This window comes from Erpetoichthys calabaricus, chromosome 10 (genome assembly GCF_900747795.2).
Source record: "Erpetoichthys calabaricus chromosome 10, fErpCal1.3, whole genome shotgun sequence".
Taxonomy (NCBI): Eukaryota; Metazoa; Chordata; class Cladistia; order Polypteriformes; family Polypteridae; genus Erpetoichthys; species Erpetoichthys calabaricus.
Window position 1 is genome coordinate 167,726,746 of NC_041403.2, and position 102,099 is coordinate 167,828,844.

The 102,099-nt window shown below is 40.9% G+C and overlaps 2 protein-coding genes across 5 annotated transcripts; both read right to left on the reverse strand.

Annotated features, from left to right (window-relative positions):
- Positions 1 to 486: 486 nt before the first annotated feature.
- gpr88 (G protein-coupled receptor 88) lies at positions 487 to 2,471 on the reverse strand. Its single transcript, XM_028810651.2, has one exon. The coding sequence runs from the start codon at positions 2,026 to 2,028 to the stop codon at positions 1,036 to 1,038; it is 993 nt and encodes a 330-aa protein (XP_028666484.1). The 5' UTR covers positions 2,029 to 2,471; the 3' UTR covers positions 487 to 1,035.
- Positions 2,472 to 14,455: 11,984 nt separating this feature from the next.
- cdc14ab (cell division cycle 14Ab) lies at positions 14,456 to 97,491 on the reverse strand. Of its 4 annotated transcripts, XM_051933041.1 has the most exons (17): positions 97,079 to 97,490; positions 96,662 to 96,752; positions 90,737 to 90,812; positions 84,001 to 84,045; positions 76,856 to 76,948; positions 67,061 to 67,140; positions 49,280 to 49,346; positions 41,004 to 41,066; positions 38,932 to 39,019; positions 34,000 to 34,230; positions 29,816 to 29,954; positions 25,240 to 25,399; positions 21,533 to 21,633; positions 20,764 to 20,811; positions 20,063 to 20,191; positions 18,660 to 18,960; positions 14,456 to 17,152 (listed from the first exon to the last, which is right to left on the reverse strand). In XM_051933041.1, the coding sequence occupies exons 1-17, from the start codon at positions 97,173 to 97,175 to the stop codon at positions 17,123 to 17,125; spliced, it is 1,839 nt and encodes a 612-aa protein (XP_051789001.1). In that variant the 5' UTR covers positions 97,176 to 97,490; the 3' UTR covers positions 14,456 to 17,122. The 4 variants fall into 4 exon arrangements, with proteins under 4 accessions (XP_051789001.1, XP_051789003.1, XP_051789002.1 ...); XM_051933043.1 differs by lacking the exon at positions 18,660 to 18,960 and having other exon boundaries at positions 97,079 to 97,491; XM_051933042.1 differs by lacking the exon at positions 84,001 to 84,045 and having other exon boundaries at positions 97,079 to 97,489.
- Between the last annotated feature and the right edge of the window lie 4,608 nt (positions 97,492 to 102,099).

Consider the following 102,099-nt stretch of genomic DNA (forward strand, 5'->3'; position numbering starts at 1 on the left):
GTCGAGTTGCGTTTATTAGATTAGCGGGCAGCACGCTGCTGACAGTCTGTTTGTTTTGTCATCTCCTGGGCTCAGTGAAGGGCGTGGTCCAGCGCCTAGCCAATCAGAACCATGAGGGCACTTTTTATTAGCTTTCATGGTTCCGATTGGCTAAGCAGTGGACCACGCCCTTCACTGAACTCGAGGCCTGAAATCCTCATAGTAAAAAGTTCCCGCGTGATTCTTATTGGATCATCCACGGACCACGCCCTTGTCAGAGGTGGCGGGTTAGGGCGTGGTCCGGTGATGAGCCAATAAGAATCACGCGAGCGCTTTTTACTAGTGGGCTTTCACGGGTGTGGCGAGGCGTTAGCCTTTGGGTGCTGATGCTGCGTCCCTGACGCTAAATTCTGACTCCTCGTGCGCCACCCCCGCCCTTAACGAGCAGCCCCCCCAATAAAAAAAAGAAACATTGTATGGTATAGAGTTACAGAAATGTAAATGATCGATTCTTCCTTTTTGCGTTGGCACTGAACTAAGATAAGAACACAAATGTTGAATGCGCGCATTACTGTCTCTGGCTCAGAATAAAAAACAATCAAACGCCTGTTGCTATGCGAAGAAGGAGAAAACCCAAAGTGTAATTCGACAGGACTTTCCTCGTCTGTCCTTATGGCTGCAGAGGCCTCTGTTGCCAGGGGAGATTGCGGAAAGCAGCGGCTTTTATTACCGGAGTGGCGCACAGTGCGCTATAAACGGAGCGTCCCTCGCGTCGCCAGGTGCGCTAAAGGACATTTTTTGTATTCCTTCGCCTCTAAAAGTCAGTAAAACAACATTCGCGTCGTTTTGCTGTCTTAACAGTCCTTTAAATATCCACTCAAAATCCAAGACGACTTGAAGATAAAATGACTGCTTGTACCGTTTGGGACCCTCTTTGATTTGCGGCTCCAGTCGCACCGAACCCAAGCTGCCCGTGATTCTGCTCATCATCATCATCATCATCATAACCTTCTTCATCTTGTACGCCCTGTCCAGGTGTTCAGGGCTCTGAGCGGCTCAGGTGGTCGCGCTGCCGTGCCGGGACACCGCCTGCACCACGACCACCGGCGGCTCCACGCTGACCACGGCGGACGAGCCCCTCACGGTGCTTTTTAGCGCCTTGCGGAACTCCTCGTTCTTCCACGTGTAGAGGAGAGGGTTCAAGACGAAGAGGGTGGAGAAGACGAGCCAAGTGACGGTGTGGGCAGCTGGGGGCATCGTCCGGAAAAGCCCCAGGAGGCACACCCAGAAGAAGGGCCCGGTGGTCAGCAGGAAGACCCCGCACACGGCCAGCATGGAGAAGCCCAGGCGCTTGTCTTTGCGGTGGAAGCCGTACGGCAGGTTGTTGACGATCTGGAAATTCAAAACGCTGACCCTCTTGACGCTGCTCTTCACTTTGCGGAAGATTCGGAAGTAGCAGTAGAGGACGATGGTGGTCTGCACCAGGATGGTGGTGCTCAGGACCCCCGCGCCGTAAGAGCTCGCTCTGGACGAGTAGGGCCCCCGCAGCGGGAGGCAGCCCACCGGGGTAACCTGTCGCACGGCCAGCCAGGGCAGGAGGAACAGGAGGGGCAGCAACCAGGCGACGGAGATCATCCCCCCGGTATTCCGCCGCTGGTACACCGACAGGTAGGTGGCGGGCACTTTGGTGATGAGCACGTAGCGGTTGAGGGCGATGAGGGAGTGCGACAGGAGGGACACCACGATGCCAGTGAAGAGCAGCGCTTCCTTGAACGTGTGGTGCCCAGTGGCCATGGGTACGATTCGGCTCACCAGCACCACCTCGTGGGGCATCCAGAAAGCGCACACCAACAGGTCGGCCACGCAGCCGTTGACGATGAAGGCGTTGCTCGAGGTGCGCAGTTTCTTGAAGGAGAGCGCCAGGTAGATGACCAGCAGGTTGACCGGCGTGCCCAGCGCACACATGAGCGAGTAGAGCACGGCCAGGTAGATCCTGGCACCCGTCCCGTCCTCACACCACACGAGCCGCTCCTCCGAAGCATTCCTCATCTCGAGTCACCGTCCATGAGTCGGTCCTCCACCGGCCGATGCTGTGCTTGCGACCCGCTGCGGACTGCTAGGCTGACGGCGGCGGCGGCTTATTCGGCTTTAGCCCAAAGCGCTCGGAGCTCATGAATAATTCAGACAAGGAGGCTCTGCTTGGCATTGCAGGGCATGGCGTTGGTCCGCGCGTGGCAACAAAAAAAAAACCGCAGACGAAAGGCGCCATATGGGACTTCCCGCCCGCCAATAACGCGCCCTTCTTCTCGCGCCAAAGCGCTCGCCGCTCACTGCATTTGTGTCACTCGGTGCTGCGACAACAAGACGAGGAATCTTCAGCGATGGAGGACACGCCGTCTGTGCCTTCATCAGATCGCAGCCTTGTCTGCTCGTCGGTGCCGTTTACATAACAGCTGTGGGCAGACAAATGGCAGCGCCGTGCGTTAAAGGCTGCGCGCAGCGGAAAGAAGTCGGCTGGCCGTCCCGGACAAAAAAAAGAAGCAGGTGACCGAAAACTCATCCGATCGCTATCTATTGTCACAGGGGACCCCGCATCCCGGCCGGGAAGCAACGAACGGACTTATTCCTGTATGTAAAATAGTGTTGGGGGGGTTTGGGTGCGTTTCATGTTCGTGTGTGGCGATCGGTGCGCGTGCACAGGCGCAGGTCACGCGCGAAGAGCTAACGGGGTGAAGTTGGGATGGGGGCTCTTGCAAAGTGAAAAGATGTCTTCAAAAAGCACATTTCCTCGAAGCCAAACACCGAAATGCTCATTGCTCTTCAGACCCCTTCATTCAGTATATCGTAGAAGCCCCTTTGGCAGCAATAGCAGCTCTGCCTTCTTTCCGGAGTCTCAACAAGCTTTGCACACCTGGATTTGGGCAGTTTGTCCCATTCCGATTCTCTCAGGTGCTGTTAGATTGGATTAGAAGCGTCTGAACTGTCATCTTCAGGTCTCTCCACACACCTGCTAATGGACTCAAGTCTGGGCTCTGCCAGGGCCACTCCAGGACTTGTCCCCAAGCCACTGAAAGGTGAACTGTTGTCCTGTGGTCGGAGGTGGTGTCGCTCCTGAGGTCTTCTTCGAGGACGTCTCTATATTTAGCCGCATTCATCCGACCCTCTGTTCTGACCATCTCCCTGCACCCCCCACAGCATGATGTGGCCCCCACCATTGAGATGGTATTAGACAGGTGGTGGTCTTCAGTGCTTGGCGTTCCACCCAAAGACTCCAATGTGTGTCTCACCAGATCAGAGAATCTTCTCCCTCAGCTCTCAGAGTCCTTGAAAGGCTCTTCAGTCAAGAGGGTCTTTGGTGTAGACCCCCTACCATGAACGCCTGACTGACGGTGCGCCCCCACAGGTCCTCCTCCCACTGTAGCTCAGTCAGAATCACCAGTGGCTGCCCGGCCTCCTCCCTGACCAGAGTCCTTCTTGCCCGGTTAGTCAGTTTGGCCGGCCAGCCAACTCTAAGAAGAGTCCTGATGGTTCCAAACTTCCTCCGTTTCACAACCCTTGAGAGCTTTAAACGTTTTTATCCCTTCACCCTGATCAGTGCCTCCCCCTAATTTGATCACCGCGGTCCACAGGGAGGGGAGTCCCTCAGACTACAGGACCTTCGACACGCGGGGACACGTGTGCCTTTCTAAGTGACGTCCAAGCAGTTCAACTGACCAGAGGTGGACGCCCCTCAAGTTCTAGAAACATCTCAAGGAGAATTGAAGCAAACGGGAGGCACCTGAGCACAATGTGGAGGGCCACAGCAAAGGGTCTGCATACCTCGAGGAAGGAGAGAGTTCAGCCTTTGCTTGTTAATAAATTTGAAAACCTTTCTGAAGATGTCACTTTGTCATTATGGGTCACTGAGTGCAGGTGGATGGGCAAATATGTCAAATGTGTCCATTTAAAATGGACTCCAAAAAAGTGCAGGGCTCTGAAGATTTTCTAAATCCACCGTCATTCGTTTATTTCGATGACATTCTTAGAGGGGCTAACATGAGAATAGGGCCGCAGCCGTACAGGGAGTCCAGCCACTCCAATCCAGTAATTCTGATTGGGATCACGGGAATCACTGGACCCCCGGGTAGGAGTCAGTCCATGGCCGCTAATAGCGGTGGTCCTCCTCCTCCTCATCCTCCTAGTAGCACCGAAGCCCCCACTTTCAAGAGTTCACAGAAGGTTCTCTAGGTGGTTGTGTTTGGAGGAGGACTTCACATTTTCAAACCTGCTTCAGGGTCACATTGGGCTGAAGCCTCTCATGACGGCACAGAGCCTAAGGCAGGACACGGTCCTCTAAACCAGGGGGTTCTTAACCCTTGGGGGCATGGGAACCAAAAGCTGGGGGTATGGGACTCGATCTCTGGGTACTGCTATTTATTTTATTTAATGTATTAATTTATACTGGGCTGGTACGTGAATGGAACGCGATAGAATCTTCAAGAACATTCGACATTTCCTGTAAATAGTTATTTAATTTTACACATGTGCATTTACTACAGTTTAAAATTTAATACTTTTAATTTTAATATTTAAATTTAATAAATGTTTATTTACTGAACAAGCGTGTATTTACTTGTTTATTGGCAATGTACGTATCTCGAAGACTCTAGAAGCGCGTTTTGCATTGCATATAAAGTTGGGAACTCCGCTCCGCCATTCATTCTGGAAACTAATATAAGGAGTGGTGAGGAGTGTGTCGACAGTCAAGTCAAGTACCAGTACCAGTACCAGTATGCTGCAGCTGGAGTATGTGGATTTCCCCTTGGGGATTAATAAAGTATCCATCTGTCTAAAGGGGGGATGGCGCCATATTGGACAATCCATTGGGGGTCTGGCGTCATCAAAAGGTTAAGAACCAGGACCCCCTCATACAAACACAGCCACTGGGGGGACAACGTGGACTCGCCTGTGAACCTGAGCAGCAGCTCCATCAGGACGCAGAACTGCGCCATTTTCTCAGCAGAGATAACAATCTTAATACATAATTTTCCAGCCTCCTCACTCACTCACTCACTCACACTCCCATCGCCGAATGCGTAGTCACCTTCTGCGCAGCTGCCTGAAAAACCTTACAAGACTGACATCCAACCCCAACATCGCGGCAGGCGGCGGATTTACGGCCGCGTAAATTCAAAGAGAAAGGCGACTTCGATTAAAGCTCGAGGCCTGAAAGGCGATTTCGACTGCAGCTCGAGGCCTAATTACACATTCATTCAGTACACCTATATCAGGTTTGTGGTGCTTATACTTATTACTATTCCATATTGTACTGGAACATTCATCATTCAATATTATACTACAGGCCTGGAAAATTCATCAACTAACAGTACAAGCCTGTACAGTAATGAGTAAAGCGGACTACAATCATTACAAAACAACCTCTTCGTTACTTATCATTTGTTCTTCATACACTGCTGACACAAACTCGTGTCCGTTTCATCTTACGTTCTCGACATGGGCTCTTTGTCTAGTAAAGAAATAAAAATCACATCGAGGCTGGGGAACGCGACTAGAACCCACATGTGCCCTCAAACAAACCCTCATCTTTCTCACTGATGTGATTTTCCTTGGCACGGGCTGAAGGCTCCGTTAGTCACTTGGCGCGGACCCCGTGGTCATCCGTTTTAATCGCGTCCTCGGTGGTCTCCTTTCCTGGAGTACCTGGGCACAGACTTCCAAAGCCGCTGCCTGCTTTGAAGGTGTCTGAAAGGGAGCGTCGCCAGCTGCCATCATAAGCGTGTGGGTGGGTTAAAGTCAGAGTGCCAGTGTTGGCAAAGTTCACAGAGTGAATGACAGGGCCAAGAGCTGAACTCCGAGTCACGGCAGGGTGACGTAATGACATTGCAGTCGAAGAGAGCAACCTGCTGAACACCCACTGATATCAACAACAAATGTAAAAAGGCAGATTGTCTGGAATGGAAAGCTTTGTCCTAAAGTGAGGAGCTGCGATGAAACGGGTTTATGGAGGGGACGGTGGCACTGCATTAGACCAGGGGACGTCCAACTTGACGACTACAGTGCTGATCTCAACGCCTGAGGATGCCAACTTACACGAGTAGCAGGCTGGGGCTGTCAAGTTAGATCACAGTTTCACATTCGCCCCCCGTTTCTGAGTGTGTGGAGTACAAGTACGTGTGTGGCGAGCTCAGATGCGCTTCTCTTGAATTCCGTTATGGTCCACAAGACACAAGCCAGGAGAGTCCCTCTTGTGTTTGTGTGTTCCGTGGTCTTCGTCGCTCATCGGTCGTCACATCTTGTACACACGCGAGGTCCTCTCACCCCTTACGACTAAAGATACAATCAAACCGGTCAAAGCGAGCTGCAAACTGACTTGGCATGTCGGACTACACGACTCTCCCTCATCAGAGGGCACTGCCCCTTGTCCTGGACTTGCCCAGATTACATAAATGAATTGCTGGAACTCAATCATGAAACGTGACGGGGGTCTAAGCCACCTCTCTGTTACGATGAACCCATGCAATACCATGCATTTTATCACTACAAATGTTTGTGACGCACCATCTGTTGGAATGACAGAGACATAGCAGTCAGATGAACACACAAACACTTCTCCTTTTACTAAGCTGCATACTTAGACATGACATGAGCCGAGTTAGACGGTGGTGAAAGGTCCACTTGTTTTCTTAACCCATTCCAGCCCATAAAGTGGGTCGAGGGGAGCTGCAGCCATTCCAGTAACATCAGATCCAGACTCACCGACTCCTGGCACATTTAATGACACCAGTTAACCTCACAAGTGCTTACCCTGGAGATGCAGGAAACCCAACCTAATGTGATCACAGGGCACGTTGTTACTAACGACTCACCCAGTGTGTCGTCTTTCGGTTTTATGTTTAGATTTGCATTGAACACCAACCTCTCCGCACAAAGGCACAATATGGGCACTTGACAGTATTTACAGATGTTAACACATGACATACACATACTGGTCCTCATACTGGCCTCGCTGTCCACAAAGACGGCCGCTTCTCAACTTAAACTTGCACTCCATTCAAACCATAAAAAAATTTTTCAATCTCACATTTTCACGAAGATCAAGAGAAGAGAGTTTAGCATTTAACTTAACAGTCACCAATGCTGGCCAATTCTCACGTTACTCGTGTCTCATAATCCATAAGTCTGCTATGCAGTCGAATACTCAAAATGTGCAAAAAGTAGGATTTTTTTTCTAGTATTAATATTTAATTCTGTAAAACGTACAACACATTCCCACAGTTCTGTGCTTTTTGAAGACAGGACTTTTAACCAATGAATGAGGCAGAGAGGCGGGTCTTCACTTCGTGTGTTTGTGCGTGTGTGTTTGCACACACATGTATGTTCCGTCTTTATTCACAAAAGTGTGTTCCAGAAGTGGTTTATTTAAAACCTGTGGCAGTAAAAAGAGACGTCTGGAATGTTGTGAGCAAACAAATGGAGGACTTTGCACGTGGACGACACGACACGAGTAACGCGAGACGTTTTGTTTTTCTCCCACGTTGGCCACCCACCATGACCGCTGAATTGTAAACTCTCTTACTTCTTTTCTGACTAAACGCGAGATTAAAGACGTTTTCTTGCCCGTCCCCTTAAAGCGCCCGTGTGCCAAGTAATCTGGGTGGCGTGGTCCTTGAAGTCCCCAGGCTCCGGCCAAATTTTGTTTTGTAGGTTTCATATCCTAGAGCACCTTACACCGCACACTTACTAAATCAAGAGGACTCGAGGGCACAAGTGAGTTGCTCGTGAAGTTCGTACAACAAATGACAGCAGACGAGTGGGACTGATGGACACCAGAGAGCGTCTCGTCCACAGCCTGCATGCGGTGGGCCTTCTCCCAATCAGTGAGGCAGACCACCATACAGATGAGATGAGATGAAGCAGAAGCGATAGAAACCATTTGGGACTCGGCCCCCGCTAAGAGATCACGGAGCGCATTACAGGTGGGCTGTGCTGCGTTCGACGACAACACGTGGAATAAGTGACCAAGTCGTGTGGACGGTAGGACTTTAGGGACCTCCAAATCTCAACTTGATGTTATGTTGGCCAATCGAGGTGAACGGGATGGCCAAGTCCACTCTCATCACATTTGCTCCAGTGTTTTAAAATGAGCAAAAGGGGTCAATTTTGTGAAGTCCGTCCTGCATCATCAAGTTCTCAGTGATCCCCCAGATAGGCTCCCATACTCACTTGAGTCGCCCATTACATCAACAGTCACGTCTTCAAAATGTTTAAGTGGGTCCGCATTGAAAAGCGAGAGCAGGGACGGGGCAGCAGGACGACACGGGACTCAAACTAAGGACTCGGTAACTTGACAGAGGAAGTGAGAAACTGTGAGCTCCTCCGACGCTTCTCACGCTCACCGCCTAAGCAATCGCCGTTCTCCACATTCCGTTCTTGCCCCGTGTGCCTCGGCTTTCGGTGACTCATACGTTTGGGCCTTTAACAGAATAGTGTGGGAGGCAACAGCGAGAGACAATGCAAGGAAAAAGAAAAGAAAAGGCAATCAGGCGATCATCCTTGGCATCTCAGGCCTTTTTAAATGGCTCTTAAAACACCGACTCCTTAATGGCGCTTTACTGGGTTGTGTGGTTCCTTGGAGACCCACTGCATTCTGGGAATGGCTCTTTGCATATAGATTTGTCTTTTTTTTAGACTTGAAAATGTTCCTAATATGCGGATAAAACAAATCTTTTAACGTATAGTAAGCTACCTGGCAGGAGACAACAGACCAAGAGCACCTGAAGTTAGCCCGAGTTATGGTATGCAGAGAGTGTCCCTTTAAAAATGACAAACCCATTAGTCTTACCCGGTTAGGAATCTAAATAAATAAAAGCGCTTTCTGGAACCTCCATGTGGATTTGGGAACTAAAAACGCCTTCCCTTATGCCATCGTCCTGAAGAGGAACTCCGACACCTTCATTTAGGAGTGTAGGCCGCTTTCAATTCTCTTGACGTAGCTCGGCAGTGAAGCGGCGTCCCATCCTGCACAGGCCCACGTCACTAGACTATGTGCATTCTGGGTAATAGTGTGACTGGGACGCACCAAGGGGGGAACTCCTAACCTTCAAATGGAAGGCCAGCAGTCAGTCGGCGACCTCTGGACTGGGTTTTAAATTTAAAATGCCCATTAATAAAACCACGTAGTCCTGATTTACAATGTGCATGGTCGTCAGTAAAGACATTATATAATAGAAAGAAATGAAAGACACCATAATGGAGTAAGGGTAGGGCTGTGTCAGCATGCATCTGCAAAGGGGGGGGGAGAAAAAAAAAAAAAAAAAAAGGTTGTCACGCACGGGGGTCTGGGGACCACTGCCCTGGCTCCAATGAGGTAAGCAATACCACCCCAGGACAAGAGGGGGCACTGATGCCAACATCACCTTCTCTCTCTCCCCCTTCACAGCCAAGCACAAAGGCCCAAGAGGGACAGCTGATCCCACCCCACCAGACTCCACCATGTAAAGCTGGCATCAGATGTTATACCAACTACAACAGGGCACAGATTGGCACACAGCTCCTATTTGTCTTTGCAGTGTGTACCCCTAGAGATAGCGTGCGTTTTGCGCCGCCATCAGCTGTCTTTTGTGTGAACATTAAATACAATACCATTTATTTTTGTGTAGCCCAAAATCACACAAGAAGTACCGCAATGGGCTTTAACAGGCCCTGCCTCTTGATGGCCCCCCAGCCTCGACTCTCTAAGACGACAAGGAAAAACTCCCAAAAAACCCTTGTAGGGAAAAATGGAAGAAACCTCAGGAAAGGAAATTCAGAGAGAGACCAGCAGTGGGTGTCAAAGAGAAAGGGGGTCAATACACAGAACAGAACACAAGTAATCCTCAATACAGTATAAAAATAAAAAATTACAAGTACAGAGCAGAATTTAACAGAAGATGATATCAAATAATTATATTTGGATTTGTTTATAGAGTCCTGGAGACCTCGGCCATCAAGCTGCCTCCCCCTATTGGCTATTCCACAGCTGAAACAGCCAATCCGATGAAAGGACCCCTCTACCCAACAATCCCTGCAATCCTCCATCAGGGATAACTTTACCTTAGGCAGGCAGAACAACTTGCTTACCAGGGTGGCACTCCGACCTTTCTTTGGCTCTCCAATTTGTCTGCCTCATCACCTTTTACAAAATGTTTTTTCCACTCCAAAAAGGAAAGAAGGTTAAAGACAACTCTTCAGCTGGGTAGCCTTCATCAGGTGTGCCACATTTCCTTTATGACAGTAATTAGATAAGTAAGGCACTATGGGCTTCTGTAAAAACTAAACCTCTCCCTTTGGGACAAATAAAAGTTCCATCTACCTGAAGCTACGCCCCACATTAGGTTTGCTCTTAAAAACGTCGATTTTTAAATGAAAACAATCTTTGCCCACACCAACATTTCCTCATCATCTCTGCTCACAATACGCACGTGACGTGGCCTTCACTGGGCCTGCGCAAATCAGTGGAAGGATTACAAAGTACGGAAAGATTACGGTTTTCGCAGCGGAATGTTTGCTCAAGTTTTTTGTGTGTGTTACATCATTTAACTTGCCTTTCTTAAGTAAAATTCTAGAGAAAGCAGTCATTATGCAGTTAAATGACCACCTCAATAAACCTGCCATTCTTGATAAGTTTCAGTCAGGTTTTAGAACAAATCACAGTACAGAAACTGCACTCGTTAAAGTAGTAAATGACTTGCGGGTAAATGCAGACAGAGACCATTTATCTGTTCTTATCCTCTTAGATTTGAGTGCCGCATTTGACACCATTGATCATAATATTCTTAGAAATCACCTTAGTCAATGGGTGGACCTCTCTGGCAGGGTCTTAAATTGGTTTGAATCCTACCTGGCAGGGAGAAAATTCTTTGTTACTTGTGGAAATTATACTTCAAAGACACATGATATCCTATATATGGTGGTCCACAAGGCTCTCTCCGGGGTCTGCTGCTCTTTTAGATTTACATGCTTCCGTTAGGTCAGATTATCTCAGGGCACAACGTGAGCTACCACAGCTATGCTGATGACACACAGCTGTATTTATCAATAGCACCTGATGACCCCGATTCTCTTGATTCACTAACACAATGTCTTACTTGTATTTCTGAATGGACGAATAGTAATCTTCTCAAGCTAAATAAAGAGAAAAACTGAAATTTTAGTGATTGGCAATAACGGATACAGAAATAAACTTGATGCATTAGGATTAAAAGTCAAGCTGGAGGTAAAAAGCTTAGGGGTAAGTGTTGACTGTAATCTGAATTTTAAAATCGCATATTCATCAGACCACTAGGACAGCATTTTTTCACTTAAACACAGCAAAAGTTACACCTCTTAGCTCATTGAAAGATGCCGAGAAATTAGTTCAGGCTTTTGTTTTCAGTCGACTAGATTACTGTAACGCTCTCCTCTCAGGACCACCCAAAAAAGACACAAATCGATTGCAACAAGTGCAGAACAGAACACAGCTGCTAGAATCTTAACTAGGAAAAGAAAATCCGAGCACATCACCCCAGTGCTGATGTCACTACACTGGTTACCTGTGTCATTCAGAATTGACTTAATTTAAAATTCTGCTTATGGTTTATAAAGCCTTAAACAATCTCGCCCCATCTTATATATCAGAATGTATGACACCTTATATTCGAAATCGCAACCTCAGATCCTCAAATGAGTGTCTCCTTAGAATTCCAAGAGCAAAACCTAAAAGAAGTGGTGAGGCGGCCTTCTGCCGTTATGCACCTCAAATCTGGAATAGCCTGCCAATAGGAATTCGCCAGGCTGATACGGTGGAGCACTTTTTAAAAAAAAAACTGCTGAAAACACATTACTTGAACATGACTTTCTTATAACTTCACCTTCATTTAATCCCGATACTCTGTATATTCAGTTCATTATAATAACTATTCATGGTGGCTCTAAAATCTGTACTAACTCCTACTCTCTTCCGTTTCTTTTTCTGGTTTCTTTGTGGTGGTGGCCTGCGCCACCACCATCTACTCAAAGCACCGTGATGTTCCAACAATGATGGATTAAAAGCCAGAAGTCTGCATGACCATCATCATCAAGTCCTTCCATGAGAACCCTAAATACAAAAAAAGAGGACTATTTCATTTATGTTAGGTAGAATGCCCAGAGGGGACTGGGTGGTCTCGTGGCCTGGAACCCCTGCAGATTTTATTTTTTTCTCCAGCCTTACTCTTTTATACCTCTTCTACGCAGTGGTGTGCTGGGGAGGCAGCATAAAGATGAGGGACGCCTCACGCCTGGACAAACTGGTGAGGAAGGCAGGCTCTATTGTAGGCAGGGAGCTGGACAGCTTGACATCTGTGGCAGAGCGACGGGCGCTGAGCAGACTCCTGTCAATCATGGAGAATCCACGGCATCCACTGAACAGGATCATCTCCAGACAGAGGAGCAGCTTCAGTGACAGACTGCTATCACAATCCTGCTCCACTGACAGACTGAGGAGATCGTTCCTCCACCACACTATGCAACTCTTCAGTTCCACCCGGGGGGGTAAACGTTAACATTATACAAAGTTATTGTCTGTCTGTATACCTGCATTGTTATCACTCTTTAATATTGTTCTTTATCAGTATGCTGCTGCTGGAGTATGGGAATTTCCCCTTGGGATTAATAAAGTATCTATCTATCTATCTATCTATCTAGAATGCTACAATGACGAGGTTCTACACCCAGGTCCATTCGTTCTTGCAAACCCCACTGGTACGCACGTTCCAAGCATCTGACTGGGTGACTGGACATGTGGATTACGGGACACGAGTAACGGCCGACTTTATACTGTTGCCCACCGTTGGCTCCCATTCAATCAGAAATGACACGTCTGCTCTCCACAAAGCTATGAGATTAAAAACATTTTCTAGGCCGTCCCTACAAACCATATGGGGATAATCAACATATAAAAGATGTTTTTGGGTGGTGTGTTCTCTTAACACATTTCATCTACTTTTTATTTTCACAAAAGAGACAGCCAAACATTCACATCTTTTTGCATTAATCAAACACCAAGTTATGTAACTTTACATCTTTCCTGTAACTTCTAACAGAAATGCATGTGAGCTGAAAAAATAAAATAAATAAAAATAAACGTTGTGGCTTAGCAAACAGCAACTCTAAAACATTCCAGGGTACTTACTGGAAATGAAGTACAAGTCACTCACCCAACTACAACACACGTTTCTCTAAGGAGGAGCACCCAAGGTCCACAGTTTTTATCCGTCTTGCTGACCCTGAGTGAGAATCAGAATATCAGTCTGAATCAGAATCAGTCGAGATGGCCAGTAACTCCACACCACATCATTAATAACACTTAACTGATCAGAACGGCTCCACCCCACCCACAACTCGCTGTCCCACTCGCAAGAAGCTCCAGAAGGCAACGAGTCCAGCATCATCTCTAAACTTCTCACAAAGAGCCATCAGACATTACCATTATTATTATCATCTTTAACACGGCACTTGGTGATACGCCTCTTATAGTAATTGCTAGCAATCAAAAATTTCTTGAAAAGAATTTACCTTCATTGCTTCTGGCAGAAGGCTTCATGCAGTTCTGATTCAGCCAACACTTTATTTTAACGCACAGGAGAAGAAAAGTGAGAGTCGCTGCCAGTTTCTGTCCAGATACTCCTCTTATTCACACACACTACTACAGGCCAAGCCATCGTCCAGCGAGGATGCACTAAAATCACAGACCAAGGCATGAAAACAAATCCTGGAAGACTTTTTAGAAACTTAAACTCTTGTAGCATTCCCATCGCAGGGACTCTCGTAGTTCCTGCTAAGTTTTTTTTTGAGCTCCAGGGTATGAACTTTTCATTCCACCAGACACTATCGTGGGTGGGGCTCAGGTGATAAAATTGTTCTGATTGGTTGACAACAGGCATTGGCGCCACCTTACAAATCTGTTTGTGGTTTGGACATTGGGGAGTTACTGGTGAAAATGGTGCGTCACCACATTTCGCACTGCCTCACTCGTCAGAGCCCCTTCCCTGGTACGACTCCCCACGCACCACATCCAAGCAATGACAGAACACGTGCAGTCACGATTGCATCAAAGCAACAAGGTGATGAGACTCCCTGTGAACTCCCAAACGTACCTCACATTGCACCACATCACTCTTCTTTTGCACTCTGGGAATGCGACCCATGAAATTGGCCCAGGACCCACAATGTACAGAACTCATGGGCTCCCAACAACAAAGTGCCTGTGGTGGGGAAACCCCTTAAGTAGATGTGGCCTGCAACCTTGTGGTGTCGGTGGTGCCAAAGAGAGACGGGCATTTACGGGACATTAGGCAACGCTGTCCTGCTGCCAGTCAGTTTAAAAGGGTGGAGAGATGGGCCATCCATGGATCCCGTGGGGTGGGACTGTTTGACAAAGCAGAAAAAGCAACAATGACCACTGACTTGTTGTTCAGTTAGTTGATTTATTTATTTAAATTTTTTTTTAGAGGACAGCAAAATACTGATCCACAGTAACGCAGACACTGCAGTGAAAAACAGAAGTCATCATACAGGTAATCTTCATCATTTAAGAGGTAGAATTTCATAGAAGGACTCTTCTGTTGCAGATTCACACCGCACAACCATGACATCTGTCTGTAAAAGAACTGTACAAAAACAGCAGACCAACAGGGCAGGTCACTACAGTGATTCTGTTTCAGGAGCCTGAAGCCACAAAGGATACATTTCCACATAAACATTAAAAAAATAAAAATAAAAGAACAAAGGAAATCTTCACAGGAATCAAAGACGACAATATTATTTCATTAAATGTCAGATGATATTTGAAAGCCTTCTGGTGATCCCAGAGGCTGGAAGACGCTCACTAGTCTCAAACCAGGCCACTGGGCAGCACTTGCGGGATGCTTTAAAATCAATGCATTTCTGGAGTAAAGCTGGACGACGTCTGTCCCCAAACATCAGACGAGGTGGCATGTGGCACTGGCAGCAGCCAATTACTGAAAAGCCTGCCACCTCCAAGTGGGTGGCCCCGGTCCTGACACAAAGCTCCAGAATTTGACTTCAGTTTCTGTGGCCCTCACACCGTCTCTCCTAGACTTTTCTTTGTTCTGTACTTTATTCACTTTTCTCCACCAACCACATCGCATTTTCAAACGAATCGTGACAAGAGGTCAACTTTTGTAATACTTCATTTTTGGTTTGCACATTCCCTAAGGGGGCCCTTTTAAAATATAAAATGTGAGGGTCGAGTCTTCATTTTGACGTGCCACACTTTGTAAATGAACTTGAGGAGAACGCCTATAATCCTACACGATCTAGTCAGGTGCCATTGTTTGATTAGCTGCCATTCCAGTTTTAATAACTACACGTGTAATGAAGAAGGGTGGGAAATGGGACTTTGATTTTGCACCTTACCATGTCAGACCCACTTGTTGAATGTTTGACACTATACTGCACAGGACCACCCGTTTACAGAATACAAAGTGAACCTCCCGACACAACCTTGGGGGTATCCTTTGTATTATTTAGGGTTGTTTCCCATAAGCCCTACCAGAACTACCAATTTTACTTGAGAAGCCACACTGATTTGCTGCACGCAGGTTACAATTTATTTTCATTAGGCTCCGTAGGCCCAAGCGTTTGTTTTTTTGATGATCTATTGATCTTAATTGTCACACTCGTTTGGAATATTCTTGGTAATTAAAGCTTTGTATAATTTTCATTGCATTTTTCTTGTCCCTTTATTTTGTTCTTCTGAGTGCTTTTTCAGCATTTACTTAATCATGAAATCCCATCAGGCACACCACATTATGGGAGCTCAGGAACGGAAAGCCTCACTTTGCTCGATGCCAGAATTGTGTTGTAGGGTGAGGTTTTTCACCCGTTCTTTGGGGTTTCTCATATAACCCAAAGTGCGGTGGGACAGCTAGATCTGAAACGTCATAACACCTGCAAGGTGGACAGGAACCTTTGTGCAGCAAATGCAGAAATTAAACAAGGACCACGGCCTTCCTTTCAAGTGTCCCCCCCCTGGCTGCAGGTTTTAACTTCCACCAATTTCTAAATTACAACCCATTTATTAGCTGCGGAGGCAATTTCTGTTTTTTTGAGCTTAGATTCTTAACTCTCATGTTACGATTCAGAACCCTTAATTGCTCTCTTTAGTTTTAAACATTTTAATTGTGTGTCGGTCAATAATGACATGCAAAGGATAAAAGGAACCACCAGCTCTACAGCTAACTTGGTTCCATTTAAAATGGCGTACTGTGTATGCATCATGTGCTGCCAGTGTAAATAAAATGTTTAGAAATAAATACGAGAAACAAGGAAAGGACTGTCCACAAAAACACGAAAGGGGAAAATCCTCAGTGTGATCATCATTAGTACTTGAGTAACGACATCACGACCAAACCACATAATGAAATTCCATGTCAGGTGTGGGTAATAATTAGGAAACTGGGTAGAAAGAAAACATGCAGGCCTCCAGCACTGAAACGGAGGACCCGGTGCTAAAATTCACAGAATGCGTATCTGTTGGCCACAAGCTGCTCAAGCGAACTTATGAAATTATTATTAAAAGTCCAGAGACCTCACTGCATTGTCTTCCAGCAAGCCCGTTCCATTTGACTTCAGCCACAGATGGCTTCTCCCACCTTCCAGATCTGTGAGCCAGCAAAGGAGCACAATTGAACTGCAAAAAGTTTACCATAAAAATATTACTTTGATAGGACACATGGGATAAAAGGTACACCATTTATGTGAAAAAATAATCTCCATCAAATTCTTTCTTCTAAAAATAAAACGGAATATATATATATATATATTATATAAAAACAGGTTGTTTAAAAATTTCCCTGTGTGCTTCTGTTACACACAAAATAAAAAAAAAATAAAAACAAAAAACGCCATTGCCTTTACAGTCTTGAAAAGAAAACAAAAAATAAAATAAAAGCCATCTTAAACACTCATCCCAGAGAGTCGACTGCTGGAGAGCTTTTTATTCTCTCTGTAGCACTGACAGCATGGAGGAGGACGGGGGCGGCCGGCTGTCTCCACGCGAGCGACGGCTCGTTTGTCTCCGGCTTTCTCCATTGTGCTTCAGCTTCAACGCAGAAGTGCCGCTTTAGTACTGAACATATTCAGATTGAAGGGACTGAAAAGAGGGAAGAAGAAAGGGGAACAAAAAAAAATAAAAATGAAACACATCCGAGCACATTGTAAAAGCTAAAGTACAATGCTGGGAATAATAGAGACAGAAGTGCGGACAAGAAGTGGTTCAGTTCGTTTAAGCAGGCAGATGAGATCTGCTTTTATGACCCATAAAGAAAGGCAGACAGTGAAGTTGGAATCACATGAGCACCAGGGTGTTGAAGCAATGCCTGCTGATTGGTGGGCATGTGCAAAACAAACTGCTCAAGAGTGGACTTTTAATAACACGAGCTTCACAGGCTCGCCTGCCAGCGTTAGGGGGGCAAGGAAAACAGCAGCTGGCACGTGCCATTGACTTCAAGGCTAAAAACTCAGTCAGCCTATTATGCCTTAGAAAGAAGGTATCCCGGTGCTCAGGTGACTTGTTTTATATTATAGTGCCTGCCAAACAGCTACAGAGGACCCACCACAAACTGCTAAATTGTACAATGCTGGCAGATACCCTAAGGATGGTGCCAAGGGTTTCAAGAAAACCATCAATCACCTGCACTGCACGCATTGTCATAAGCAACTGAGGATGGACCCTCAGACAGGTCTGGGAAAACCACTGCCAACCCCCCTCATCTACACAAACCAAAAAACGGAAGCAACATCAAGAGAATATACAATATCCACTGCTGGCAATGGATTGGCACATAAGCAGAAAGACAGCAGGGGTGCCTTGTGTACAAGTGTTACGTTTGTAGTTGCCGGGTCTACTTAGCTCCGCTTCAGATTCATGTTTTGTCTTTCAGCCCACTTGCTCATCAGTAAGACTCCCCAAGTCTCACGTGAACACCACTTTCCTAGCACGCTTCTCACAGCTCTAGGGTACGGCCACACACACACACCACTGCTAGCATCCTACTAAAAGATGGCATGCACATGGAATTGCTCAGCGGGCCCTTCATTCTAATGCAGAAGGCAGTCATCGTCATTTGTGTGCATGTGTGTGGACTTGAGGTTCACTCTGGCGCGTCTGAGGAGTGTCTGTACTTCACCCGACTCCATGCACGCTTTTGCGGTTATTCATACGTACGCAAGCTCCCCAGTTTTGTGGGCGTTTGTTTGCTGGCGTGAAGCCTCACTCTCTTATCTGTTAGCATATGGATCTCTCAATTTCAGCACTTCTTCCAAGCTGTGTTGCCTAATAAAACTATTTAAACAGAAACTTTTTGGGGTAGAGATATATTCAGCTTTGGCACGTTCAGCATGCACCACTTCCTCAGTGGGATCCTGAACAGGCTGCTGTGTGCCCAAACTGTAAATGGGTCATTTGCACCTCTCTATGGAGGACACAAAACACAAAGACCAGAGCTGACTGCACGGATGCCGTACTGAATTAGAGAAAAAAGAGAAAAAATAAGCAGCAGAAAAGGTAGAGGCGAAGGAGGAGAGATGTGGTAGAAGAGGAGGAATTGGACCAGCAGTTAGAGAAGGGTTTAAAAAAAAAAAATGCAAGTACAACTTACAGGGATTGAACGGCTTAAATATCGTGCCGTGGAGGATGTGAGGCCCGCATACTGCGGCCGGTGAGAGCCGTACTCATCTGACAGTCTGCTGGGCTTAATGGCGTACCTAGGGATACCTTTGGTGGCGTTGCGGCTCTGCTGCTGGTTGTTGTTCAGCTCAGCCACCGGGGGGCTGCTGTTTAAGTAATCAGACGGGTGAGAACAAATAAAGCCCGTCCTTGTGGGAGCTGGCGAGGGCGTCTCATCGACAGTAGCACTGAGGTTTCCGAGAGAACTGGCTAACCTTGAGTTTACGGAGAAGCTGAGTTGGATACAAGACATGTGGGAGACAAACACAAAAATGGTATGAGCACAACATACAGTGATGAGTTCATGCCACCTTCTGGACAGCACAACATGGAACACAATATTCATGCACCTGCAGTAACCGTGAAGGCGAGATTCACCATACAGAGCTTCAACGACGCTTGCTCATTATATACAAAGACTAAGATGAGAAAACAGTCCTACGCCAAAAAGTTGGTGTTAACCCGAAAAGGAGCCATATTCTGCATTTTTTTTTCTTTCAATATAGAGTACCCTTCTCATTGGGGGGTTTGAAACCATCCATGCACACGATAGACTACAGCACATGCAATTAAGAAAACATTCCTTTGCATTTGCTGTGGTTAAGATATGCAGTTTGAAATGTTAAACTTTACAAGGATGTTAGGTGAATCACTCTGAAGACGAGTTCTATTAAAGAACAAACAAAACCTGAGAATCTTAATAAGTTTCCATGAAATGATACTGTGATATAAATATTATGGTATAATTGATTGATTTCTGTCCCTCGTCCCATTTATCTAGGACTTCACTGAAGTTTTAACTTTAGTTTGATGTTACAATGGGCTCACACCTGGGACTGAAGCAAATCCTTGTGGCAGGCTGTGCAGGTGTTGCTGGGACGTGCAGGACATTAAACAAAACCAACATGTACGGCCTAGTTCAAGCGTTACGCAGGATAAAAGAAGTTGAATTTCCACTAAAATGAAAATTTAAATATGAAAGCACAGCAATGTCTGTGCTTACCTGCAGTCAACTCTTGACCAGGACTTGATTCTGAGAGTGTTGCCCTAGCAGGCCCAGGCTTTTTGCACTGCGTCTTGGAAGGGCAGTGGAGGTTTTATTGCTGATCTTCTGTTATGTAATTTATCTCACTGGCCACTCGCCTGGACAAACAATCACCTTATCTTCGCTCCACAATACTGGGCAAGGTAGTATACTAAATTATTTATCTACAGGTATAAAATGTACTAAATCATTGATAAAGACCCTGACAGATAACAAATAGGGCATTTCTCAAGGCATATGGTACAAGTGTATGAAACAGAACTTTACATCCAGCCTGAGAGGCACCACACCTTTTCAAATTGGAACCCGAGGACACGGGACCCCTGCCTATCCTCTTGGCGATGGCTGAACTGGAGTTGGAGACTTTTGACGTCTTCAGTGGAGACATTGAACCCTGGGACCCAGCTGAGGTATTGATTCTGTTCAGAAAATAAGACAACAGTCTTCAGTATTACATTAGCATCCATATTTATTCTCCTACACATTACAGAACATTCCCAGACCAGACTAATTCAGTTTTGTCAATGCACTGCTATCAAGACAAAATCTGTTCTAGAATTAGAAAAGTAAAAAAAGTGTATGGGACCTGGGGGTCCATAAGAGATTACAAAGCACTAATAAAACAATTTCATGAAGTGTAGAGACAAACACCATATTAATGAGTTGCACCATAAATTGAAGTACACGAAGTGTTACAGAAAAAGATTTTACATTAACTTTATGTCAATGGACTTCAGTATTATTTCTGAGGTAGTACAAAGACGATGGAAATCAACTTATTTCTCTGAATATAAAACATATTCGCTTGAAGAAAAGGTCATTTTGGAATATTGCCCCCAGACCTCTCGGTTATCTGTTAACAGATTTAAGACTTCATCAGCATACAAATTCAGCACTAGAGATGGCAGCTCCTTTTGTCTGCCAAACATACGGTTTCCAAAAAACCTGAATAAAATAAAACTGGAAACCAAAGAAAACACCAAGTCAGTACCTGAAAGGTTGTGAAGGCGATCTTGTGTGCATTTTCATATCATCTAGCCTAAAAGATAAAATGTGGTAATTTCACAATTAACAAAAAAAATTACGGATTAAAGCATCATTTACCCTGCAGACATTCAGAGAGAGATGCAATTCCTTCACGTTACTGCAAGGACCCCTCAGTGAGACATCCGTTACTGTACTGCCATTACAGGTGCTGCTCCTCTGTGTGTCTGTCTGTACTTGGGAAGGAGCTTTGAGATGCTCATTCTACACAACTGCAGGACCACCAATAAAATAAATGGAAATTGCCAGAAGCAAGTCCGCCAGTGGAGGGCAGTATTGTGATAGGCTGTGAAATTATTCTGTTAAGGAACACTACAGTAATATTGTACCAAACTTTCTTTTGCAAGAGTATTGGGAGGTAGGCAAGAGGAATTTAATCAGTGGAGGGAGACAGAAGAAATCTGTATGGAATACAAGTCATTTTTAAATTTTATTTATTTAAACGAGAGCAGACAAAAGAGGCAGGATTGCAATTGGTTTTCTTTATAAAATTAAAAGACAGTGGCCTTTAACTTTAGAATTGTTCTAAGATTAGTTGTGTGCTTATGTACCCGGGGAAAGTTGTGCCCCATCATGTCTATCCATGTAGTCCTCCACTCAGTAATAAATGAAAATACCACGTTAAAGAAAAGTTTTGTAAAGCCAATGCAAGATTGTCAAACAGCATTTTGAAAGGTGGAAGCCTGACAGTAGTTTGCGAGCACAGTCAGCATTACCTGAGAGCTCCGGTAGTGGCCGATCTCGGCTGTCTTCTGCTTTTTAAGGCACGTAGTTTGTCTCCCTGTGTCATTAAAAATCCATCATCTGTGTAATCATTCTGCAGCAAAACAGAGAAGGCCGTTATGTCCCGAGTACTGAAAAATTATAAGAGTAGTAGGATAGTATTACAGTGCAAGGGATGAAAAGATGATCCTCATTTATGGTATTACTGCACAGTACACAGTACCAAGTTAAACATCACACACATGCACCCCCTTATACAGGGGGGCAGTAAAATAATCACATACACAGAACACTGAAATAGCAGGGATGTTCACAGAGAATCTTTAAATATAATACGCTAGCGTGGCTGTCCGGTTGTCTGCCCAGGATTTTAAATCCCCTGTATCTCACAAACCGTTTGACCTGAAATTTGGTACTCATACAATGCTATGTCTACTATCTACTCTCGGGGTGATGATTGACCTCCAAGGTTATTCCTCTTTTTTTTATTGTAGAATCAACTCTCGTCTGCGGCCAGCAGGGCCGTTCTCAGTCCCTACCACCTTCACCGTCACTTCCCCTTACCTCTTCATATCTTAAATCATTCTTGAGGCAGATTGAAGACTTAAGTGCCAGCTTAAGTGAAAAATTAAGGAAAACGTACCAAGTAATTGCAACACAGACACGGACTTAATCAGTTTTTACGCGAAAAGATGCCGACGAAAGAAGAGAAGAAGCGGGCCGCTAGGGTGGAGAAAGAAGAAGAGCTGCTCAGGAAGCAGCAAGCACATCAACCTCTGAGCAAACGAATGCTAAACGTACGTAGAGAAAGAAAGAGGATGAAAACTATAAGTGTATTCACTGCATGTTATCGTTACTGGTTTCAAAATAATAGCAGCTTTTTGAAAATGAAGTGTTTTGAATGCAGTAGACACTTAAAAAGAAATGTATAGAATTTGTCTTAGAAATAGCATGAAGAGACTAAAGTAACAGTTGGGTAAACAGATAAAATGTCCTAGGTTGCTTAAGAAGTGACTAAGTGCCATGTGTACAATAAGACTTGCCAGTTGTCACGTACGGTTTTCCATAAAAGAGTAAGAGCAGAACTTGAGAGATTTAAGGATAAGAATGTAGTAGAAATGAGACTTATTTGCGTATGTTTGTTTGGACGTGGAAGCTATTGAACCAATCAGAGTAACCACTAATTCAACACTGTTATGAAAATTCAGTTATCTTTAGGAATGGCTCTTTGTTCTGTGATCATTTGCTGACGGTGTCTGCTCAGGGCATGGAATCTGCATGTTCTCCCCACATCACAAATACATGTAGTTCATTTCATCAGCAACTCTAAATGGGTCTGGTGTGCATGTGGGTTAGACACCAGCTCTTCTCCTGACTGCACTGGATAAGTGGGTTGAAAAATGAACTGAAGGATGAAGTGGTGCAAAGAAGCCAGTAAGGAGACATGGAAACCCTCGGCCTAACACACAAGCAGAACAAGTGGTCAAGGACACTGCTTTATTTACTGTGCATCTCTCAGAATGGTTCCTACTCCACTGGGCCCCTGAGCAAGGCCCAGCCTGAAAATTACTCTAAGGGGGCCGTATAATGCCTGACCCTGCACACTAACCTCTAAAAGGTCATGCAAAAAGACCATTTCCCCTCTGGTATCAAATCAACATATACAGTAAATAGCAAACCGAGAGCCAGCAGGTGTTTACAGTGCACTGGAAAACTGAGTCACACTGCCAGCACAAAGTTTTTCTGTATTTCTCACTCGAAATCATGATTCATTTGTATATTTTCACAACACCGTACAAATTGTGCCCTATAATTAAACTAATTTTTTAAAAGCCTAGGAATCTAAAGCTCAAAAACACAAAGAAATCTTGCAATTATCTAATTAGACAACATTTGCATTCATTTATTCAGCTAGCCCAGTCGTCTAAAGTGAATTACAAATCCAAAGTGTACAGTTGCTTTCAATGTTCTGGAATGTGAGCAATGGCACAGGGTGAAGTGTTTAGACAATGGTGTAGATTAAAATGAAAATTCCTCTGAAATTATATAACAGTTCTCAGCAGTGACTGAAAACAACCTTGTGCACGGTCCATTTGCTTTTATAATAAAGCGTTAGTCTTGTGTAATTAGTCTGCACATTCCCCTCATGTCTCCTGGTGCTGACCCTCATCCAACTTGATCTGCATGTTAAGAGGAGATTTTTTTAAAGTGTCCCTGGGGGAGGTACAATGACACTTGTGTGTGTGTGTGTGTGTGTGTGTATATATTATATATACTTTCTTATATACAGTATATAAGAAAGAGTGGGATGGTGATCCATCTAAGGACAACTGTTGCCTTATGGTAGATGCTACCAAGAAAGGCTGCAACTATCAGTTACTTTAAATTACACTAAAGAACTCAGAATGCCTTGTATAAAACATAAAAGTTTTGGTAGGTTAAAGTTAACTGTTTAATGTTCCACAGCACAAAAATTGAGCAGACTGCTGCCTTGTAATTTGATGTAGTATCTTCACATGGTGAACCCAATCCTCATTACAGGCTACAGCACATTTAATTCTGTCAGCAGTGATTAAGCTATGAAAATAAACCAATATAGCAAAGACAGACTTCAATATTAATCTCTTCTCTTGTTGCTTAAATCATTTGGAGACCTCACTATTACATCTGTGCTATTACTTTACATTCTTGTATTAAACACAGTTATTACGAGGAATGGTGGAAGCAGGACCAAGACGGTGAAAATGAGATTAGGAGAATTTCAAATAAAAAAAAAGGACAAAAAGTAATGATAATGAGGAAAACAAATAAAAAGGACCCGACAGCATATTATTAGAAGAACATCAAGTTCACATGTAGGAAATTATTAATTCAAACATGATGTTTAGGCAGTTAAGGTGTTGGATAGCAGATGTTTGCAGGTAAACATTAGCTTGATGAAGTGAAGGGGCTTCCATAGATAGACTTAAAGCAAGCATTAGAGTATAGCATCTTGAAACAGTGAAGCCAATCCCAAAGAATCTTCATAGATGCCACACAATTGCTTTCTTATTTCTGCAATAAGAGTTACTACATCAGGTCAAGTCAGTGGCAGCGAATGATGCATCAGCCTTTTGCCTTCATCACAGCGCCACACTGCTCCAAACAAACTGCAGATGGTCTTGGCATAGGAATGAATTCTATTCCTGTGTATGTTTGTCACCTGACTTTGTATATTAAGATTAATCTTGCAAAAAAAGCCCATTAGTAAGAATTCAACAAAAAAAAGAATAATGCTTTATTATGTATTTTTAGTACTAGGGTGTTGTACTGTGTTAGCCATTATGGATGTAGTGAGAAGACTTGCGCTTGCAGCATCAGTATGGGGAAGAGCAATAGTCAAGTATCTACAATGAGGGAGACAGGTTTGTGGTGAGGCATTCTGTAATCCAAAAAGGCGGCACCATTCTCTCTGCAATTTTTCCAGTCATATCTTGTGCAAATTAATGTTTTTTTTTTTTTTTTTTTTTTTTTTTAAGTATGGCTTTATCCTTTATCATGCCTCCAACTAAAAGAGCACTTACATTGAAGTAATGCTTTGATACACAACCTACTCTAGGGACGATAAGCTGTCTGTAACATAATCTATAGCAATCCAAATACACCCCCAACCCAAAAAAATGTGGGCGAAAAACACACACACACACACACAGTAGCCTACCTCCTCCATGAGGTCCATATTCTGTGTCTTGTAAATGCTTCCAGTGATGGAAATGTTATCCATGCCCGAGATAATGTGGGACACCCTCTCCTCATCCAGTGGCCTCTGCTTCAATTTCGACCTGTAGACATCTCCCTGGATCCATAGACTAGACTGCTTACTGGTTTCAAATACATATAATGAAGTGAAAATAAATTAAATCATATAAAATACACATTTATAATGCAAGCTAATCAACTTTTTTTAACCCATTTGAAAGAATCTGACTTAGAAAGGACTCAGTATGAATTAAGTGCTTAATACCACCCCTATGTCTTTAGTACTAGGGTGCTGTACCGTGTTAACATCTTACCACATCCATAATGGCTAAGCAAAATGACTCCTTTTATTGGCTAACTAGAAAGATTACAATACTCAGCCTGAAGAAAGGGCCTGAGAATCATTACATTACTACATGTTGCCTTGAAAGCTCACATATTGTAATCTTTCTAGTTAGTCAATAAAAGGAGTAATTTTGCTTAACTTCTTACCACACCCCTATGTCTTGAAACATTAAACTTTACACGGCCTAGTCCAATGCAAAGGCTTATTAGCAAATCAAAACAAATTCTGCACTCAGGAAAAAAAAAAATGCACTTACATACAAAATAGCTACCTAGATAAGACGGACACTGGTTACACGTCTTCAAGTCCTAAATGAATTGATTGCATTTTAGCAGACAGCGATTCTTAAACTCTCCCCTGATCTTCAACTCCGTAGGATTGCAAGGCTATCATCAGTCAAGCACACACACATGCATGCAGTGCGGCTAAGTGGTTAAGGCTTTTGTGACTTCAAACCCTAAAGATGTGAGTTCACGTTTCGCTACTTACAATGGGTGACCCTAACCGAGTCATTTCGCCTGCATTTGCTCCATTTGGAAAAACAAAAAAGAAATGGAACCAATTGTATCTCTCAAATGTTGTGATTTGCTTTGGATAAAGGTGTCATCCAAATAATTAGCAGTAATAACGGAATCTGATTGGGGGGGCAGGAGCACACTTTATGGAAGAGTGCAGCACAAAAAGGGCACATTCAAGGCTAGTTTATTTAGAAGTCTGTGCATCACTAGCAGCTCTGTGAGGACTACTACTGGAAGAAGATGGGTCCAGTTAAACCAAACTGGTGGCTTCCTCTTGTTTACTTCAAAAGTTCTGGAACTTCCTGTTCTTTTTAGGAGGTCAGGCAGAATGAAGAGTGAAGAACAAAAAAAAAAAAAAAAACTCCACCCACCACTCATTCAGGTTTTTCTGCCAAGATACATGCCATATCTAATTGGTCTCTAGGGGGTGGTGGCATTGTTTCACTCTTTAATATGCAACATTTTCTGTGAATCTTTGTAAAGTGCTGACTATAAAAGGTTCAGAGTGAGATAAAGAGTGGCTGAAATGTGGGAGGTAGTAATAAATAAAATGAAAAGTACATCTGGGTATTAGGCTGTGACATGCAGTGATGCAGAGCACAGCACCTCTCACAGGGTCTCCCACATGGCAAAACTATCAAGTGCGAATTTCAGGCAGGGCCTTTTCTCCTACTCGACTATCTTATGAAAACACAGTAAAGCTCCTCCATAAGTACCAAAGGTTTAACCTGTTCATGGTGACCACCTCCATATTCTTGTTGTTTTATTTGATCCAGCTGCAACTTAAATACTTTTATTTATCACTAGATTAAACAACCAGATTTAAAAATAGTTAGAAAAATGTGTGCTGCAATGAAATAAATCTGGTAACGTGAACAAAAAAAACGCCTACATGAACCACAGCGTTAATCTAAAGTTGCCTGTCTAAATTAATTTGGCATATCCTACAATGAAGAATCTCTCCTCCCTGCTGAACTCATGTCAAAAGGTAATATGGAAACAAGTCATTAAACAAGTCTGGGAGGAGAAGCAGCACTGCTGTAGTCGACCGATTATCTGCTGTGCATATGCATGTGCTAAGCCTTCTTTTAAAACAACACTCAGAAGCTATAGAAAGGCCTTAAAAGATGTCAGCTTACAGGTATGTGAGCCTGCTAATACATGAATGACCTCTTAAACACATAGGGACCTCTCGGAAAGAATCTGCTCCGCCAGCTTTTCCTTTTAAAAAGTGTCTAAAACCACTTATTTTCCATATATAAGAAACAAGTAAACACATTATAAACTTTCTGTATTTATCAAACTTTATCATTTTTGTGATGCTATATATGATGTAATTTCCCTCACAACTTTTATCACACTTTTTTTCCTTCCATATCACCAACTACCTGTGCACACCTTTGTGTAAATCCACCCATTGCAGGGAAGGCTGAGAAAAGCGCTATATAAAAGTAATGAATTATTATTATTATTATTATTATCTCAGGAAATATTTGGCACAAGTTAGGAACAATCCCAGACATTGACAGTGTGAACACACACACACTATATACATAACTGTCTCTATATTTTATAAGTAATGGGAACAATTTAGTATTGCTAATCCACCAAGCCAGCATACCTTTGGAGCACCCAGGACTTCAACCTCAGTCTCCTCGTTGTGAGGAGCTACACTACCACTGTGCTATCATTTTACACCATGTATATATTGTTTGTTTGTAATACTACATTTGAAATACTTGAAACAAGCTGGGTATAAATATAAATTTATTATACATTAGCCATGACACCTGTCAATGACAGGTAATAGAATAATTTAAAAATATTTGCTCTCTCCTGCTCTACAGATACTGTACCTTCAGTTCCTTTCCTCTGTATCCACGTGTTGTGTGTGTGTGAGTGAATGTCTCTTCACTGGTGCTTCTTCTTGAGTGTGCTCCTGTAAAGCCCGTCTTTAAGACTCAAGGCTCCTTTCTTGCCACCAGTTTGGTTTTATACTTTCCACCTTTGAAGGCAACTCTTCCATCATATGCCTTTACTCTTCCTTGTGGGTCTCACACTCGCACATGCTCTCTGATTGTGTGAACAAAGCCACACTGACCAATAACACCAAAGCCACACTGACCAATCACATTGTTCTGTGGGACAGGATGGGACCGGACACACAGATCTTATTGTTTCATTATATAATGAATTTTAGGGTAAAGTCTAAATGAAGATAAACTTCATACAGATCATTAGTTGCAGCATGAAGTACATTACTCAGTATATACAACTTAAATGATTCACAGTGCCCCAGTTTATATACTGTTAACAGAAGTTATCCAACTGAAAACAGAAGTGTGAAGATGGCAACATGAAAAATCATACAGTGCTACAGAACATATCTACAACAACATGACACAGATTAGATAAATTAGAAATTTTCTTTTCAATTTTGAATATTCAGTATATGGTAGTACACCGGCAGGGTATGACAGTGGTAGTGCTGCTGTCTTGCAGTAAGGAAAACAGGGTTTGTATCCTGGGTCTTCCCTGTATGGAGTTTGCAAGTTCTCCCCATGCCTGTGAATTTCCTCCCAGTTTCCAAAGACATGTATATTAGGTGAAGTGGCTGTGCTAAACTGGCAGTGTGTGTTTGGGGTGTGGGTTTGTGTGTGTATGAGCGTGCGTGCCCCGAAATGGACTGGCACCCTGTCCAGGGTTTTGTTCCTGCCTTGCACACATTGCTAGCTGACAACCCCCCAAACCCCAACTCCCCAAACTTAAACCGGTCAGAAAATGACATGATGAATATGTGGTGGTCTTACCATACTATATAGTGGAATGACCTGCTGGTATTTAGGACTTAGGGACATGCCGTATTCTGACAGATTCAGAGAAGCAGAGGCGATCTAATCCAGGTCTTCAAAATCCTCCTAGGCACAGATAAAATGGATCCAGCAGAATTCTTTTAACTAAGTGGTGAATCATGTATTTAAGGACACCGGTGGAAATTAAGGGGAATTGCACTTAGGACTGAAGACCAGGAAGAACTTCTTTATGCGGAGTTGTGGGAATCTGGAACAAACTACCAAGTGTACTTGAAGCAGAAACCTTTTCACCCTTTAAGAAGTATCTGGATGAGATACTGGGACAGTGTTGCTATTTACTAAACAAACGAGTCTGAATGACGTAATGGTGCCCTCTTGCTTGACAAATTTATGTTCAGTTTGCAGAACATTTACACAACACTGTTAGTATGCGAAAGTTAAATCAGGAATTGAGACCAATTTTAACATAGTACACTCCTCTCAAAAGGTGCTACAGAGGCTGATCAAATTGTCTTTTGTCATAATAATGGAAATCATTTTGATCAACTGTTATGAAGTAGGGCCCACTTAGTGCATTTTCTCAGTGCCCTGTGCTGAGGCACCTACCATTTTTATTTATTTATTTTTTTTAATTACGTTCTTTTAATCTTAATAGTGTGTCCCTACAATAAATATGGCCAGCAAGCCTAATCGGTAACCAAGAATTTGGACATTTTTCCCAGGGGAATTTAATTTTTCCCTCTCTACCCATTCCAGCCTCCTAGATCAAGAACTGTTTTGACTGAAATTGCAGACCAGGAGTCAACCTTTCACAAACACATTTACATGCATATACAGATAGTTAAGTAAGAATGAACTCACTCTTCTAGGAAGTGCTGCTGAGGTCCTATAATGGACCCAGGTCGACAGATTCGAATCCAGGCGATACTCTCCGCTGCCGTGAATCTGTAGTGTTTCATTAGATAGCAGCCTATCAAAGTGCCCGTCCTCCCCAGGCCAGCTAAATAGTAATAAAGGAAACATAAAAACAAACATTTAAGTGAGCCTTACAAAAGACATCAAGAGCTACAAGGCCTGTGGAATAGAATTTTACTATGAACTTGTTCAGACAATCCTCATAAAGAATGGACTTAAAAGTTAGAGCAGTTTTTATTTTATTTTTTTTTTTGAAACACACAAGTTAAGGAATGCTGTAGAGTGACTGAACAGCCCCACCAAGTGGACAACACTGATTAATGGGGTTTAATGATGAAGGCTGGCATACTGTAATCACTTTTTAACAGAATGCTGGCTTTTTGAAGTGGCTTTGCTACTTCCATTAGTGTTGAACAATTTCTACTCTGCACCAAGGTACCCTTTAATTTAGGCATCATAAAAATTTAAACCACCCAATCAATCATTCAGATGTACCATATACATGATCACAACATATGACCCATACTGTGCTACCTTGGAGGACTATGAAATGAGTGTGAACATAAAATGTCTGCCCAGTGAGGGATCACCTGCTTATGCCAAAGCAGCTAGCAGCGGGAAAGAGCCAAAAAAAAAAAATAAATCAGTAAGTGTAGAAACTTTCCACAGAAGTTAAATTTATGAAGTCTGCATGTTATGCTCAATATATAAACTTCATGCTGGTTTGTTCAACTATTTATCTTTTTATTTAACTTCACTCCCATATTTAACCATCTCAGTGTAACTTTGCTGGCTCAACTCACTGCTTCTAGTTCACAGAGATCCACCACAAGCCGTAATTACACAGTGCTCCACGAGACCAAGCAGTACTGGCATCAACTTCAAAAGCCTTGAATGGTTAAATGCTCCGACTGTCCAAAAGGTCAGTGCAGTCCAAGGACATGTTACCTTGGGCAGACCCGAGTGATTAATGGGATTCACCAGTAGTAGATTCAGCAGCACCTGCTTTCTCAAACTTGGCTGATTAGCAAAGCAACACCCTTATCTACTGAACTCTGAAATGTATATCCTCATACAAATGCCACTGCAATGACCACACTCAGCAAATATTACTTTAACCCAAACTGTTGCTTCACATCCTCTCCTAATTTTCCTGTCTGCCTATCCTGCAGATATTGTAGATGATTTTTATAATGCTATTTTATGGCCGAGAGGCTGTAAACAAACCAGTTTCTTTCTGCATCATCACTGGGTGAGGTTACAGAAAATAGGTTAAGAAGGAGAACTGGGTACAGTGCCAGCTGGGTGAAAAGGCCAGAGTGAAAGAGGCATGATAGACCTTGGTAATGAAAACTGGCTCCTTGGAAAAGGAGTGTAACTTCTCTGGTGGAGAATACAGAAGGTGCAAAATTGACAGCAGAGTCACAGAGATGTCTTTTGGTTTGACTCCTCTATCAAGTGTTGTCTCTTCTTTCACTCTGAAACTGGCAATTGACATCAAAAAGGATGCATCTTGCCCCATTTGTTCAGGAATTTCAATGAGAATATTAAATTGCCAAGGATCACATCCATCCATCCATCCATCTTAGGAACCTTATAATGATGTTCTCTTGGTATCTCTAGATGGACCTCCAGCACACACTGGAATATTTTATAAATGAGTGTGAGGCACATAATAGGCATGTCAAAAGCTGAGGTTATGGTCCTCTCATAGAAAAGGCTTATTCTCAGCAAGTAAGGAATGAGCAGTTGCCCCAAGGGAAATGAGTGACAGGCTCTGGCCACACTAGAAAGATGTTGGGTCTTTGGGATTTTGAATGGGGTGAATTACCCAGAAGGAATTAAAAGACGTTGTTGAGGCAGGTTAGCCCTGTCAGCCCAGTTCAAAATGTTGCTATCCAATTCTTCATCAGGATAAGTGAAGGTAAAAATGAGGATGACGACAACTTGTACTCAATGGTTTAAAATTTATAAATATCAAACATGAAGTAGAAGAGAGCTAAGAATTTTTCAAATCCTGTGTGCCCCACACCGTTTATTTTATAATGTTCAGTTAACTCTACAGCTTTAATAATGTGAATCTAAAATGTATGTCAGTACCTAAAGATGAATGTTAAAAATTTCACATTAAAACAGCGTGAGATAATTTAGGAGTGTGGGTGTTAAAAGAGCAACCAAGCCGCTCCTGTCATCGTTGTACAAACGCTGGGGGACTCAGAGAAAGACCGAGATGGAGAGGGAGTGCCACACAAAGCAGAGGTATCACTTTTCTTGCGCATGTGATAAAACATAAAACAGCAAGCAAACAAAAGAAGGATTTTTTTTATGGGATCCAAAAATAAAGTAATTTTAATATAATGAGAACTATGTGATCACAAAACTGCTATTGAAGTAATCTTTAAACACATTTTACATCTTACAATGAAACGTTAGTAGATTTTTGGAGTCTGATGTTGCTTTTAAGTTACTATATTAGGGTTGGGCGGTATACTGGTATTGAAAAACCCTAACACGGCACGGTATCACCATTTCACTAATTTCAGTGTTAGAAGTAAATGGTAGTTTTCAACCACCTCACGCTCAAGTTGTTTAGTAGCGCAATAAGAACTCCAAAATGCCTGCCTTTTATATGTATTACTGTACCACCAGCTTGAATTACCAAGGGAAAGGAAGAAGGCTTTCCAGTGGAGGAAGTGTGATGCTCCAGGCAATGTTCTACTGGGAAGCCTTGCGGCCGGACATTCACATTGATGTTACTTTGACACATACCACCTACCTAAAGGTTGTTGTAGACCATGTATGGCCCTTCATGGCTATGTTATTCCCAGATAGCATAGACCTCTTTCAGCAGGATTATGTAACACAGCAAAGGTTTTTCAGAAATGGCTTGATGAACATGGTGTTGACTTGGCCTCTAAACTCCCCAAATCTCTACCCAATTAAGCAACTGTTGGATGTGCTGAAACACCAAGTCCAATCCATGGAGGCCCCACCTCAGAACTTAAAGGACTGCTTCTAATGTCTTGGTGCCTGATACCGTAGGACAGCTTCAGAGGCCTTGTGGAGTCCATGACTCGAGAGGTCAGAGCTCTTTTGGTGGCACAAGGGTGACCTACACACTATTAGGCAGGTGGTTGGAATGTTGTGGCTGATCTGTGTATGGTAGTATAAAACAGGTTTGCAAAAGATATGAATACAGTATACATTTAAAATTGAAGTGCAGTTTATTAACAAACCAAAAGAATTCCCTATATCCAATGGTGCACCCCTTATGCAGCTTTTAGGAACCACTCCTTACTGACTTGGTCACTACCCAAGACTTCCATTTTTGCTGTGAAAAAGGAGACTTCCAGTAATTACTGGGAAAAAGTCACTGCTCTTGTGCTGTCCCCAATCTACCTTTACTGACTACTTGTCATTTTAGCAAGTTAGCAAACAATAGCCATTCTTCCCTTTGGATGCAGAGTCCAACTTTTAATAATATATCACACAGCACCCCTCACACGCTCACTCCAAAGCACCTTACACATATATAGGAAAAGCAGCCTTGGACAGAAACTAGTATAAAAGCATTCAACACTAAAAGAAATAAACAATGGAAGAAAACAACAAACAGGATCAAAATGCAAAGTCATAGAAGACAACAAACAAAAAACAATGTCGATTATTGAATTACAGCACAAGGACCTGGACATATAAGATGAACCGAGACAGAAAGTAAGAATGTCAGTGTAAATTTGAACAGAGATGAAGGCTTTGGCATCCATAAAGGATAGGCTTGTTTGGGACACAACATGATTGCCAGCATCAGTGGACTAGAATGGACAGTAAAGGTACTTGTACTAATGAAGTCTGGAGCAAGGCCACTTAACGCTTTACAGGATTAACAACAGGAAGACACAGCGGGCCGACACTATTCAATATAATCTCGTAGCAGGAATGGAGCAACATAGAAAGACTTATGGATTTGTTGGATTCAATTTCTCCAAAGGAAATCATGACCTGAGGGATCTCTGACAAACTTCTACATTAACACCAAAATAAATCTGAAATAAATCTTTTAAGCAGTGATTGGTATTAGATCCCATCTCCAAAAGTTACAAAACTGCCAGATTCCGAAACTTCATTACCTTTACAGTGGACAGCCACAGCTCCATCGGTGTTTTCACAAATATGCAGAAATCTTCGCATGATGGTGTCACTGGGTGTGCTGCCATCCACAAAGAACAGGTCACAATGCTCAAAGCCTGCGTCTGTGAAGCGCTTGGCATCATAAATCTTCTTGTTCAGCCTGATGACCGTGGTGACATTATGCTTTCGAAAGTAAGGGAAGTAGGCTTCAGGGGCATGAAGGGGGTACCCTGTCAAAAGAGCAAGATCTAAATCGATCGTTCATAAGCACGTACCTTCTGAAACTGGAGCAAAGAAATCTTTTATATTCTCCTGAAATAAACAGTTGGGGAGCGGGTGACAATGACAGCAGCAAGAAACAGCCAAGACATTTTATGCTTCACTAAGTCTCAAGTCTCATTTGCTTCATAAGCTTCCAGTCCTTTATTTAAAACCACAAACACAATAAAGGACCCCAAGTCCACAAAGCAGTGGTGATGATACAACAAATACTTTCTGATCATGCAGATTTCTTCTTTGCATAATACAAATGTTTAAAAATACTTAAAATATTGATTTAAAAAATTACAGATATGAAGCAGATCCTTGAAGTTTGCTGGGTAAGTTTACTTGTTTTGCATTCCAAATGTCACCTAAAAATTCTGCAAGCAAAATGTAAAGAGATTTATGACACTAATGTGTAATGCAACATTACGAAGAGTGTCTGCTGAACTTGTAGGATTTGGGAGCAAGCGTGGACAGGGGAATATTTTATGAATCAATTCATCATAAATGAACCAACTACAGATGTGTATTCGAAGTACTGCATCAGCTGTAACCTTGTTGACATATCCAAGAATAAGAGAACTGGCTTCCATCTGATGGGACAAACAACTGGACCAGCTTCAGACAAACCACAAAGGGGTCAGAGTAATTAAAGAAGATTAAGTAATCATCCCCGCAAGACTCTTCAGGAAGCCATCTCATTCTTGGAAAATTAGCCAAACTTCAGTTTAGTATTTTTGGCCCTTTCTTGGATACAAGAACCATCTGATTACTCAACACACCCGTTTTGACATTTTCTGCCATCAAAGTCGAGCCAGTTACACCAGCTGCACTTAAAAGGAGTCAAAGACTCGGGTCTCATTCCATCTGATGACTGCTGATCAGTAAAGGCTTACATAATTTTATTAGTCTCTGCTTTCAGGTGGTGCTCCAAAACTTGTCTGGCAACTTGCCTCATGCTGCACTGCAAAACATGGGAAGGCTGAAACCAAAGCTCATTTTGAAAGATTTAAGGGCAATCACTGAGAATGCATGCCTGTGTTCTTAACCATTAGTAACCATGTACTGAGTTTTTGTAATTTCTTTAAGTGTATATAATTATGAGTTTGCTAGTTAAGAAAGTGTTAATTACTGCAAACTACATATCTGATCTTTGGCTCTGCATACACTGAAAAGGACCCCTGTGGATGCACACCGGAAACTCATGAGGATCACGAGTTAACTGAAATAAGTTAACACACATTAAGTTAGGATGCTTAGCCTCCGAGGCTTTATTCTGAAATACAGACATAGGAATAGCACTTAAGAGTGTGCTGCATGACTAATTGTGCACATGCGACCTCAGAGTTTAAGGCCTGAGGCTACAGTATAATGTACATGTTACTTAAACCCTGAAGTTACATATAAAAGGTGACTATTAACCATTACTGGAGATTAATGGATGGACTGGGATAGGTTTGTTAAGAGCAGTTCCTCCCGCAGTACAATACATGACCATGCTCTGCTGGCAAGGACCCAATATGGACACCTGCAAGTATTCATAATCCTCAGGGACAAATCTGTTGGGGTCCTTAGGTGTCACCAAAGGGTGCTGCAGAGCGAAGGACTCCCTGTTTTGGAGGGGCTTCTACTTGGCCCAGAAGTGCTTCAATCAGGCTGTGCTCCCAGGTCCAACATAAAAGGAAGCCATCCAGCCTCCTCCAGTTGAGTCAGAGTCAGAAGGCAGAGGGCGAGGGGAGGAGTAGAAGGAGCTACTGAGAACTGAAGAGTAGTGTGGACTGTGAAAAAGGTTCTTAAATAAACAATAGGTTTAGTTGCACCCAGGACTGTCTTGCTGTGGTTGTGTCTGGGTTTTGTTTGGGTTCTGTAGTACCCCCTGGTGGTCACACCATATAGCCTTCTCAGGGTATACATCGAAAACTTTGCCAACAATGGTAAGTAGATGCTAATTTGAAGAATATAGTAACTTGTAATCAATTCATAACTTACAGTAAAAGTAACCTTTAAATATTAATAAATTGGGGACAGATTAAGAGATCTGCACTATATTCCATCATTGGTTAAGCAGTGTGATAACTATTTTATACTGCAATTTCCAAGCTATCCTTTACATATTTATAAAATAGAAATATTTTACTAAAACAATTGAAGGAAGGAAGGTTATGGGACTCTCTCAGTGGTGATGCAACAAGACAGAATAGAAAGCCTTGTGGTTTAAAGATGAATGCCCTAAAACGGAGGGAAAGGAAAACCCTGCCTAAAACAACAACAGTGCAGGTGCCATCCTCATTAGTATGCCCACTTAACTGCCAGTGCTTTCACTATAGACATATGGAAACAATATTATTGTGTTCGTCAAGAGTTTTTCCAGTAGTACATACCGTACCACGGGATCACATTTTGTAAAGAGAAGCTTTCAGGTTAACTTCCATCACTAATTCACATGCAACTTTTAGGATTGATAAGATAGATACTTTCTTAATCCCAAGGGGAAATTCACAGTTAATTTAAGTTTAAAGTGCTTCCACTGTCCAAAGAGGGGAAACAAACAGATGTTGCATGTGTGATTTAGGAGTCAAAATTGGAAAAGGTTGAAAAATCATCAATGAATGATTTTTTTTCCCCCCATTAGGTCACTGTTAGAAATAAACAGGCAGCTTCTTATTTTCTGTTGCCTCCCTCAACAAACAGACTGAAATTCAGAGTGGTTACATTTTGCTTCATTTCAGATATCAAGAAACTCCTCACTATGACACTTGGGGAGAAGAAAAACAAAAGCATTCCAAATGGCTGTCTATGCAGAACATGGAGGGTACACAGCCAGTTATGGTGGTTTGTACACAGGCGAGAAAGAGACAATAAAGCAGAAAGTGCTGCAGCAGGAGAGGAGACTGGTAGCGGATTTGTGACCATCCAGGGCACTGGGTTTAATGCTGCAAGCTTCTCATCAGTAGGTATGAAGTGTTAACGTTACACAAGTGAGCTCCTTCAGCACAGGTCAGTAGGAGCAGTTAATGTTACAGTATATCATAGAAAGTCTCCAGTCCTAAGTCGTCAGGTCTATGGGGATCCCCAACTGTTTTTTATTCCATTTGGGTCCATGCCAACTTCATTAAACCATTAAAACACTCATTAGACAGGTGATTAAACCAATTAAATAATAAAAGTCACAGTTGGACCAAAGCCCAGGGGGGAAACCATCGATCTATTTTGTAGTGGCATTTGCCACCAGCAGGGGGAGCTCTAATGCTAAGAAGTGACATTGGGATTTAAGAACCAGCAGGAAAAAATTTCGGCAGACTAGATGACCACCTAACTTAAGGCTTTTAAATGGCTGATGACCTTGTGCCCCGTCAAAATACTTTACTTCTCAAACTCTGCACTGATTTGTGAGTGGCAGGAGGTTTGTTTTTTTCTTTGTGCAGCACTTCTTTTTATGTGTTATTTATTTTTATGTCCATTCCAAAACCTCAGCTACTTTTCACTTAGCAACTTGGCATACGTTTCTGCTGTCATCTTTGTCACCACAGGGCCTTTCTATTTTCCAGTATCAGCATTGTGAAAGATACCATTGGGGGGAGGGGGGTATTGGAGTAAAAAAAACTATGGAGCCCATGGAGATAGGGAGTGTAAAAAAGAAATTGCAATACAAACCACAAGGGAAATGGAAAGAGAGCCACTTAAGGAAAAAAACAACAACATAAGCATGTAAATACACTTTTTTTAAATAAGCAGTTTGTGTTCTTTCAGTTCTTCTTTATCTGGGAGAGATTGTTTTGTTTTAAATGAGTACAACTCTCCCTCCTCGCCACACATTAGTGACGGCACCTTCCCCTTCACCCCTTCAGTGAGGCAGCGTGCCCCATGTGAAGGGGAATTCATCAAGATCAGGTGCAATGGTGTATCATTGCAATAATCGGTGGATGTAAATGGACCTCTGCTGTTGTTTGTTTTCCCCCACACAGCCCATCAGAATTCAAACCAGAAGGAGGAGATGCAAGGCAGACATACAGCAACTGTCTATTCCAAGATGGCACATCCAGCAGGAGAAATGATACAACGGGAATGCACTCCTAAGTGAAGGTTAGGAGACTCTTAGAGATTCCCTTATTTTTTCTGCAAGACATCCTCTCAGGTCTAGTTTGAGAAAAGCTGCGTAGGAACACATCTGTCCCATAAATGTTTGCTATTCACATGTTTCAGATGGAGAAGATGCTAGTTAAATTTTGATAGGACAGTAGGTACCCCAACTGGCTAAATCCAAGATATAAAGCATCAGCTGGCACTTCTCGGAGATCACTATAAAAAGCCACTGTATTATCAGACTTGACAACTTCCTTGTATGACCAGAGGCCGCATGTTCAATTGCTTGCAGCACCAGACAAGCAGACAGACAGTGTAAGAGTAAAATGAGGCTGAGAAGAAGTCACTCAGTGCTGAATACCCCTACTGGGAGGCACCCTGCGTCTCATTTGATAGAAGGAAAGGCATTGTGTGCAACTTGAGAAATCAGAAACCTAATATAACACACACCTGGTAGCAAAACCTGAGAAATTTGGTTAAATTAAAACTTATTTTAATGCTAGCACAGTGGTGGTAAGCCTCAGAGTAAGAAAAAGAAAAGGCAAACACCCCTGTAAGAAAACAACATCTCAGCCATTTCTCACCATGTTCCACTTTACTTTTCGGATGAGGCCCACTAAAAGCTAAAAATTTTCCAGGAACAATCCAGTTGAAGTCACCATTTTCAACTCTCTGAGGAGACAAAAACAAAACAAAATGGAACCCATCGCAAGGATATACTGGTGGGATTTTAATATAAGAAGAACAGAGGTAGGCTTGATTTTCCAACAATGTTCAGCACAGGGCTTTCTTACACTAGGACAGGAATCAGAACTGGAGACCCATGTAATCGTTGGGAAGTGCCTGTGTGAATAGTTGTGACCGATAAATCATAGATGAGGAAATCCAACAAGGATCTGTCAAGTATCCATTCATTCACTATCTGAACGTCTTCATCCAATAAATTGCTGCATGGAACCAAAAACAACGGGGAGCACGGAGTGTAAGGCAGAATCCAATCCTAGATGGGGTGCCAAGTCATTGGAAAATCTCTCAAACAATTAAAAGTCCAATGTCCGGATAGGGTGAATGGCAGTTTTCAATACTTACCCATTATCCACCACTCAATTGAGCTGCCTCAAACCGATGTAAATGGACTTGAATCCAAGATCAAACCAGAAGTAATATCTGAGCACACTCTTCCAAGTTTAGAAGTCCTGGATACATGAGGCTCACAAGCAGGTGAGATTAAGGTGGTGAAAACTCCACCCCACCATACATGTAATCTTCCAAACCAGAGTGTAAGATCTTAAAGGCAAAGCATTTCAATTATAAATAGACTATCTAGGGCCATATGAAATGTGCTCTGCACCCCCATTCCATTTTAACCCCCTCCCCAAATACCAATTTTTAGTTAACTTATTTGAATTTTTTTAGATTTTTACACTATGTACAGTAAAAAAGGTGTGTGTAGTAAACTACAACACCATAGATAACAGTAGCACTTTGCAGTGTTTTACTGAACTACACAAGTTGCGTTACACACTTACAGTACCAGCCAAGATTTTGGCATAAACTAATTTCACAAATCAATGAATAAACGTTCTGGGCATAACTAAATATAAATACATTATACCTATAAATAAAAATGCATTTTGCAAAATAAAGCACCCGAATTCACCATTCACTAAGAAGTGCTTATATTCCAATGCCCTTGTTTCAACCGATAGCCGAGCTCACTTGGCCGATTCCCATCTCTGACACACTCCTCCATGTAGCTCACTGGGTGAGTCTCATGTCTTTAAAAAGAGCATATTTGCTGTAACTCCTCTAAAAGTCATTTCAGCAGTCCGGGAAGTAGACGTGGGTCAACTCTTTCCAATAATCACCTCGCAGTAAGGAGACCCGTCTGGGTTCACTTCCCAGGTCCTCCCTGCATGGAGTTTGCATGTTCTCCCCGTGTCTGCGTGGGTTTAAACCCCAGGGCCAAAGACATGCAGGTTAGGTGCATTGGCGATCCTAAATTGTCCCTTGTGTGTGCCCTGTGGTGGGCTGGCACCCTGCTCGGGGATTTGTTCCTGCCTTGCACCCTGTGCTGGCTGGGATTGGCTCCAGCAGACCCCCCCATGACCCTGTGTTAGGATACAGTACGTTGGACAATGACTGACTGACTGACTGACTAAGCTCCTCAGAATAAGGGAGACCCTTGTTTGAGGCGCAATTTAGATCAGCTTGAAAAAAGCCTCAATTGATAAAAGTCACTGAGATACTATGCCCTGAATTTTGCAGTTAAGATTCTGCTTTAGTTTTTTAGACATTGTTAGGATAGCTAGTTGATTTAATATCTTCCCCCATTAGACTCATGCAAGTAAACAACCTAAGTGCTTTTATGGATATACAGAATATTGTTTGCTAAAAGAACAAATATCAGAATATTATCTGAATAAGAACAGATTACTTAAGAAATTTAATATGTTCAGAAATTCAGTAACCTACTCCAAATCCTGTTTACATATGAAATGTGTTTTAGGTGTCATTACCACAATGCCCTCTGTGTTCCCCACATTGCCAAATTCATAGGGCCCCAAGTGGCACCGCCATAAGTGATAAGTTAACTGGACCTCAATTTTCAGGTGACAGATCCCACAAAGTAAACAAAGATGGCAGGTCTGCTTACCTCATAATGCTCATATTCATCTACATCAAAGGTTTCAAAATCTAAAAATCCATGCTGCTGAGCCTGGAAAACACAATCCACAATCATCATTAGCATTACTGAGGGTTTAATTTTCAGAGCAGTGCATGGAGTACAGTAGTTAGTCCTGCTACCTCACAGTCACTGGGCACAAATCTAAACCTAGCTAGTACAAGTCATGTTATCAGCGTGCAAGTGGGCATCTTCTGTTTTCACATCCATTCCAAAGATATTCAGATTAGGTGAACAGGTAGCGCTAAATTGACCCTGTATAAATGAAAGGATGTCCTAAAAAAGAACTGGCATTTTATTCAATTCTGGTAGACAATTTGTGTGTGGAGCCAAAAAGAATGCTCAATCTTCCTGCAACCCCTTGTAAGAGTGTTAATACAAGAAATAAAATAAGAGAATTCAGCCAGTAGGCTAAACAGAAATTGACTTGTTACCAGATACTTCCACAAGGATGCTCATGGAGGCATCACCAATAACATTTTATGGGGTCACTGGGCATTTCAGGTCTCGCAACATCACACACACTTACCTGGGATTGTGGTTGGCTCCTTGCAAATACCTTCAGCAATTTAAAACTATCATCATTTACAGATGTAAGCTGTGTCTATGAGGCTTAAAGCTAAAGACAGTGTCACTGCTGCATAAGCCGGGGTAGGATTTTAACCTCCAGGAAGACCTTAACATATCTTGCGAAAAGTGCCACATCACTTTGTGTATCAATCACTTCACTAGTGCGGACATTGGGAAGCGAAAATTACTTCTGTATAAAACAAAAGTACAAATCCAGATGTCTAATAAAATGATGATCACGGAGCAAAAAGGAAAAAAAAAGTGACTTGTCTATGGGTGTTTCTTGGACATCTTATAGTAAAACATTTTAGTTCTGTACCCCCAACTCAGAAGAACACATGCAAAAGGAATTTAATTATACCAAGTGTGCAGAAGTCTTAAAATTTGATTGCAAACCATCATCAAGAAATAATTGTATTTTCAACATACAACATTGTGATCTTTAACGAGAGTAGGGAGCAGGTCAAGGAGACCCTGGAGAGGTGGAGATCTGCTCTACAGAGGAGAGAAATGAAGGTCAGTAGGACCACCAAGACAGAATACATGTGTGTGAATGAGAGGGAGGTCAGAGGAATGGTGAGGATGGAGGGAGTAGAGTTGGCGAAGGTAGACGAGTTTAAATACCTGGGACCAACAGTACAGAGTAATGGGGATTGTGGAAGAGAAGTGAAAAAGAGTGCAGGGTGGAATGGGTGGAGAAGAGTGTCAGGAGTGATTTGTGACAGACGGGTATCAGCAAGAGTGAAAGGGAAGGTCTACAGGACAGTAGTGAGACCAGCTATGTCACATGGGTTGGTGACGGTGGCACTGACCAAAAAACAGGAGCCAGAGCTGGAGGTGGCAGAGTTAAAGATGTTAATGTTTGCATTGGGTGTGACGAGGATGGATAGGATTAGAAATGAGGACATTAGAGGGTTAGCTCAGGTTGGACGGCTGTGAGACAAAGTCAGAGGCGCGAGATTGCTTTGGTTTGGACAGGTGCAGAGGAGAGATGCTGGTTATATCGGGGATGAAGCAGCCAGGCAAGAGGAAAAGAGGAAGGCCTAAGAGGAGGACATGCAGGTGGTGGGTGTGACAGAGCAAGATGCACAAAGATATTTAAACACATGATCTGCTGTTGCAACCCCTGACGGGAGCAGCTGAAAGAAGATGATGAACCTATTTGTGTCTAATATTTGAGGACTGCCTTGTTCTTTTGAGATTTTGCTACAGCCATTTTTAGGTACCGTAACTTACAAGTTAAGAGTTTCCGAATGCAAAAATGCCCAAATGGATTTTAAGATTTTGTACTTTAAGTGACCTATGCTTATCATGGCAGTGTGTTTTGCTTCATAACTAAACACCAGCTGAGAATTTGAAGGGGTTTTCTCGTACACAGGCACACTCCCACAGTTCCTCTACTGCTCCAGGTTTTTGTATCATTGATAAAGCCACTAATGAGGAAGTCACGCATGCCAAAGCCATGTCACTGCTCCTAGACAGTTTTTACAGAGGTGTTGATTAGGAGAAACGTGTGGGAGAAATCTGCCATTTTTTTTTCTTTGAGCCTTTACTTTGTCATTTCTTTAGCAAAGGTTGTTCACGTCTCATCCGCCTGTAACACTTCTGTTTCATTAAAGCACGGTCTTATTTCTGTACTTTTAATCAATCTCTTATCTAGCCTGTTTTAGGTCCTGATGAGTAATGTGGCCTTTTATAGTTCTACATTTAAAGTCTAATGCAAATAATACTTCATGACTCAACACCTAAACCCATACATTTTTAGCACTTTTAGACTTTATCTTCACAGCTCTGTTCATTTCAAGTACATAGTTTTAAACTTCACCTTCTTCAACCTGGTTGCTGCCAATTGCCAACTACACAAGCATGGTGTCTCTTTTTTCAAGATATTACAACTTAGACCCACTGCTGTTTGCCATTCAGAAGAGTGGGTAAAGCTGGCAGCACTCCGAGGATTCGGATTTTGATTTCTCCAGTGTCTTCAATAACAAAAACAGCCATCCTTAGTAGGGGTAATCTAAGGGATATGCAGGGGAATAAGCCCGTGGCGTCCTGGGTAACAGACTGTCAGGTAGACAGCAGTTTGAGGCTCCAGGACTGTGACTCAGATATTGGAGGACAGCAACACTGGAGCACAACAGTCTGGTCTTCTTTTTTCTTCACTCTGAACATTTTAAAATATAAATAGAACTGCAGGTCATAACACTTGCAGACATTCTCAGCTGATGCTGCACTCGTGACATATGTTGATAAAGGGGATGAGACAGAGCATAAGAGTCAGGTGGAGAACCTGGTTTGGCTCATGTCAAGTCGCAGACAATTCTTTCTGCACCAAGGAACTGCTTACTGATGTTCACCGCAGCAAAGGGCCTCTGTGCCCGGTCATTTTACAGAGAGTGGATGTGGATGTTGTGCACTTACACAAGTAATTGGGGGTGCATATCAATAACAGGCTGGACTGGTTTAGTAACACAGATGAACTAAGTTCTTACAAGATGGTCTTCTTTTATTGTGAGTAATGACATCCTCTATATGTTCTACAAATCTGTAAAGCGAGGGAGAGTTTCTGCACAGACACTACTAGGCTAGGCTGGCAACCTCACTTCAAGAGAGGACCACCGACTCAGAATAGCTGATTAAGACAGCAGGCTGAGTTATGGGATGCATTTTGTACCTGCAGCCATTATGAACAATGCTGCACATCCTCTTTCAGACAACAGCACTGAAGACTTTCAGCCAACAAATTAAGAAGAAGTGTGTCAAGAAGTGCTAACTGGAGTTCCTTCATACTGACAGCAACACGCTCTTGTAATGCCTTTTTATAACCAAGTCAGAATTTTTCTTCTATTGTTATAATTCTTGTGTGTATTTAATACAAGTTTTCCATTTGTTACATTTCTTGAGCTTCTGTAAAAAGCTAAATACAAGTTCTATTATCTTGCTGTTGTTCTGAGATTATTTTTGCAAACACCCAAATTTCTTTCTTCAATGGAGGCTTTAATCTTTGTTAGTTGAAGCCTATTTTTATATTACACAAGTTCTAAGTAGGATATGTCAGATATGCTGACTGCAGTTACTGATCTCATTGCTGGACCATGTCCTTTGTCACTAAATTTTTAGCTGTGTAAATGTGCCAACCATCCAGCACAGTTGGCCCTTTTTGTGCCATGCTGCCTGATGGAGCCAGTGCTGTATTAACGGTTAACAGGTACAGCGAGCTGAGCTGCAGTATGAACCTCTCCCCCCAGTTTTCCATTCAGTCACGCTAAGTAAAATGAGCTTCTCTTCTGTTTGTGTGGTCCAAACCATGCATGTTTCTTATTCCACGTTGGTGCATTATAAGTGCATTGAACTTCCGGATGGGCATTCATTGATTGTCAGCTCCCTCACCCACATACAACTAAAGGCAGAATCAAACCAGCTTGATTTTCTTGAAGTGAGTCGCAGACTAGTTTTATTGAGTCACTGGGAATGTCACATTACCCGACTGTCCTTCACGAGAGCACACAGCAGACTGCCTCCAACTTAAGATTATGTAAATGGCTACAACTGAAAATTGCTGGAAAAGTCGTCTAATGTGACATGGCCTTCATCCCTTGAGACTACAATGACAGATGTCAAAATGTAAATTTTTTTAAATACAACATCACACAGTCAAAGCTCTTGTGTGTGCAAATCATTGCAACACCTGACCTATAAAAGGCATCAGGCAACAGAGAATTCCAAATGTAATAAGCTGGAAGACAAAAGTTGTTACTACTCCAAAGAGTATTAAATCATATATTATTTTTAATTATTATATATAGACAGAAACACAGGTTTGCCTCATATTACCATTTATACAAACTGCTCAAGTAGAATAGAAAAAAGCAATATCATCTTCACTGTTCCTACAAAAAAAAATGACATACTAACTCCACAATGCAAGGTAAACACAGTCTGGTATGCAAATGTCCGATTGTCTTGATGTAGAAAATGCAGCTGTATCAAGACTCAAATGATGCAAGTCAAGGATTTTCAATATATGATAGAAAAACAGTAAACTACATACAAAAAAGTGTACTAGTCAAAACACCACATAATTGGATAAAAAGAAAAAGAAAAAGGAAGGACGGACTCCTGAAAAATTGGAAGAGCAAATTTCTTAAACCGAAGAAGGGAAAATGGATGGGGCTGCAATAAGAGAGAGATAGATAGAGACTTTATTAATCCCCAAGGGGAAATTCACATTATACTACAGCAAGTCTACAGTAAACAAGGAGAGAGAAGGAGCTAACATACATCAGAATGAAATAAAAAAGGATTAGAATTCACAGTACATGTATGAGCAATAGTGCTGCACTCATGTGCATGTAGAGGAAATGAGCTCCCTTCCCAGTGGTGAATTTCAAGCAAATGCCCTTCCACGAGACAGCTCCCATTGGAGCAATTTGGAGAAAACTTGGCTACCCAAACTCACGGAGATGTGATGTAACACCAACCTCTCAGCTCATTAAACAATAAAAACAAATGTGCATAGAAAAGTTTGCATCTGCAGGTCATGCTGTAGTTGAAGTGGTACCAAACTCAATCAATCAATGCATTTCCTTTGCTTTTCAGTTCCTTAAAAATGAAAAATCTTTAATGGCTTTTTAAATCACCTTTAATTGCTCTTTTGTGTGTGTATCATGCAGCAAACCAACAGCAACCATTTCTCCCAAGACTCCAACCAGAGATGCATTGTGAAGAAAACATTGAGAGAAGGTGTGATGTCACGAATGTCAACTCTGAAAAATCCCCAAACGTGAACACAGCATAAGGGAGGTAGAAGGTGATATTAAACACTGGAAAGACAGAAAGGAGTAATATTGTACAGGGATGGTGAATGAGGAAGGCAAAGGGAGAGACCGGCTGATGGATAAATAATTTAAGACAAAGTAAAAGGAGATGTCAACAGGTTAACAGAAGAAAAGGATGAAGAGTTTGTACAAAAGAAGGAGGAAATGTCAGTGTGTATGTCTGTATGTGTGCACATGGATGTGTCATATAATACAACAAATGGAGACAATGGGGAAAGAAGTGGGCGATAATGTAGAAAATGCTAGAAGAATGGGACACCTTACAGGATGGACTGTACCAGTTGTCTCCTAATGCCAAGGTGCATCAACACTTTTTACCCGTCCATTTTGCCAGATTACTACAACAGCTGCAAGACAGCACAGAACTATTTGTGTTAGCTTACTTGCCATCTTACTGACAAGATGCTACTCAGCTAGGTTTCACACACCTATGTGATGTTCCATTGTCCTTAGGCAACCAGAGCACTGCCACGAGCTCTTTAATGAAAAGGTCACCACAAGAATCCAATAAACTTTATACCTTCGAGTTATCTGAGCCATGCTGCTCAGATTCACCATTCTGCATAAATAAGCTGATCGCTTGCTACAGGTGTATTATTCACAAGCTTATTTTAGGTTATCCGCATTATAAATGTAGCTGCTTTATTCTGGTGGCGTAGGAGTAGCTTTTCCAATCCTCAGGTACTGCTCCTTTCTGACGTGACTGCTGAAATATGCCTACTAAGGGTTTATAGATGACATTTTTCATTTCTTTCAATATAATTGGTAAGATCCTATAAGGTTCTGGGGTTTCATTAGTCTTCAACATATTGAGGGCTTGAAGCACATCAGACTCCTTATTTTAAAATCTATGAACTGAGTTTGTTTATACTTCTGCATAAGGCCTTTCACTTGTTTCTTCTTTTATAAATACTTGGATGAAATATATGTTCAGTTCATTTGCTATTTCATTTTCATATTGACATTATGGTAAAATAACTTGATATGAAGGATTAACGGGTCTTATACTAATGTAAGAGCCATTTGCTAGTTACATAAGAAACAAAATGTTTTACTAATTACTAGTGCATAATGTATGGGAGGTTCCTATAACCACCATCAGTTGAAATGAATTGGTATATTCTAACTATTTCCAGCTTATACGACTAAACATTACTCTCAGTTAGTGATCAGCCTTGCCATGTGTAAGGTGTAGAGGGCACATGGTTTTAAACCGGGCCTTGCATACCTTGTGTGCATGTTTGTGTGTGGCAAGTAACAAGTAAGACAAAGCACTTAATTGAAAGTGCTGCGCCGTACGTTTAAAAACGTACAGAAGAAGAAGTTAAGAATCTAAAGTTTAGAAAAGCTAAGTTTAGAGAAGATATATTTTCTCTTTTTTTGCCTTTTACTCTACGTGTGTAAGACCTTTTTTCTTTATTCTTGTGTTTGCTTTGAATTTTCACTAAATATTTTTAAAAAAATTTTAACCGAGAGATTTTTCGGCATGCATTTTACCCGTGCTTGAACTTGCCTTACACTCCAAAGTGAAGTTATGTTAGTAGGTCACATTGGCAAGATGAACACTTTACTGATATTGTGTTATGAAGATCCAAAGAAGTGTTTAAGGTCTTGTTACACAGCAGTAAATGAGTAACAGATGGAGTAGCAAAACTAAAGGTGTTACCTGTATATCAATAAATTGTTTTATTCTGCTTTTTAAAACGAGTGTGCTTTAGATACCTTGATATAAATCCAACGACCAGAAACCCCTGCTACAGAGAAAGGTAAACTATGAGCCTTACCAAATTAATTACTGGCACTGCCAAAGGCAAAACTGATAACTAATTGATTAACAAATTGATTCTTCTTCTCACATCGATACACAATTTCCTACATTTATTTGGTGTCCCATATCCTTCATTTTCATACATTAATTTGTCATTGCCATGTGGGAACAAAACAGAGACCCATCACTTTCCTACAAATAATTATTATGAAACGTTTTCAAAATAGATTTATATAGTTTAGTATGTGAGGCTGCCATTTGATTGCTAAATCAATGGTGAAGTTCATTAATTTTTACAAATTGTAACTAATTATATGGAGGAAATCAAGTCTTCATCACCTAGTTAACACACGGACTGCTAAATGTGAGCAAACTCAGAGCAGGTGACCTACAAGTTGGGTTGTAAACCGTCTCCAGGGCTGTAGTGCTAAATATGACCATATCTGAAGTTAAAACAGGTAAGAGGATAATGGGCATCTGAAATAATGAAAAAAAAAAAAACACCATAGAACAGAATACTTCACTTTCAATGTGATTGGTCTTATTAGCCATATTTTAGAGAACATTTATGATATTTTGAGAAAAAGTCATTTGCATATGTAGAACCACAACCATCTGAATATCTTTCAAAGAATCAGGTCCTACCATTACGAAGTTTGAACGGAAACAGAGGTTTGATTGCACCAAAACGTTCAAGATCTTGTTAGACCTAGAAGAGTTATAGCACGGCTGGCATGGACCAAGAATTTTCTACTCCACGCCCAAAGTATGAGGTAACAAGATTTTTTTTTTTAATAAAGAAAATAAATGTTTATTGTGAGTTTTGTGCAATAACAAAATGCACTAGTATATTAAAGTAACACCGTGACTTTACACGGACGCCAGGAACAAAATGTACCTATTTTCATGGTAGTCACTGTGTTAAAAGAATCATGAATGCAACCAGCAAATCAAAACACAGTACAAGAGGAATAGTGCCACCCCTTGGCTCTCAAACAGCAAGGTGACTTTTACACAAAAAAGTTGTCTCCCCACTGACTGACACTGAACAGACTGAACAGAGCTCCTACCTTTTGGATACCTTGTAAACAATCAAGAATCGTTAGGTTGTAGGTGCAATTTCCAAAAGAGGCATCCCTGAAAGGTAAAAGAAAAAAAAAATAAATATCAATACACAGACAGGCTCTCTAAAACCTAAGCTGTTGGACTGTATTATCAATAAATTAAAGTAGCACAAAGGGCTTGTTGGTCATAAAATCCAGCATCTATGAAGAAGCTTGCAAACTGCCTCTCTACATTCTTTGTTCAACATGCCGTGAAATGTGCTTTATCCCGTCATGTCATGGGGGTCAAGTCAGGAAGGAGACCCAGAAGAACGTCTTACACATGCTGCAAGGAAAGAAATCAAAAGAATCTTCATTCAAGAACTAACTTTGCTTTCAAATTCTGTCAACCGGTAAGTAGGCAGGCCTCGGAGGAGACAGACTAATAATAGGTCAGGTCTACTAATAAAGCAGATCTGATGGGGGTAAAAAATGGTTACTTCCAGCCAAGAATTAGATCCTAATCGCTAACCAATAATAGTGGGAGGGCGAGTGATTGTACAGTTAGGTACTGAAAGGGTAGGCCCTCAAAGTACCATAAGGAGATTAGTCTGCCTAGTAAGAATGCAAATGAGCCTGGATTGGGGCAGAGGTCAGGTTTCCATGGAAACATGTAAAGGCCAGTCGAGCAGAGAGACAATAGGCCAACTGTACAGCAGTCCTGGATGGGTCAGCGACTCCAAATTAAACTGCGCCAAGGAAATAATGAGCTATTTTCCTATTGGGTTATTTTTCTGGTTGGGGGGTGTACATGTGTGTCATAGAGCTGCAGTCTTACCGAGTTCTCATCAATAGGAGGTAGCTGGTGACAGTGCCAATAGACGGTAACAGGCAGTTTGTGACCAGTGAATCCACAACTGGCAGGGGGAAGGCAACTGTCCAAAATGACAAGCAAGTAACCCAAGCATCAATTCCAAGGTACACATTTAAAAATGTGCAAATAAATCAGCACCCCATTTTCAGCGGTCCAAGGAAGTGCGATCTCTTACTGGGGCTCTATGGAACAGTACTGCAGTTCGGTTGTCATAAACTGCCTTTTATATTTGTTCACATTAACACTAAAGCACTAGAGAAAGTGAAGTTTATTGGTTTCCTCTCCTAAACTCCGCAACCATATTCTTCAGGAAAGGAAATATTACCAAGTGGATGTATGGAAGGATAGATGGCATTATTCTAAATGAAAGCAAACGCGGACTCCAACTGATGCCACCAGAACTGAAAACTGGAGAATTCTCTCATCTTTGAGAAACCATGTCTGAAACTGGCAGGGGACCAAAAAAAAAGTATTTTGGTAAGTGGCCAGGCCCAGGACCCACAAAGTGGGGACAATTCTACTATACATCGGTGAAGTTAGAAGTGTGGTGGCACAGTATGCTTTGCAATAAATAAAGGTATAAGGTTAGAGAATACTGGGGGTGTATTATCCCTAAATAGACAATTAGACCAAAAAAGTGGTATACATATCAGAGTCCCTCATCTCAAGATCTAAGGAATAGTCCCAATGTGTGTAGGGAAACAGCTTAGTTGTCTCACGTGTGTGTGTGTATATAAAACACAAGAGTAATGCAGCACTGCCAGGCATTGGTTGTCCAATCCAATTTTTGTGAACGCTCCTTTGTGGTTTCTTGTTCAAACAAAGATCTCATATCCCAAGTGTCTGATGTTTGCCTGTCCGGACAATAAAATAGTGGACTCCATGACATGAAGATGTTGGTCAGACCTGCCACGATACTAATGCGATGCTATGGTGACTGACTATGGCTATATCCACACTATTAGTTATTGTTTTGTTTGAAATCACAAATTATCAGTCACCTGTTTTCACCTTTCATCCACACTACCCTGGTGTTTTTAAACCCCCCAAAAGCAACTTTTGAAAATGCTGGGCACCCATATATATTTTTCTGAAAATGCCAGCGCAGCATTCCTGGTGGATGGTTGGAAGTGTCAAGTCTCATCTTGCTCCGATTAGTTTGCGATGATTACGTGGGCCCTTTCCCCCGATTAGATTCTGCTCACTTGCTCCGCTTATACTCGTGCATTACTCTCCATAAGCAATTCCACCTCATCCTCAGTACAGACGAAACACTCCATTTTTTATTGTTTTATCGTATTCATCATTGCTGTTCTCTGTGTAAACATGAGCTGCAAATGAACGTCTAGCCTGGAGGACTCTTCCTCCTTCGATACACACATGCCTGTTGTAGGCAAATGGCCACATCTCATTTTATTTTTTTGGGGCATTTTAGTGTAGGCAGAAATAATGTAGTAAACGATGTGAAAACTCTAGTGTGGACTGAGATTGCTCTAGATTAAACACGCCGCATTGGAATGAAAATGTAGTAACATTGACCTACCCTATATGTAGTGATGCAGACAAAATCCTTTCAAAAAAAATGAAGCGAAAAGGACAATGGCATATAACATACCTCAGAACTTTGACATTTTGTACCCTGCTTGGTTCTGTATAACATTTACCTCAGACTTAAGGGCTCAGAATTACTTCACATCTATCCTCTTATGCACCAACAACCCATCTTCCTCCGTGTCTCTCTCTCGCTCACACACACAAGCTTACCATTCCCACCTGACACTGAACCTTTATTTTCAGTCATTAAGTGCAGTTAATGATGAAGAGTTTACAAAACGCCAGTGGGCATTCCCAGTGTACTCCTACATGCAGTAATGATTAGCACAGACATATGTGGGCTCAACCAGCTGCTCCAGTGTTTTAAGATCAAAATGACTGCCCTGAAAAAATGTGATTAAATCTTCACTAGACGGGGAGCTTGGGAGAATTGGGTCATTTCGGAGGCTTGTGCTCAATCTATGTATGTGCTTAATGTCATATGCATATGCTCAAATGCTCACTGATGCTCAGCAGGTTGACGATAGCTCAACTTCAACTCATTCGGGAGGTGGACTCAAGAGGTTTGATTTGATAGCAGTTTTATTTAAGGAAGGCTTTATATCACCATATCGGAAATTTCAAATAAGTCTGAAAAGCATGTTACTCCATAAGGGAGGCGATGTAATTGGAGAACCTTATATTTTGAAAATTGTAGTCCCCAATAGGAAAGGAGATATAATACATGTGCTCACTACTTAAAGCATGCATACCAATTTTATTACTGTGACAAAAAAAAAAAAAAAATTAGCATGAATGCACATGAACTATCATGCCACCTACCTAACATTACATTCTCAGACCTGCTTAATACAAATTAGGATTGCAAGGGGCCAAAGCCAGTCCTACTGATGGGCATTTCAATTCACTTCACCGACTGGGTTCTTTCACACTACCTACATAATTCAATCAATTCACTTGATTCATCAACATGATGAAGGTAAATTAATAGGATTGTGCAAATTGCTCTCAGGTAATGATTCAGTTCACAAATCAAATGAAAAAGAATTGTGTGCCTCATTCTCGGGTAATGATTCTGTAAGAGAATCAAATGAACACGAATGGAGTGACTTGTTCAGGCATAATGATTCATTTCAAAAATCCATGAATGACAAATACGTTGTGCAGTCAATGAGCTTTGGGGGAAAAAAAAAAAAAAAAAAAAAAGTGTGCATTAAAGTTTAAAGTAAATAATTGTTAGTCACACAAAATTGAATCTTATATAAAAAAAAAAAAATTCTAATTTCTAAATTTGTTGAATGTACAAAAGGGCCAAAAATGTATTAGTTTAGTTTTAAGTTTATATATTTTCTTTAAAATTTCAATAGTGAGGGGTGGGGATTGATTTGTTTTCAATCCTTTTTTTGTAAAAATTGATCTATTTGTATGGAATGATTACAATAAAAAAATAAAATTAAAAAATAATTCCAATAGTGAATTCTACAAACCAAAGAACATACTCCAATATAATTGTGTGGTTACTTTGTTGTACTTCTACAATATAACGAGAGAATCATTAGTGACAGGGATATCGTTTCCTAATAATGACTCAGTTTGAACTTGAAAGAATCATAAGTGAAGTGACAGAATCATGAATCAGACAGGAGGCACATGTGCTTTTTCTCTGTCACATCTCATTAAGCTCTTTGAACTACATTGTCTGTATGAAAATGCTATAGAAATAAATGTTGTTGTTGAACACCTTCAAAATAAAAAGATGTTGATCACATCAGGTATGCATTTCAGCACTTCTGCCCAGCTCTGCTGAATTATCTTGGGACTGAATGCGAGTTGCACAAAAAGAACAAATCATTCACAAATGGTCATCACCAACCAGTCCACACACATAGTGACCCTCAGTTTGTAGTCACTCACTATTCATAACTTTGTGGATGTGGAAAGAAACTCCACACAAACAGACAGGAAATGCAGACTCCATATGGACAATGACAGAGTATAAAATTCAAATCCTGGACCTGTAAGGTCGCAGCTCTAACCACAGTGTCACCATGCCCTCCACCCCACATTTCAGACCCTTTTCATATATCCTGGAGATACAACTGCCCAGATACACTCCATTTAAAATAATTGCACAGCTGCGCCCTATTAAAGAAGGGGATGTTTAGTTTGACCAATTTAGCTTTTAGGATTAAGCATCCTTAGCAACTACACTGAGGAAGACCACAGAAAAATGAGATGCAGTCTCAACAAATTACACGTCGGAAGTAAAAATGTTAGATTTGAATACACAATGGGAAGTCTGAAAATTTAAAATATACCTTATGAAAGAGATTCAGAAGTCACAGTGGACTCCTCATTTTCAACTACCAGAAGCCATTAAGCAAGAAGGTTAGGTTATAAAGCATAGTGACAAGTAAAGTACAAGTCCAAGGAGGTTATGCTCAAGCTTTATAACACACCAGTGAGGTCTCATCTGGAGTACGGTTTACAGATTTGGCCTCCTGGCTACAAAAACAAAAAAGACATAGCAGCACAAGAAAAGTTCCAGCAAAGAGTGACTAGGCTGATCCCCATTAAACAGATGAGCCCTTTCAGATTAAGAGGAGATAATAGCAAGGTGCTATATAAGTAAAATGTATTACTATTATCATGAATGAAGTGTTTAAAATTATGACAGGAATTAGTCTCGTGGATCACAACGAGGTCTTTAAAAATCAGTTCTTGTTGGAGCACAGTTGGAAATTTAAGGGAACATTTTTCACAAACATTAGGACGTTTTTCTTCATGCAGAAAACCACAAACACATGGAATAAGTGTCCAAATAGTGTGGTAGACAATAGGACTTTAGAGACCTTCAAAACTTGACTTTATGCCATTTTGGAGGAATTAAGTGGATAGGACTGGTGAGCTTTATTGGGCCGAATGGCCTGTTGTGTAAAGTTTTCTAATGCTCCAATGTTTCTAAAATGCTACTACCCAGGTTCTGCCGCAGAACCCCTCTAATAAGCATATAACCCATTGAACATGCTGAAATGCAATAGAAGATCCATTGTAAATGCTTCTGACACCAACCTGCTCATTCTTAAGAAGCACTCGGTGAATGTTCATCCAGCGCTGCGGCTCCAAGCCTATGTCATTTACTAGGAGTGTTACTGAAGCTCCATTATTTGACATTCAAATTGTAAAATACTGATCATTTCACCCTTGCATTTTCATCCGCTATACAGACAGAATATTCCTTAATTTGCCTGCAATGATCTCCGATTCTACATTATTAGCTCATATCATCAATTCTTGTACTGCCTGCTCAACACATATTTACACAGGCTTTTCAAAGCTTGTGATTATATTTGCTTTATAAAAGTGCCTTATGCTGGTGCTTTACAAAGGGCTCTATATAAAAGAAACATTGAAAGACATTGAGTGGTCTTGAAAATCCAATATCTGTACAAACAAGAGTTGTATTAAGAATGTGTGTAAAAATATTTTCTGCTTCATTATTAAATAGATGGAGTCCTGTACATGAAGTCTTTCTAATTACAATAACTTTTAAAACACCATAGACAAGCTCTCTGCAAAATCTAACAGAAACATGATTTAAGTAAAGGAACACTCACAAAGTACCGGCCTGCCTATTAACTGGCAACAAATTTCTATAAGTGTGAACACTGCTAAATTTTCTGGTCGTTTCCAAGTTCATTCATTTTGTTAGTGTTAACATTTCTCCAAATACATGTTCTACTAGAAAAACACTAAACAGGAAGTTAACCGAATTTAACCACATAAGCCAACTACTGACCCTGAGGCCCGTTTACAGGAAACAGGAAGTTACAAGATTTAACATTTCAGTCTGGTTGTTCTAATCAGCCCAAAATAAACTGATGTCTTTACAAGTGCAAGGTACATGTTTACCTTTGCTGTGTTTGGGCAGGGCTGTACGCCCAGAAGTCTATTTTTAATCAACAATGTGAAAGACACCAGCATCCATTGTGCATAGGCGGCCAGCCCATCACAGGCAACACCCAGTCATTTGGAGAATTAAATAAAATGGCAGACAGCTTCTAAGAATGTGTTTGTTTCACGGCGTCTCCTCACACAGTTCATAGATTAGGTCAGACAGCTGTGAGGCAGGAACATTGCCAGCTTTAGACCCACACCATGTATACACTTTTACACTGTAGTGTAAAATATTCTAATACAGTACAGACAGTGATGGAAACCTAACAAAAGGAATACTCCAACTTTAAAAAAAAAAAAAAAAAAAAAAAAATTAATATTAGGATATAGCAGGTTGGATAATGGATGGCTGGATGGATAGATATGTTACTTATTCCAAGTAGTTTGTAATGATGCTGAGAATATTTTTAAAACTTATGTTTTTTTTGTGTAGGAAGGACAAAGTTTCTGATAGAATGGGAGCCCAATGGTGACTACCAATGAACAACAGCAAAAAAACCAAACAGTCATATGCTTACAACAGTATTTTTTTTTTTGCTTAAAATATTGAAAAAGAACTTCGATAAATGAACGTAGTGCACAAACAGGAAACCCCTTCAAACGCCCTAATGTGTGGTTGGAGAGAGTGTGCATGTGTGTGTTCTGCCTGTGATAGGACTGGCACCCTGCCCAGGGTCTGTTCCTGCCTTGCACCCTATGCTTGCTGCGTTAGGCTCCAGAAGCCCACCCCCACCCGATCCTATTCAGGAATAAACCGGTTCAAATACGACTTACTGACTCACTCACTCACTTCTTGACCAATGAATCCACACTGACTGGTAGCAGAATCCCCCCTGAAGTTGAAGTTTTCTTTGCCTTTACGTAGGAATCTCGTCTCACTGATATTTCCATTTTTGCCCAGGGTCTGTACAATTTCTTGCCATGAATGTTTGCACATCTGCCTCCCTCTGTGTGCCCTTAATGTTTAACTGTATACGTACTGTACGGGTAGAAACAAATCACTTCACGCAACTGTTCCTTGAATGAGCCCACGTTTCCTCGTCTCGATCATGCACAGTCGATGAGTAAAGGTACACACAGGACTGTGGGGTCACAAACTTCTGGAGACTCAGAGTAGCCGACACAAGAATCCAGACGCCGATATTTAGGTCAGGCATACTGGAGCAGATGCACCAGTATAAAATGTGCCTTATGTCACTATCAGCTCCCTTTTGATCCGGAAATGTTATATGTCTGTTCCCAACGAAAACATGGGATTAAAAATTTCTCAGCTATTATTACAAACCACATCAGGCAAGTAACGCATATTAAAAAAAAAGAAAATTGGATGGAGTATTTTTTTTTTTTCTTTTTAAATCACCCTGAAGCCAGTCCGTAGGTTTTGGTAATGCAGAGTTCTTCCAGTAAACATTCAGTCCAGAAACCAGAAATGCCACTTAAGATATAATTTAATATTTACAAACTAATTTGCTGAGAAAGGGACTAAAAATGAGAGAAACCACATACCTTTTTTATTAAAATTCAAACAGCTGGGGTAGAAATTATTATTATTTTTTTTTTTTTTTGGTACTTTACAGTTTACAGAGGACAAAATAATGACATTTTTGAAAAAAGGAACCACATATAAACTAGGGGATGAGCTCAATACACATTTGATAAAAATCAATTCTTTGATGGACTCCACAAACTGATGAAAAGGAACATCACAAGTCACAGGTCAGTAAGCTTAAAATGCATCATGGGTAAAGTAATGGATTTATTCAGAAAAAGATTGAGCAGCAGAAGGCAAAAAGACGAATGTTTGTGTACAGCTAGCAGGAGTTCAGATGAGAAATGTATTTTACTAAACATGCTGGAATTCAATAAGGAAACAACAAAAAGATACAATCAAATAGGTGAATATGATATTTATTCTGATTTTCAGAAGGCTTGTGATAAAGTCTCAAATGAGAAGCAAGCAATAAAAAGTGATAGTTCAGGGTATACTGTGCAGATGAGTGCAAAACTGGCTAAAGCAGAGGAAGCACAGGGTTATGGTGTGATGAACCCTGGAAGAATTGTGTGATGCTAAAAGTGGTGTCCCCAGGGGTCAGTGCTAGGGCTACTCCTTTATAATACTATATAATTTATGACGTGGATAGGAATAGAAGCAACAAAGATGGGGAAGTTTGCAAATACTACTACGCTAGAGGGAAGGGCAGCTAATAAAGAATCAGTCAAATTATTACTGAGGGACTTGGACAGCATACTGGCATGGGCAGATTTATAGCTGATGAACCTTAATATATGTAAATGTAAGGCATTATACAGTATGAAGGAAGTAGAAATGTTAGATTTGATGACATAATGGGAGGTTTGAAACTTGAAAATACCTCTGAGAAGGACCAGGGAGCTGCAGCACGAACAACATCCAGACAGTGGATGGAAGTCTAAGAGAAATGTTAGGCTATACAGCGCACTGGGGTGTAGAGTACAAGTCAAAAGAGGTCATGCCTAAGATTTATAATGCACTGGTAAGGCCTCAGCTGAGTACTGCATGAAGATCTGGTTTCTGGGCTACAAAGAAAAGGACACAGCAGTGCTACAAAAAGTCCAGGGAAGAGCTGCTAGGCTGATTCCAGACGGCAGGGTGTGATTATAAGATTAAAAGAGCAGAATCTTTTCAGTTTAAGCAAGCAGGGGTTAAGAGGTGACTTGACTGAAGTGTTTTAAAATTATGAAAGTAATTAGGACAGAGGGCACAGTCTGTCACTTTAAAATGACCTTAGGAGGGACACAGCTGGAAACTTAAGTGGAAATTTGGCATAAACATAATAAAAGTTTTTCTTCCCATAGAGAACCATTTACAAGTTAACTTCAGGGTAGATTTAGGGACTTCACAACTTGATTTAATGTCATTTTGGGGAAGTTAGATTAATCGGGTCACGGGGGGTCTGCTGGAGCCAATCCCAGCCAACACAGGGCGTAAGGCAGGAACAAATCCCCGGGCAGGTTGTTTGGATAATGGATGGATGGATGGATGGATTAATCAGATTAGCAAGCTTTGTTGGTGGTGAAGTCTGTTCTCACCCAAATTTCTTCTAATGTGACACTTAATGTTGACTGGAAACCCGTCTGGCCATACTTTTGTGACAAGACCATGCATGGCCAGTGGTGAATCCATAGGTAGCACCTCGGAAATTTTAGTAACCATGTTAGAGAAGACAATTGACAGTCACCATAAACTGGAGTACAGCATGCACAAAATCCCCTGTTAAGCACTGTGGCTGCCTTCCTGTGACCAACATTTCAAAAAACACTACATGTAGAATATAAAACTGGATGACATTGTTCAATGATACAAATGCATTCCTAATAAAAAAAAAAAAACAAGCTCTGCAAAACTATATTTCTTTTACATACACTTTTTTGGATTATCATCATTCATTATTTAAAAGCTATGGCCTAAACTAAAGGTTTCATTACATATGAAGAAATCAAAAATGGGTTTATGCAAGGTCACTTTTTTGCTCCATGTCACTTGTCCTCAGTTTCAACATTTTAAAAATATGTTAGTGGATCAAATAGGGCAGAAAAATCCACATTGGCATAACCAAATAAAGCACTACAGCTTTTTCTTCTCATTTTATACAATTTTGTGATATTTAAAGTGTTTATACTTAGTGACTTTCTTATTAGTAAGGCAAACAATGCAGTACTTAAGCACAAAAGCTTCATTACATCACAACCAATGTGGTATTACTTTGTGATCATTCAAATTAAATTGAGGAAGCGCATAAAATCTGTCATGTAGCAAAAGCAGATGGCCAGTAGGCGCTTGTTCAATGGAGTAAATTAAAAAATCTCAGGTGAAATCAAAATCCAGATGCTGTTGATGCTTAAAGCTAGGAAAATGACTAAAATAATCACAGCAGCTTGGGGTGAGAGAAGACTTGGTGTTGTGTGAAGTACTGGCAAGTGTGGACAGGCCTGCCAGCACAGCCATGGTACTCCCAGACTGCAGTAATGGAATTCAGCGCTGTTAGAAGAGCGGAGATGGTGTCCTGGTTTTTTTCCTTCTCTTAACACGTACAAAATCCACGAGCTCTGGTCCCATTAAGTCCCAAACTTAAAACTACAACACTAATATTTAAAGCTGAAAACATGGCACAACATCAAAGACCATTCTGCTTTCCAAAAATGTTCTTTGATGCCCAGTTTAGAGAATCGTGCTCTGGAAGCCACAGATTAGCATTGTCTAATCTGACATTTTTAAACAGAGTTTTCCTTTTTCAAAACTTCTTAGCAATTACTTTCAATCCCAGTGTTCACAAAATCTCAATTATGAGAAAGAGCCTAAACCCTCTCTCACACATCCAAAAAGTCTACAGCTGGCACAAGCACATACTGAAAATCTGGTGCCCGCCCAGTTTTTAATTACTCATCAGTATGCCAAAATACCACCCTGAAACAAAACTTCTGGAGAAATGTCACAACAAAAGCAGCTGCATTGTTTCTTCAAGGGTACGGGCACATTCATCTACTTCCTTTTAACAATTACACAATTGTTTTCAGGCCTGGTCAGATGTGCTTTATTTCAGTCTACGGATTTGGGATTGATCACGTCCCATTCTGGCTGTGCAGCTATTCTATTCACAACTAGGTACCATTAAAGTGGCATTTCATGCCATATAGTAAGCCGGGTATCTCAAATTGAAATTCTGTAAGAAAAAAATTGGCTAATGGCATAACATGTTTATATAGACTAACAGTGTGGGAGGAAGGCTATCACAAGCAATTAACACTCATTACAGAGGAGCTACTGCACACATCATACACAGACCCTCAGCATTAGTCTGCTCCTAGAACCAAAGGAAATAATTATGCCAAACGGTCAACACTTCCCATCTTGCAAACTTTTCTTTTTTTAAACAACAAGCTTGCTGCCAGTCTAAAGTAATTCCTGTCCCATTCTAACCTCTAATGACATCCATCTCAAACAGGAAGGGAGGTGCAGAAAAGGCAGCACGCAATCCTCGGTTACTTCATTAACTTAAGAGGAGACCTTAAATTACAATCAGAATACATTGGCATCAGATGGACAGGTGGCTTAACTGCGTACGTGACCCGACCCCAAACTGCTAAACTCAAGAAACGGAAAGTGCCAGATAGGAAGCAGTCAAGAGTATACAGAGGAAGCAGGACATAAGCTGCAGTTCTGTGCTTTGAGTTGGAAAAGCTGAACTACTCACACTGACATGGACATCTTTTGTACACCATAAAGGGGCTGCATTTCCATCAAGAGCTGCTGGCAGAGCATAGAGTCCTGATACATCTCTTCTGTAAGCACACTTGCAGGACACTTAGAACCCAAATCCTTGTAACTGTTTAAGGACTGGCACTTGGAGAGGCTGAAAGAGCAATCAGCCCAATCATTATTCACAGATTAACAATTCAAAAGGGTATCCTGCTTCAATCATTTACTTTAGTATTTCAAATCATAACCTTAAGGAAAGCATGTGGATCAAACAAAGGCTACATGTGCAGCCCGAAAGGGAGCTACACTCACTGGCCACTTTATTAGGTACACCTTGCTAGTACTGGGTTGGACCCCCCTTTTGCCTTAACTGTCGTAATTGTTCATGATATAGATGATTCAACAAGGTGCTGGAAGCATTCCTCAGGAATGGATTTTTGTCCACATTGACATGATGACATCACACAGTTGCTGCAGATTTGTCGACGACACATCCATAATGCAAATCTCTTGTTCCACCACATCCCAAAGGTGCTCTAATATATTGAAATCTAGCGACTGTGAAGGCCGTCCGAGTACAGTGAAGTCATCGTCATGTTAAAGAAAGAAATCAGTTTGAGATGATCTGAGCTTTGGGACATGGTGCGTTACCTTTCTGGAAGCACCCATCAGAAGATGGGTACACTGCGGTCATTAAGGGAAGGACATGGCCATCAACAATACTCAGGTAGGCTGAACTATTTAAATGAGGCTCAGTTGGTACTATATCCCCCACCCCATTACACCACCAGCACCAGCCTGAACAGTTTATACAAGGCAGGATGGATCCATGCTTTCATGTTGACGACATCAAATTCTGACTACCACCCGAACGTCAATAGAAAATCAAGACTCTTCAGACCAGGCAACATTTTTCCAATCTTCTATTGTCCAATTTTGGTGAGCCCATGCAAAATGCAGCCTCAGTGAAAGCAGTGGCAACAAGCTGTGGTCTCCTGCTACAGTAGCCCACTGGCTTTAAGGTTCAACATGTTACAACTGAAGTATGCAGAAATGCATCTCTGAACGTGCAACGAGTGCTTAGTTGAGTTACAGTCTGGCCATTCTCCTCTGGCATCAATTTCACCCAGAGAACTGCCACTTCCTGGATATTTTTTTAGACCATTCTCTGTAAACCCTTGAGATGGATGTGTGTGATAATCCCATTAGATCAGCAGTTTCTGAAATACTCAGAGCAGCATGACTGGCACCAACCACCATGCCATGTTCAAAGTCACTTATATCTCCTTTCTTCCCCATTCCGATGCTCAGTTTGAACTTCAGCAGGTCGTCCTGACAAGGTCTACAAGCCTAATTGCATTGGAGTTGCTGCCATGTAATTGGCGTATTAGATATTTGCATTAACAAACCGTTGAACAGGTGTACCTAATAAAATGGCCAGAGAGAGTATGTGATGAATGGCACTATATATAAATCATGTTACTCTTGAAACCCTCTGCTTCAATCAACATTTGGAATGGGAGATGGGAAATACAACACAGGCAGGCTTATGGCAACAGATGTATTTTCTAAATAAACTAAAGTTCTCAAAAACAGAACATGCACATATTTAAAAGTTGTCAGGGATATAGCAGCATACATCATCATAAAAGGTACGATGCAAAACAAAACGCTGTCACAGGCAAGAAAATCTACAGACAGTCAAATGCTATTATGCATTACACATTAAAGTGCTACATTTGTCACTTTTTTCAGTATCGGGGGGTCTGCAAAGTCTTTCTTGGAGGGGTGTAGTTCTGTTGCAGCCCAATCATGTAATTACAAGTTAATTCTTGCCAATAACATTTGGAAACCTGTTATGGTTACATTTTGCACAAACATTAGAAAATTTCTTCACACAAAGACACACATGGAATACATTAATTGTGTGTTAGATGGGAGGACTTTAGAGACGTTTAAAAAAATTGACATTAGGTGGATATAATTGGCAAACTTAGCTGGGCTGGACAGCCTGTTCTCGTCAAAATATGTTCTAAAGTCCTAACAACAAATAATATTTAAATTTTACGGCTTGTCAGCGTTTTTATTCTGCTATGGCAGGTCATTCTTGTATTTTTTTTTTCCCTTTCCAGGGGGATCATCTGTTGTACTAGGGTGTTGTACCATGTTAGCCATTATGAATGTAGAGAAAAGCCAAGCAAAATGACACCTTTTATTGGATAATTAAAAAGATTACAATATGCAAACTTTCAAGGCAACTCAGGCCCCTTCTTCAGGGGGGGATATCATCCAAATGATTCGTAGCCTGAAGCAAAGGAGTAATTCTCCATTCCTGGAGGACAGCCATGTTGGATTCCATGGGTGCCGCCTGGCGGTGCAGAAGGGGATTACAATCCTGGCTTTTAAAAGGATTCTACCTGACCTGGAACTGCTTCCAATGGACCATGTCATAGCACCAGAAGTACTCCTGGTCTGAAATAAAAGGAGCCATACCACCTCACCTCGAAGAGTCTGAGTCGGGAGGTAGCGGGACAGTGAGAGTTTATAAATGTGTGCTTTTGGCCGCGTTCACTAAAAAAAGTGCTGGAGTGGAATAAAATTTTATTTTGAACCCAGAATTGTGTTGAGTGATATTGTTTCTGTGGTTTGGGGCACAGTGGTGTCCCCTTGCGGTTACACTAAGATAGAGCACAATGAATGCACACATATCAGTGGAAATGAGTTTCATTGAGAACTGCTGGTTCCTTTGCTATTCACGTCCTATTGCTAATAAAGGAGAAGTTAAACTGCCAGTGTTCAGAAGCCATTAATGAGCACAAACAGAATGTCAGATTATATAGTGCTCTGATGTGCTAGGAGGTTCTGCTCAAGCTTTATAACATACTGGTAAGGCCTCATCTGGAGTTGTGTACAATTTTGGTGTCCATTCTAAAAAAAGACACAGCAATTCCAGTAAAAGTCCAGAGAAGGGCAACTAGGCCGATTCCAGGGCTACAGGGGATAAATTATGAGCAAAGATTAAAAGAGCTGAGCCTTTTCAATTTAAGCACAAGGAGATTAAGAGTAGACATGATTGAAGTATTTAAAATTATGAAGGGAATTAGTACAGTGGACCGAGACTGTGATTTTAAAATGAGTTCAACAAAAACACATAGAAACAGTTGGAAACATAAGGGTAAATTTCACACAAGCATTAGTTTTCCTTCACAGAGAGGACCACAGGCACATGGAATATGTAAGCAAATAGTGTGGTAGACGTTAGGACTTTAGGGACCTTCAAAACTCGACTTGAAAGAATTAAGTGCATAGGACTGGTGGGCTTTGTTGGGCTGAATGGACTGTTCTCATCTAGATTGTACGAATGTTTAAAAAAGTGGAAGCAGCTGTTCAAGACTAAAATAAGCAATTAAAAAGGTGGGAAATCCTAACAAGTGAGACAACAAATGAAGCACAAAAATATTACTTGAGGAATAAGAGCTTCAGCAACATTAATTGATTTCTCATTAAGAAATGGGGTTGGAACAAAAACCTGCAGCCACTATGGTCCTCTGGGACCAATTTTGCCAATTCCTGCTTTATAATGTAACAAGGAGAGTGCAATAATCTTCAACAGCACATAAGCAGATAAAATGTGCCGAGAATTGACAAAGCAATTTGGGACATATCACTAGTAGAGGAGTCCACAGATACCCACAGTCACTTATGCAGGGACAATTTAAAGTAGTCAATTCAGCCACCAAAAATATTTTTGTGATATGTTAGGGAACTCAAGTACACAAAGAAAGCAGACACATTTAGGGGGGATGCAAACTTAACAGATAGTGGCCAAGCAGAGAATATATATAAAAAAAACCACTACTTCCTGGATATCTAAGGAACCGCACCAATGTGCCATGCAAGTAGTGACTGCAGTCCACTGCATTTTCTGGCCTACTCATTTAGGTCAGCGATGTACTAAGACAGGGGTAGGCAACGTCGGTCCTGGAGTGCCACAGTATGTGCAGGTTTTTGTTCCAACCCAGTTCCTTAACGAGAACTCAATTATTGCTGATGAAGCACATATTGTTTAAGTGACATTTTAATGCTTCATTTTAGTGGTCTCGCTTGTTAAGGTTCTCCAACCTTAATTGCTTATTTCAATCTTAAACTGCTGCATTCAGTGTTTTAATTGCTCCTTATTAGCAATAAGATGTAAAAGACAAAGCAGCCAGCAGTTCTCCAGCTAGCTTTTTTCCCAATTACATATGTGTGTGTTCATCAGGCACGGTTTGATTTAATAAAACACAACAGAAAAATGTGACAGACTGAAAATGATCTGTTTTAGGCTTCAAATCATTTGGATGATATCCTCGGAAAGGAAAAAAATCTACGATATAAAAGCCTTACATTGCACAGACTAACAAGCCATAAAATTAAATAAGGTCTGAGATTGGCAATGATTGGTTTCTAATTAAGCAATTGGGTTGGAATGAAAACCTGTAGCCACTGCGGCTCACCAGGACCGACATTGCCTACCCCTGTTTTACATCTTATTGCTAATAAGGAGCAATTAAAACACTGAATGCAGCAGTTTAAGATTGAAATAAGCAATTAAGGTTGGAGAACCTTAACAAGCGAGACCACTAAAATGAAGCATTAAAATGTCACTTAAGCAATATGTGCTTCATCAGCAATAATTGAGTTCTCGTTAAGGAACTGGGTTGGAACAAAAACCTGCACATACTGTGGCACTCCAGGACCGACGTTGCCTGCCCCTGTACTAAGACACAAAATGTGTTTTTGACCAAACAACATGGGACATGAGAAGAACATGCAAACTCCACGAAGAGAGAATCCAGGACACAAACCCCAGTCTCCTTGTTGAAGGGCAGCACTGTGCTGCACAACTTGACATATTTCCTGCCATAAACTTTAGATCTTCAATTGATTCACCTTTATGGAAGTGTAAACATGGGAGGGAAGCTAGCCACACTCTGCAGATGGCCACTCAAACCTCCACACCTTTTCTCTCTAGCATGCATTTATTAAACAGCAAAATGCATGAAGCTGTAAGCCTTAATGATTGAGTCAGGAGTACAGAGACTGTCCAGTGTACAATTTCAGATAGCAACTGTGTGCCACCAGGTTTTTCGGTTTTTAAAAGACAGTTTTTTTTGGAGATTTAAGCACTTTCAAATTTGTCTCTAGGTTCTTAGGTTTAATTAGTTGTGCTGTGAATTACTTATTTATTCTCTTGTTGTAAGTCACAAAAACCTGAATGTTCAAGCAAATTATAGAAACGAAAAAACCCAATCTAAACCTGTTAAGTAGTTCTCTCATGAAAAGCGGACAGACAGACATACACGACTCGAACGGAGGCTGGCGCATGAGTGAGGACGGCCCAGACTGGCTCTCTACTCCTGAGGTCCTGCAGTCTCTCTCTTCAATTCGCGCTTATTAAATCACTGCCGTAAGTGAACTACAATACTTGGTGCGATGAGAGAAGTCTCAGAACCAAACAGAATGTTCAAGCAAATTATGATGGATCGACAGACAGATGAAAGGCACTACATTATAGATAAACAGATAATTATCTAAGTGTTATCTAAGAGAGAGAGAGAGAGAGAGAGATTTCAAGCTACTATGAAAGGCAAATAGTAAAAGCAAATTAATGATATTCATTTAAAAAATGAATGCATCATCAGATTGTACGCAGTTAATAAAAAAATGATTAGATAGCACTTAGATAATTATCTAATATTTTACATATATAGATTTCAAGCTACTATGAAATGAAAGGCAAATAAAAAGGAAAGTGATGATACTGACCAGGTTAAACTTTTATGTAAAGAGAAACAAATATCAACACAATGCACATTTTCCTTTACTCATTTTTTTTTTATTTGAGAGAAACCAAGTTTTCATCTTTGTGAAACTATGCAGAGTTTTGCTTAATTTTCAAAATAATTCACTTTTTAGCTTTGTCAAGCTACATCAACCACTTTGTAAAGAAAGCTTAGAAAATCCTAGTCCTGTACAATATAAATATTTTCCTTACATATTTCCTGATGTAGATTTTATAATTAGTTTAATATATGTACTTTCCTTTAATGTTTAAATTGATAAACCACATTGGCAGCTTCCCGAGAGAGCCTCATTTAAGGGCCAACCCAAAAAGGTCAAATTCAGGGTATAGAAAGGCTGTTACCTGAATGGTAAATATGATGCGTTGGATCCTGAAATCAGGGCTCTGTAAGCTTCTTCTGGGGTCTTTTTTAAGTAAATCACCTAAAATTGAGAAGGAAAATTAAGATTAGTCAAATTGTATATAATGTATACCTATACCAGTATTTTGTTTTTTGATTTTAGGAGATTGAGCTGGAACATACTGCAAACATCCTTACTCCATCTTAGAAGGCAATGAGCACCTAGCATCTGCCCAATTTCTTGAAATAACAACAACATTTATTTCTATAGCACATTTTCATACAAAAAGTAGCTCAAAGTGCTTTACATAATGAAGAAAAGAAAAATAAAAGACAAAATAAGAAATTAAAATAAGACAACATTAGTTAACATAGAAAGGAGTAAGGTCCGATGGCCAGGGTGGACAGAAAAAACAAAAAAAAAACTCCAGATGGCTGGAGAAAAAAATAAAATCTGTAGGGGTTCCAGGCCACGAGACCACCCAGTCCCCTCTGGGCATTCTACCTAACATAAATGAAATAGTCCTCTTTGTAGTTAGGGTTCTCACGGAGTCACTTGATGCCGATGGTCATACAGACTTCTGGCTTTTAATCCATCCATCATTGATGGAACATCATGGTGCTTTGGGTAGATGCGCCACCACCAAAAGGACACCGGAAAAGGAACAGAAGAGAGTAGGGAGTAATACCAAACTGAATTCTGATTTCAAAAGGTCACTTTATGAATAATCAGCCGGAAGATCAAGATCGAGAAACAGTGCACCCAGAAGGCATCACACAATGCTGCATTTGGAGTAAATAACTTCAAGCTCTCAGGATCACAGACTTTACAGCACAGCATTCTGTGAATCTTTCTGTGTGCAGTCTAATCCTGTGCCTAATGTGTGCCGAGGTGACTTCATTGGAACTCCAAAATGCACCAAGTCACACAGATCCCTGCCAAGACTACACCAAACAGCATGTGTGTACAGAGACCTAGGAGTTTGTGAAACAGAACATTTTATATTATTCCAATGGAAAAACGAATCAGTCTATTATGTTTTTCTAAAACTACGGCTTCTACCGTGTTAAAGAATGTTCTAGAAAGCACAGCATTTGGCAATTCTAAACAATACCAGTTTCCTACAATGTTATTAGCTAGACTTAAACAATTATGAGGACAGAAACAAAGCACATCTACTTAAGAAAAAGTCCAACAGAAATGAAATGCACACCCCAGGGTGTCATCTACACACAGACCATGATCAGTTAAAACCTCACATAATGGACAACACTCTTGACCTACATTTTACAAACAACTCGGCTGGAAAGCCCACTTCAATATGTGAGCATTCCAAAGCCAAGTCAATGTCACAGTTTTTCATGGCCATTTTTACAATCTTTTCACAAAAAAGAGATTTGCCTTTAAGGCAACACAAAATGCAGGAAGCAGCACATCAAAGAATGCTTTCTGAAGCACAGACAAGGGGCCTGCCATTGCTGGGCTCAGATCATCAAATATTTACAGCGGCAATACTGGATGCCTTTGCACAGGATTGTATTAAACTCTGCATGAATGAAAAAAGACAAATCCCAGAGCTTACTGTACAGAAAAAAAAATTGCCACCCCCTCAATTGCTCCTTACTTTCATTTAGCTGGCCATCTGCCCCCCTTCCTTCTGGAAAGCCAGTGGTCTCAGTAAACATAAAAGCCAAAGATCATTTGTTTGCCAGTTTATCAACCTCAAGGAAGCACTTGAGACAGAGAGAGGATGGAGTTTATTAAGGAGACCTGAACGAGTGACTACAGAACTGCATCAGCATAGATTTGGGTTTATACAAAAAGGTCAATTCAACTATAATAAAAGACCATTAAAACAGGCCCGGATAAATCTCCAACTGAAATGTCATATCTAACCAAAAAAGCTTATAAATGCAGTGTTTTAGCTATTGAGCCCTCACCATGACACAGATTATTTTCCCTAGGGTGGAACACACATTGATTTGGATTCTTTTTAGCCCTGCTGTCTCACAGATGCAGACCCCTACTGTACGTTCAGTTCTGCTCACGGTCTCTTTCTGTATGAGGCTTGCACATCCTCCATTTCTGCAGACTTTCTTATCCAGGTACCCCAATTTCCCTTCTACTATCTAAAGATATGCCAGTTAGATTAGCTGGCAGTTCTGAACTGGCATCACAATCAGTTGAATTTGATTCTTTACAGTACATGAACAGTTTATGTGACGTGCAGAGTTAATCACTGCCTTTGGCCTGCCACATTGCATTAAGTGGACCTGAGAATGTTTTGTTAAATTTACCATAAATCCAAATATTGAACATGAGGGTTACATCAGAAATTCTTCATATCACTTTGTAGCAGTGCAACAAAGAAAATAAATATTTATGTTCAGTGTAGAAATGTTTGTAGCTGCCCTTTTACAAGTATATTAATGTAAAGGCAGAAGAGGAAATGGGTTGGCAGCATTTTCCCGCTTTAGTGGCGAAACTCGGCTTGCCTCAAACTTCTGCTAAAGGTTGTTTAAATACTTCCAGGGTTGGAAACTGGCTCAAACTGTTGAACGGAAACCATGCTTTACTGGATGCCGTTTTTAAATCCAAACATCAGGAATTTACCCTTGTTTATCTCAAGCAGTCGGTAAGGTGGCCACCTGAATGCTCATCTTGGACAAGGCTCCCTCAGCTTGCAACAACTTCATGACACACACGGTGAGATCATTCTGTTTTTTCTTGGAGATTATCTGCCTTTCATTTTCAGACAGTTACAACCGCGTCAGTTAAAGACAGGTTAACGATGGCTTTACAATCAAAGCCACATTGCTTCTTACAATAATCGTTTAAAAAGTGAACCGTCTCTTGTGTATCAGTTGTGGACTTGGTCTTTGCGATTTATTCATTTTGGAAGACAGTTTGTTCTGTGCATTGCTTATCTCTTATGGTCTGTTAATTTCAATGCTCCTTTTTTAAATGTATATAATGTGACCATTATGGGGGTACCAGCAAGCCCTAAATTCCACACACAACAATGTGCAGACAGTCACAGGTTCAAATGAAGGTTCTTTTACTTGTGACAATACCTTCAACAGGTGTCCTCTTGCCTGGAGGAAAACCATCCACTATAGTATAACAATTCCTCTGTCATCCTCTCCTTCCACACCTCCCAGCAAGAATGGTCCTCTACCTTCCAAATCTGACCCTCCAGATGCAGGTGACGCGCCTTCTTTTATGCCCAGAACTGGGAGAACTTCCAGAACCACTACACAACACAATGGAAGCCCTACCAGACATCAGCCATGTAAGCCAACAGGAGCCGTCTATCAGGACTACATCTGCCAATAGGCTCTGCAGGTGTACCAATGAGGAGTTCCACCAGAAGGATTCCGTCATCCTGTTTAAAGGGAAAATATATGAACTGGGAAGCAGTCTTCCTTTGACCTTTCTTTATCATGACCTCTCGGCCAGAAAGGGTACAAACAACCATCCTTCCAGAATAGCTTCCCAGCGGGGATGTCAGCCAACCTGTGTGGTCTACAAATACATCTGTGTGCCATTTGGTATCCTTTAGTTCATTTAATATATTTCCCATACTTTCTATTTTCCAACCCGCTGAATCCGAACACAGGGTCACGGGGGGTCTGCTGGAGCCAATCCCAGCCAACACAGAGCGCAAGGCAGGAACCAATCCTGGGCAGGGCACCAACCCACTGCAGGACACACACACACCATGCACACACTAGGGCCAATTTAGAATCGCCAATCCACCTAACCTGCATGTTTTTGGATAGTGGGAGGAAACCGGAGCGCCTGGAGGAAACCCACGCAAACACGGGGAGAACATACAAACTCCATGCAGGGAAGACCCGGGAAGCGAACCCGGGTCTCCTAACTGCAAGGCAGCAGCGCTACCACTGTGCCACTGTGCCGCACCCATACTTTCTAATTTGTGTTAATAGTTTTTCGTTTTGGCAGGGATGGAGCGGGCTGCATAAAAAAAGGTACAAAACTGGCTAATCCCAAACATACAGTAGGCAAGATTCCAACTGAAATTGGACAGGACAATGACTCATTTACAATGTATGGGCAGATTACACACGTGACAAGGACAGTAGAAAATAAATTTAAATCGGCACAAAACAAAAACACACACAAAAAGCCCAGATCACCAATCTAAAATAAGTGATTAAGAACAAATCTGCAGTGTAATAAAGCAAAAAACTGCAATACAGAGATGGGGAAAACCACAACATCACATGCCCTAAAAGAACCCGCTACTGCTTTGATTCCAGCTGTGTTGGCAGGCAAGCCTCATATGCGCTGCAGCTGCTGCCACAGGCTCTCCAGGAGATGACAATAACTGCATCAATTTACTCAACCACCTTCACTTTCCTAGCTAGATCTACATGGACGTTTGTGCGATTGTCCATTAATGACACTTGCTCAGCTATTTACTTCCTCAATAGGTCAGTTTATTTGACTATACCTTCCCATTAAGTCTTGTAAAAATGTTAAAATGTTTCAATTAAAGTATTATGGAGTCATTTCAAGTTTTCAGGCAGAAGATAAACACAAAAAAAAACACCACAGAACAGAAATTATATATTCTCAGGTTGCTTCAAAGAGAAGAATGATGTACTACAAGTACACAAGACATTCACAAACAACGGTGGCATCATGGGGTTACTGCTGCAGATTTGATGCTGTCCTATCACATTTCAAAAAAGATGCCGTTGGAATGATTGGTCAGTCTAAACAGCCAATGGAGAATGTGAATAGAGCTGCAAGAGTATAAAAGACAGTGTCCCGTGGGACTGGCTTGTACATCCTTGCTAGGGTCCATTTCTACATGGCCCTTCTGACCTGAGGGATGAATGGCACTAGAAGGTGGAGGATTAGACAGATCATACACAGGATGTGTGCGTTCGCCAAAATTAAGGTTAATCTTTGCAAAGTGACCACAGCTTCTGCTAGCTAGCCAGATCTTGTTAGATGACAATAAAAAAAAAATCTATTTTATCCTATGATAAACAGAGATAACTGCTGTATAGTTTATATGTCACTCAAGGTAGGTGTCGTTCTTGTGGCGAAAGCTGCCAATACAATTGGTTAATAAATTACTGCATAAACTTTATTTTAATTATTCATTCCATTAACTTTTTGTAATTGCTTAAGATAACTATGAGTATATGAACGATGGATTTTCAATTTAAGAACTGGGGTCACGTCAAAATTCTAACTTCTAATTAGCATAATTGACGCCCTGTTAAGAATTAACTGTACAGTATTAAATGAACTGCTTAACATTAAATATAAAAAACAATTTCAATGAAATAACAAAAGACTGTCTACATTTTGCAGCATTTTATGGGTTTAATACAAGCGTATTTTGAATGCTAATACCGGTTATACTGCAAATTCCCCAACACCCATGAAGTTTTAACTAAATTTCATAAAACTAATATTCTAGCCTTTTGAATTAAGAGTTGTTAATATTGTCTTACTATTCGTAGAGTTAATGTCATTAAAATAATTTTAGCTTTTTCTCAACTTTGTGCAATTAACACTCAACTACCGTTTCATATTACAACTAGCAGGAGTACCCGCCGTTGCCCGGGAATCTATAACGGAGGAATTTCCCAAATGAAAGAAACCGAACATAGAAATCGAACCAACATTTTTCTGATCGACATTTTATTATAATGGGTAATATAAGTGGTCATTTTAGAGGCTTTGGATACAGTATATTTTTTGTGTTGTCATGGGGTTCAGAAACTGAACAAATTGTGAGGATTGCCCACTGTAGAACATGTTACGTCGAGTCGTCCGTGTGAAAAGCATGGATTTTCCAAATTGATGCTTTTAACTTGGAGTGATTGCACTTCATCCTTTGCAAAAAAAATTCACATAGCAAAACCCAAACAAATAAGAAATTGTAGCCTTTTGAAATCAAAGGGTAAATCATTCAGAATCAGCAGAATTCTTGCTATGAAAACATGTCGACATCTTGCGCAATGTTTGAGATGGCCCTGAAATAGACTTTTGTGGCATCGGAAGTGGACTTTTTAATGCCATGTCTTTTTTGGTGGCATGGGTATATTAGCGAAAAGCAGGACAATGATAATGTGTCTCATGGTAGTACATACTGAATAAGCATATTTACAATACATCGGAAAGCGAACAAATAGAACCAGTCAGTCAGAAAGACCAACACTGAAATCTTACTGTGAGTCGGAAAGCGAGCAAATAGCACCACAAATACGGAAAGCCAGTCATGTGCACTGGGTCGTTCACGTTTTACATCCATATGGCAGTTCCCCTTCACACGATAAAAGTAGTCGGCTTTCTAATACTTGGACACTTCAGCAATGTCTTGACAATTTAAAGAAACATTGGTAAAGAGGGATGCACAGAGACCAAATGTGCCGCTAGATGGCGCAGCCGTTAACGTCAGAATTCTTGATAAGAAAACATCTTGACGTAAAATTAAATGATACAACTTAAAAAGTATCAGTTTAAATGATGAATACAGAATATGAAAAACTGTACCCCCCCAAGTAACATCTCCATCCATTTTCCTATCCCACTTATCCAGTGCAGGGTCAAGGGCACTTGCAACCTTTCCCAGCAATCATTGGATATCAAACTGGAACACTACCTGGACTGGGCACCATTCCATCACAGGTTGAAGACACAGCCCATCCACCCATTTTCTGCCACTTACCCTGGTGCAGGTCGCCGGACAGCAGCCTAGACAATGATGCCCAGACATCCCTTTTCCTGACCAGCTCCTCTGGGGCAAAACGGAGGCGCTCCCAGGTAAGCCACCAAATATAACATCTCCAGCATGTCCTGGGCCTAACCAAAGCTCGCCTCCTGAAACAAGGAGGGACCAAGAAGGCATCCTAATCAGGTGCCAAACCACCTTTCAATGTGGAGGAGCAGTGGCTCTACTTAGAGTTCCTCACCCTATTCCTCAAGGCTGAGTGCAGACACCCTGCAAAGGAAATTCATTTCTGCCACTTGTATCCACCATCAAGTTCTTTTTAGTCACTACCCACAATTTGTGACCATAGAGGAGGGTAGGAACCCTTTATAATGGCAAAATATACATGAGTTTTGACCTCATAATGCAGTAATTACTATTGTCCAAAATGTCTCTCTCTCTCATGTTAATCATTTCTGACAATAACCAAGTCTGCCACGTAATTGCAATGCAAAAAAATGATGCTCGATAATCTAAAATGTAGAAGTAACATTTATTCCTCTTACGGCAGACAAGGACATTCTTCTAATCCTCCTCAGAGGCGAGGTTTAAAGCGTGGAAGGCCTGTCCCTCTTATGAAACCGGTTAGCCAATGCACTTCCTTCAACGTTGATGCAATCACCACTACATGAACGTTCCAGCCTGAAGATTTGATAGCTAAGCCTCTTACCGGTTATTAAACACTCCTCTAAAACTCCTGAAGGACAGGTGAAAAGAACCACATGTATCTGTGCAGCCAGTGTGATGCAGAATTAGAGACTCGACAACAGACTGGGCTTAAATGCTTGAGCATCACGGTGGTTTCAGGTTCTTCACAAATATGTAGTTGGTGGCTTGAGGCAAAAAAGGCAGAAACATAATATAGAACTTGTTTTCTTCATTCCCACAAATCTTTCTCCACAATGGGATTTTTTTTCCTGCCCTGCACCAAATGCTTGCTGGAGTAGGTTGCAGTTTCTTTGATACCCTACTCTGGAAAAGCAGGTTTAGAAAATGTATTGGTGACTAAACCTAACACACAGTTCATGCTGACAAAATTAATTTTTGGGTGTATTACTCTCCTTGCTGCCCCTTATATGGGCTCAACACCTCTACTAGCAACATAACTTAATGCTTTACCTGTGCAAATTCATCCTTACAAGTGGAAAGGCTCAGGTCAAGGCAAATTCCAGCAGGGCTTGTCAGATCAGTGAATTTGTACCTTAAGCAACAAAGTTTACAAAAGGCACCACACCTTTCAGACAATCCAGTGAGCTAAAACCTGCAGCTTTCAACACTCCCAAATCACTGCTGGTACTCTCTCTGCCATAAATGCAAACCCTCGTCAAGGGCAACAAATGATCATTTATAACAAAGTGTAACTGTACCCTTGCTTTTTTAAGCTCGCTCCTCTGATTTCATCAGCATTTATGTATTTGTTTGAGTAGAACTGTGTCATGTGTGTAAATATCATTTTCCAAGTGATTTGCAATAGCTTCACATTCCACACATACTAAGGATGGGTGGGGAAAATGCCAGATAGTGTTAAACCTCTGACTTTCAAGGCAACACTTTTAATTTTCCTTATATTCAGTTGGAACTGCAGTTGCCCACCACAGTCCTGTGCCACTGTATTGTAGCTCCAGATGTTTGGCCAAACTTCTTATTCTTTACTATGCCCTGAACAATTCTGGAACATTGTGTTTTTCCAAGAACACGAATTACACTCCCACATGTAGTTTCTAGTCTTATTAGCGTCTGACTTGAGGGCTAACTGTTGAATATGCCCAGGGAGAGATTTCTACTCTTTTTTTTTATAAAAAAGTAAAACTCAGAATTAGCAACAATGTGTAAAATTCCACCACGACTCCACCCAAAATAGGCCAGACAAGGCTGGTCTTCCATATTGTCAACTGGAATCTTTAAAGGGCACATTTAAGTAAATTCTCCTTTGCTCGTTAATTTTCTTATTAAAATTTACAAAACTTCTGCACAATAAAACATCGGCCTCTTTGACTAACAAGGACTTTGGCAAAGATATATAGCATAAATGAAGAAATTGTACTGACAGCCTGGTGACTTGGTATAGCGATGTGCTGAGCTAGTGTACGAGCGAGGAAAAAGGTGATTTAACACTGGAGACGAGAGCCAAGCAACGTAACTCAAGGGCTGAGAGACCCAGTTGGTCAACATCTGAAGGTGGGGGGCATTTTTTTTTTTTAAGCAGTTTTCTTTTGATCTTCATAAAAAGTAGAATAGATCCATAAGTAAACTATACTTTTTTCTGGATAACAGCTTGGTCTAAAACTGGGAACTTCCACTGGAGAGCATCACCTTGATTACCTTATTTTAAGTTTAATAGCTGTGCTTCTAGTCTAAGATGGGATCGACATAGACCTTGACATATTCAGAGTTAACGTTTGCAGTGCACCACTTAAGAATGTATTTTGCAATGTATGCAGTAATAAAATGTCATTCCAACAGATGGCGTGTCACAAACATCAGCACTGCTTTTACAAATCCCATACCAAAAAAGGTATATAACATTTAGGAGCTGGACAGACTCAAACATATGCAACACACAACCTTTCATTAAGGTGAATAATGTCTGAACAAACTTACCAAGAAAGCTTGGATAAACTGGAAGCTGTTGTGGAAAAGAGGATGATGGCAAAATTGGATGCCACCATGAAGAATCTCCTCCAGGTGACACCCTCTTAAAGCACTTTTAGCCACTGGCCCATTCCACCATAGTGTGCTAAGAAGCATCTCTGGGGGTCTTATGTTCATGGCTGTCAGGCATTTCAATGCTTCCACCCTATGCACTCGTTAAGTTTGTTTACTTAACAATTGGATTGATTTGACTAGCTGCTATCAGTTCTGGGAGTCTGTATTCTCTTGTTTCTGCTGCTGTATGCATCTGAATTTCCCCATGGGACTAAATTTTATCTAATCTAATTTGAATTTCCATAATCTGTTATTGGAAATCATGCAATGAATTTTTAATGGTCTTCAGTAAGATTACAGGTGGGAGGAGAAAAAAAAAAAAAAAGTACTCACAGCATAGGCACCAATTAGCACTGCAGCATTTGCCCTCTTCCGTTGATCAAAGCTGGTATAATGGACAATCCGTTTTCGGGACAATGTAAACGACTAAAAAGAAAGGGGAAAAAACAGTTAGAAAATGGTACAGAAGGAATGAAAGGTAGCCCACGCTTTGTTAATTAAACATCTTCAAATTTAACATCACCTGGCAAAAGAGAATTGTCCATGAATTTGGAAAAGTTTGGGCGAAATGTAGGCTTAATAAAAGGCTATAAAAATAAATAAATAAATAAATAATCATGGGGCCCAAAAACAGCCACTTGGAAAAAGCAAAACCACATCAAAAAGAACACATCACATGATGTAAATATGATGACGGCGCCAATTGACATGGAATGTGAACACACTTGTTAAAGGAATACTCCACCCAAAAGTGTTATTTTTTTTATTAATGTTACTTACCCTGTGTGGTTTGTAGCAATGACTAGTGATAAAAATGTTCAGTAAACTCCGCAACATGCACTAAAGTCAAATGGGAAGGAGAAACCGAACAGGTTTTCAGTGGATTATAATGGTGTAATGGCCTTTAAGTATCCCAGAAAGCCAGCCAATCATGCTGGACTGATTACTGGGGACAAAAATGTGACCCAAGTTGAGAGGCAGCAGTGTTAAACTCTGAGCCACTATGCTAACCCGAGGAAAAAAAAAAAAAATCACGCTATTGCAATGACTAACACCTACCCACAGAGGCTGTCATGCAAGGGATTAGTGTTAAATACTTGGAGTGGTGGTTTGAGGGGTTACGTGCTATTGAGATATTGCACTTCCCGATCTGTGCTACACAGTGAAGAGCTTAATAGTCTTAATCCAGCAGTGAAGACATGACGTATAATAAATCTATGCAGAAAATATTCATAATTCTCATTAAAGAGAACTAATTTATCCCTAAAACTAAAAATACTGCAAGCTTTATTTTTTTGCACAATCGCATTGCGGAGTACAAATCAGACTACAATATCAATCGGTTCGTAACATGATGCACATGTATATACGTCAAATTATTCCTGCATGCAGAAAGGAGAGCGGACTGCACCATGGAGTACACTTGTAGTAGTCATGTGTGAAAAGTTCTCTGCAGGCATGACACAAATCAGGCACCTAGTGAAGATCGGTAAGGGGTGGCATTAAAGTTTTCCTCGCCCATTACTACAAAACACAAAAGGCATGCAACATACAAGAATTAAAAAAAAAAAAAAAAATAATAAAATGTATATCACATTTGCTTGGAGTATTCCCTTAAACTGCACTTTGGCAATTCCATGGATGACAGCTTAAACCCCTCTGTTCCAGCTTTCCACAGTACTATGCCAATGTGGACAGTTCTATAAGATTCATAAATAGACCAAAAACCAATGCCTACCTCTTCTCAAAAAGAAAATATTTTCATGAGGTTACAACAGAAGCTGGTCACCAAGCATTTGCTCCTTCAACTCCACCTTAAGCTTTTTAACAACTGCTCAATGCACTGCTGTGACTTTGTACCCCTGTGTTTGATACTGGGTTAGTGGAATTTTCTAAAGTTATTAGAATTTCAAAATGTTTCATCCAGCAACCATACTATCTGCAACCAAACCATCAGGTCATCCACCTGAAGCGAAGCCTTTTCAGGCCCGGCCAGCACTTGGATGGGAGACCAACCAGTAAAAGCTTGGGTTGTTGTTGGAAGATGTGTTGGCGAGGGCAGCAGGTCTAAATGTGCACCCCAATGTCCAAGTGCAGTGATGGGGACACTGTACTGTAAAAATGGTGTCATCATTTGGATGAGATGTAAAACTGAGGGATCCCTGAGCATCCTTTGAAAAGAGCAGGGTGTATCCCGATGTCCAGGCTAAACTGCCCACCACAGCCTAGTCATTCAAGCGCCCTAATCATCTTCCATCTCTAATCATCTTTCTCTCTCTCACACCACTTCACCACCTAACAGCTGATGTGTGGGGAGCATATTGGTGCAAAAAATGGCTGCTATCACATCATCCAACCCTAGCCCTAGATTGTTTAAGGTCTAGAGTGGTACAGGAGAATGAGGTGGAAGTTTTGTGGAAGCCTGCTTACTCTACACAAAAGTGGCCACGGGTTTCCACCTTGTGAGTCATGCTGGCTTGTGACTCACCATTGTATTTATTTAATGAGAAAGTGTCACCTATGGTTTACAAAGTCTCTCGTGATGGGTCACCCCGGGCACCTCCAGTGATCAACATTGCTCTGCTAGGACTGTCGGCAGCAATTCTCTAAGGAGGAAGCGTTACTCCAACACCCCCCTTCCCCCTCGTCCTTATTGGATGGTCATCAAAGACAGCGTTTCAAAGACACTACGAAAGACAAGATTGGGTCGCAAGAAAAAAACAAGTTTAAGAAACACGGCTCTACACTGAGTGATCGGCATGAACAGAGAGCCACTGCCATTACTACTCCAGGGAGACAGATTTCCATCTCCATTATGAAACCACAAGAAAGCTAACAATCCTTTCAAAAATATTTAGACTTTTCTCAACTAGCCAACCAAGAGCGCAGCCTTTGAAGAAAGGCAACAAAACACCTGGATAAAAAGAGGGGTGTGGAAATTCTTTAGTCTCTACTACAAGTATCTTCTTAAAAACAATATGAAACAAAACAAAAATTGCAAAAAATTAAAAACGTACAAGGAAACATCTGTTCTGGTTAGCAATTGCCTTTAATTAAAAGCCATAAAGAAGTAAAACTAAAGGACTATTAAAAAAATTTTTTAATTTATGCCTCTTTCACATGAATTGAAAAATCTGATGATGTTAGTGTAATATTCTGCACAGTCCCACCCCAAGAACGATTTTGTTGCTTTTCTACCTTTTATAGACCCTCTATTAAAGCAAAGATCTCAGTGTGAGACAAAGCACACACACATTTCAATTTAAATGGGTACTTAACCGTATGTGAACTCATACCAGAGAGCAACGCTCCAAAAGGCATCTGTCCAGCTTGGAGGGATAATAAATAATGAGACCCTGAGCCAGCGCTCATTAAACAGGGATATTAAAACAATTATATCACAGCGATGTGCATTTTGCTTCAGATGAAAAAATATGAACATTTAAAACTTTAAATTGTCAGCTCAGCCCCAACCGCCTCCCCACCCATTACATTTCATTGCTTTTCAAGTAGAGGGTGCAAAAGGCGAGATGAAAACCCCAATTACACCCACAAAATGAGCATACTTAAGACTGAGCAAGCAGACAAAACAAACTGCACACATATTCCAGATATGCAGCACACCCCGTGAAACACGGCACAGGGACATTACTCCATAAAAACAAGGACATCACAGCCACCCCAATGCATCAGTAGCCAGCATGTTTAGGCTCACCTTAGTGGTGACGTACAAATTCTTCACAGAAATGTGTTTGCAGTACAGTATTAAAAAAGAAGAAGATAGCCAGGTCTTAAAAATAGCAGGTGAAACCATGCACTGCCGTCGATGGCGTGGACCTGTGGTTTTACATTTACACTCAAATGGTTCTTTTCCCCTAACATGATGAGCAGCAATTAAAACCTAGTTGCAAAGCACATGGGTATTGAGGGCAAGACACAACATTTTATATAACCAGGTCAGCTAAGGACAGTGAACACTTAACACCCAGCTAATACATATATAATTTGAGATTAATGCCAAGGTAGAAAAAACTAGCAGCTCTGGGGTAGTAGAGTCACAATCGGGGTGCTTCACCTGCCAGTCTTCCAATTGCAATGGCACCAAAAGCCACACAACTAAATGCTTTAATGAATCACTAACCTCATGTGCTGGCTAGCTGGGAGCTACACAGCCTTGACTCCGCAAAGGAACCCAGTCTTCTAGGTGCTGTTCATGGAGCAGTCACCCAAGCCACATCCACACTACTTTTTCATTATAAAATGCAGATATCAGCCTGTTTTTTTTTTTGGTCTTTCGCCCACATTACCTGGCATTTTTAATCCCCCCAAAAAAAAAAGATGACATTTGAAAATGCTATCCAGAGCAGTATACTTCTAAAAACGCTACCTCAGTGTTGCAATGTAGATGGATGAAAATGAACTCGAAAAACAAACTCTAATCAGGCTACAATTTGTTTGCGCTCATTACAAGGCCCATCTTGGACTGGATTCTACTCATTACAACGTCTCATTCCACGACGGGTCACCCTTTACTGATGAAAATCAATTTCAAATAGCGGACATTGAATAGTTGCTTTAAAATGGCTTTTTTCTGTATTGCTTACCAGTGTGCAACTAAATTGCGTTTTGTATAGTATGAAGACAGCACACATGTACAAAAGCCAATCGGCTTATTGGTCACTAAAGTTTTGCAAGAAAAACCCTGGCCGCACTGTGTTACTATACCTTTGAGGATTCTTCTGGGTGTGTGCGTCCTATTTAACACCCCAATAGGTTTGTCATATTTGTTTTTGGTTATTTACAGAGATTGTTTTTGAGAATGGAGGTGAAAACGAGAGTTTTCCTAACATAGAAGAGTGGATGTAGTCTTAAACGATGAGCTCAGTATTTTTCAAGTTGAATTTCTTCACCAACGTGGTATATATGCATTTGCCATATGAAATTGCGTCCTAAAGTTAAGCACTTTCTATAAAATATATATCTATTGTGAGATATGGCCGGCCATTCATCCCAGCCAATACCCCCAGGCCGCCAGATGGAGCCCTCCTTGCAGCATGGAGGTGCCCCGAATGCCAGCAGGGAATTATGGACAGTGGACTTTTAATGCACAGCCCTGCTGGATACCATTGGGGCCGCCAGGAGTCGCTGCAGGGAGGCCCAGGGACTGTTATTTGCCCTATAACCCGGAAGTGCGTCTTAGTCACCGCAACAGAGGGAATGACGTACTTCCAGGATAAAGAAGAAGAGTTTTTACCTGACCCAGAAGTGCTGGATAAATCACATGGACTGAGGGCTCAGAAGCACTTCCGGGTCGAGGACTATAAAGGACTGTGGGAGATCCCAGACAGATGAGCGGAGTTGGGAGGCAGGGTGACTAAGCATCTGGGAGTGGAGGATTGTGATTTGTTTATTGGATTTGTAATTATTGATTTATTGAAGAGTATAGTGGAGTGGTGGTGCATTGTGCACATTATTGTTCAAATAAATAATATTGGACTTTTATCTGGAGTCTGGCGTTCGATCCGAGGGTTCAAGGGAGCGATAGCGCCCCCTGTCACACTATCAAACCAGCCCACACTAGGACACTGAGGAAAAGCTTAAAAACATACTAAATATGTCAATTTTTCAAGCCAAGATAGTTAGAGTATTAATCTGTGCCTTGCGATTAAACACACACAAATCATAAAATAGATTATTCAAGTTATATTTGAACAAAGCAGCACCAATATTATGAGATTCTGCCATTTTAAATGTCCGGCAGCTGTACGTGATAGCTCACCGCTTCGTATTCTTGCACAACTACCTTACACCACCTTGTTCAGGCCGCTTTTTCCTCTCTAAAGACCAAATCAAAGTAAAACTGTTCGTGCTGCATGGTTAGTTTTGATTTGATTTACTTCTATATTTATACGAGGAAACTTAAGCAAATAGAAAATGGATCCTTACAACAAGAAAGAAAAAAAAAAAAAATACCAGAAATACAAGATAACATGAGCTTCATTTCCAGATCTCCTTTGTTGTTACAAACATGATTTGGAAACAAAGATGGCACAGATCAATACTCGGCAACCGTCCTTGCTTGAAAAGTGGACATATTTAATAGGTTTTAAAGCTTTTCCTCCATGCCCCAACCACTCCATTGCAAACCGCCAATGTGTGCTAAATTTTTAGAAAGTGTGAGTTTAGAACGCAGTTTTGTCTGGCATGCTTATACATCATGTCTGTGAAGACAGGACTTCAACTTGAAATACCAAACTTACCCATTAGTTTGGACCCAGCACAACTGGACAAAGCAAAAGGAAGACGCTGCTTGGCTCAAAAAGAAAGAGTGAAGCAAAATCAAAAAGCAAATCAGCAGCTTGACAGGACAGGCATGAAGCTTTTTATGCCTGTCAAGCATGTTATGGTCCTGATCTAGCTGAAGACGAAGGAGATATAAAATACCATGGGGTCATTTCTAAAGAAAATGACAATGAGGGAGAGAAAAAGGAGCACTAAAGGTACTGAGGGCGCACCATCTCTCTCAAGACAGATTTCAGTATCTTCAGAAGTAAAAAGGTTTGGCGTATCCAATAAAATACCTTGCCTTTTTAAGGGAATGTAGCCATTATTACTCAGTGGCTCATAAAGTGCAAGCGATGTACCAAACACTTCTCCCACACAACATCCGACTCTCAGGAACAGATGGGTTAGAAGCCATAAGGGCACACATTCAAATATCACTGTACCACTTTTCCTGCTTGTCCTCAAACTATAAAAAGATGTTCTGGGAATTGAGAATTAATCGTAAAATATGTTGGGATATAAAGGAGGCCAGCTTAAGCAGCAGTAATAAAAATGCCCCTGATAAAGGAGAGCTGCCCAAAAATTCATCTGGGCCACACCACACAACATTATCCATCAGCAGCTATGGCTTAGCATCACTGCATTGGAATGCTTTCAAGTCATTTAAAGTGCACAAGTAAGCCAGACATCTTTTAGGCAAAAAGGCAAGTGGACAGAGGAAACCAATCAGCCAGCATACATCTAAGAGGAGACTCGAGACAGACACTGACGTGGCAAGAGTGAAAACATTTCGGAAACCAAGAGATGGCAAGACAGCCATGCCACTTCTAAAAGCATACGACCCACGCAGACAAATTCACGACAAGCTTACGCTTGGCAGAACAAACACAAGCGGAGTGCATGGTTACTGTGTTTGCTTAGTTTCCGAGGGGGGCAGCGCAACTCAAAAGGCCAGGCAGGCAGGCAAAGAATGAGGGGGCGGGGCAATCCCCTGTGAAGCAACCCTGCTTAGCTTCATTTTGTTGCTGTTGCGACACTGTCTTTTAAACTTTTGCACCTGTCATGCTAGTCAAACTATACATAAGCACAAGTATATACACACACACACAGGACTGCATCAACCATAGCAACATCAAACAACGTCCGGCGCAAAACACAGGACAGAGACCAACCAAGATGCGTTCAGGAGTTACCTGCAGCGCTCTTACAAGAAAATCCGCCACTGAATCAAAGGATGTCTGTGTGGACATAAACACATAAGAGAACAATCTAGCACAGTCCCCTGAAGTAGAAAAACAGAATTTTTCAAAGAGAGGATTTTTTTTTTTTTTTAACCCCAAATACATCAAAACCTTTAACAAATGGCATTGAACTGAAGCTCCCAATCTGGAATGAGAAAAAAAATAAATAAGACCATACAATGCCAGTAGCTCCTAATCTGCTCAGTAGATTGTCACTGCTGAAAAAAATGTGAAGGGTGTTTTTGAAGCCAGTACACACATACACACTTAAAAGACTTGAATTTTAGTTTAAGGGAATCCTTCTAAAACTTGTCACCTCGGACATGGATTTTGCCTCGAGTCATCACATTTCTAAAACATACTTTGACACATTAAGATGGTTGCTAAAGCTTCAGGATCTTGAAAGCTAGGTCAATTTAATTTATCTCAAACAAAAATGTACTACAGCAATTCTTTAAGGTCATCACAAATGAATCAGTCCCTTACTACTCTACACTTAACACACGGCAGCAAGCAACTTAAAGTGTCACCACCAGGGCCTTCGAGATGGAAGCAATTATTGGGTTAACTCAAGACGGTTAAAAAATGTACCAATTCCAACTGACTAAATGTAAAATTGTAATATCACAAGTTGAAATTTCCAATTTCACATATACGGATTAGATTATTTTTTTCTTGACTTTTGATAAACACAGCTTCTAATTTGTAATTTTAGTCTTATGTTTAATGTTACTCAGTGTTTGCAAACTACAAAAATCCGTTAAGGCCTTTAAACCCAAGCTTTAACAGGTTAGAATGCTAAATAGTAGCCTGATTCACGCTGGTGGTGATGAAGTGTCTTGTTTCTTGCATGCTTTCAATCAACATAGCAAATATATTAGTCTAATTACAAATAGAGGTGTCAGAAGTACCATAAATTGAGGAGTCTGTACATAAAACCTTCGACCCCAGACTCCACAGTCCGGATCACCACACAACTCCAGTCCTTAATTATGACCAGTGAACTATTTTAAGCTTAGAGCCCATTTTTAAATCTTCCTTCTCATACTGTATATCCTGTCACAGAAGGTTTACTCCCCAAGCCATAACTTACCAAATTTACTAGCACCTACGCTACAGAGCAGTAACTGTTATCATAAGCTGTACTCCTTGAATAAATAAAACCAGAACAGGAGGCTCTGCCCATATTCTGGACCGATTGGTCTTCCGATATTGGAGATGGTCCGTCTTACATTTGAAGATGTTTCACAACGATTTTCTCTTTGCTTTGAGCATAATCAGAAGATTTAGTTACTTTGTTTCAATCTCCACTTAGTTTGGTTACCTTTCAAACAGCAAAGCAAAAAAGTAGCAATAAAGACCCCAAGGGGGTGTGTGGTGGCCTGCAGAGGTGCATCAGCACATTTGATGTATGATATTGCACATTTACCCACCGATACCCAGAACGCTACTTCTGTATAAATCTCAAATCGCATGCCTGCTGTCTATAGACCATTAAATGTGTTAATGTGGCCTTTGGAAGAGAACTTGAATGCATAGAATCAAAGTTAATGTGCCTTCAGTGGCCACATTGTACCAGAAATGTATTCTCATTAAGGGGACACCTCACCTGTGCAGGTAATGGGTGTAACAGAACAAGACGCGGAGGACAGAAAGATATGGAAGAAGATGATCCGCTGTGGCAACCCCTGACGGGAGCAGCCGAAAGAAGAAGATTTACCATTTGTTCTCGAACACATGAGCGCAATAACTCTCTCCAAAAAAAATAAAACAATGTTCCAAACAAACAACCTGTGTGAAAAGGCCTTAAATCAGTGCTAAAGCTTCATTCAGCATAAGATATTCTTATTTGAGTTCCTGCTCAGGCTGCATCATACTGCTCTCTTGTATTGATTTTAATTAAATGCATTAATTAAATGCTTTCATTCTACTCCTGGTGCTCACGCGGTCACATGGTCTGCTTTGGAATGGCTATATCATCACAAAAGTGGATCCAGTTTTTTAGAAGTCCTCCAGCCAAGTACAATTATTTTCAAATGGAATCAGCTTTTTCAGAATGTACTACAGTAATAGCATAAAACAGACGTCCTTTCTGTTTCAAATGTAAGCTGCGTGTTGAGGTTGCTTTTTCCATACTATACTTGCAACTGCTGAACACAATGCTATGCTCATAAGTGTAAGTGCACTTAAGAAAAAAAAGAAACTCAATTGAACTACAGGCCGCTTGTCTGGTAAAGTAATCATGACATAAGCACGTCAAAAAAAAAATAAATAAATAAAATAAAAGTGTGCCCAATGGGGCGAGGAAATGTGCTAGGCTCTGGAAGTTGAGGTTTATTGTGCATCACTTCATATTCTGTGTACTGTCTTGAGGGGGCTCTAATCCAAACTGTTATACTTCAAGATAAAACAGTTTCCTGCTATAAACCCCTAACTGTATATCAACACAGCCATCTACTGCCACTCCCTTAGGGCAAATCACTGAAATTATTTATGGTTAAGTACCTTAGGAACTAGTCAGCACTGACTGCCTTTCATCTCTCCTTCCTATAACCGTGCATTCAAGCTTCTCCTGCAGCATGCAAGTGAGTGAGACAAATGGTGCTCAAAGCATTCTTTACAGTAGTGAAGTCATGGTGAAAGGGAAAATAACATTATAACAAGCCACGCATCTCCATGTCACTAAGCTTTGTTTGCCTTTGTAATTTAAATAGATTCATGAGATTAGGAGAAGGGGTTACAGTTCATCTGTACACAGTAGATCTCCCATCACAGACTAACCAAGACAAGCTACTTTAGATTCAAGGCCCGGGTGTTGAACAACTAAGCAGAGGAAATGACACTGAAAGCACCACGGGAGTCGGCTAGCGTTCAACTCCCAAGCTCTTGGAGCACCACATTTAAAAAACAGGGACAGTCCAACTTCATCTCCAGGTTTCAGTAAAGGCTGAAGCTCGTCCTTCTCCCACAGACTTTAACCCATTTAGGCCTCATCCTTACACCTGCCAAGTGGACAAATACAGAATACCCAAAACAGACAATTTCTTGTTTTATGCTGTTCCTGGAGCACTGGAAATGCAAGACTGTGCTTTAAATGCATGTTTAAGGCGGCTTACCTTTGATGTACTTTGTTAACTTGTGGTTACAAAATTTCATAGTACTTTTGTTTCATTTCAAATGCGTGTTTGTACACTTATGACATGCACTGCTTTTGAAAAACTTCAAAAGCTTTCAAAATAAGAGCTCTAAAAGCATCTCCTGTTCTCATGCTCCCCCAAGCCACAACACTGAATAAAATTTATTAGAGAGAGAGAGAGAGAGAGACATCTGTATCAGGAGGTTAAAGGACATTCCCCAACAGTAAAGAGACCCATTTCCCATAATGCACACATTTTCTGCAAGAATAACTCCACAACTACTTTGTGGATGAACATCTGCATGTCACAAAACAGTTACTTCACTCGTAAGATGGCGGCCAATATGACCAGAGTCACACTAGACAGCAGCTTAATCCTGGTCAGTCAGACGGCAGCCAGGAAAACAGCTTTAATAATCGGTCAGTTGCGAAAAATAGAAATGATGCAGCTTCCCTGCTAGGTCACGTGAAAGCTGCTGGCAAAACACAACCCCTCAGTTAAGCTAAATATTATGCAGCCTGTGCTCATTATTCTTATTGCACCTTTGGAGAGATTACGCTGCAGACAAAGTACAGTACAGTAACAGACCACACTGTGCGTCAGCCTGCTATCCTCCACTTCTAAATGTCAAATAATAATCATTTAATATTTTTTCACTTAATTCATATATATTCATTTTATATATAAAAATGTAAGTTTATATATATTTATATGGTGTAGCTTGCAGAACTACCAAAAATATTGATATGAATGACTGTCCCTTAACAGTACAAGTAGTGTGTTTCGGTTGAGAAAATGACCTACAAATTGTACAAGAGTACCTCTGATGATATGGTTTTGAAGAAGGAAAAATAAAATACACAGGAGAATATAAATATACTCTGCTGAATTCATAATTAGGTCAATTAAGATAATGCTACACTGAAAGCAGACATATGTTATGAATTTTATTAAAAGCTGCTTGGCAACCCTAGTATTAAAAACTCCACTGATGATCAGGTTGTACAGATGGAGGCAGCCACAGAGATGGCAGCAACAGACAGTTAAACAAGGCATTCCCAATCCATTAAACCAAAACACAGTTGTGCTTCATCTTATCTGACCTCGTTTTGACGTCTGTACGCCGCCAGTCCAAGTCTTTGATAGATTAAAAAAAAGTGGCTTAGGGCTTCTGCAGAAACTAGGCCGATTTGCTTTCCTGGCTAACTTGAAAAGTTCAAAGTAAAGATGGACTTCGAGGAGGAAGGCTTCCTCTGGGCATGTTCCTGATCGTGTGTCTCCTGTTCTGTGAAAGCTATTTAATTCCTTGTTAAACTTCTCAGCATACGGTAGGTGTGAGCTGCATGTGTTGAACTTGGCCCCATCACATTAGAGGTGTGCAGCCCTGACACCCCCAAGCAAACACTGTGGCCTTTAGTGTCACACTTGCTTAATAAAGCCTCTTTTCAGTTTCTTCCTTTAATGTTCCAATTCAAAAACTAAATTTTAAGACTTAAGGATTTGAGCAAAGGTGTAAGAAATTACTCCTATGAAAATAACTTGGATTTATTTAAGAGCACCTGCATTATACACAAGCGTGCACTGAAGTGAATGTCAGCACAGAAAAACAAAATGTGCATTACGCCTCAATTTGGTGCTGCCAGAAGTGAGCACGACTCAACAATAATTTCTAGAAGAAGCAACTGTTCTTTCATACGAACACCTCCACTATTTCAGGTCCATCTCCCCTGCCCTGGGTAATTTCTTGAAATCTGAGGACGCCTCAGCAATATAACTAACTCTAGAAGTGCCTTTACTAGCATCTCTTTAGGGTAGTGATGTGCAGAAAGGCACAATGCATTAGTCCTTGAAGCAAATTGACTACAGCAGCAGACGGACAACCATAACTGATTCAACTTCAGGTCCCCAATGCTGCCTTACAGACCAGATCACCAAAACTAGATGGCTGCTGAAAGAAAAAAAAAAAAAGCTTGTTGATCGGACAGATCCGAGTTCCTGATGCAACATGCAGGTGGTAGAGTCAGAATTTGGTGTAAGCAACATGAATCCATGGATCCATTCTGCCTTGCGTCAATGGTATCTGCTGGTGATGGTGATTTAATAATTTGGGTAAGGATTTCCTGGCACTTATTAGGCCTTTGTAAAACTCAATTAGCCTCATTTGAATTCCACAGAGAGAATAAGCCTGGCTCTGTGACTATATACACATCTTTATGGCCACAGCCTGCTCTTTTTTTTTTTTTTTTTTTTTTTTAAACAAAATAAGATAACATGCAATGTAACAAAGCAGGCATCATCTCAAACTGGTTCCACAAGCATGAAAAGGACTGCAGAATATTACCAGTAACAGAGGACTGTGCACCTTCTGGAGAATATAGAAAAGGAAGTTCATAGCATGAATGTGACACTGAAACATGGGCAGGAAGTGAGTAATCCCACTGACGCAACATACACCAAAATACCACACACTTAGTGTGTAAAGTGCTTTGTGATGATGTGCTCCATAAAAGCACAATACACAAAAAGACTGAAAAATAATGTTGGTTAATGCCTGCAGTTTACCAGCTAAACAGATCATAACTTTATTGCTAGAATGATCGTAGGTCAGACAATTCTAGCATTGCATAGATCAGGTATTTTAATTTGGATTCCGTATATAAAGCCTGTAGTTTAGTTTCTTCAATGTTGTAAGTATTCACTGCATCATTTGCTAGTACATCCCATATTTACTAACTGAAATTTAAATTGTCTCACGTTTCATGAATACAGCAACTAAACAAAGCTTTTACCGTGGATACAATTTTAAGCATATCTTCATAAATGAATAATGGAACAGTTTTACATCAGTCTTCATACTGTAAACTGTATGGACAGAGACAGAATATTGCAATTAGACACAATAGGTGTTCAAGTTTGCCAAATCTACATATCCATCTCCAAACATTGCCATCTTTCATCTTTTGAAAGTAATTTAACAGACATGTAAAACACATGCTCTCTAGCAACTTCTCTACAAGAAAGGGTATCTGGCAATGCCAGGGTTGGTATAAAGTCACTATGGTCACTGACATTTCTTAGGAGGAAAAAGTTTGGCCCCAAACCAAAAATTGACTCCCTAAACCCGCTGTGGTGAGCAACTTGCATGCTTGTGCCAAGCCCCAATAATGTCTCCTTGGGACATTTCTCAAATGAACTATGGGTGCAATCACTGAATAAAAAGCTCCCTGGGGGAATCTTTGCAAAATCTGGCGGTGGTAGGTTTACCAGTATGGATATGCATAATAGACAAACACACATTAAACTTAATAGATTAGATACAAGTTAAAGGGTAACATTTGCCACAGTATTACTTAAACTAGAACATCAAGAAAAGTCAGCATATTAATGATTTTTTTTTTTTTTGGCTTAAGCACCTAAAAGGCAATGCAACATAGCAGGATTCACCAGATAGCATTTATTGTCAAAAGCCATATTATTACCCTGTGGTACAAAGAGCACCACTGCCTCAAGAGTAAACATGCTGAAGCCGATCCCACTGAGGTTTCACTCACCTTAAGCTTTTTGTTCAGCTTGCTGCAGTACCTATACAGCACTGCTAGGTTCAGGGGACCAAAATCGGCATAAAAGCTGAAACACAGAAGCAAACAAGAAAAGTATGAACAAACAAAGAAAAATACAAGACTGGCACAAAACACACACCCACAACAACAACAGTAGTGCCTAAGGGAAGGATGAAGACAAAAGGTTATACTTTAAAATTAGAAGCAGGCTTTAAGTATATGGTAACCTCCCAAAGCCTTCAATGGCACTTAATTTTAAAATCTCCAAAAATGTAGTCGGTTGAAGGTGTACCAAGTATAAAATGCAATCTTCATCACAGCTGCAGTCTGGAGTTGTCTGAGGTCAACAGTGTCTAAGTGCTTATAGAACTCTCACCTTTGCTTCATTTATTCTACACTCAAGGGTTTTAAGCAATATCTTGGGTGACTTATCTACTAACTCCTTTTTAATCAGTCCTGAAATTCATTACAACAGTAAACCAAACCCCATTCCCTTCTTCCCAATGAATAGTGGTATTCTTTATTTATATATATAATAAGCAAACAAAAAAAATTAAAGAGAAAAAAAAAATCAATGAGATAATATCAAAGAAAGAAAATGGCCTGCAGGTTATACTGATCCTTAAACACAGGCGGTCAACTTGAAAGTCACTGGCAAAGACAGCAATATTCAGACAAGCATTTTCTAACCTGCTTCATCCTGAACAGAGGGATGTGTGAGGTGCTACAGCAATAGCCCCCTTGAAGTAACTGCATTACCTAGAAATGGGTTTAATACAACGTGCAAACATGAATAAGCACCAAAAGAAAATGACAAATCATTACGAACTAGCAGGGACTTCACACAACGTTCCTTACTCTGAACAAGTTAAAAAAAAAAAAATGAACAGTGGTGGGGATGAGAACTTTTTTGGAATGATGGATGTATTAAATAAAAAACCACCCACTACTGCAAATACAGTCATATGAAAAAGTTTGGGAATCCCTCTCAGCCTGCATAATAATTGACTACTTTCAACAAAAAAAAGATAACAGTGGTATGCCTTTCATTTCCTAGGAGTACTGCGGTGTTTTCCAAACAAAGATTTTTAGTGACGCAGTATTTAGTTGTATGGAATTAAACCAAATGTGAAAAACTGGCTGTGCAAAAATGTGGGTCCCCTTGTAAATTTTGTATGTCACTGCTCAATGCTGATTACTTGGTTGGATGAGCTCGTTACGCCTTGGACTTCATAGACAGGTGTGTCCAATCAGGAGATAGAAAGGTATTTAAGGTGGTCAATTGCAAGTTGTGCTTCCTTCCCTTTGACTCTCCTCTGAAGAGGGACAGCATGGGATCCTCAAAGCAACTCTCCAAAGATCTGAAAACAAAGATTGTCGAGTCTCCTGGTTTAGGGGAAGGCTACAAAAAGCCATCTCAGAGGTTTAAACTGTCAGTTTCTGTAACTGTAAGGAATGGAGTCAGGAAATGGAAGGCCACAGGCACAATTGCTGTTAAACCCAGCAGGTCTGGCAGACCAAGAAAAATACAGGAGCGGCATATGAGCAGGATTGTGAGAATGGTTAGACAACACACAGATCACCTCCAAAGACCTGCAAGAACATCTTGCTGCAGATGGTGTATCTGTACATCGTTCTACAATTCAGCACAATTTGCACAAAGAACATCTGTATGGCAGGGTGATGAGAAAGAAGCCCTTTCTGCACTCACGCCACAGAGTCGCTTGTTGTATGCCAATGCTCATTTAGACAAGCCAGATTCACTTGGGAACAAAGTGCTTTGGACTGATGAGACAAAAATTGATTTGGTTAGAACAAAAAGCTCTTTGCATGGCAGAAGAACACCACATTCCAAGAAAAACACCTGCTACCTACTGTCAAATTTGGTGGGAGGATCCATCATGCTGTGGGGCTGTGTGGCTAGTTCAGGGACTGGGGCCCTTGTTAAAGTTGAGGGCCGGATGAATTCAACCCAATATCAACAAATTCTTCAGGATAACGTTCAAGCATCAGTCACAAAGTTGAAGTTACGCAGGGGTTGGATATTCCAACAAGACAATGACCCAAAACACAGTTGGAAATCTACAAAGGCACTCATGCAAAGGGAGAAGTACAATGTTCTGGAATGGCCATCACAGTCCCCTGACTTGAATATCATCAAAAATCATGGGATGATTTGAAGCAGGCTGTCCATCAAATTGAACTGAACTGGAGAGATTTTGTATGAAGAAATGATCAAAAATACCTCCGTCCAGAATCCACACACTCAAAGGCTATAAGAGGACAGCATCGAGAGGCTGTTAGATTTGCAAAAGGAGGTTCAACTAAGTATTGATGTCATATCTCTGTTGGGGTGCCCACATTTATGCACCTGTCTAATGTTGTTATGATGCATATTGCATATTTTCTGTTAGCCAATAAAAGGTGTCATTTTGCTTGGATTAACTAAAAAGATTACAATATGAAAGCTTTCGAGGCAACTCAGGCCCCTTCTTCAGGCAAGATGTAGAGTTGCCTTGAAAGCTTGCATATTGTAATCTTTTTAGTTAGCCAATAAAAGGTGTCATTTTGCTTGGCTTTTCTCTACATTCATAATGACTAACATGGTACAACACCCTAGTACTACTGTTAATCCAATAAACTTAATGTCACTGCTGAAATACTACTGTTTCCATAAGGCATGTCATATTAAAAGGAAGTTGCTACTGTGAAAGCTCAGCCAATGACAAACAAAAATCCAAAGAATTAAGCGGGGTTCCCAAACTTTTTCATAAGACTATGTATTAAATAAAGCCAGAATCTATCCCAGGAGAATGTTAGACACTAACTTGTCACAGATCTTTCCTCATCTCCAGGATGCCACAAAGTTGATAGCTAATAAACCACACCACCTTCCACCCCCTTCCTTCCAGTAACCAAGCTAGCCCAAAACTATGAAATCAGGAGTAGACCCTTACAGAAATCAAGCCAAACCCTCACCCATCTCTCCCCACACCTGAAACAAATACATTTTCCTACCAACTTTTCAGGACCCAATTTTTACTCATCCATATCAACAGCTTTTTTGGATAAAAAAAATTGAAACAATTTGCTTGTTAGCTACCCAAAAGGAGCTCAACTGAACAAATGAGCAACCGCACGATCAATGATCCCATTACCTCAACCCAAACACCATTAACATATTCTCAATCCAATCAGTCATGCACAACTCAACCAAAACGTCATCTCTACCAAGCTCCAAAAGCACCATCCTCAAGTTATAGTTGTCTCATTCTTCCAAATCCAAAATCCTCCATCGCCCCCAAAAAACATGGAATAATGCTATATGTACACATTTTTATCCTTTCATCCACCAATAAAGATAAAGGCTCCTAAGAAGACTATACCCACTTTCTTTGCCAAATTTGGTTATTTCTTCCAACATTCAGGGCTGTGGAGCTGGTACACTAAACCTTCAACTCCAACTCCTCAGTTTCTGGTAAAAAAAAAAATATTCTTCATCCATACCATGCCTGTTCTAATGAAAAATGTACTTATCTCCCTAACTTAAAAAAAAAAAAAAAATTAATAATCCTTCATTGACCAAGCAATAAAAGCATCACACTCAGCCCTAAAAAAGCTTTTAACAACCATTCCTCCAAATAAAACTAACTTACTACAACTAACAAAGTAAAAAACTTACCACCACCAAATACACCTCAGTCATCACTAATGTCTGGCAAGTATCAGACTTGCATCTTCCTCAAAAACAAAAAAAAAACTTTAGAACCACAGCTTGAATTTCAGCATGGTATTGTGGGAATCGTGTTTAATATTTAAAAGGTTTAACTTAAACTTGAAAATCTGCATTGTGCTTTTCAAGGCAAAAAACTTTTGTCTCATTATGGAATTCGTTCAGAAATATACTGTAAATACATGCCTTGAAAAGTGTGATGTTACAATTCAGCTGTGAGCTGCACTTATTTTATATTGTAGTGTCAAATATTTAAAAGAGGGAGTCCAAAATGAGAATAAGATTAGTCTTTCAATATCTTATTGAAAGACTAATCTTATTCTCATTTTAGAATAATAAAGAAATGGAGGCTTCTCATTAAACCTATAAAACGTAACGGACACACCTACAAGTGTGCATCTAACCATCCATTACCTAACCAACCTACCAAATTTAAGGGTCTCCAGTGTCTTTCCCGGGTGCACTGGGCTCAACCAACCCTTGGACAGGGCACCTCACTTGAAAACATTCACAGTTACTCATATGGAAACACATGAGTCATCAGCTAATCAGAACTGCATATTGTTGGGATGTGGGACAAAAACATGGTATTCCATGGGAACTCTGCACATCTGTAGCAAGTTTAGTTTTTTGAGAAATAAAACACCACAAGGCAGGTTGCTCTCTCTATATACATGTGGCTAGTGTACAACATTCCAAAATAAAAAATATGTTCCAAAACTTCCATATTAGCCAGATATACATGTGGCTCAGCTAATAATAACTTGACACATGAGGCAAACCTCTTTAGTGATGTAACACGTAATGCACCAATAGACACACACACACAACTGCACAGACATTAAAACAGTACACTTCACTGCTGAAAAGCAATCACCAAGCACTAAATTTATGTTGGTTTTTGGATTGCAGAAGCAAGAGTATTGTTTATATACTAAATTGTGATGAATGCAGCAAAAGTATATAAACACACATATTTGAAAAAAAAAAATGGGAGTAAAAGTTGCAGCTCCCACTTATGAAGCTTCACTTGAAAGTGGATGCCAAACTTGATGAATGCAGTTGCTAACCTCACTGAACCAGAACGTCAGATTTCACGACTACTGATTGCAGAGCATAGCAAATTACATGTCCTGTGATGACTTTCCAGCACATTTCCAAAGTATAATAATAATTCTTTACATTTATATAGCACTTTTCTCACTGCTCAAAGTGCTCCTGGAAAGCAAACCCATCAACTCCTTACTGTGAGGCATCAGTGCTCATCAGTAGACCCCTTTAACTGACCATCAATAACATGCACCTCTGTATACTTCGATGGGGGGTGGGAGCAAAAAAATCAAATGTAACCAACTGTATCTCAAATGTTGTTAAGGTATCATGAATAAAGGCATCAGCAAAATAATAAGCAATAATAATTTAACAAAGATTGAAAAACAACGGGTACAGATTTGAAAAATTAAAAGCATTAGGAGTTTGTGACATTTTAAATTTGAGTTAATTTGACCCTCCCATTAAATATTTCTCTTCTGTAAATGTTAACTAGCTTCTGTCTCCTACACATACTGATGTGAACAAAACCCACAATTTGGAAAATCTGACCAAACGATTTACAGACAACTTTAAATTATTTTGTAGTACTAGGGTGTTGTACAGTGTTAGCCATTATGAATGTAATGAAATGTCAAGCAAAATGACACCTTTTATTGGCTAACTAAAAAGATTACAATATGCAAGCTTTCGAGGCAACTCCGGCCCCTTCTTCATTCAAGATGTAAAAATGTTTCTTCTACAAATAGCCTTAAAGAGTTTCTACAAAAGGACATATTCTGAGTTAGATTGGTTTTCACTAACTCATTTCGGACTCGCATCACAATTTCCGAACTTGTATTTTAATATTGATTTTTCCTTAACATCGCTGAATAAATCTAGTGTGTGCAAATAACAGTCCATGATGACCGCACATTATTTTTAAACAAACTCTACGCCGAATTCTCTCCAATTCTTTCCCAAATTTCTGCTAATTAGAGAGAACCATCGTCTCATGAACACAAACGGTATTCAGGTTCCGGCAAGTAGGAATCAGTCAAACAAGTCCGGTCCACGGTTGTTGTAATCACAAGGCTTGCCACCTCAACCTGGACGGAAGCCAATGGGAGGAGAAAGATAAAGCTTTTACTTACTTCTCGTAAACAAATTCGTCATCTGTGCAGAAGTAATGTGTATTCACTGTGCTTTTCGGCTTGTTTCGCAGGGTGGCGAAATACAATCGATCTGTAGAAAAAGGAAAGAGAACAAGTCGGGGTGAATAGTAAGAACGGAATGAGACCGGTTATAAAGCTCCATAACCAAAGCGCATTCACACTGTGCGCTCAAAATGAAGCGGTGCAGGATGTACCGCGCATGCAAAAAGGGGTGGGGTTCGTGTTTAAAAATCGCACTGAACTAGCAGCCAGCACCAAATGTACAAAAGAATAGTGACAACTCTACAGCATTCTCTCGCATGCCCGCCACAAGTTAAGCAAACCAGTGCCCCGCAAAAAAATAAAGTAAAACAAGCCCATTCCGACCGCAATCCCTGCCGGGGACTCTCGCCTCACCTTTAATGAACTCCGAAGCACCGATAAGTTCATTGTCGTCTGCCATCTTAAACAGGATCGAAAGGAGCGCGGAATGCTTGAGTTGGTCGAGATTCATGGGACTCAACTTCACTGCGTGCGGGAATAACAACAGTAAACTGTCGTCGTCTGAAGCGCTCAATCACGGGGGCGTCATCGCGCTCGCTCGGTGTTGTCCCGCTGTAGCTGCCCCGAGTGCGGCTGGACTTTCACCCTGTCTTCCCTTAAGACGTCTTCGTTCTTATTTCCCAGTAGCCGCAAACGCGGGCACGATTATCCTTTGCGCTCAGACCTCCCTCGCCAGCGTGAAGCGAAGCCCACCGCCCGTATCAGCTCTTCTGCTCCTCCATGGTTGCGAAGACAAACTACTCTAAGCAACATCTTAAAGAGGTGTCACGTGGCCGGCGAGCACCAATCTCTGCACGCGGGACGTTGCTAGGGTTCAGTGCCCTGGAGCCAATCAGCGCCCGCCGAGGCTTCTAAGCGAGAAGCGAGAGGCGAGAGGCAAGGTGGGGGGGAGCCAGCAGGCGGCCGACGACGTGCCCCGGAGACTCGAGTGAGGAGACGCTTGAAATCCGAGAGTCCTCTTTGGGAATGTCCCACTTCGGACAGCTAACCTATGCTGTAAGGGCGAAAGTTAACAAACGGTAAACAATCGGCCCGCGTCCAGCGTTCGTAACCAAAGATATACACAGTAAAAAAAGAAAAAAGCCGCCAAAAATGTCTGGCGTCTTTTTAGATGTGACGACACCTCCTGGTCCCACGAGTGTGAATGAAATGGCATCCAGCTCGTGTGGGACAGGATGACAGGACTCGACCAGATGCTGTCAAACGATATGAATTTAAAGGATTGCTTTAACAGGTAATTAGCATCGTGAGGTAATTGTGAATTGAAAAAAGATGCACGGTCCGACTGCGGAAAGCATCAAATTGGCTAGTGTGTTCAAATCAAGACGTTTCAATTATAAACTATTTATGGATGGAGGGCGATACATGCGTGAAATCCTCGGTTAAAATGGTAAGATAAGGGACAGATGAATAACAATACAGTTGTGATATACATATAATAACTTCACACAACCAGGCGAATTTCACTGGGCAGAAGGGTGCCTGAACCTATCATAGCAGTTCTGGGCCTAATAATAATAATAGACTTAATTTATATAGCTCACTAAAATAACATAGTCATCCCTAGGTGTTTTACAAATCAAGTTAAGTGAAACAATAAATACAAAACATTCCACATTATTAAAAGGATAAGTGTCTGTCTCGGTGGAGGTCCAGTTGCTATGTCTCTGTGGTTCCAAAACATTTTTAGTAATGGAATGCATTACATTTGTCATTCCAACACATGGCACATCACAGACATTAACACTGTGGTTTTTACGAAGCCCTTACCAAATGGCACATAATAGAAACATTTGCATTGCATGGTGCTTTCCAAATGTTAATACTGAGATATACGTTGGTCGTTTAGATTTTAACCCATCTTGGACAGCAAGCACAATCAATACTATTTAAAGCTCTATGTGAAAAATTCAACAGAATAACATGAACAAATCTCTAGATTATCAAGACCACATTAGTACCAGGGTGTTGTACCGTGTTAGGGATTACAGATGTAGTGAGAAGTTAAGCAAAATGACGCCTTTTATGGGCTAACTAGAAATATTACAATATGCAAGTTTTTAAGGCAACTCAGGCCCCGAAAGCTTGCATATTGTAACCTTTCTAGTTAGCCCATAAAAGGCGTCATTTTGCTTACCTTCTCCAGACCACACTGAAACAAACAAGTCCTTAAATTCTTCTTAAAGATAGTCACTGTCACAGAGGTTCTGACAGACTACGTGGAGCTTGTTCCATACGCAAGGCCCAGTAGAACGATTGTCTCAAAGTATTTATTCTGATAGACCTTAGTGCAGCATTTGATTCTGTCAAGCCTGATATGCTGCTGTCCAGAATGGAGCACATTCTGGGTGTCTCTGGCTCTGCTCTTCAATAGATTAAGTCCTACCTGACTGACTGATAGGCAAGAATTTGTTAGTCTTAGCAACAGGAAGTCCAGCTCAGCGACGGTGACACAAAGAGGGCCAAGGACAGAGCCTTGAGGAACTCTGCTCTTCTGCTCCCCCTTGGCCATATTATTAGGAGCTTTGGACTGGGTCATCATTTTGTTGCAGATGATACTCCATTCTATTCAAAGTTAAATGTGAAAGTTCATCAGAGCTTTCTCAGCTCTCAACTTGCCATATAACTTGCAGGTGGCGCAGTGGTAGCGCTGCTGCTTTGCAGTAAGGAGATCTGTGGGTTCGTTTCCTGGGTCCTCCCTGCGTGGAGAGCACTTTGAGCAGCGGGAAAACTGCTATATAAATGTAAAGAATTATTATTATTATTATTCAGGGAAATTAAACCCTGAATGGAATGCAACTCTTTAAAATTAAACTGCAACAAAACCAAAGTCATGCTAATTGGCATGAAAGCTCAGTTTAAGAAAATGAGCTCTTCTCAATCGCCCTTGATGATGTCATCAGACCACCGTCTGCTGGGAATCTTGGGGACTTTTTTCCAATGGTGCCCCATGCCCCATTAGCCTCGATTTGAAATTTTTAGAAAACACTTAACTTTAGAACACAATTTTGCATGGCAAATGCATATATAACATGTTTGGGAAGAAATGACTTTGACGTAAAAAATACCAAACCTATCATTTAAGGGTTAAAATATTTTTGAAAGGCACCGGGCAAGAGTAAAATCTATAGATTTATGCACAGAACTGTGCTTTATATTTTAATATTCACAGGTTAATTAACAGGCAATCCCAATTTATCATCAAACATATCTGTAACTTTCACTGTGTAGGTATGCTTATGCTCACTACTCATAAAGTTGATAGACAATGCTTAATAACACTTTAATAAAGTTTAAAATGTGCATACTCTGTAGCCCTGCTCTTTTCGGGTTTTCATTACACCTTACAGACATTGTCATCCTGAGTGACTAAACAATTGAACTATAAAAGGCTGCCAGCTCAATCAAAAGTGCTGACTCACAGTTTAAAAATATAAAAAGCAGTCATACTTTACATATTGTGTGCCTTGGGGTGTGCTGACTGTGGAAAGACGCATGTAAAATCACAGAGGCAGACGATCAATTCACACGAATGACTCTCTCTGACCTTAAAGAAGCTTACTTGACCTGCAGGTGCTCATACTGTACAAATGTGAAAAACAATTGCGTTGTACTGATAAGCTGTCTTCATCTGGTATTAAATACAGACTTGGACCGTGACATATCTTAAGGGCCCAGGGTTACCTTCCTCTACTCATGCTCACTTAGTTTCTTTCCCTACAGTGAATTCAGATTGCATTGTTCCCATTGCAGAAATATCTAAACATATTTATGGAACATGTAAAGGCACACTAATAATAAATACACTTAAATGTTGTCTCTATTGGCGGAGTGATGTTTGCTGCACAATAAAACATGATTAGTTGAGCTGCCCATTAAAACCAGGCAGATTGGTATTTTTAAATAATCTTTAATATGGGATGCGTGTGTATGTGCTGTACAATATGACAATCCCATTTTCTGTCCCCCATCATTTACTCAATGTCTGACCCCAAATAAGCCACTTAACCTTCCATTAGTCACATTGTTGAAATTCTGCACATATGTAAAATGAACTGATTATAGAACTGTGTAACCCTGAACAAATTGCTTAATTTGCTAGAAAACCCATTATAAATATGAAACCAACAATTCCGCACTTATGTAAAGATTCTTGGGATATTTTTTTTTTTTTTCCGGTAGAAAGATGCAGTACAAAGTTTCAAGTTTAAGAAACCTTGACTTTGTGTTGGGCCCTGAGCAAATTAACAAGCCAGTGCATACAAAGAGTTCTACATAAAAAGAGCCTTGTGATGGTATTAACTGCATGACTCCTATGCAGCCGTTTAGTTAGATAGATAGATAGATAGATAGATAGATAGATAGATAGATAGATAGATAGATAGATAGATAGATAGATAGATAGCATATTTGGCAGGATTAGATAGATAGCGTAGTTGGCAGGATTAGATAGATAGATAGATAGATAGATAGATAGATAGATAGATAGATAGATAGATAGATAGATAGATAGATAGATAGGTGCTATAAAATAGATAGATAGCGTAGTTGGCAGGATTAGATAGATAGATAGATAGATAGATAGATAGATAGATAGATAGATAGATAGATAGATAGATAGAACTTTATCTACTAATTACTTTGCAAAAAGGCTTGTGTCTTGCTGCACTGTGTTTTTACTTTTTGTGATTTGAAATTTTGATATATAATTACAATCTTTCCGATTCCATTATGTCCCGTGCCTTATTTGCCTCACTGTGCCACCCTGAGCTAATCAATTAACTCCTCAGTGTTCAAATTTGTAGAAGCAGGCAAATCATTTTCCATAAGGTACCTGTAAAGAGGCTATGGGTGTTCATTCTAAAACACCAAATTTAAACTGCTTTTCTCATATTTAGCTGTTATGACAAATTATCATGCCATACATCCATGTACTGTTATTCTGAAAACATCAGCGTACAGAGACAATATTAACCCAAGTGTCAGTGCTCATTATTGGACCCCGAGAGCCAATTAAGTCATCATCTTAAAATAACACTTCAGTGGCATTTGTAGCCTATCTACCAACCAGAAATTCTAAATCATTTCACATTTTTCTGTCACTCTAGCTTTTACCTCTTATGTGTTGCTTATGACACATCCATACTAATTACTTTATGAAATGACTTGTCTTGCTGTATTGGTCTCGTATGTATTTTTAGTTTCTTATTTGAATCTTTAATCGTTTTAATCAGACTTTACTTGATATTTACAGCCACACAGCGTTTAGTTCAGAAGCCTCACATTTTAGGCCTTTTGATGTTCACTTCTGCCTAACGTTTCAATGACATTTCTAATACACTCAGTCAGAATCATGGCTAGTGGGCTTTTTCTTC

Bases quoted from the DNA above. Each gene is read 5' to 3' on its own strand.
- gpr88 (XM_028810651.2), bottom strand. From the start codon at position 2,028: ATGAGGAATGCTTCGGAGGAGCGGCTCGTGTGGTGTGAGGACGGGACG.
- cdc14ab (XM_051933041.1), bottom strand. From the start codon at position 97,175: ATGAATCTCGACCAACTCAAGCATTCCGCGCTCCTTTCGATCCTGTTT. The intron at 84,046-90,736 runs GTGAGTGAAACC...ATGTCCACACAG, and splicing joins AGCTGAACAAAAAGCTTAAG to ACATCCTTTGATTCAGTGGC. The intron at 39,020-41,003 runs GTAAGCAGACCT...TTGTCTCCTCAG, and splicing joins ATGAATATGAGCATTATGAG to AGAGTTGAAAATGGTGACTT.